This window comes from Euleptes europaea, chromosome 6 (assembly GCF_029931775.1).
Source record: "Euleptes europaea isolate rEulEur1 chromosome 6, rEulEur1.hap1, whole genome shotgun sequence".
NCBI classification, from domain to species: Eukaryota; Metazoa; Chordata; class Lepidosauria; order Squamata; family Sphaerodactylidae; genus Euleptes; species Euleptes europaea.
The window spans coordinates 102,466,564-102,610,742 of record NC_079317.1 but is presented as its reverse complement, the minus strand read 5'-3'; the positions used below and the strand labels follow the sequence as shown (position 1 = coordinate 102,610,742).

Genomic DNA, 144,179 nt, shown 5'->3' with positions numbered 1-144,179 from the left:
TGTGTTCCTTGTTGGCGGTACAACCCACCCCACGTGCCCAGGCACGAGCCGGCTGCAGGTGGCGGCAGGGGGAGGTGGCCGGCCTGCTGCAAGGTGTCCCCTTTGGGTTTGCTGCAGCGCCCGATGCCACCGCTGGCCGGCCGGCGCCGGCCCTTGTCAAAGGGCCTTTGTGGGCTGGAATGCGCCGGGGCTGGCCGGAGCCCGAGCGTCCAGCGAGGCCGAGGGGCAGGGCTGGGGGGCGCAGGGGCGGGGAGCGGGGCCACGCGGCGGGCCGGCAGGGGCGAGCGGGGCCGGCAGATGGCCGCGGCGGGGCGCGCCCCGGGGGCCTCCCCCGGCCACGCCGACCTGTGCCGCCGGACCGTCCTGCTCCTGCGGAAGATGCGCGCCGATGTGGGCAGCCTGCTGGAGTCCTACGTGAGTCGCCTCGCAGCGCCAAGGGGGGCTTAGCTGGGGCAGCGGGCCAAGCCACGGGCGGGCGGGGGCGCTGCCAGGGCACCTGGGCGAGCGCTGGCAAGCGGCGGGGGCCACTTCGCCTCCCCCTGCAAGGTGGATGGGCAGGGCGGGCTTCGGGCGGGGGGAAAGGGCTGCTTTCCCCGGCAGGCGGAGAGCCCCGCGTCTGCCTCTGGGGGCGCCGCCTCTCCGGCGCTGCTCTCGGGGGCGCCCCGCCGGCCCCGCCGGTCCGGGATGCTCTCCTGGCGTTTGGACCTTGGGCCAGCGCCTCCGCTCGAGGCTCGGCTCGCGGTTCCTGTCGGGGCTTGTCGTTGCGATCACTTATTTCCTTTTTTGCTTTTGCCGGAACGTGGTAAACAATTGCAACCTTTAAAGGGGTCTTCGAAGGGTAGGTATCAAATCTAAAAGTATCTCCATAGCTTAAGGGTAGGTATCAAATCTAAAAATATCTCCGTAGCTTAAAAGAAATATATTAAAATGATAAACAGTTGCCATAAAAGCGTTATACTCACAATGGGGGAATGGGAGGCTTGGATGAAATAGTGTGAATGTGAATTAGGACGGGGGGAAATGGCAGAGTACCTTTTAATCTGATCTAGATGGCATAAAGAAGTGGAATCAATTATATTAATAGCATATTGTGATTGAAACTTAATTGAGATATAAGAATAATTAAGATCGGACCCTATCACGATGGGATAGAATACTTTATGAAGAGGCGGACGGAGGTGACGGGGAAGTCAATAAATTTTCCTTTATTTTTTATTTTTATTTAGCACTTAAATAACTATAACAACGTTACTTATGATTTAGTTTTTTATATTACTTTTATTGTTGTTTGTTAACATGGAAAATTTATATTATAAAAACCAATAAAATTTTCAAAACAAAAAAACGTTATACTAACATTTACCTACAAGTTAATTGTGACCGATATTGACATTACCATTAGTGATCTCTCTCCAATAGCCACTGAGCAACTTTTAACAGCTCGGCAAAGACAAGAGGTGTTCCCCTTCCCACGACAGAAATTGCATTTCCTCTTCTTCTGAAACAAACTCCCTTCGGTTCACCAGTGGATGAATCAACTTCTGTCTAATGCCCTTATAATAATTACACTTAAGAGTAACACGGCTAGAGTCACAGTGGGTAGCCGTGTTAGTCTGTTTGCAATGGTCAAAAAGGGCAAGAGTCCAGTAGCACCTTAAAGACTAACAAAAATATTTTCTGGTAGGGTATGAGCTTTTGTTAGCCACAGCTCACCTGTTAGTCTTAACGCTCCCTATTTAAAACTGTTAAGGCTCTAACCTGAACTGGGTTTAGCTAAACCCGATCCTTAAGAGAGGGTATCTGGTTGTGATCTGAGGGCTACAACCAGCTCCTTTCCCTCCCCGCCCCCCTTTGACAGTAAAGGGGATGAATCACTGGAACAGGGCAGCGTAGAATCCCAAGAGACAAAACATCTTTTGTACCCCTTTTGCTGAAAGACATAACACCCTCCTGTAACCCAACCCAATCCACCCCCACGTGCCCAAATCAAATAAATCGACAAAGTGCAGCCACAGAGCCCCTTAAATAGAGAGCAGGGACTTCCCTGCAAAAAAGCTGCTTGGTGACCACACTGCTACCACCTATTGTGGGGAAGGGGAGAGATGGGGGGAGAACACTCAATTTGGCCCCAGGAGAAAAGTAATTTCCAGCTCCCAGTGCAGTGATGATCAGTCAGCCAATATGTGTAAGCAAAACTCATTCACTGGAATACTTTGGGAGCAGTCTATCGGATAATTAGGGAGCCTCTCTACAGGGCTGGTGGGCTGGGCACAGAGGTTGGCGTTATTTATATAGTTGATCTGGCCTGGGGAGGAGAATTGTGTGTGGGGGGGGATAATGAGTGCAGTCACTCGGTATAAAGGTAGTGCTGTCTTGTGAGCACAACTTGTATAACCTCCCCTAATAAGAGGACTTCTAATACTAATATTGGGACTGATTTCTGCCCCATCCTACGTATTAGAAAAGAGTTGTTCTACAGTATTCCCAAGTTATGTGTGGGGGAATAAAACATGGACTAGCCCCAGTGGGGATTTAAAGCCAAGTCTCTGGTCCTGACTACTGCACCACACTGTCTGGTGGTTGATCTCTGCCTATACACCACGTTCCCTTACAGTGTCTCTTCTGTTTTCCAGTGTCAGCGTATTAACAGCATATTGCTGTCCTGATTGCTGAATCTCAAAAACACAACAGCTTTAGTGCATTTTTTCTGCTTGTGTGACTTCAGTTGGGCCAAATTCCATTTAGAGTGGTCCTTTTGTTTAAAATACTATAAGGTTTTCAATCAAATTTTATTGCTGTAGCCATAAACTACAGTTTTTAAGACATTTTTACTTTTTTAAAGCAGGTAGATTTTCAGGTATTGATTTGATTGCAAGGTTTCTGGGGCAGATCCAAACCTGAGTAAAGGCAAGAAACAGAATGGAGGTAGCTGCCCCCAGCATGGGTGTAATAGATTCTAGGAAAGGAAATTGGATTTGAGAATAGTGGCAATCGGCTGTGGAAAAAGGACTGATACATTTGGAGGGGGATCCATGCTTAATTATCTGAATGTTATTTCTAAGCTATGGCCCATGCCTTCCCAGAAATTTCCAGAGGCTGCTGTTTCAGGGGGCCCCACATCTCGCTGAGCCTGTAGGTACATTTGCATTTGAGAACAAGTAGTGGGTGCAACTATAAAATGGTCGCCAAGGAGGGTGCATAGCCAGCCACAAAATGGCTACTGTTGGGGCTGGGGCCAGTCACCAAAATATTGGGAGCTTCCAAACTGTGCGTTCTCCTGTGATGGATGCAACTCTGAGTAGGTGCCTTATGTAGGCAAAAAAGTAGTACTTCCTGGGTTCTAAATAAATAAGTAAATTCTTCTGAAGTACCTTTTGCTTCATTGAGGTAATGGGAAGTCAAAACTGGCTCTTTGGGGAAGAGGTGCATTGGAAAAGAAGCAAGTGGGTATCTGGAAATATGATACTTGGTGTCATGGGCATAATGATGGCCATGAGCACAGGTGTCTTTAAAAGGGGGCTAGACAGATTTGTGAAGGAGAGGTCCATCAATGGCTACTAGACATGGTGAGTAAAGGGAACTTCCACATTTAGAGGCATTAACCTCTGAAACCGAGTGCTAAGAGGCAACTTCAGAGGAAGGCCTTTGTGTCCCATTTGTTGGCCCTCCAGGGCAGCTGGTTGGCCATTGGGTGAAACAGTGTGCTGGACTAGATGAACCACTGGTCTGATCCAGCAGGGCTCTTATGGTGCCCACGGTTCTCATGTTGAGCTTCACTTGTCTGTTCACTCCCAGCTATCATGGCCTAGTCAGGTATGGTCCTTCTTTCTTCCTTCAGATTGTCGTTATTCCCATATCCAATTTCCTTGTCTTGGGCTCTCAACACCAAGACAAAGGAGGCAGAGTTTAGCTCTCTTCTTGTGCCCTTACTTTGTAATATTTTTGGTTTAAAAAACCCCTCCAATTGCTGCTTTGCATGGTAATGGTGGACACATGAACAAAATACACATGGATACTTCATTGTGTCTGGTTTTGATATCGCTTTAAGTTAACTATGGAGAAACACCAGATCTTTATTAGGGGAATGCATTTTAGGGGGTAGCTTTAAGTCTGTTCTAACTCTTTCCTAAGTACACTGGCTATATCAATCCGTTCAGAATCCTCCAAGACTTCCATTGCCTTCTTTGTGCAAGACATTGAGGTCAACCACTTTATTGTTACTTGGCTTTAGTTGCTGGGTTAACTTTTTCTGGAGGAATCCGTGCAGCTGGTGCCTCTTATTAATGTCTCAGGCCCATGATGCTGGCAGGGAGGAATAACCTGCCCATTTGACATTGTATATGCTCAGCCTCTAATTTAAACAGGATTCTCAGCTATGACACCTACAGCGGTAATACCCTAGAGATCTGTAGCACAGATGGGCATTATACTAGCACGTGAGTGGTGCACACGTAGACATGCTGGGCACATGCAACATCACATAGTTAAGATCTTCTTGCCAATTAGTTAAACATTGCAATTAGACCCTATTTCCTTGTGATAGGGATAAGGTTTTTGTTAACAAAAGGAACTGCTGTCAGTGTAGTGCATATAAAAGGAGGGAAATGTGTAAAACGATTCTTCTAAAATTCATTCCTTTTTGCTCTGTCCTTTTAGGTAGAGAAGCAGGGTTTGGACAAAAACTTCAGCCTTGACTTGATGGACGGGGTGCCAACAGCCAGCACTGAGCAATGGAGTGAAGCGTCAGATGCTGAGCGGCTGAGAGATAACCTGAAGGCCTATTGGGCATTTCAGATCTTGTTGAATGAGATCCTAGAAGAGCAGAGGTCCTGCTTGACCCCAAATGATTTAGATTTCCACAAGTCTATCCAGTCAGTCTTGCTCCAAGTCTCTGCTTTGGCTTACCAACTGGAAGAACTGATGGTGATATTGGAGCACAGTGTGCCGGCCAAAGAACTGGAAGGTAGCCGGGATGCTCGTGAAAGAGGCTTGTTTGAGAAGAAACTGAGGGGCATGAAGGTGCTGCAGGAGCTGGCTCAGTGGTCTGTCAGGTCTGTTCGGGATCTACACCAACTTTCCAGTCCTGTTCAGACAGGGGCCATCCCACATGCAAGTTGTTACTTGGCTCTGAAAAAGTGAGGCTGTTCTTCTCTGGTAGATTCTTTCTCAAAGGCCTTTCCTGTCCTCAGTTGTGGGGTACTAGAATGGCATGGTATGAACAGAGTGAGCCCTCTGTAACGGTTGAAGTGAGTAGTGCCTTCCAGATGTTACTATTTATTTCCTTCTGCATCATCCTGAGACTTGTGCCCTTGACCGTTTTAACTTTGGATAGATGTCCACCATCATGCTTTTTTGTGTGAAATTATCACATGGTGGTTAATTGGTTATTGATTATTAATTGGTTGACACTACTTTTTCACTTTCACCTAAGTGCTGAGGATGGGTTGCAGTAGATTCTTGTAGCTATCTTGTCACAGTTTTAAATGGAGTGGTGGTGGGTCAAACAGCCAAACAGTCATCTATTTTCACTCTCTAAGCTCACCACGGCTCATTGCATCACACAGGTTGTGACATTTTCATCAGTATACTGTGATAGTTTTTTAAGCTACAGGTAATTAGTAGCATGTAGCTTACGTTAAGATAAATGTTCAGTAGAAGAAATGCTTTACCCAAATTAATCCATCTGTATCCACCTAATTTTATTTGCTTGGGTTGATTTAACAGAAATGAAATTATAGACTGGGTCCAAAGCCAGGATGCTTTGGTACTGACACTCCGCGGTATCACATATGCCCATTGTGTTTGAGCCATGATAAAATTTTATGGTCTTCAAACTGGATAAGGACAAGTGGTCTAGGATGCCTGATGGACCTCTGCCTGTTGGGGAGAGCATGAATAGAGTGAGCTGGGGGGAATTTTCCATTAACATAAGAAGTTTTTTTTGGGGGGGGGGTTCTGCCAGTTCCCCATTCTGGATTCAGCCCCATACACTCCATGCCACTGCATTCTCCAGGGTCCCCCAGCCCTCAGGAGCAACTTTTGGGGAGGCACAGGGGCTGCAGCAATAAGGAGAATCTTTGTATGAATGTGGCAAGGAGGCCACCTTCTTTGGGATCTCAATTTTCCCATTACTACTTTTATGCTACATAACATGACATTCTTAACTCAGAAGAACTGATACACATTCTTACAAGCTTTTATAAAAACTGTTAATGTGCCAAGCCAATTAGTGAACATAATTTTATATTGAAAGTTTGTTGTGAAAAATTCAGTTTAGCAGTAACATGTTCTATAGCGTATGTCTCTTAGAACTGAGTTCTAAATTTCCCTAGACAGGCTGTAGAGAGCCATGTTGGTCCACAAGCATGTAAAACCCTTTCACTGGGTTTCTATTGATTCTTCATCTACTGCATCATCTGAAATTAATTTCCAGGTTTGTTAATATAAGGAATCAAATGCTTTCATGATTTTCTTCTACTCTCTGCCTTAGAAGGGATTCGTGTCGAGATGACTGACTTTCTATTCTCAATGGGAGTGTGGCCATTTTTTTGCTTCTGTTCCTGACACTTGCTTTGCACCCAACATTATGTCATCTAATTAAGGAAACACACCTAAGCAAATCTCCTTGGAAGTAAGTCCTATCTTATCTAATGGGACTTATTTCCAGGAAAGTGTCCTTAGGACAGCAGCTTAGCTGCAGATGACAGGCCCCAAAACATCCTTTCCTCTTCTCTTTTTCCCTTACCTTCCAGCTTGACAAAGGCCTTTTATTCAAGGCTGTTTCCCTTGAGGTCACCCCCCCACCCCGACTGCTTCAGGGCTTTGCTTTGATTACGCATGCCTTTTCTGTCAGAGGTCGCCTCGCTCTCCCAGCACATTTTCATGTGTATTGCCTGTGTTTTCTGGATGCTGTTTCAGCCAGCATCCACAAAACGAAACAGTCGCCCTGAAGGAACTGACCTCAGTAGTAAACTACTGACCCACGCAACAAACAGGCCACACGCTAGATCTGATCTTCGTGTCTGGGATAGGTCTGGGTCTGATGCCAAAAGAGGAGGTTTTATGGTCAGACCACAGAGTCCTGAAAGCCCGGATTAACTTCCTGCCTCCTCCCTGTTTGGGCAACGAGCTGATTTATGCTCACTAGTGGAGACTCATGGATCCCATGGGATTCCAGAGGGATCCTATTCCCCCTGGTAGGGTTGCCAGGTCCTTTTTTGCCACTGGCGGGAGGTTTTTTAGGCAAAGCCAGAGGAGGGCGGGGTTTGGGGAGGGGAGGGATTTCAATGCCATAGAGTCCAATTGCCAAAGCAGTCATTTTCTCCAGGGGAACTGATCTCTATCGGCTGGAGATCAGTAGTAATAGCAGGAGATCTCCAGCTAGTATCTGGAGGTTTAAAAGATAACAGCAAGCACTGATGGCACACTACTAGTAGCTTGCTGTTATCTTTTAAACTTCCTACTTAAGCACGAGGTTTATGTTTAACTTTCAGTATCTGGAGGTTGGCAACCCTACCCCCTGGCAATTCTCTCGATGTGTTAGTGGAAGATTGGCATAGCCGACCCTCTGCTGCTATCGATGACATTGCACCCAGATGCCCTCTTCGCCCCTGCCAAACCTGGACCCCTTAGTATACTGAGGGCCTCCTGGTGATGAAATGGGAGCTTAGACAGCTAGAGCGAGTTTGGCATCGAACTCGCAATGATGCGGCAAGAACATCTGATAGGACTGTGTGACCATGGTCTTGGTATTTTCTTTCCTGACGTTTTGCCAGCAGCTGTGGCAGGCATCTTCAGAGGAGTAACACTGAAGGACAGTGTCTCTCAGTGTCAAGTGTGTAGGAAGAGTAATATATAGTCAGAAGGGGGTTGGGTTTGAGCTGAGTCATTGTCCTGCAAAGTATTAAAGGTAATGTGCTAATCATTGTCCTGTAAGTATCAAGATAATGTGCTAATGAGGGTGTGGTATGTTAATGTGGAACCATTGTATCCTGAAGTGATCTGTTAACATGTGGAATCCAAGACTAATCCGCATGGTTATTGTGGACTGTAGTCTTTGTTAGTCTGGAGGTTTTTAGGACAGGGTCGGGGACAGAGAGTGGCACTGTAACAGCACCACTTACTTGCATTAGCTTCTTTGGGAGGGGAGAGTGCTGGAGACTTAACGCAGTGTTATAATATTTACTTAATTTGTGTGTGTGTGTTAAGTGCCGTCAAGTTGCTTCCGACTCATAGCGACCCTATGAATGAAAGTCCTCCAAAATGTCCTATCTTTGACAGCCTTGCTCAGATCTTGCAAATTGAAGGCTGTGGATTCCTTTATTGAGTCAGTCCATCTCTTGTTGGGTCTTCCTCTTTTCCTGCTGCCCTCATCTTTTCCTAGCATGACTGTCTTTTCCAGTGACTCTTGTTGTCTCATAGCGTGACCAAAATACGATAGCCGCAGTTTAGTCATTTTAGCTTCTAGGGTCAGGTCAGGCTTGATTTGATCTATAACCCACTGATTTATTTTTTTGGCAGTCCACAGAATCTGTAACACTCTCCTCCAACACCACATTTCAAAGGAATCTATTTTCTTCCTATCAGCTTTTTTCACTGTCCAGCTTTCACACCCATACATAGTAGCAGGGAATACGATGGCATGAATTAATCTAGTCTTGGTGGCCAGTGACACATCCTTACACTTCAAAATATTTTCTAGCTCCTTCATGGCTGCCCTTCCCAGTCCCAATCTCCTTCTGATTTCTTGGCTGCAGTCTCCCTTTTGATTGATGGTGGAGCCAAGGAATAGAAAGTCTTGAACAATTTCAATTTCCTCATTGTCAGCCTTAAAGTTGTGTAATTCTCCTGTAATTTGTAAATTGCTTAATTTACAAATATACAAGTACAGCATAGGGTGGAATCAAATAGTCACTTCTACAGAGGACAATAAATCTACTTCTCCGAGGGGGCGGGGAGAGAGAAATTCTGCATGCCAGGGTATTTCAGGCAACTTACAGCAGCATCTGAATCCTGCTTTCTGTGTCTGTACCGCACTCAAGAACTTGTATTTCTTTGGAGGCACCTGGCCTCTTCCCTTAACCCAATGGGTGCTCTATAACAAAGCCATCAATTGGACCATCTTCTATCTTCCAATGAGAAAACATCCACAGTAGTTAGAAACATTAACATTCTAACATTCTTTTGCCCTGTGATGGGTCAACATGGAAGCTGTGCTCCTCTTGGTTGTTGAAACAAGGGTGCTTGTTGGGGGGGGGGGGTGCATCCACCCAGTATCATGCTCCAATTATCTCATTTTCCAGGTTGACCACTGCTTTGCACCAATATTTTTTGAACCTGCTCTTTTTTCTGATCTTTTCTGGATGAGCACAGTACATAGGCATTGTTCAGCAGTATGGAAACAGTGGTGCACATTTTCCTAAACTATAAAGTGTCCCACCCATCTTGGTACCATTTGCCTCAGTGGCGCTCACAGAAAATCTTTTATTTTAAGGGAGGCACAATAGAACTACCTTATTATGACAATTTAGCACAACTAATCAATTTCAATCCAAAACTTGTATTTTAAAATTTGTACTGTGATACTGAACATGCACGAAGGATACAGTGCAAGGAGTACCCAAGCAAAGTAGTCACTTAAGTAGGGTTGCCAACGGTGGCTGAGTAAATTCTTGGAGATTTGGGGTGGTGCCTAGGGAGGATAGAGTTTGGGGAGGACAGGAAGCTCAGTGAGGATATAATATCACTTTAGGACTTTTGTTTCTCCTAAACTCTACCCCCCCCCCACTGCCACCACTTAATAGGGCAGTGGGGGGGTTGGCATTACCTCCCCCCGGAGTTGCAGTGTTGCTTCCACCCTGAACTGGAATTCACACTGGGGTAACAATCTAGCATTCACCAAAAACTCCATGGTAAAACCATAGAGTTTTGGGTGCATGCATTGCCCTGTTGTGTTCATGCCATAAGTGATGTTGCAATGCTGGAGGACACTGCATAGGTAGATCCCCTTGGCCTGGCAAACCTATCTCAGAAGCACACAATGGAGAATTTAATGGGGTAGAAAATTATCTGACAACTGGAGGGGTGGGTTTTCTGCTGATGACCTTGGACAAAAGGTAGAAGAGAGAGTTTGCTCTGTGCCCAAGTGAGGTAGGAAGGGGGCATATAACGTGCATCCCACCTTGCTGATTTGAAGAGCTTGTTTCTTTGTGGAGGGGACATCCGTATGTTGCTGACATGGAACTGTGGTATAGTAGTTAGAGTGTTGGGCTCGGATCTGGGAGATTCCTCACTCAAGTTTGAATCCGCGTTCTACCATGAAAGGTTGCTGGGTGACTTTGCGCTAGTCACATACTCTCAGCCTGACCTGCTTCACTAGATTATTGTGAGGATAGAATGGAAGAAAGGAGAACGATGTAAGTGACTTTGGGTTCCCACTGGGGAGGAAGGTCGGGGACACATGAAGTAAATAAATAAATACATTCTGTGCCAAATGACTCTGATTCTTTCTCCAGAGTCTAAATATTCACGTCACTGAAAAGCAAACATATATTCTCAATGTGAATATTTTTCTGAATTTTGGATATTTTTGGCAAGAACTACTTTATTGTTGGAAGTAAAATGACAAGAGAGTGATAAAAGGTACATGGAAAGGAGAATGTGTCTGGGGCTGCTTTATATGCTTACCTGGGAGTATAGATCATTGATTTCAGTGAGACCTGTGGGAGAGGTAGGGGACTCACAAACTCACCATCTGAACATTGGAGCCTGTACTCTGCCGAGCGGGTGTTCTCCTCGATCTCCATGATCTTTCTCTACATCAACTACCTGAGATCTAATTATGCCAGGGATTTAGTCAACAACCTTCTGCAAAGCAGATGTTTTCTTGCTGACCCCCACACTGTAGTCATGAAGGTGAAATTCCCAGGTTCTTAACTGTATGTTCCAGATCCGTACAAAATTCTGCATAAACAGAAGATGACAAATTGGATGGGGAGTGGAGTGTGTGTGTGTGGGGGATTATTCTGCAGCTGAAGTGTATGTGGGGGGAGTAGCTAAAGGCCAAGGGTTGCCAGGCAGTGCTGGTCTGAAATCATGTTACTATGATTTGGAGTGCAGTCCTAAGCAGAGTTACATCTTTTAAAGCCCATTGACTTCAATGACTTTAGAAGGTGGTGACTATGCTGAGGATTGAACTGATAGTGTATTCATATCATTTCTGAATTAGCACAATTTTCTGTCATGATGGCTAAAATTGGGTGAAGGGGAGTGTGTATTGTGTGGTTCAAGTCTATACAGGGCTCAGAAATCAACGTCTGGACCTGGTTCTCCCCCCCCCCCACAGAAGCTGTAAAGATCCAAGCCAGTGTAATTTATCAGAGACCACATGGTTATCAAATCAAAAATTCAAATCCAGGGATTTCAACATGTTCTGCAAAAGTTGTAATTTGTTCACTCAGTTTGGTAATTGAATTGCATAATGAAAACAAAGATTTCCACTTGGCTATTTGCTAATGCACTTTATGAAACCAATATAAAAGTTATCTTGACTGTGCTGTTTATAACCTGAAGTTTCGATTTCTCTTATTTTTTTAAATGTGAAATGTTTCTTCCAAGTTCTGACATTTTTAGAAATATGTGAAATCTAATAATTGTGGGGGTTTCTTTATTTTCCTATTGGAAGAATTGATGAGATAAACTTAAGCCTAACATACTTTGAGATCCCTAACTTTAAAGCGTCATAACTACATCATGATTGCTGTTTTTCTCACTGCATGAAGAATTCTTGTGAATGGAAAAAGAATATAACATTATTAAACAGATTGCACCGGAGTGTTATACTGATTTTTATTAAATAAAGATGCTTTATTTTTAACTAAAAATATGCTTGCTCTATCTGTTACAGTGTATTTGCAGTACTTATTGAAACTGTCCACATTTGAAAATTGTTTTACTGTTTCAGGACAAATCTTCTCGCGGGGATAAGAAAAGAGAAGTGCAGGTCTTACTGCCACCAGCAGAGAGCAGTGAGACAACTATTCACAAGGAAGCCCTTCTTGTGTGAAATTTTTAAATATGCTTGCCCTTATTTCCTGAACATTTTGCTCCAGGCCAGGTTTAGCTCAAATAATTTCACCATTCAAGAACTTATCTCTATTCATCATTTGGTCAGAATTTCTGAATGAATTATGTTACATTCACAATGAATGAAGTACCATACTCTGCTCTTCTCTCCATGGTGTATTATCTTTTCCCAACAGTGTAATATTGCATTTTTGCTTTTTTTACATCTCTTTTTTAAGGCATGGGAAAAGTCAGCTCATGCTATTGGCTGTTGATCATCTAACAGCCAAAGAGCAACAAGCTAACTTCTGTTTAATTCCAAATATTTGATGGCCTCAAAAGGTAAAACCTCTCAGAAAACCCCTCAGAAAACTCGTTAACATTATAATTTCACTTTTTCCAAGGCTAGGGTTGTCAGTTCCAGGTTGGGAAATATTTGGAGATTTTGGGGGCGGAGCCTGAGGAGGGTGGGGTTTGGGGAGGGGAGAGACTTCAATGCCGTAGAGACCAATTGCCAAAGTGGCCTTTTTCTCCAGGGGAACTGATCTCTATCGGTTGGAGATCAGTAGTAATAGCAGGAGATCTCCAGCTAGCACCTTGAGGTTGGCAACCTATCCAAGGCTGATTCTTGGTACTGAATGCCAGTAAGGGGGTTAAATCTAAGTGAGTTCTCTTCCTCTTCCTCCATTGCTCGGTAATTCTGAAATGTCATTTGAAGGGGATGAAGCAACACTCAGTTGTCCAGCATGTTTCCAGGTTTTTCCTAGACAATGGAGCCTAGTAAGGCCTGTTGCTTTCAATTGAACTTAACTTCTAAGTAAATACACTTAAGGATAAGGGTTTAGTCCCAAGTGATGCAACTGGGAGGTCCTCAAGATCACATAGCATACCTAAAGCAGATAAGGGTGAGTATCCAGACCTGGAATGTAAGGAGGCTGATGTTGGACCCAGTATGTGCCATCTCGAGGGGCACAGTCCCCTGAATGTGGGGGTGTATGATATGTGGTGGTCCAATCCATATTTTGGGGTGCAGAGCTTTTGAATTGTCCTCAAAAACATTCAGGAACTAAGAAATGTGAATAAGGAACTGGGAATAGGGAACGAACTGGGAATAAGGAACCAACTTCAGCCTCCTTGGAATGTGTACATGGTACGTGGCATGGAAAAAGGGAGAAGAAAGAAATGGGGGAAAGTCCTACCCTGACATTGTTTTCCCCGTTTTAACACACTGTACCGAAAAACATTGGGCTCAGTAATTTCAGCCTTCCTAGGTCAGGCACAGATTGATCTGGCAATTTTCCCTCATATGCTTTGTCAGCTGGGGCTTCTCTTCCTAGCAAAGCATTTCCCCGCAGGACAGCATGTGACCTAGATAGTCACACACGTATATATTTTCTCGGTGTGTTCGTGGAACAAGTTGCCTGCGTAGCAGTGTGTACATGCAGATTGCATGCATTTCCCTTCACAACAAGCAGAGCAGAAACTGACATACATCATCCTGTATATCCTACCTCCACTCCCTTTTAGCAACAGGAGAGCATGCAACCACTGACCGTTCAAATATGTGTTGCTGCAAAGCACCATACATCTGTGAAGGAAGGAGCATTTACTAGTGAACTTAAGTCAATTTGTGAAAACTGATAAAAGCTCATAACCAAGTAGCTTTTTCCCATGGTAGGTTTTGTTCTGACTCTGATTCATCCTTTTCACCAATCTTTGTACTTAGCTCTCATGTTGGTGCTCGGCCACTTGAACAGAAACGACAAGAACCAGCAAGCTCTGTTGGCTCTGGGACCAGAGCTAGCTCAGCTGTGATTTTGTAGGATGTCTAAGAGTCACTCTCAGATGCCCTTGTTACCTTCAAAGGATACGGCGCTTCATTAGTCCCATTTTCAAATGACAGAACCATAGATGTTACACCCATGACTGATTATTCCCTAATTACAGATCAGTCACTTAATTCTTCAACAGATCTATAGGCAACCTACATGTTCACGTGGTTATCAAAACCAAGAGGGCCATCTTGAATGCTGAAACTCCTGTCAAAGCAGCTACTGTTTCAGGTACTCCGCAAACATCCTCCCCATTTAGCCTTCCTTCCAGTTGATGGCTTGGATCCAGAGCATAATTTCTGGGAATGTAAGGATTTCCACCCCCAGTGTGTGACTTCCCTGTAATCTCCCGAGGCATCCTGAAATGCCCCTCAAATCCTGTCCCTGGTAGTCAAACAGGACTGCAGGGTGGCATTTGGAGCTGCCCCAGCAAGGGGGGAGATAGGAAAACCATGCTGCAAGGGCAGAAATCCTCAGATATCCTGCTCTGGATCCAAGCCTTTGGAATTCAAAAGGTGGACGGTGTTCAGAATATTCAATACTAATGTATCTTCTGGACTGGTAATATCAATGCTGTGATCCAACATTTACTTTAAGTGGGCAGTTCCATGTACCGGTTGTTAGCCTATCCCCCACCCCCTTTTGTGTGCCTGGTCAGTTGAACCAAGATTACTAGCTTTCAACATAAGCAAACATTTTATATGAGCCCTGACCCCGGGAAGCAGCCTGTTGGGATGGCTGCTTTTGTTAATCAGTATCTTAATGCCGGAGATGGAAGTTTCTGAAATTTAGCTGCCCCTGCACAACGGCTCTTCAAGGCTTAAGGAGATGTGACAGTTTCAGTCTGTCTGTCTGTCCGTCTGTCTGCAACGGTGGGTAAATGCCTGGCGGGCATTTTCTCTGGTGGGCTAGATGCTTAAGACAGCACTAGTTCCCCTTTTTCTGCAAGAATCGGCTGTCCTTTGCTTCAGGCAAATTAAAGCAAAACATAACGGATTCTTTGTGTTATCTACTCTATGTTTTAATTTGCAACAGTGCTGAAATACAAAGGGTTCACAGCATGATTCCACGCTATCTATTTTCCAAATTGGTGGTGACATTCACCTTCCTTACAGAGCCACAGCAGTAGTTAATAATGATCATGTTTGTCTCCTGAGAAATCCCTGGTCCCCATCTCATGTTAGCCTTGAACTAACTAGGTGGCCTTAAGCAAGTCTATTCATCAGTTCCATCGCTATATATGTGTAGGAATTATGGAGGTAAAAGAAAAAAGATTCTGTCGTTTAATCAACTTCACGCATGATGTAGCTTTGGGTTTTCATTTCCTATTCAGCGTAAGGCTGTAGCTGACAGAGGTTTGCTGGTAATGGGCACATATGGGCACCATCAGTACACAAGGCACTAGACAGAAGAGCATAACCAGAACATGGCTCCCTGCCCCAGACCTCTTACAACTGAAATTTAGCCATTGGGGGAAATGAAAAAGGAAGGGGAGTGAATTGTCTGTGATTAAGCAATTATTCACTATAAACTTCGAATGCAAGCCAGTTTGTTTTTAACTCAATTCTGAAAAGTCTTCGTCCCTGTGGCTTTGGCTCCTGGAGAAGAATTGAGCAGCTGCTTCATATGTGAGCAAAAGTAACTGCAGTAAAAACTGAGTCAGCTCTATGCTGACTTGCCAGAAGGGTCACATGCTTGCACATTTGTCTGTTCAGGGGTCATGCAATCACATCATTTTATTGATAAAGCGAGTTACAGGGCAATCCTAAATAGAGTTACACCAAAGCCAAGCTCACAGAATTAAATAGAATTAGAAGCGTGTAACTCTTCTTAGGATTGCACGCTTAGTAGCTCAAATTCTTTTACTTTGTAAATTGAAAAGCAACACTTCTAAAAAGTCTGTCATCTGTCCCATTTGTATCCTAAATCCCATCCGCCAAGGAGCCCAGGGCAGCATTCATGGCTTTTCCTTCCTCTGTTTTATCTTCACAACAAGCCTATGAGGTAGGACAGGTTGAGACTGACTGGCCAAAAGTCACCAAATGAGCTTACGGCTGAGTGGCAATTAAACCTGGGTTTCCCTATCCTAGTCTGATGGTCTATACCACACAGAAAGCATATACTAGCTAGAATCTGTACGGGTGAGATTTAAGCTCTTTTGTTTGTTTTCCTGTTGGAAAATATACTCCAGTTCTATAAGGGGCAGAAAGTTGGTCTTGGACCAAGGACTGCTGGCATCAAACCACATCAAGATCATGAAATCAGTGGGAAGCCTTGGGTAGCCCCCCCCCCCAATTTATTTAGTAGGAATGTTACAAATCTCTGTATGCTCACCAGAGTACCAAGGAAGAAGAGGAGAAAGAGGGAGTAAAGGCCCAGTTCAGGGAGTAGATAAAAGAAATCAGAAGTAGTTCCTGCTAGAAAACTATCAAGCTTGAAACCCTTCCCCCACCCTAACTATAAACAGCTACTCTGCAGTAGCCCAACCAGACATCGATACCCGTCCCTCACCCAACTCGCAAAAATATAGTATAGTGATGACAAGTGGTCACACCAGGGGTAAAAGTATAAATCAACAGTTTATTGCATCAGATAAAAAAGAAGCACCACTTGCCTGCCAAGGAACATTGTTTCTACCCATTCTCTCCTGTATTAAAAGTTTTTGAACAAAGTAGAAAGTGAAAATAACTGCCATCGCCCTGCCATTGGAGAGCCTGTCTGCATCCAAATCACACACCGCTTCCTCCCCGCTCCCAAGTTTTAGACCTTTGTGGTTGTAAAAGCAGGACGGTTCCCAAATTACTTATTGCCATGATCTGAAGCTCTCCTCACTACAAAAGAAAGTTTAACTCCCCCTCCCTCGCATGCACGTCTGTAGCTACTACTGCCTTATTTCCTCACTAATTGCTAATTTCACATGCATTTGCCTAACAATATGCAAACTGTCATCTCTTAAGATGGTTATTATTCTGCCCAAAATATTTATATAAACATTGGTTTCCATACCAGGAAAGTTACAGTTTATACTAGCTTCTCTCCTCACCCCAGCCTACTTCCTGGGCTCATATTCCACCACCACCACCACCCTGAAAATATTCATCTTTGCTCCAGGGATCCGGGGACAAAAAAAAAGCCTCAGGCAGCACTGAGTTGTGGAGAAGACGCGGTGGCTCCATAGCTGCCTGGATCTTCTACTATATGTGGGTTTTGCATTTCCTGGTATCCTCTGTTCTTGTAACGCCAGGCCCTATAAACAGCTATAGCAATGGCTATTGCCAAGACAGCAATCACCGCCACTGAGATTCCAGCAATGGTGCCCCCACTTGGTCCTGAACTCAACTGTCCCTGGAAAAGAAGGGCCATCGCCTTTTCATCTGTGTCATTGGCCAATCTCCAGCTCCCACTCTGGTGTGTTTTCACCCAGGCCTGGTTGTCATCAGAGCTCACCAGGATGGTTTCAGGAAGGCTAGCGTTGGGGGATGGCACACGTAAGAAGGGTGGCAGCTTGATAGGAGCTAACTGCTGGCCAAAAAGTGTCCCAGCCTGCAAGCAATAGAGGATTTGGCAGCCATCACTCAAGTAGGCCTTGTGTTGGCTGTATCCAGCTGGGCATTTCATGGGGTATTTGGTAGGGGAGCCCTGGTAGAAAAAGTCCTGTAAGATCCCAGGGCTCTGTCCTTTCAGTAACCCAGCCAAAGGGTTGCCAGTCTGGCAGCTAAAGAAGCCACCAAAGGGCACTGCAAAACGAGATCCCATCTCATAGTCACTGCTGATGCACACCTTTAGATTATCAAACAGCACCTGTGGAAAGAAGTAGGATGGACAAGCATAGGTCCTGGAAACTGGGTTCTCTTGCCCAGGACTATACAGCCCTCCAAAGAGGACACCTGAGCCCTGAGGCACTGTTCCTGTAGCAGCACACCAGTAGGAATTGAACTGCACTGTGCTGGCATAGTAGCGGGTACCACACACAGTACTGCAGCAGCTAAAGAACAGCCAGCAGGAATTACATTCCTTGTGACACTCGGTTTCAGGTTTGCTAGTTGTACGTTCCTCTCCGTGCAGTAATACTGCGGAAAAGTTAGCCGGACAAGAGTAGCTACCTGTCAGTGGGTTCTGGATACGGTAAGTCAGGCAAAGCTGTTCTGTATTCCTGCCAGATACACCGTGGCACTCCTGGAAGACTCCACCAAAAGTGAAGTTGGTGTTGGGTTTCTGGCACGACCCGTCATCTACATTAGCTTGGAAGTTGAAATTACCAGAATCAGGCTTGACACAGCCTGGGTGGGTGTTGACAGCATAATAGAGGCGGATAGCATTTTTTACTGTGGTGGCCACTTGCCTGACGGTAGGTCCTGGCAATTCTGGCAAGGCCTCAGGGGTGATGAAAAATGGCAGAGGCAACCCAGCTTTGCCTATGGCCACTAAATGGTTGGGGATGCCCTCCTGCCACTTCTGGAGGGTGATGCCAGGATAGAAGGGCATACTGCCCCAGCCTTCAATCTTGGAATCCACGGTGTTCTCTAGATAGCTCTTAGTCAGCTCATCTTGGATTTGCACAGAGGCACCAATTCCCTCATTGATCTTGCTGAAAAATGTGGCAGATGCTGAAGCAGTGACTCCTCCTTTCTCTGTCTCTTTATCCATCACAAAACTGCGCTTCACTTGGTCCTCTTGTATTAAGCTGGCTCCAGCTTCCAAATCTGTGAGGACATGTGTGCCATAGTTGAGAACAAGCATCTCTGCTAGGTACTCAGCGATTCGGCTCTGGTTGTTCTCCAGCTGGTTGCCAATGCCCACAAGTTGGTGGCGGAAGTCCTTCTGGAAGGTGAAGGATGGACGAGCTTTCACAGAGTAGATGTGGTACCGTGCCTGCACTCGTGTGGTGATGGTTTCGTCATAGACATTGTGCATCTTGGTCTTCTGGGAACTCTCTGAGAACTTGCCGTTAAGCACAGAAAGGAAGGAAGCCTCGACATTGATGGATTGGGCAAAGGCATCTGTATACGCCATCCAGTCCTCAATAAGCTCTGAGTGCACTTCCACCGTGCTCTTCTTGTGGGGCACCACAAAGACATCATTAGGAATGAGGTATTCACCATCTTCGGTGGTCCGGCACAGGGAGTAATTGAGGCTCATCACTTGTCCCATCTCCACATTGCGCAAGTTGTCCCAGCCACCCCCGGGCACCACTTCCAGCACTTTCAAGCCACCAGCAGTCTTACAGGCCTGGAAACCAAGATCTTGCGCTCCTCTACCCTCTGCCCAAAGGAAAATCAAAAGGAGCCAAAGAGCCATTCTGGAGGGAGGAAGGGAGGGAAAGACCATTTACTTGCCCAGTCCTGGGAAAAATGCTCTTCTTTGGTCTCCAGTTCTTTTGCTTCCTTTCCACAGCTGCTTTATCTTTCTAAAAGGCACACTCAGCTTGTTTCACGCTGAGATTGTTTTCTCTAAAGGAAGTTACTGGTTTTTTTTTAAAGGAGAGCAGACAAAGGGGAGGCGAGAATGAGTTCCAGCTGTCCAATCCCTTTGTGGAAGGCAAAATCTGGCTAGGTGTGCCCAGCCCCAGAGCATTTAATGAGTCACAGAGTCATCTGATTTCATTCTGCCGTCTCCATGCAAAAGAGAAACGAAACCTGTCGGGACTTCCCATTGATGTTGTTTGCATTAGAACTGGCTCAAATCCACTTTGGAATTTCCATCTCACAGCAGAAACAGAAATAAAACAGTCCTCGTTCAGGGCATCCATTGATTTTTGACCAAAGGAAAGTCTTGCTTTCTAGGCTAGACTTGGCACCTTGTTCACCAAGGAATTCTCATTTTGTAAATCCTTCAGGCACATTTGCTCTATCATTTGCAAAATAAATTACATGCTTGAGCTTAACTCTGTATACCTAAGCAGTCGCGGGACTAGGACATGAGCAAGGACAGAATGGTAAGCTAGCTAACCGAAAGGGTGGCGGGTTGAGATTTCTGCTGGAGTTAGATGAAGGGGATGGCCTCTTAGATTTCACCCACATGAAAAGGCCACTGAAGGCTTCTTTGGAAAGAGGCAGATGCTGCTCACCAATTGGCAGTTACCAGATAGATGCTGAATTTTTCTGAGGCCCCTGCTTGTCAGAAACGCAAGCCATTGCAAGCTGATATATGGCAATGTCTAAACTTTGGCAGATCTGAACATGTGGCTGTGCCTAAAAGCAAACCCTTAACCTTTGGAGAATCACTGAGCATTCCCCTTCAGATGTAGCTGCTCACTTGTTTTAACAATCAGTTGGCTGATCTTCCTGAGCAGCAGTGACAAGGTCAGCAGTGTAGGCGGGGGGAGTCCATGCCTCCCAGATAACTGATGTTGAAATTGCAAACAAGGGGAAAATGGGTGGTGGTGGCTGCAAGGTGTCTATGACAACTGTTTTCAGATAGTGTTCCAGAGACCCTTGCAGCTCTTCAATAAGAACATCTGTAAAAGTGGACAAGCCTCCTTGAAAGAGCCCGTACAGATAACCAGAACTAGCATAGAGTGAACTCTCTCATTCTCATCAGTCCCCTCCTTTGCTATCTGGTGATGGGAAGCATTTTACCACACATCAGGAGCAAATGTGTGGAAATTGGTAATCCTAAACTTGCCCAACTTTACCAAATATTTCCCTGCAAGTCACCACTACAGGAAGGTGGGTGTGTCTTATGATACAGTCAGTTCCCCAAAGTCTAACTGGCCTGGTCAGCGTTCTGCACAGCTGACTGCATTTCTGAGCAGCCCAGCCTGTGGGGATGATAATGATGTGCAAAAGCTCAGCCTTCCAGGGCCCTACTGCTGTACTGCTACTTCCTGCCTGAGCTCAGCAGCCCCCCTGGGACTGTCAGCACCACTGTGGCATGGTTCCCCTTGCTCCTGGCTGCCGGAAGCCCTCCATGGCAACCACCCACATGGACTTTCCCCAAACCATTTCTTCCCTTCCAATGACCTAGTCGTATGACCTGGAAAAAAAAAACAATTAACCAAAAGTACATTATTGTTTTTTATTTATTTAAAATGTTTACAATTTTAATCAAATAAAAACTGTGACATGGTTTTCATTGATTTTAAATGTTTTCATGTGTTGTACCTATGGTGTCAATGCTTGTGGACTATCCAGGCAAAGTAGACCAGTAACACAGGTGACATTCTCTGCTCTCCTTACAAGTATACCCACAATCAGTGTAACGTCTTAGCTCCTGCAATCATTCCAACTCTCATTTGACTGCATTGTCTTTTTCCCCTTTCTGCTGCATCTCATTTTGTTCTTGAGCTTTTTATTAGTTAGAATTACCTTACTATGCCATAGTCCTTTGAGTATTATTAGTAATGGCACTGCATGATAATATGTTTCATAATGTATAACCCTCAATCACGCAGCAACGCTGTCCCCAACTGGGTTTGCATTGGGTCCATTATGGTAGGCTGAATATAAGCATGCATTTCTTGGGCCACTAAAGGGAATGCTTGAGCTCCATAAACAGTACAAAGGGCAGGATTTGAGTTGGAGTCTGGGGATGAAGACGACATCTTTCACTGAACTTGACCTTCTCAATATGTCACACCCACTATCCTGGCACCCATCTCATGTTCTAGCACACTATCAAGCAGAGGAGGGGTTATGTGGTTGTACTACATTTTTGTGTGCTGCCCACAAGCCCTCAGAACAATCAAGTTGTTGTCCAGCATTCAACTTATATTTGGAACAAATGGGCTGTTTTGATGAAAATATCTTCCATGGCATTAAAGTGTCTAATTTTAGAACTGACCATAAGTTTTGACTACAGAGCCAGCCTAGAAACGTTCATAACTTGCCGACAAGGAATAATAACAAACTTATCTCTGCCTTGTATAGCCCACTGAAGCTCTTTCTATGTAAGTCTTACTATTATACGATGTTTCCTAACAGAATAATGCCTGGGAAGAAGAAGATGTCATCAATAAATGACAGTGTCCACTTCTTGCATTTCCACATGCCTTTGTATCATATTCACTGGAGAGGCATTAGATGCTGCAGGATTGCCTCTCCCAGAATGCCCCCATGTGGCAGCTTTGCTCCATGGATCAGGATCTGCCTTGCTGACAGGTTATGACAACTACTGCCTGTTTTTGAGCATTCTTCATGGTTGCCCACACATGGTGAAACAATCCTTTGGAGCAACTTTGGAAGGTTCCTGATGTAGTGAGCTCCAGGGAACAATTCAAGGCTGATTTGTTACATAGGGCTTTTAGCAGAGGACTAACATTTTTGAGAGGGCTGACAAATGGATTAAGGACATAAGAAGAGCCCTGCTGGATCAGACTAGTGGTCCATCTAGTCCAGCATCCTGTTTCACACAGCGGCCAACCAACTGCTGTGGAGGGCCAACAAATGGGGCGCAGAGGGCAAGTCCTTCTCCTGATGTTGCCTCCTAGCACTGGTATTCAGAAGTTTACTGCTTCTGGATGTGGGGGGTTCTCTTTAGTCATTATGGCTAGTTAACATTGACGGACCTCTCCTCCATGAATCTGCCCAATTCCCTTTTGAGCAGGGGTGGGGAACCTTTTTCCTGCCAAGGGCCATTTGTGCATTTATAACATTATTCGGGGCCATAACCAGGTGTAGATCTCCCGGGGGGGGGAGAGACTATGGTTTCCAGGTCTCCAGCCACCACCTGGAGGTTGGCAACCCCAGGGGAGACCACACAGAGAAGGCCAGGAGGGCGCCCCGCTCCCTCGTCCTCACCCCAGGCGGGAGGGCAGCCAGTGGTAGGCCTGAGTAAACTTGCCAGGAGGCAGCCGATCCACAGGGAAGGAAGGTAGGAAGGAAAGAAAACAGAGAAAGAGGGAAAGGGAGGGAGGGGAAAAGAGAGAAAGGGAGAAAGAAATGGAGGGAGGGGGAGAAAGAAAGAAAAGGAAGGAGGGAGACAGACAAAGAGACAGAAAAAGAGGGAGAGAGGGAGAGAAAGGAGAGTGACAGAAAAAGAAGAAAAGAAAGAAAAGCCTTCCCCCCCCCCCTGTGCACGCTGGCCCCATGCGACCAGGCCCCAACCTCCATGCCTCCCCCCCACACCCCCAGCCCCGGAGCTCCCGAGGGCCACAGAAAATGTCCTCGGGGGCCGCATATGGCCCCCGGGCCTGAGGTTCCCCATCCCTGGTTTACTGTAACCCTCCATGACTCTCGCCCCAATTACTACAGACATCGACACCCAGAGGTATCCCGCCCAGCAACGAGCTATTCATTTGCTGTCCTAATCCATTTTCCAGAAAGGAAAAGAGAGGATGGCAAACTGCTCAATCAGTGGCTCTTCCATAGTCAGGGGAAGTCTCCCTTGGGGTCTCAGTTTCACACCCTGCAGCGGAACGCCCGGCGGAAAGGCGCCTCTGGGCCCGGCCGGAGGGTCCCGAGCCACGCGCCGCAGCCCGCACTGCGCGAGTCCGGCGAGGGCGCAGCGGCGGGCTGCGGTGCTCCGGCCGGTGCGTTGTACTCTCTGGCCGCCCCCTCCCCGTCTGGCCCTGGGGGCACGAGACATCCCACGAACGTGTGAAGCTGCCTCCGACTGAGCCAGACCCCCCCACCCCCACCCCGGGGCCAGCCAAGGCCGTCTGGTCTACTCAGAGCGGCAGCGGCTCCCCGGGGTCTCCGGCGGGGCTCTTTCGCGCCACCTGCTTGCCCGGTCCCTTGAACTGGAGAGGCCGGGCACTGAACCGGGGAGCTCCTGCATGCCAAGCAGAGCCACGGCCCCTCTCCAGGGTCTCAGGCAGAGGTCTTTGGCATCACCTACTTGCCTGGTCCCTTTAACTGGAGATGCTGGGGACTGAACCTGGGACCCTTCTGCATGCCGAGCAGATGCTCTACCACGGAGCCACGGCCCCTCTCCATGGCTCTCCAGGGTCTCAGGCAGAGGTATTTCGCACCACCTACTTGCCTGGTCCCTTGAACTGGAGATGCCGGGGATTGAACCGGGGAGCTCCTGCATGCCAAGCAGAGGCTCTACCACTGAGCCATGGCCCCTCTCCATGGCTCTCCAGGGTCTCAGGCAGAGGTATTTCGCGCCACCTGCTTCCCCGGTCCCTTGAAATAGAGATGCCGGGGACTGAATCGGGGAGCCCCTGCATGCCAAGAAGAGGCTCTACCACTGAGCCACAGCCCCTCTCCCGGGTCTCAGGCAGAGGTCTTTCCCATCACCTACTTGCCTGGTCCCTTGAACTGGAGATGCCGGGGATTGAACCGGGGAGCTCCTGCATGCCAAGCAGAGGCTCTACCACTGAGCCACGGCCCCTCTCCAGGGTCTCAGGCAGAAGTCTTTCGCATCACCTACTTGCCTGGTCCCTTGAACTGGAGATGCGGGGGATTGAACCGGGGACCCTCCTGCATACCAAGCAGAGGCTCTGCCACTGAGCCATGACCCCTCCGCGCAGCTCTCCAGGGTCTCAGCAGAGGTCTTTCGCATCACCTACTTGCCTGGTGCCTTGAACTGGAGATGCGGGGGATTGAACCTGGGACCCTCCTGCATGCCAAGCAGATGCTCTACCACTGAGCCACGGCCCCTCCCCACAGCTCTCCAGGGTCTCCAGCAGGGGTCTTTCCCATCACCTACTTGGCTAGCCCCTTGAACTGGGAGATGCCAGGGATTGAACCGGGGAGCTCCTGCATGCCAAGCAGAGGCTCTGTCACTGAGCCACGGCCCCTCTCCAGGATCTCAGGCAGAAGTCTTTCACATCACCTGCTTGCCTGGTCCCTTGAAGTGGAGATGCCGGGGATTGAACCCGGGAGGTCCTGCATGCCAAGCAGAGGCTCTACCACTGAGCCACAGCCCCTCTCCAGGGTCTCAGGCAGAGGTCTTTCCCATCACCTACTTGCCTGGTCCCTTGAACTGGAGATGCGGGGGATCGAACCTGGGACCCTCCTACATGCCAAGCAGATGCTCTGCCACTGAGCCACGACCCCTCTTCATGGCTCTCCAGGGTCTCAGGCAGGGGTCTTTCCCATCACCTACTTGCCTGGTCCCTTGAACTGGAGAGGCCGGGGACTGAACCGGGGACCTTCCGCATGCCAAGCAGAGGCTCTGCCACTGAGCCATAACCCTTCTTCATGGCTCTCCAGGGTCTTTGGTGGGGGTCTTTCCCATCACCTAACTGGCTAGCCCCTTTAACTGGAGATGCCGGGGATTGAACCTGGGACCTCCTGCATGCCAAGCAGACGCTCTACCACTGAGCCACGGCCCCTCTCCATGGCTCTCCAGGGTCTCAGGCAGGGGTCTTTCCCATCACCTGCTTGCCCGGTCCCTTGAACTGGAGATGCCGGGGATTGAACCTGGGACCTCCTGCATGCCAAGCAGATGCTCTACCACTGAGCCACGGCCCCTCCCCGCAGCTCTCCAGGGTCTCCGGCGGGGGTCTTTCCCATCACCTACTCGGCTAGCCCCTTGAACTGGGAGATGCCAGGGATTGAACCGGGGACCTTGTGCATGCCAAGCAGAGGCTCTGCCACCGAGCCCCGGCCCCCAACAAAAAAACTTTTGGTAGCCACCCGGCTGCCCAACCAGGGTCCAGCGCGTCAGTTCCGTCCGCCCCAGTTTCGTTTCCCGAGGAGGGCGTGGAGGGACAGCGGAGCCTTGGGCCGCCTTTGCGCTTCCTCGGCCGGTGTGCGCGCAGGAAAAGACGGGGGTCTGCGTTTCCTTTGAAGGTGGTCTTTGAAAGGTGAGAGAAGGGGCGGCGATTTCCGCGGACCCCCCCACCCCCTGCCTCTGCAGCCCGCGGAGCCCCTCACGTTTTGTGTGTGCCTGGCACTCAGCGGACCTCCAGGAGCGCGGGTAGGGGGGGGGATCCATGCAAAATCCCCCCACTTCCTTAAGAAAGCAGGAGAAGAGGGTGCACGGGAGGCTTTGCCTTGGATTTGCCACTCTTTAGGCGCGCTTCCCCACCCCTCCACCCCATCCAGATTCTCCAAACTCGACAACAAGCCCCCCTGCAGAGTTTTGAGAATTCAGATGGGGGAAATGTGCATCTAGAGCAGTGGTTCCCAACCTTTTTTTGACCAGGACTTTTTTGTTCGGGGCAGGGACCCCAAGGTGCGAAATAAAAATTCCGGGAATTTGAAAATAAACTTTAATCATCACTGTTAGTTAAACATGAAACTTAGAATTATATTTGAATATATATATTTTATAATAGAGAACTTTTAATTGAAAATATTAATTTATTATGGGTTTATAACTTTGTTTCGCGGACCTTAATTTAGTTCTCGCGGACCCCTGGGGGTCCAGGGACCCTTGGTTGGGAACCAGTGATCTAGAGAGTGGCAAATCCAAGGCAAAACTGCTCGTGCGTAAATGGCCCCAGGAGTGCCCTTAAGTTTGTTTAAGGTGGCTGGATTCTGGCTAGTATTGCAGGGGGTGCCTTTCCTGTCTGTCATCAGGGCACTACAGTGATGGTTTTGCACTGAGAAAAAGAGAGAGGAGTAGCAGCTGTTACATGGCTGAAGCTGGTTCTTGGATTCTTATGACACTCAAGCGAACAGTCCGAATGAGCAACTAATATATTTTTTTTCATTTAGTCCATATTTATTACAGAAGACTCCAGGCAGACTCACAGGCTTCTGTGGAACTACCTTTTCTGGGCTTCTTCCGTTATACATTCAAGGGTAAGTAATTTCCCTTGTAGGCACTTCAAGAAGGAAGGGGGTTAGAGAGAGATCTATGCACCCCAACATAAACCTTGGGCCACTCCCTGTGACGGAACCAGTCACAGGGCATCTCTTCAAGATGCCTCAGCTCAGTTTTTGCACAATGTATTTTAATACCCTGTATCTTCAGACCGAAGAAGGGATGATTGTATTCTAAAGTTAGTTTTGTGCATGATACTTTAGAGCGCTGTGCACAAACTCAAGGATTTCCCTGGTGACTGTGCCGGCGTGCTGGGACCCATACATCCTTTCTGCATGGTGGTAGGAAGTCCTACCTCACCATTATCTACATGTGTTCTTTCACTTTCTCAAAGAACTCCCAAAGGTTGAACATGTAGATAATGGTGATCTGGTAGATATTGTATACTTTACTTCCAAAAGGCTTTTGGCAGGGTGTCTCACCAAAGACTTCTGAGTAAACATAGCAGTCAAAGGATAAGAGGATTGGTCCTCGTATGGATTAAAAATTGGTTAAATGACAGGAAGCAAACAGTAGGAACAAATGGACAGTTCTCTCAGTGGAGGGAAATAAGCAGTGGGGGCCCACAAGGAGGGGTACTGGGGCTGGTGCTATTTAATTTGTTCATAAATTACCTTGAATTTGATGTGAGCTGAATAGTGGCCAAGTCTACAGATATAAAATTATTCAGGGTAGTGAAATCCAAGGAGGATCTCTGCACATTGGGTATGTGGGCAACAGCGTGACAAATAAAGTTCAGTGTAGGTAAGTGTAAAGTGATGCATGTTGGAACAAAACATCCCAACTTTAAGTACATCCTAGTGGGGTGTGAAGCAACCCAAATAACCCAGATGATCTTGAACTTGTCAGGGCTTGGGACCTAAGCAGGGTTGGACATGGTCCATAGTTGGATAGGAGACCACCAAGGAAGACTGGTGTTCCTACATTGAGGAAGGCAATGGCAAACTACTGAGGGGGGATATGATAGAAGTTTAAATGGGGCAAAGACAGTGGAAAGAGGGAATTTTTCCCCATCTGCCTAAATAGTAGAACTCAAGGGCACCCAACGACGTTGGAATATAGACTGAGGATGGACAAGAGGAATTACTCATTTACTCAATGAGTGATTAAAATTTGCTGCTGGAAGATGTAATTATGGCCAAAGGCTTTAAAGGGGATTAGATACATTCATGGAGGACAGGTTGCTCAGTGGCTGCTAGCCATGGCTATTAAAGGGAACTTCCATGTTTTGAGGCAGTGCTGATTACAAGTACTAGGGCAGCATCATGGGACAGTCTTGGCCTCGATGCCCTGTTGTTGGCCCTCCAGAAGAACTGGTGTGTGAGACAGGATGCCGGACTGGATGGAACGCTAGTCTGATCCAGCAGGGCTCTTCTTAAGTTCCTAACTTCTCAGTGTTATTTTGCAAATTGTGTGGTTCCAGTTTGTTCTTTCTCTATTACTGATTAAATTTAATCCCTTTATATGTACATTTCTATTAATTTACATATACATGCACTTTGGTATTACATTCAGTATATTTTAGATTCTTAAATGGCTTCCTTTATGACAAGAAATAGCATCAGGTGTTTGACTTGCTGGGAGTTTTTCACCTTTGAATTGACATATGTCAATGAAACTGACTCATTAAAAAAAAAAGAAAACCCTAAGGCTATGATCCTGTTGTTACGTCATGGAGCACAAAAGAAGGGATTGGGTCCCCCTAAATCCCAACTCCCCTCCTCACTACAACTCTTGTCCTGTCTGGCTTTTGTCTATGGGGGGGATCCACAACCCCTAGCACAGCCTTTTCAGTGGACAGAAATTCATTGGATCCTCCCAGGATCTCAGGGCTCTTAACGGTGGCATGAAAAGACATTCTATTCACTTGGTATGATGCTGAGGGTCGGCACAACTCCTTCTGTCAAAGCAGCAGAAGCCATTGATTGGTACTGCTGCTCTTGACACAGGGAAAGAGCCTTTGTGTGGTACAAGAGGCTTTGGGGGGCAATGTCAGGGGTAAAGAGGGTGACTTTTCATTAAAAATCTTTTTCATTTGCTGTGTATCACAGCAGCCGTCATTTCACTTATTGCTAAACAGTGTGCTATTAATTCTTAAATAATGTTTCTTAAAGGTGGTGGGCTAAAACTGAGAGTTAACCAATCTTGTGGGAGTTCAACCGTCTCTGCTTGCTCCTTTCAATTAAAAGGTCAGTGGGGAAAATGGACATAACCTGTAGCTTCAACCAGCTGTGCCTTATGTTATAGCTGCTTCATCCATTACCTGCTAATTTTTACGTGCCACGGTCAAACCTGCTGTTGGGTAGAGTTCTTGAAAGCTCAGGGCAAACAGCTCCAGATATTCCTGTATAAGTCTGGATTTTGGTGTGGTCATGGTACAAAAATCACCATGGCTTCCCTGATAGATGATCCAAGCCAGCCTACTTTGGCAGGGCATGTTCCTGTTGGATTTCCCAGACCTCTCAGCAGCACTAGATACCATTGGCCAGGGTATTTTTTCGGATGGCATGGTCTTGAATGCTTCAGTCATTTTGGGAAGGCATGTCCCTAAAGTTGTTGCTGGGGGATTTTTCTGCAGCCCTTTCACTGTTTATGGGTTGCCTCCAAGTTCCACCCTATCCCGCGTGCTGTTGAGTAACTACATGATGAGGGATTATCCAGAGATTTGAGGCACAGTATTGTCTAAATAGTGATGATACACAGATATGTTTTTTCTTTCCATTTAATTCCAGAGAGGAAGTAGAACTACTTAGCCAGTATTTGAGGCAGTGAAGGACTAGATGAGGGTGAACAAAGTGAAACTTTACCCAGATTAGACAGATGTACTGTAGGATAGAAGAACAGCTGATACAGAAATAGGTGTTCAGCCTGTTCTGGGTAGAATTGCACTCCCCCTAAAGAAGCAGGTATTCCTGTAACTGGAAGCCTGTCCTTAGAAAGAGACAAGTGGCAGAAGATGTCAGGGATGCCTTTTTCCAGGCTATGCTGATTGGCCAACTGCGGCCCCTTCTTCAGAAAACAGGTATTGAAGCAACTACACTCGCTTGCAGTTTGTTTCTGAGCCCAATTCAAGGTGCTGGTTTTGATTTTGAAACCTAAACTGCTTGGGTTAAAGCATCTGAAACATCTGCCTCCTCCCCATCAGCCTGCCTGAGCTTCCTGCAGAAACTGGCATAGTTTAAAGTAAGACTGTGAGGAGCTCGTTTTCAGCTGCCCCCCCTGGACTATGGAACGCCCTCCCCCAAGAGATGAGACTTGTGCCATCGGTCATTCTTCCAGAAGAAGCTGAAAACATTTTTTTCCAAGAAGGAAAATTTTCCCTTCTAATTGATTGTTCATGTTTGATTTTATTATTGGGTTTTAGATGATTATAGAAATGCATTTTGGTGTAACCTTTTAAAAAATTTTATTTATGTTATTTATAGTCCACCTTTTTCACATGGACTCCAGGTGGATTACACATAACATAGTAAGTCAGTGCACAGCAACTGATGGATAAATATGGAAGGTTAAAATTGACACATGGTGTTGGCAGGAAAGTCATGATATCACTTATTCCATTCCATGTTCTCTCACAACATGTAAGACACATTACCAGAAGGAGTCCTCGAAGCACCACATCTCAAAGCACCAGCACATGCTTTGAAAAAATGTTCTGTTTAAACCTAGTTTGTGTTTGAATAGGTTAGTCTGCTTCACTTAGCAAAAATAGGAACCTACAGTGAAACCTATTCTCAATTCCTGCTTGTATCTTTTCCATGGCAGTGTCATTATACCAGTGACGCTTGCTTTCTCTTTGTATTTTATTTATATCATGCCTTTCTCCCCAGTGGGGATCTAATGCTGCTTACAGCATTCTCTCCCCCATTTTCTCCTTACAACAACCCTCTGAGGTAGTGTGACTGGCCCAAGATCACCCAGCAGGCTTCCGTGTCAGAGTAGGGACTTGAACCCAGGTCTCCCAGAATGTAGGCAGTCACTATAACCACTACACCACACTGATTGACATAATAGGAACAAGTGATATAGAGGACTGGCTCTGCTGCTGCTTTAGTGTAAGTTGCTGCGGAGGAGGCATCCATAAATACAGTTGAGATGGAACCCAGGATCATATGTGTGTTCAAGTGCCTACTCAGGATTGTTAAGATTGGGCTTTTAAAAATGCAGAACCTTGGGAATGAGGATCTGGCTGAATATATATGTAAAATAATGTGTAGCAAATACATATGAACTTGTTTATTGTATTTTCTTAGTGCAATGATGGGAGGGAACCCTAAATTCGGTGAGGCCAGTTCCAGTGCCCTAAAGGAAGAAGACTGTGAATGGGATCCCATGACAGGAACTGGAAAACACCTTACAAGAAAGATTCTGCGTAGCAGTGAGAAAGCAATGGTTCAAAAACGACAATTCACTGTAAATATAGAGGGTACTGATAGGGAACAAGTAGTGAGAGGTGAGATTCATAGCAATGTGCTGAGTGCCCTCAGGTCCATTGAACACATCTCCAATACGATAGACAGCATGAAGAAAAAGGCTTAATACTTAATAGGGAAGACAAGGATTGATGGATGCATTAACCTGGGGATGCCTTTGAAGTACTTGCCTGAGGATTCAAATTTTGAAATGAAGTTTTACAAGGTTAAAAAAAATGAGAACACTGATGAATATCGCCAGTATGATGGGAAGGAGGATTGTATCTTGTTCTACATTTGCCCAATTGGATATAGATTGGGAACCCGTGGAGCACTAAACAGCCGGATAATTAGATGCAAGGAAATAGAAAGACACTGTTATATGTGTGTTTTTGCTCCAGAAGGGGAAACTATAAAGAATGCCTTGCACAATGATGGCCGCTTTTTGCCTCAGCTGGAACATGAAGAGTGGGAACTGACTAAAGGTAAAAAATGCTTTTACAGTGTTTTGCCCATTGACAGATCCCTATGTGACATGAGATTTGAGGTGGGATTGAAGACCTGGGGAGACACCAAAGGTACATGTAAGGAACAAAACCTCCTGGCCTCTCATGAGGGGAAGACCAAGAGTCTAGCCAGTACTTGTGATGGTCCAAGTGAAGAACAAGATCCCTCTGCCTTTCTTGAGGCAAAGACTGAAAGTCGGGCCAAAACCTGTTCAAATGAAGAAGCCCCCATGGGCTCTCATGAAGAGTACCTGAAAACTTTAAAAATGTTAACGAGAGCTCTTCTAGAGCAGTATCCTTCCTTTATGGAACAAAGCAAAGTAATCAGCAGCAGCTTTGGGAAAACCAGGGCTGGAAAAAAGCGACAGAAGGATTTCTTGATAGCCCGCCAAGAGGAGTTTGGTAAAGTGACAAAGAACTCCAGTCTGATTAAGATGCAGAGGAAACTTAATGATCTCAGTGAATCAGTGGGGTATATTTTCTGGGGCACTACTGCAAAGGAAGGTTGTGCTACTTGCTTTGTCTTATGTAACAGGTACATACTAACTTGCTGCCATGTGGTAGATATGATAGTTGGAAAAGAAACTGATAAGGAGCAGTGCGCAATCAAAATTAGCCAGTCAGCATCTGTAATTTTCTCTTACGAAGACAAACACCCTGAGGATATGGACTCATTCTCACTTGAACCGTGGCTTGGAATATCAGATAAACAATTAGACTTCGCTGTTCTGAAACTCAAGGAAAAGGAAAATGGAACCAGGATTCCACCAGGTTTGGTACAATTACATTCCCCTCCTCAATTTAATGGTCTTGTTTACATTATTGGCCATCCAAATGGAGAAGCAAAGTCTGTGGACGGCTGTTCTGTAGTCAGTGTAATGGAACGGGAAAAGGACCTTTCTTGGCGTCTCCAGCAGAGGGACGAGTGCAATAATTCCAACTGTGGTTATGAGGATAGGGGCATAAATTGTGTCCATATGTACACTCCAAACAGTTTTTCAAGTATAATCAATAATTCTGACATAGTCACTTATGACACTTGTTTCTTTGGTGGTTCCTCAGGTTCACCAGTGTTTGATCAAAATGGTAAATTAGTTGCATTACATGCTTGGGGTTATTGTTATGGACATGAAGAAAAGAAGCAAAGCGTGATTGAATTTGGTTTTTCAATGCGCTCTATCCTCTTAGAAATTGAGAAAAAAGATAAACGTTGGTACGAGTCTGAAATTGTCTCCTATTTGCGGAATTATCCTGATGGAGCAGAGGCTACCTTGCCTTCTGGTTCTACTGATGTGGAGATGGAAGACTTGACTGAAAGCATTGGGAACCATGTGGTTTAAACAAATACTGCAATTTAGTAATAAATAAATAAATAATGCAATATACTACAGTATCAGACTAGTAATGGGGGCCTACCAATCTTTCAATACCTTCAAATTAAGAGTTTAATAATTGCCAGACTAAGGAAGCATGAACTCAGTAGAGATTTAAATCCCTTTGAGCATAATTGTTCACTCTCTAATCTATATAAAATAATATGTACTCTTGTATGGAATAAGGTTTTTATTTGTCGACTTTCTCCAACATTTAAGGAAGAATCAAACCGGCTTACAATCACCTTCCCCTCCCTACAACAGACACCCTGTGAGGTAGGTGGGGCTGAGAGAGCTCAAACAGTGCATTTCTAAGGCAAGTTACTCCAGTCTAAGCCCATTCATTTCAATGGGCTTAGACTGGAGTAACTCTCCTTAGGAATGCACTGTAAGAGACCTGTGACTGGGCCAAAGTCACCCAGCTGACTTCATGTGTAGGAGTGGGGAAACCAATCTGGTTGACCAGATTAAAGTCCACCGCTCATTTGGAGGAGTGGAGAATCAAACATTCTCCAGATTAGAGTCCACCGTTAATAACCACCACTCTTAGCCACCACACCATGCTGGCATAAGGTGATCGGGTAGGAGCTGAGTTCTCAGGTTATCATGAATTGGTTTGACCTTTTCTGCAAGCTTCACTTTACATGAGAACACAATTAAATGCTACACCACTGCCGCCTTTCTCCAGTTAGAATTGCAAAAATCTATGTGCTACAATATAATGATTGTCACCATTGAGGGAAAGTAAATGCCAATTACATTCATCTGTGGTAGAGTTGTACTAGGGCACAAAATTGTTGGCGTTTGGTGAAAATTATGATTTCAGGGGGCATTCAATACATGGTTGAGCTATCGCCTGAATTATGTTTGTTAAATTATGTAGAATCTTGCTCTAAGAAATATTGGACTCCTATTGTTTACATTATTAGTGCCGCAGGAATAGAATGTGCAAAGATTGGGAAGAAAAACTCCCACACGTAGAGACTTCAAGGAGAAAATTAAATCTTATTTATATGTCAAATGGTCAGAACTGCTGAAAAATAGAGATGTATCTTGGATAGAAACAAAACAGAATATTAAGTGGATGGCACTATTATAAAGATTATTAATATATATATATATATATATATATATATATATATATATATATATATATATATATATATATAAGATCAGTATAAAAATGCTAAATGAGCATAGCTAGACTAGGGATTAACCTGACACAAGCAACCCTGAGAAGCAAGGAAGCCAGATATGGCACAAGTGAAGCAATATCAGTAGCCACTGAAGCAAACTTCCCAAAACTTTTGGGAACGAGATTGACGGTGCAATCCGAAAGAGAGTTACTCCAGTCTACCAAAAACGGCAAGAGTCCAGTAGCACCTTAAAGACTAACAAAAATATTTTCTGGTAGGGTGTGAGCTTTCGTGTAATTCAGCAGTTTCTCTTTCCAATCTCCCTTTGAAATTCCTTTGTAAGAGAACTGCTACTCTTACAAACTGCTGAATTACAGTTGATATTCAAACTAAAGTCAATGCATTTACCTGGGCTGAATAAAGACCTTGCATTCATGGCCCATTACCAATGCTGATTTCTCCACACCCATCTCTCCCCTGGACATCACAGACTCTTCTGCATATCACACCTAATCCCATCAAGCCTGCTATTCACATTTACATACTGTTCCTCTACTTAAAGACCGATGGATTCACATTCTAGCTGTATCTGAAGAAGTGAGCTGTGGCTCACGAAAGCTCATACCCTACCAGAAAATATTTTTGTTAGTCTTTAAGGTGCTACTGGACTCTTGCCCTTTTTGACTACTGCAAACAGACTAACACGGCTACCCACTGTGAATTAACTCCAGTCTACGTACATTTATTTCATTGGGTTTAGACTGGAGTAACTCTTGAGCATTGCACTGTGAGTGTTAAAAGTGAAAGGAAAATGGTGTTCATATCTCTGTTCCCACCACTAGTCAAGAAAAGTTAAGAAGGCAGAAGGCTGAGTAGGTTCATTCAAGTTGGATAGGGTACTTGGTTGAAGACCCTTTGGGGTCACCCTGAATCCTGAACTTCTGAGAGTTAACTATGATTTTATATGTTTAAATAATTTAGGTAACTTTGCTTTAAATTAGGATGGGCAGGAGGGTGACTAGGGAGGCAAAAGCAAAAATGAACCCTGTTCAGTCTTACTAGACGTATTTAATTCAATGGCATTTCAATTTAACCATTTACTTTTATTCCTTTGATAACATATAACCATTTGCTTTGTTGGAAATGTATTCAATTCATGTCTTTACCATGTCCATAATTCTTCTTTGTCCTGTCTTATAGTCTGTTACTTTCTTTTATCATTATGTCAAATAAACTGCTTGGATTCATTTCACTTAAGCAGCAGAGTCTGTGTCTTCCTTACTAGTCCCTTGTTTTCCTGCTGAGGTGGTATAAGGACCTCATTTGTAGGCATTTCCACACTGTATTATGTCTCCCTTCAGTTTCTAATGCTACTAATGTAGAAATCCAGGATAAATAAACTGGCTCCTACCTCTCACTGGCAATTTCTGTTTTAAACCACCCCTCACAAATAAGGACTCCCCCTAGTGTCGTTCTAAAGGAGGAGACTTAACAGGTAGGAGTAAGGACACCTGAGCTAACCTGTGTCTGGTTACCTACACCTTAAAAGCTTTTTCCCACTCAAAGGAGAGATGCTCAACCTGAGCATATTCTATGACAAGAAATAAAAAAGGTCCAGTTCATGTGTAACTTTTCTAAATATTACTCAAGTTTACTGCAGCAAAAAGGGCTTTAGATCATGGGTTGGGGATAGAAAAGGCAAGGGAAAAGAGAGCCCATTTCAGTCTTTTGGTTTTCCTTTTATAGGGACAAAGGCAACACATTCCATAGCACAGCAATAATATCTTGACTTCATTCCAGCCCGAGATGCAGTCCTGGTAGGAGGGCAGACATCCTGAGCAGACCTTGACACTCGCACAGCTCTCTCGCCCCTTTTGCTGAATAGTGAAATACATTGTGTGTCACACGCAGAAAAGAACTGTCAAGGTTCACAACATACAACTCTACTAGAAGCCTGTCTGTCACATTCACTCACTGGGAGTGGGGCAAGGCAGAGCAGAGAGAGCCAGCTCTTATCAGCAGAAGATAAGAAGAAAGCTGGCATCCCCAGTATTGCAGTGGAGGTGGGTGGTTGTGACCTATGGGGCCTCCAAGCTACGAGGGAGGCATCAAATCCTTACCTCAAGAGGGGGAAAGGGAGAAGTTCAGCCCTGCAGTACCACCAAAATATTGAGGCCGTGATGAGGTATATTCCCCAATCTTGGGCTGCTGGGGCAGAAAGACCATCACTGTTGATATCAAAAGCCACCTAGAGGTCCAGGAGCACGAACAGTTCATTCCTTTTCCCTAGTGAATTAAACAAAGTCAATCAGATCAAAAACCAGGCTGAAATTGTTTAGATAATCTGTCTCATCCAAGAATATATGGAATTGCTTGGTTACTGCTCAAACACCCTTGCCCAAGGAAGGAATAGTTGAGGCCCAGGGAGAGATTCTTCAGGATGGGTCTTGTTGACAACCCCTAATCTAAGGGAATCCTCTTGGGGAGGGCAGCAAGAACAAAATTACAAAACCCTGGGTGTGAGTTCTCACACCTCAGTAATAGTAGCTGCCACCAGCCCCTTACTCTAACCCCAACAGCCAGAAGCCAAGGGGCAAGCTTCCAATCTTCCAGGGATTAAAGTCAGAAAGTCAGCCCTGCAAGGTAGTCCACTTGCAGCATGAGTTTCACAAAAAGAGTTTTCCTGGTAGGTGTAGCACTTAGGTCTAGGTACTGGAATTAGATTTCAGTCCCAGAATAGTATATCTGATCTCAGAAACCTTACTGGAAAATCCATTCCACATTTTGTTTGCAGCTCTTTTTGTGCTGTAATGAATTTCAATGGAGCCCATGCAACTCAATGGGCAGTCCAGGCTCCCATTATCTTCAGTGGGCTGTGCGGCTGCTCCAATTGTTTCTAACGGGCTAACCTGTCATTTGTTTTAGTACATCCCCTGGGGCAGGATGTACTAAAACAAATGACAAGAATGCCCATTAGGGACAACGGGAGATGCCTGAAGGCCCATTGTGTATAGCGGGAGCCAGGAATGCCAATTGACTTGCATGGTCTCCATTGAAATATATTACCTTTGTCTTCTTGATGTTCAGTTGTAGTCCTGCTTTGGCACTTTCTCTTTTAACTTTCAGCAGTAATCATTTCAGGTCTGTGCTATTTTTCGCCAGTACTTTTGTGTACTGTACTGCATTTCAGAGGAGCCTATGGAAGCTAAATAGTCATTCCTGGCTTCCTTTATATGCAAAGGACCTTCAGGCCTCTCCCATTGTTTCCAGTAGGCATCCCTGTCATATGTTTTCATACAGCCCTATTATGGCAGATTGACAGAAAGGGATGGAGTAGGGAGGGTTCTGCAAAGTAAGCTACTTTTACATTGTGAAAGGAAAGAAACAGGCCACAGCAAGGAAGGATGGCAAATGCAGAGTTTTTAGTTGAAAGGTAAGAAATGTTATTGTCAGCCAGCCTCCGAAAGGAAGAGTAGGAAAAAACAGGCAGGGTTGTTTTATGTTTTTAATGTCCTAGCCAGCTGGAGCTCTCCTGTTTGACTGCTTCTTGGCCACAGTTTTAGGAATCAGTGGGGAGGTCTGTGTTGAGAGGCATCTGCTTTGGGGTCTGTAAAATTGAGTCTCTTGGTCCAAATCACTTGAAACCTGGGGGGGGGGGTCCTTTAGATTAAGGGAGCAGTATGTTCTGTGCAAATTTGGCACCATTATCTTTATAAATAGCTGCTCCAGACATCATATACTTTTCCCTTTGAAAATAATGATCCCTAATTTTGAGACAACATAGATTTGAATCCCAAAACTGTAATGCCCTACCTGGAAATAATCATGGTACCCCCGCCACACACACATTGGATCCAAAGTTATAATAAATTTTGTCTTGATGCACACCCCTAAATGCAACCCCCTCCAGGGCAGGCTGACCCCTGCAGTCCTGGAGCAACTTCTAAACAGGTACCCTACAGCCTCCTAGTGTTTCAATAACGTTTCTGCTTTTCAGCAGCAAAACCATACCAGTTAAACAATTTATACCTAATGCAGAGCAATCTTATTACTTTTAAACAATCATTTATGCATGGGTACTTGACTCACATTCACCCCCTGTCTGATTCGGTTGTTCCATGGAGTTCTGCACAAGTCTTCGGTCCATTCGAAATGTCCTCGCTGCCAGCCCTCGCAATGTCCGGGTCTTCGCATTCCTCTGTTAACCAAACTTTTCCCTCTCCCCTGAGCCCAGCCTGGCTGATATCGCTGTGCAGAAGGCAAAGCAGGGGAAACAGAAGAGGGCTTTCTCTCACAGCCAAACACAAAGCAGTATGTCCAGAGGCAGGGATTCAAATATTTCCTGCTTCCTGCTTTTGCAGAGCTCTTTCTGAGCAAAAGAAAGGCTTTTTAAAATGTTTGGATTTCTCTCCCCCCCCCTTTCCTTTCAGATTGCTCCTTTTTTTTTCTTCTTAAAATGATTTTTTTATGTGGCAATTGGGTTTGGGGGGGAATCTTCTCTCACAGTGAACACTGCAAAGTAAGCCAATTACAACACAACATTTAAAGGGGTGGGACTTGATTTGAGTTTGGAGACTGCTGGTGCAGAGATTCCCAACTGGAAAGTGTGGGTCCAGCCAGCAACAAACCTTAGGTAAAACTCCCATGCATAAATGACCTTAGCATCTAGTGAATGACAGGCCACAGCTCTCAGATGAGAATAGGCTGAGAGATCTGTGCAATTCTATGTTTCAAGCAGCAATTCTTGAGCTGAACAAAGTAGCAGCATAGTGGCTATATTCCTACATACAAACACACAACGTTTCTCTGATGTAATAATAGTTAAGATGGCTGATAATTTTAAAGAGCACGTTTTGCCTGTGGGGGTGGGGGTACGAAGAAACATTTTAGAAGCCCCTGCTTTTCTGCTTTGCCTCTGGAAGTGACAATCAACCCGCTCCAGTTGGGCTATTGCTCTTAGGGATTATTAAGAGTGGGACTGAAAGTAAAATATGTTGTGGCTGTAGTTGGGATACTGTGTGCCTTTCTGGTTGTCTCATTACTAGAAGGCTGTACTAGAACAGATACAGAAGAAGGTAACCCAGATAATCAAAGGATTGGAGTACTTTTCCTACAAGGAAAGGCTAAAGAAGGTTCCCCCCCCCAAAAAAAAGATTTTTTTAATAGCGTGATCATGATGGATATGCATGAAAGTACAGCGGCGTGCAGAAAGCGAAAAGGGACACTTGGAGCCACCCAACAAAATGGCTCAGAGGATTTGCTCCCCTCTTGTTCCTGCTTCTCTGTGCCCACGTCTGAAACATATTTTGTCATCTAAGACTGCTTAAGTTCCCACCGCCCGTAATAGACCCTAGGTGAAGTGGTAAATGACAGGCCACATTCATGTCCACACACATGTATAAGATATTTCCCAACAATTCCAGATCAAGCATTAAGTGACAGCCAGGACTAAGTGTCCAAAGGGTATTCAAAATAGACAAGATCCAGGTGCCCAGCTGACCATAGACCAGTTAATGTTTTATGCAGATCGCTGCAATTTGAGTGTTTCTATCCTGGTTTCTTGTGACTGTTAGATTTCTGAAAATATTTGCATTCCTTTTTTTCAAAGTTAACCTTCTAACCCAGTCTTTAATGTTGGCCAATAAAATCCTGAACCTTTAACTGCAATGGGACTGTCGCACTGGCAACAGTCGCTAGAGGGCACTAAAAGGCCCTCTAAAAGTCAAAGAATCTTGCTGTGAAGGAAAAGGCTGCTTGAGTCTTCCAGAAAGGGACAAGGTAAATGCAAGCAAGATATGAAAGAGTGAGGGCGTCCTGTACATTAACAAAAACCAAGAGATCATCTTAACATCAGTGCATGTCATTGTGTGGTAGAAATGTGAAGTCTGCATTACAGGTGTGCCCAACTGCAGCAGCAGCAGTTTGTGCTGTCAGCATCTGCGTGACATCAGGAGCAGCGATCCTGGCAGCAGCAGCAGCAGAAGACGACATGCAGTGCTCCTGCTTCCCATTTTATTGACCCTGAGGCAATGGATGGGGCAGACATGGGCTTAGGAAGCAAGAAGGTCAGAGAAGAGAGCTTATTGCTGGTGGTTTGGTGCAGAAAAACCTGAGACAGAGTGAGTTCAAAGGAAGGCATGCTTGGCCATCACAGCTGCATTCTGGCCTTCTGTATGTTAGCAGCTGCCCACTCAACTTCCTTCCAGGCACTTGGCTGCAATGTGTGGGATGCAAACCTCGCAGGGGAGGGGGGAGTGCGCTCATTTACTCTACTGACTTAAATTCTCCACTGTGTTTTCAATTTCATGGGCAAAGCTTTGTTCGTGTGGGATTTTTCTGTATGTTTCCATACAGCTGTTTGAGACAAAGGAGGGGTAATTTCCCCTTGGAAAATATACAAATGTAAAGAAAACCAAAGCTAGGTCCTGAAAGCATATCAACATTTTGAGACAGGAAGGGGAATACATCTGTTGTACTTTGCTCAAGAGGTAATGACAACCACAAATGTTCGCTGGGGGAGATTTATTCAGTTGCGTGCAGATCTTCAAGCCAGATTTGCCAGCTGAGTTGAATCACTGTTGTGGCAATCTCATCAAGTGGATACATTAGATACTGAGAAGACATGGAAAGTCTATAGATTTTGCACATGGCCAGCAAACTCCTAGGCCTAGTAATGCAGACTGCAGAGCCTACTGTGAAGTATGGGTTTTAAACGAAAACTGCATTTCAGGCCTGCTACTGCAAAGGGAATATGATACTACCGGTATATGAATGAAAGCAGATTTCATGAAAATAAAACTTTTGCATAGTTGAAGTGCCTGGTTGTCTTATAGTCCAATGACAGACAACAAGTTAAGTTATAAGTTAAAAGCAACAGTTCTTTATTTAGCTAAACACAGACCTGGGGTGAAATAACCACAGATAAGATGCAGGGTTACTCACCAACGAACCAAAGAAAGTCAGTATCATTTATGCATTCAGATGGGGCAGCTGACAAGCAGATTGATACACAAAAGCACCAATACACGTTAGGTGTCTAATCCACGATAATTAGCATAGCCTATAGATATTGTCCGAAGGCGTCACTGAGTGAGTGCTTGATCTTGTGAGCTTAGTAACCAGAAACCACATTCCTAAGGAAAGAGGTCATTTAGAGTTTTTTCTCTACTGGTGTGAGGCAGTACCAGGCACAGAGAGCATGATTTGTTGGTTCATGGCTTCCGGATGCCAACATCCCCAAACATATCTATGTGTGTGCATATGAGTACATGATCACTACATGCCTTTATATAACCAGGCATTACATAGTGACCTGCTCACTTACAAAACTTGTTACCTAGGAGTTGTTTAAATGCGAAAAACTGGCCTCCTTTTATTGATACAGCAAGGGCCTTGCTGGCAACTCAGGTGTTCTCTGCACATAAGCCCTTGGTAGATCCCACAATGTGAGGGAAATGCAACAGCTCTAGAAGCAAAAATAATATGGTAGATACGACATGTGTAAATTGATAGTAAAAAGGTAAAGGTAGTCCTCTGAGCAAACACTGGGACAATATGGACCTATGGGGTCATATCACAACATTTACTAGGCAGACTATGTTTACGGGGTGGCTTGCCATTGTCATCCCCAGTGGTCTACACTTAACCCCCAGCAAGCTGGGTACTCATTTTACCAACCTCAGAAAGATGGAGGGTTGAGTCAACCATGAGCCGGCTATCTGAAACCTTGGCAGGGGCAAAGGTCCCTGAACCTCCACCTCTCATTGCGCACTGCTGCTCCAAGTGATGGCAGGAGTTAAAAAAAATTAAATGACTGCCAAGCCATGATTGTGATGTCACTTCCAGGAAAAGTCCAGAAGTGACATCAGTACTTTCTAGAAATCACAGGAAGATCTATGGTTATACCATCGAACAGAGGTTCCCAACATAGTGGCCTTGGTACCATAGTGCCCACTGACACCTTTCCTGGAGCCCACCAAGTGTTTTTAGAAAGTGGATGGGGCCAGGTGAGGAGGTGGAGGTGGACCAGTGGTGGTGAGGAATGGCAGGAAAGTAGAACGAGACTGTGCACACACCATCACTTTTTCTGCGTATTTGGAAATACAGGAACCTTTCAAATTCAGGTGACCCTTTCTTGAAGAAGGTAGAAACATGGGGCGCTTGGGGTGGGCAGGTGGCAGTTAGGGTGCTATATTTCAAAAGCAATTACTGATTTTAAAAAACACTTCCCAAAGCTCTTTATGCGTAGCATGGCAAGAAAAAAGACTGTTGCTCCTCTGAGGATCCATTGCCATTCATTCTTTTGTCCAGGACAGTGAGAAATGGAGAAGCCATGACAGCCAGGAGAAGCTGTTTGCTCCCTCGCCTACCCAGGACATGCATTGGTAGCTTGTGACTGCCCACTGTGGGGGTTCTCACCTGATGGCATCTTGCTGTGGACCCCCCAAAACCTAGAACCCTGCATTGAGAAATACCCATCAGGGAACAGAGGCCACTTAAAACTTCCCTAAGTATGTTTCATAGAGGAAAAGTGTGAGCAAAAAAAGGGGCAGCCATCTCATACGTGTAAAAGATGGAGTTGTTTACCAGTATTGTAGTTAGGGAGCAGCCTTCATTTCAGTACCTTCAGAGACCTGCGGGGCACAGTTTTGTCCATCATGAAGACCACTGTTGCTCAGACCTGTAAACTGTCAGCTGAAGTGAGTAAGCAGCTCTTGTGAGAAAACAACGGGGCTCCGAGTTCTGCGTCTTGAGAACCTTTGTAATACGATGTGCTTCTGCAGACCAGATGTCCAACTGCCAGCAATGGGGCAGCTGCAATTGACCCTGTCAGTGCAAACGTTCTTCCAAAGCTCACCCACTGTCCAGTACATATCACTGGCATTTAGGAAACGTTGACAACAGACTTTCTTCATGTGGGAGTTTTCTGTCCACTGTCCTCTGTCTGTTTCCTGACTTCCCGTCCATATGTGCTTTGCAGTGACTCCACATTGACCCTCCAGGGTTTGATCATCACTACTGCTGATGTGACTCACTGACACGTTTTTGTTCTTTTCGTCATGCATGTTGTTTAGCACTATGATGGCTCTATTCAATTTGAAATAGATAAGTGGTAACACATTGTTTATAGCGCAATAATAACATACAAACACTATCATGAAGGGAGCTTTGACTCTCAAAAGCCTATACCCTGAAACACTAGTTGGTCTCTAAGGTGTTACTGTACTCAAATCTAACTGTTCTACTATCACTCCAATTATTTTGCAGCTTCCCCTCCTCATTCCTTGCTAAGCAATCAGAGCAAAGCTGCCTGCATGGTTCCCTTTATGTCTCTGCAATGAAAAAGGCTGACTAATTACTTTTTTAAAAAAATGAAAACTGGGAATTCTGAGGAATTAAAATTTGGAATTAAAACAGATAAGTGGTGATACACAGTTATGGTGCTATATTTCAAAAGCAATCACTGATTTTAAAAAACACTTCCCAAAGCTCTTTATGCATGGCATGGCAAGAAAAAACGCGGGGACAGTGGCATCTTCAAGGGACCGATGGTAGGAAAATGGCACCGGTGAGGGTAGATGGACAAATACGCAGCACCGTTTTTTCCACATGAAGTGCTAACATGCTTGGATTGTGTTCTTTCCAAAAATGTATTGGTAAAGCAGGTCTGGAGAAGTTATATGTTCTGAGGAAAAACTGGAGCACAACTTTTTTGTGGTTGCTGCACAGCCCACCCGCCCTACCCCCCCAGCTGCAAAAAAAAACAACCCCAACAACAGCACTCAAGTTTGGAAGCCAAAGAGGAGAAAAACTTCCTTGTGAGAACATTTTAAGTTGTATAGATATAGTGTCTTATGTAAGGGGATCATGGGTTATATGGAGATCTTAGACATCAAGCCACGCTCCTTTTATTTCAGAGTAGTTCTGTGAGAATGTTGCCTCGAGCAGCATTCAGAGGTGGCACAGAAAGAATCTAAATAAATAAATGCTGAATTAATGCTGAACTAATTCCGGTACTAACCTATTGCTCTGATTTCGAAAAAAAACTTACGTTGCAAGTGTTTGACACGTGCACATATTAGACTTATAGTGCCTCTCAAGCAAAAACCTGATATATCTAATCTACTAGCTGGAGTATAAAATATAGTATAGTATAGTAAAATGGCGTATAGTGCCTTATCTTTTTGAATAGTTTACTACATCAGATATGCCAAATTTACACTAGTGGGGAAGGCGATTTTACTTTTAAAGCAGCTAGGTGTTTGTTGTTGTGTTTTAAATGCACACCCTTTCTCGCAGACTAAATCCGAAGTCAACGTCATCCTTTTGCATTTTGGTGCCCTAGATGTAGCATTAAGGCAGTCCATTAGCTGCCCACTCTACCCCCTGCTTTTCAGTAATCCTGAACAGCCACCTCAAGAGACTGCCTATTAGTTTACTAGCTTGGAGGCAAGGCTGCCAAGAGCCATCACAGTCTCCTGAGGAAAAAGCTCCTCCGGCACCTCCCATTTAAAAGACAGGCATGAAGAAGGGAACTCACCAATCCACATGCAAGGGAGGGAGGGGACTAGCCTCCCTAGAAATCTATAATTGCTCACTTTAACCTTTTACTTAGCTGGAAAACCTAGCAAGTGGTCTCTTAATGCCGGAGAGCACATGCTATGATTTCAAGTCAAGCAAATGATTCAAACGAACAGTTTGGGTCCTAGAGGGACTGCTGGTTGTTGCTGAAGCCACAAGAATCCAGGCATTGTGCCAGTGAGCGCTAACAGGGTTGCCAACTGCCTGGAGGAGAAAGTGTTCTGTCCCTTTGTGTGTGTGTTAAGTGCCGTCAAGTCGCTTCCGACTCATGGCGACCCTATGAATGAAAGTCCTCCAAAATGTCCTATCTTTGACAGCCTTGCTCAGATCTTGCGAATTGAAGGCTGTGGCTTCCTTTATTGAGTCAATCCACCTCTTGTTGGGTCTTCCTCTTTTCCTGCCCCTTTACCAGAGGTCTAATGGGCTGTTATTTATCAAGTACCTTTTTGCCAGGGAAAGGTTTAGCTGCCCATTTCCACGCATTAAACTTTTTTTTAAAGGAACCGGTCATTGTTCTTGAGACCAGTTGGCAGCCCTAGGACTTCCTGACTTTTCACACACACAGCATATTGAAAATTTGGTACCTTCCAGTCCTCCCTTGACCTCCCTGTTTAGAGGCACCCAAAGGGTGAGCGCCAGCATCACTTTCAGGTGCCCGGTGAGTGAGCAGAGCTGATGAGGCACAAGGCCCCATTCTTATACACCTTCTCAGGACTTCCAAACCCTTAGCAGTGTCTGCACAACAGCACCTGGTATGCATCCTTGTAATCTGCAGCTCCTGTAAAAGCTTTCCTCCTCCTACAAAATATTCCCTAAACAGCCACACTTGGCTTTAGCCAGTCAATAACAGTTTTCATAACTTGTCCAGCCATGATTAAGTCTGCAGATTGCCGTTTGCCTTACAAAAGAGGCAGCAGCCAAGATGGTGGTAAGCAGATTTGTGGATTTTGAAAGAACGCCTTCCCCAGGCATATGCTGAGACTCTAAACACATGTGTGCCAATTGAGTTGCATTATATAGTGACCAAGATTGGAGAAAAGCCGAGAAAACCCCAGGAGGTACACAAAAGTACCATGAAGCTGTTTGGAATCAGGAAAAAAAAACCCATTTCCCAACATCATCAAACCCAGGGCAAATAATTCATGTGGAAATGACCCCAGGCTCTGGCAGCACATGGGTATAGGGTGAGAGATATTGACAGGGAACCCAGAAGAAATTAGTTACTGTCAGGGACAATGGCCAGGTTATCATCTTACATAGCCCAGCAGACTTTCCAGATGTCAAAAACGGACTCAGCTCTCAAGCTACAATGTCTTGTTGACATAAAGATGGGAAAAGAGTGCAGTCACGTACTGTTTGAATCTCCAGTAAAAATTGTGAGGCCCCCATTGGACAGCATTCTGTGTAGATAGAGAGTGTCACCACTCTGTCCTTTGGTATCTCTATGGTGAAAACCTTATTTATTTAGTGAAATAGTTATATCCTACCTTTTCTCGCAATTCAACTTTCAGTGAAAGTTAGAAGGGAATAACAATTCAGTTTCACATCAAAATGCCAATAAGGACTTCAGTGATGTGACTGTTAGTATTTTTCTGTCTCTATGCATGCATTCTACCAATGGAACCTGCGGGATAGTACCAGAGATAACAATAGCAATATTGTTATCTGCTCTGTAGAACAATGTCCACAGTACTTTGTGAATGTTTTAAGGATTTATTTCCTATGAATTTTGGTAATTTTTCCTTTTTTCAAATGGCTAAGCACAGTCAAGCAGGGAACAATCCACATAGACTTTTTTTGTGTGTGGGAACATAATTTACAAGGATACTTCTATTACCCTCACCTCCAGACCCCCCCTACCACTTTGCTTAATTATTTTTCAGACTGTTTATATTGAGTCCTTTGAATGTGCTCCTTCCTCTGCACTGTTGCACCTCCCCCTTTCAAAAACAGTGTTCCTGAGTCTAACCCCCATGCTCCTCAGCCCAAATAATTTGTAGTTTGGAGGTTGGCTGTCATCAGTATGCTGTTGATACCCAGTTCTATGTATTTTTATAAATCTGCTGGTGATACGGTAGAGGTCATGAATTGCTGCCTGGCTATTGTGGTTAAATGGCTTAGAGTGAACAAATCAAAATTAAACTCTGGAAAGGCAGAAGGAATGCTGGTAGGGAAGGCAGAGATCTTGAAGGACACTATGCCCCCCACTTTTGATGGAGTCCAGCTAACCACTGCTGACTCAGTTAAGAGCCTTGAGGTTATACTGGATCCAGCATTACAGCTGGAGAAGCAAGCTAATGCAATAGCAAAAAACGCTTTCTTCCATCTCAGTCTAGCCCAGAAGATGACCCTGTATCTTGATATGGATGATCTGGTCACCTGGATCCATGTCATGTTAACATGGTGACTACTGTAGGGCACTCTACATAGGTCTCCCCTCAAAGTTGATTTGGAGACCCCAGCTGGTGCAAAATGCCACAGCTTGGCTACTATTGGGAGCTGGATGGAGCATGCATATTATTTCCATTGTGTGGTCACTCCATTGGTTGCCCAGAAAGTACTGGGCTCAATGTTAGGTACTGGCTATCACACGCAAAACCCTTCATGGCCTTGGTCCCTCTTATCTGTGAGACCACCTCTCCCCCTATGCTCTACCACAACAGCTCTGGTCATCTGAGCAGGGCCTTCTGCAGGTGCCACCATACAAATGGGCAAAACAACTTGGCCCTACATGGGATTCTCTGTTGTGACCTGATAAGGTCAAAATATGCAAAACCAAATTATTCAAGAGGGCTTTTTACACAGGAAATAGGCTGTACTGTAACAAGATGGTTCAGAAAGATGGTTGGGGTAACAGGTTAGGAACTGTAGACTATTCCGCTATGTATGGTTCATACTATCTGTTGCTGTATGTAGGTTCCTACTATGTTATTTTTGCATTGTGTTAATGCAAATTTGCTTTGCTTCAACTCTGTTTCAGATTTCTGGTTCATTCCAGGTTTCTGCAAGTCAAATCCTATTGTGTTGTTGATTGGATGTTCCACCCTGTTGATTGTACTGACTTATTCTGTGTAATCTGCCTTGAGTCCCAGTGAGAAAGATGGACTATAGTGTAAATAAAAAACAAAACAAAACACTACCACCTTTCCATTACATGGGGACAAGAGACCATCCTTTGCTGTGTGAGTACTAGGTTGAGCATAACCTTAAATTTTGGCAGCTGTGACTTCGCTCAGCATTTGGGAGTAGCCTTGATCTGTCATACCTCCCTTTCAGTTAGGGTATTGACCTTGTCTTGTTCAGGAGCTGCAAATATGATACATTTTCAGAGGTGTGGAAGTGTTTTTGTCCTCGTTTTCTCATTGCATATTATTGGTTTGTTTCATATTAATATTGCAGGGCTCGTGCTAGTGCCTATACAGTAAAATGAAAATGTCTCCTATTACTGGGGGGGGGGGGGAATCTACATAGTCCCCAAAACAGTGATCATAGTCTTTAAGGTGCTACTGGACTCTTGCCCTTTTTGACTACTGCAAACAGACTAACACGGCTACCCACTGTGCATAGTCTTTAAAACAGTGATCAGGTGAGCCATAGTCCCCAAAACAGTAGTAGACTGTTGTTGACAAAACCCTTTGTTACTCACACACGCTTCATCTAGAAGTGCTGCTTCATATATATCATAAATCTACATAATGCACACATTTGAAAAAAAAAAAAACCCTGCATGTAAAAATGTAATGTGTTGTGCTATGTTGCTACAGCCCTTTCTGCAGTCATGACTAGGGCTCCTCTGCCTGAAATGAAGCTCGCAAAGAATAGCCATTAGCAGTAATGGCACTAAGTAAGTAACAGCTATTAACAGTAAATCATGGTGTTAAATGGCTGTCTCCTTACACTAGAAGCGGCCTGAAACAGGCAGCTCTGGCCTTCGTTTGTAGGCTTTCAGTCTCTCAGGAGCTGGCTGTAATTGAATTAATCAATAGCTCACCTGGCATCACCACTCACAGTGTAAACACATCCAAGAGCTTGTTCCTAGGACATATTTCATTGCAGTGATTTTTTACTGCTGGCCTGTTGAATTCAAGGCCACACTTCCTGGCGCTGGTCTATGCAGTCTGTGTTTGAAGGCTCACAGCTGTTAAAACCCACTCTTCCCTGGAGGTGAATTACAGCAGTGACTCCACCTCTGTTTTACTGACTTATTCTGAGAATAATGAGCTGGTGTTATTATCTTTACAGAGATTTTTAAAGGGAGTCTTTCAGGGTAAAGTTGCCTTTTATTGTGACTATAAGCATTTCCTACACTTTAAAACAGCAAGGTATTTAAGAATATTAGCTCATGTTTCCAGAAACACATTTGCCATTTGTTCATTTAATTTGTACGTAAGCCCTGACATAAATCAGCCGACCAGCTGAGTGATGACAGGCAGCAGAACCAATTGTCCGCCATTACTGGGCAATTGGGAACCCCAGCACAGAGGCCGAGGCCTTCCCTTATGTTGTCTCCTGGCACTGGTATTCAGAGGTTTACTGCTTCTGAATATGGAGGTTCCCTTTGGTCACCATGGCTAGCAGCTGCTGATCCTGAATCAGTCTAATCCTCTTTTAAATTCCACATTGTAATCACTCGCTATGTAAACAAGTATTTCCTTTTGTCCCTCCTGAATCTACTGCCCATCAGCTTTGTTGGATGCCCTAATGTTCTAGTATTTGGGGAGAGGGATAAAAGTTCTATTTGTCAATTCTCTCCACCCCATGCATCTTTTCATGATGTCCCTACTTAGTCATCTCTTTTTAAAATTGAAAAGTCCCAGACTCTTCAGCCTTTCCTCATCATCCTAATCATCATTCTCCTAATCATCTTGGTTGTCCTCTTCTGTACTTTTACCAGCTCTGCAATGTCCTTTTTGAGATATGGTAACCAGAACTGCACACAGTATTCCAAATGAGGCCGCACCATAGATCTATGTGTGTGTTAAGTGCCGTCAAGTCGCTTCCGACTCACAGCAAGCCTATGAACCAATGTCCTCCAAAACGTCCTATCTTTAACAGCCTTGCTCAGGTCTTGCAAATTGAGGGCTGTGGCTTCCTTTATAGAGTCAGTTCATCTCTGTTGAGTCTTGTTGGGTCTTCCTCTTTTCCTGCTTTCTTCAACTTTTCCTACCATGATTGTCTTTTCCAGTGACTCTTGTCTTCTCATAGTACAGGGGTGGGGAACATTGGGCCCAGGGGCCATTTAAGGCCTGCAAAATCATTTGGTCTGGCTCTTCATGGGTCCTGGAAGATCTCTAGCTCAGAAGGATCTAAGACTGGTGATCCACACTCTCCCGCAGACAGGAATAGCCTCTATTCAAGGTGGATGTGAGTTTGTTTTGCCGAGTTTGTTTTCCCCCCTTGCAGAAGAGTTGCTAGCTATGGAGCTGCTAGGACTGCCCAAGAAACTGTGTTAACCCTTTCCCACCCGGGCCATGGAGAAATGTATTTCCTCTGTACTACAAGAGGGCTGGGGGCAGAAGTGGCGACAATGGAGGGGTTAAAGGGGGCAGGGCCAGAATGCGCAGGGTCGGGGTGAGCTTTTAGCCAGTGTGTCCTCATTTCATCCCTGCAGGCTGAGATAGCAGGAGCCGGCTGTAGAATCCGGCCCCGGCCATGCGGAGCAGGAGCAATTCCGGCGTCCGGCTGGACAGCTACGCCCGGCTGGTGCAACAGACCATCCTATGCCACCAGGTGGGCAAGTGCGCTACTGGCTGGATGCCTGCCTGGCTAATTTTTAAGTTGATGATTTTGTATGGCCCATGAATTATGTTATAAATATCCAAACGGCCCTTGGTGGAAAAAAGGTTCCCCACCCCTGTCATAGTGTGACCAAAGTACGATAGCCTCAGTTTAGTTATTTTAGCTTCTAGAGTCAGTTCAGGCTTGATTTGGTCTATAACCCACTGATCTGTTTTTTTGGCAGTTCATGGTATAAGTAACACTCTCCTCCAACACCACATTTCAAAGGAGTCTACTTTTTTCCTACCTATAGATCTATACAGGGGCATTATAATAGCCGTTTTATTCTCAATCCCTTTCCTAAAAATCCCTATTACAGTTTGCCTTTTTCTTGATTCTGTGAATGTAGGCAGATCATGAGAGGCAGGGAAGGAAGGGATGAGTCAGTGCTCAGCTCTCATGGCTCTTTCTTATATGCCTGGGGTAATGCCGATCAGCACTTTGGGGTCAGGAAGGAATTTTCCTCCAGGCAAGATTGGTCAGAGATCCTGGAGGATTTTTGCCCTCCTCTGTACGTCATCGGGGGTCATCGGGGGTCATCGGGGGAGTATTTGTGAATTTCCTGCATGAGGGGGGGAATTTGGACTTGAGGTCACTTCCAGCTCTATGTTTCACTACTGCAGCACACTGGGTTGACACTTTCACTGAGCTATCTATTACATCCCCAAGATCTTTTGCTCTTTCTGTCTCAGCAAGTTCAGACCACATTAAAGTTGGTTTTTTTGTTCCAATGTGCATCACATGACACTTAACATTGAACTTAATTTGCCACATTGCTGCCCACTCACCTAATTTGTGGAGGTCCTCCTGGACCTCTTCACAGTCTCCTGATTTTCATCATCCTGAAGCCGCCTTACCGCCATTTTATAAACATCTGAATCCCAGCCCGAGCACAGCTTTAGCATCATACATAGCCAATATTTCAAATTCCAATCACAGATGGGCCTTTTCAAGGGCAAGATTTGATGCCTTTCCCTCTGCGGTTCTCTCTGGTAGATTTAGTCGAACCCCCATGTCTAGGAGAGTTTGCCCCTGTTCGGATGACATGGTAGAGTAAATCTGTCACGTTTTATTTCATTGTCCTCTGTATGAAGCGGAAAGAAAATGGCTAATTGAACCCCTATTAAGGCGTCTTAATCCCCCCGGAACCTTCTTGCATCAAGCAGAAATTATATCTCTGAGATATCTCTTGGAAGATAAGCATATATGGATATCACGTTTGGTGGCCAAATTTCTGTATATCGCGATTGCCAAACAAAAGTCATTTATAAACGGTTTAGGTTTTATGTAGATAGAATACCATTTAGTTTTAATTCCATTTCAGTGCTTAGCATCATATTTAGCACACATTTAGACCACAGATCTGAGCCTGTCTTGTCGGCCCTGTGTGTGGAACTGGTAGCACTTCTGAGAATGCTACCTTTGAGGTCCTGGCCTTTAACTTTCTGCCTAGTAACCTATTTTTTTCCTCCAGGACCCCACAATTACATTACCCAATGTCATTGGTGCCAATGTGCACCATAGCTCCCCAGCACTCTCTGTCAATTTGTCTAGACAGTGCATGATGTCCACAATCTTCGCACCAGGCAGGCAAGTCACCGAGAAGGTCCTTTCTCACACTGCTACCCATGTAGCTTCAAATGGCTGGGCCGCCAAAGCAGCACCTCCCCAGATGACTGTAGTGGTCAGGTAGGTTCATATGGTTGAGAAAGTGGTCCTCAGGGTATACAGGCCCCAAGACATACAGGGCTTTAAAGGTCAATACTAGCACCCTGAATTGGTCCTGGAAGAAACTGAGAGCCAGCGTAGGTTCAACGTATGAATGGTCAGGGAGTCCATTGAAGACGTGTTAATTGTTATTGTTTTGGTGCTCCTACTTCTTGTCCTAGGAGAGAATGCTATGTGCAGTCCCCTCAACATGTACCTAGACTGTTTTGTGTGAATAGGGCAACGTTAAGTGCATATTTTCTATTTGATACCTACAATCCAAAACTCAGATTTTTAAGGGTCTTTTTTACATGCCAAAGCTGAAAAATACACGTGACTGACATATTGAGAAGACCATGCATAATACACTCTTCCGATACACAAGCACCAAAATCTACAAATCCTAAAATTGTAACTGAAAAGGGCCTGCATATATACCTACCGGTAATTCTTCTGGCTCAATCTATTGCAAAGGTATGATGTACAGATAAAATGCCGTAAGAAGGGTAAATCGCTTTGTACGCGGAAATATTTCTAGATCATAGTGTTAGGCTTACACTTGCTTTTTTAACTCAGTCTCTAACAATACTCGTACTTTACATTGAGGCTTGAAAAGTACAGTATTTGGTTAACTATGTTTGCATGATAGGCTGGAAAAGTATACATTTGTCACATCTGAAAATATGTATTTTCTAGCAGATACAAAATAAAAGTGCATTTTATATTTAAAATCTGTACATTATTTAATAGGGCTTGGATTCCTTCAAGGAAATAGCCCAGCCTGTTCTGCCCAGCTGTGAAGGAGGTCCTCATGTGAAGCAAGTTCACCTATCTGCTGGAGAGAGGCCGAGGTGAAGGACAGGTGTAGGCCAGCAGAACACATGAGGGGCCTGAAAAGCACGGGGGATTCCATAGACACATTTCACAGGACGGACATAAGAACATGAGAAAAGCCAGGCTGGATCAGACCAAGGCCCATCAAGTCCAGCAGTCTGTTCACACCGTGGCCAACCAGGTACCTCTAGGAGGCCCACAAACAAGACGACTGCAGGAGCAGCATCCTGCCTGTGTTCCACAGCACCTAATATAATAGGCCTGCTCCTCTGATCCTGGAGAGAATACGTATGCATCATGATGATATGGTAAACAGGGGTTCTTGGGGGGGGAGAGAGACCCGAGATCGTTATTTCAAGAAAACAGTTTATTTGCAGCTGCTGACTCAGAGGCCCTAATGGGCAGAAATCTCTGAGCCCCGATCATACTGAGGAAGGGATATTTATCCAAATTCAAGATATGACAACCCATCAACATTCAGGGTAGCGCTGATAACACTCCAGACATCGAGGCGGCAGCGGAGTAATAGTTTCACCCAGTTCTTGTTATGGTTTACTGTAACCCTCCACGACTCTTGCCCCAATTCCTTAGCACACAGGCATACACACACAGAGATATCCTGCCCAGCAACAAGCTATTCCCTTGCTGTCCTAATACATTTCAATACATTTACAGGGAGGAAAAGAGATTATTGCAAATTGCTAAATCAGTGGATCTTCCATAGTCAGGGGAAGTCTACCTGCTGTCACAATGACCAGTATCCATTTTTTACTAGTAGCCATGGATAGCCCTCTCCTCCATGCACATGTCCACTCCCCTCTTAAAGCCTTCCAAGTTGGCAGCCAGCGCCACATTTTGGGGCAGGGAGTTCCACAATCTAACTCTTGTGTTGTGTGAAGAAATACTTCCTTTTGCCAGCTTTGAATCTCTCACCCTCCAGCTTCAACAGACGACCCTGCGTTCTGGCATTACGAGAGAGGGAGAAAAGCCTCTCCCCGTCCACTCTCTCCAAACCATGCATAATTTTATAAACCTCTATCACGTCTCCAGGGCGGTTGCCTAGGGGCGCAGGCCTCAGAGGGGCGCGGAACTGGCCTGAGAGGCACCGTTTTGAAAACATAAGTTCCCTGGGGAAGGCCACTGACTATTTATAGTTTTATTTTAATATCAAACGGCTGGGCCGCCAAAGCAGCACCTCCCCAGATGACTGTAGTGGTCAGGTAGGTTCATATGGTTGAGAAAGTGGTCCTCAGGGTATACAGGCCTGTGAGAGTTCCTGACCTCCCTGTGCAAATTCCATAAAATCATTGGTTCTCGTAGGTTATCCGGGCTGTGTAACCGTGGTCTTGGAATTTTCTTTCCTGACGTTTCGCCAGCAACTGTGGCAGGCATCTTCAGAGGAGTAACCCTGAAGGACAGTGTCTCTCAGTGTCAAGGGTGTAGGAAGAGTAATATATAGTTATTCCAAGACACTGAAAGACTGGACAATTCTACCAACTATTTTGTCAGATTGCACAGAGAAGCCATTGAAATTCATAAACATCAGCACAACTTTAACAGAAAAGAGGAGAGTTTAAGAATGAATAAGGCTTGGCTTCCTGCCCTGAAAAACCTCCAGACAAAGACAACATTCAACAATAGCCATACAGATTAGCTTTGGATTACACACATTAACAGACCACTTCAGGATACAATGGTTCCAGATTAACATACCATACCCTCATTAGCACATTATCTTGATACTTACAGGACAATACTTTTGCAGGACAATACTCAGCTCAAACCCAACCCCTTTCTGACTATATATTACTCTTCCTACACCCTTGACACTGAGAGACACTGTCCTTCAGTGTTACTCCTCTGAAGATGCCGGCCACAGCTGCTGGCGAAACGTCAGGAAAGAAAATACCAAGACCACGGTCACACAGCCCGGATAACCCACAAGAACCAATGAACTCTGACCGTGAAAGCCTTCGACAATATCCATAAAATCACTTGCTCAGACTGTCATGCAGAAACAAGGATCTTTATTGAAAGCTTCAGGTGGTACAAGTCTTACACTGGAGAAGTTGCAAGTGAATTCAGATTCTCAAAGACAGAATTATAACCCCTACAGGGAAGCAGATGTCAAACGCGTGTTACGGGAACCTACGAGATAATAGTGCACGGGACTAAACATCCAAAGGACCCAGAGCTTGTTAGTACTATCCACCACCAAGGCCACAGTGGTGCAAGGGAGTCAGTAAGAGCGAGGGAGGGGGGTGGGAAGAGGGAGAGACATCCCAACTGGGGCCCGTCACACCCTGAGCCTGAACCAAGGAAGGTCAAGAGGCCTGAACTGCTTTTACGAGTCCAGGGGGGGGGGGGGAGCATACAAGACAAGGCATGCAGACCCTCACACCCCAAGACATACAGGGCTTTGGAATGCTATTGATACGGCAAACGGGGGTTCGTGGGGGGAGAGAGAGACCTGCAGATCGTTATTCAAGAAAACAGTTTATTCTGGCAGCTGCGACCCAGAGCACTCTATCGAGTAAAAATCTCTGAGCCCCGATCATACTGAGGAAGGGATATTTATCCAAATTCAAGATGTGACAACCCATCAACATTCAGGGTAGGCCGATAGCACCCCAGACATAGAGGCGGCGCAGCACAGTTCAGTTCTATCCATTTTCTCCTATCAATGTTTATAGTTCACTCGGACTCTCCATGACTCTTAACCCGCTTCCTTAGCACACAGACATACAGGGATATTCTGCCCAGCAACAAGCTATTCCCTGGCTGCCCTAATCCATTTTACAGAAAGGAAAAGAGATTATTACAAATTGCTAAATCAGTGGATCTTCCATAGTCAGGGGAAGTCTACCTGCCGTCACACTATGGAATGTAATTAATGGCAGCGCCTTATAAAAAGTTTTGTGCTTTTATTTTATTTTTTCCTACAAGACGTCGGTTTTTGAGAGCCGGTTAGCAACGGGGTGGGGTGGGGTGGGACAAGCAGCTGGCAAAACTGACTGGCCCCGGCGTGCCTCCCCTCAGCCGCCTTCCTTGCAAGCGCAGCCGACGCCGGCCTCCCCTCTTCCCTCGCCCATTGATCCACCACCGCCCCCCCCCCAGTTTCGGGCAAGGTGGTCCAGCCCCGCCTGCGGCCGCGGCGAGTCCGGTGCGGTCAGCAGGTGGCGCCTCCGACGCTGGCCAGAGGGAGGGAGGGACGGTGGTTGGGGGGGGGGGTCGCGGGCATGAGGTAATGGTGGTGGGGGGAGGAGGAGAAGGAGGAGGAGGGGGGCGAGGGCCGGTGCTGCGGCTGCTAGCCCAAAGCGCCGCTAAGGCGGAGAAGTTGGGTCGGGGGTGGCGGTGCGCAGGGCAGGGGCGCAGTGGGCGTTTGCGCCTCCCCTTTGGAAAGGGGGCACCGCGTTGGGCGGAGGGCTGCGCCCAGGAGACCCTCCTCGCGGAAACAGAAGGCAGGCAGCAAAAGCAACGGGGAGGTGGAGCTGGAGGGACTGCTGCATCTGGGGCGCGGGGAGGAGGAGGAGGAGGAGGAGGAGGAAGGGGGGAAACTGGAGCATGAAATTCCCAGCAGGGTTGGCTCGCAAGGATCCCCCCCGTGCAGCCGCAGGGAGGACGACACGAGTAGGAGAGGAGTAGGAGGAGATGCAACTGGTGCCACCGAGTCCACCCTCCTTTTTTGCCGTGGCGGGGCCGTGAAATCCCCCCTCCGAGCAAATGACGGAACCTGCTTTTCCAGCCCGCTGACTGGGTGGGGACGCTTGTGATTTTTTAAATGCACGGCTCTCGCAGGCAATGAGGAAAGAGCATTGAAGGAGGTGGGGTGCAAGCTTTAAAGGGCTCCGCTTTGCGCGTGAGACGGCAGCCGGGCGGCTGAGGACCCCCCCCTCCTCTCTCTCCACCCCCCGGCTTCCCAAACCCAGCGATTCGCTGCAAGAGAATTAAAAGGAGGAGAAGATCTGGGACGGATCCAAGGAAGGAGACCCCGGGCAGCCCCAGTGGTCGTGACGTTGGAGAGATCTGGGAGGAGGAGGAGGAGGAGGAGGAGGAGGAGGAGGAGGAGGAGGAGGAGGAGGAGGAGGAGGAGGAGGAGTGGGGGGGGTCTCGATGAAACCCACCGGACGCTGACGGAGCGAAAGGGGGCTGCAGCCGGGCTTTGGGGCGTTTGCTTCCTCGGGGGGAAACTGTTGCTGCCGCTGCTGCAACTATGTTGCTGGCTTCCGCCGTCGTGGTGTGGGAATGGCTGAACGAGCACGGCCGCTGGCGACCCTACAGCCCGGCGGTGAGCCACCACATCGAGGCGGTGGTGCGGGCCGGGCCCCGAGCCGGGGGCAGCGTGGTCCTGGGCCAGGTGGACAGCCGCCTGGCGCCCTATATCGTCGACCTGCAGTCCATGCACCAGTTCCGCCAGGACACTGGTGAGTGACCCCCGCCGCCGGTCCCCCCTCTCGCTCGCTTCCCCCGTCCTGAGCTCATCCCCAAGGCCCGGCAGGCGTGTGCAAAATAAAGAAGCCCTGTGCGAGGGATCAGCCTCTCGATTGCACCGTTTTCCGAAAAGATCCTCAGTTTGGGCAGATCCAAAATGGGGCAGCACTAGAGTAGAAACAGGCTTCTCCTCCCCAGAGAGGGACTCCCCAGACGTGTCCCTATCACGTGCCCCTGGCCCATAATGTCACTGCAAAAGAAGGGTCAAGAGGGATCTCCTATAGATGTGTTGGTTTGCCACCTGGATGTCTTCCCAGTCTCCCCCCCCCCCTTAGGCAAAACTGTGCCTTTGCTTTACAGCGCCAGCACTAGCATATGCACCTTTTGGAAATCAGTTCCTGCACACGCCGCTGATCCTCCGAAACCCAAATGCAAGTGTACACTGCTGTCAAAGGGCTTGTTTAAATGTGTGTGGATTCTAAGCATTGGCGCCTGCAAAGAGTGATGCATGTGACAGTGAAATAGCAAAGCCTGTCTGACAAAAACTTGACACAAGGAAAAAAACCTTTTTTGATCTTCCAGAAGGATGTCTGAGCCTGGAGGAAACCCTTGTCTGCAGTCCTGAGCACACTGACTTGGAGGGTAATCTCCATGAATGTAGTGAGGTTGCTTTAAAGCACTGGTTCCCAACCGGGGGTCCGTGGACCCCCAGGGGTCCGCGAGAACTAAATTAAGGTCCGCGAAACAAAGTTATAAACCCATAATAAATTAATATTTTCAATTAAAAGTTCTCTATTATAAAAATATATATTCAAATATTATTCTAAGTTTAATGTTGAACTAACAGTGATGGTTAAAGTTTATTTTCAAATTGTTGGAATTTTTATTTTGGACCTTGGGGTCCCTGCACCGAACAAAAAAGTCCTAGTGGTCCCTGGTCAAAAAAAGGTTGGGAACCACTGCTTTAAAGTAAACATGCATAGGAATGAGAAGATAAATAAATTATGGATAAAGTGTGTGTGTCTGTAATAGCAGGCGATTTTGGAACGAATAATAAGTAATACTGGAACTTTTTAGGTGTTCATATGAGCAAAAAGATGCATCAGAATCTCACATTAGTGACTCCCCAGGGAAATGTGAAATGCTTCACATCCATGACAGACCTTGCAGTGCATTTTAACAAATTGGAGTAACTCACCACCTTGTGCCTCTAAGGTAGTAATAACTAATAAAGAAGGTTAGGATCTCAACCTCATCTCTGAGCATGGGTTGGAAAGGAGGGGGAAATCTGCTGCTTACTCATCCGGACTGAATAGGAGGGGGGAGCGATTGAAATTAGATAATGAATCTGAGTGAAATGCTTTTGAGTGTACACCCTGAGAGTTCTAGTTTTATTCAGCCTTAAATAATGAGGGGAGGATGCGAATTGCAGGTTTCTTCCAAAATAAATTTTAATGAACAGTAAAACACCTGTGGGTTTGTTAGAAAATGTCAGAGATGTGAGTGGTGCTCCTGTGTTCCTGCTGCTGGGTCACCCCCCCCCACACACACACACCTTAATTAAGAAATTTATTGAGGCGTGAATGCCTCGAGAGAAATCATTTCTGAATATCTTCAGTGAAGCAATTTCAGTCTTGTGAAGGATCAAGTGTAGGTGGGGAGACAGAGACAGAGAGCCGTCCTTTCTGACAAGAGGAAAATACCCTGGGAAAGCCAGCAGCCTTCTTGGCTGGGAATCCCTGTTTGCTGTTGCCAGTGAGCTCAGGTCAAGAAGGGGTAAAGCGGTTGGATCAGAAGAGGAGCTGGGAGGAGATAGCAGGTGAAATCAGGCTTCCAAAGTGGAGAGAGAGGAATGGGAAGCCTGACTCTCATAATGGTGCAGGAAATGCACACTGGATGATCGAAACAGAATTGTGAACATTGTACGGATGTGAAAGAGAAAAGCAGAAAAGGGGACAGAAGGAGAATCAGCATCAAAGGGGAGAAAGTGAACAGGGTATTTCGGGTGGGGGGGAATATAAAGCAGGGAGGTAGGAGGAAGATAAGCCTAATGGTGAAATGGCTGGGATAAGCAGCACTGCACATCCCTTTGTCTGGAGTTGGGGAGCAGGTTTTCAGAAAGAAGGATACTGCAGAGGAGAAGGCCAGGCTGCTAGCTTTGGGACTCATTCAGAAGCTGTGAATATTATAACTATTCTACCACCATCCCAATATTATTTAAAGAGAACACTGATATAACAAGTCAACAATCCATCATACAGTCATATGATCAGAAAAGACTAGAAGTGATGCTAACCCTAAATCTGTGGTCTGAACTGATTTGTTCTCTGTCTTCCAAGAAGAGCATCGGTACGTTTTACCTCAAGTGTTTTTATAGCAAAATTTGAAAGGTTTTTTTAAAAAACCAAAACAAATAACATATAATGTTACTTAAGCTTTACCTTAACAAGAATCAAAACCAACAAAGAATCCTGCAACATTTTAAAGACTAGAAAATATATTGCAGCCTAAGCTTTCAAGTCAGGATCCTCTTGTTCAGGTTACTTATTTATTATCATCATTAATATTGTTTGTATCCTGCTTCCTAACAAAAAACATTCCAGAAGACAGTATACAAACCTAAAATGGATGATATAAAAACTATATAACAACCAAGTAAAATCAGATGAAACACAAAATCAATTAAAATGACAACATAAAACTAAAATAAATCAATAGATAAAACAATCATTTTAAGCAAATACATATTGAAAGCGAAAATAGGAAAGTTTTAACTGTCTTTCTGAAGACAAATAGGAAACTGGCCTTGTGGGCCTCCCAAGGGACAGAATTCCAGAGTGGGTTTCATCATGGAATGCATATGAGATGGCAGAGGTTTGACATGATGTAGGGCTTCTCCATAATGTCAATGAAAGCCAGTGTAGTGGTTAAGAGTGCAATCCTGGGGGGTGGGGGGCATTTGAGCTGCCTCCTCTGAGGCTTCCCAGCCACTGAAAAGAAATTTACAACCTTTTAAAAATAAATAAAAAGAAAATGCCCTCATTGACTGCAGTGAGGCTGCACCGCCAAAAAAGGTGGCGTAGCAACGCTGCAGCGCGAGGGGGGGGTTTTCCTGGGGCGAAAGGGGTTAGGAAGCTGCTTAAAGGCAGCCCCGCCCCAGGAACGCCTCCTAGAACGCCAGCACGGGGACATGTGCCACTGGAACTCTGCCAGGAAGCAGCACTGGTGCCCGAGCCCCACACCTCTGTGTTGTGTCTCGGCGCTGGCGTGGATGCCACCCATGATGGTGCCCCTTATCCCGGGTTAAGTGGGCACTTACCCCGGCGCAGGGTCACACCAGCTCCTATGGGCATTCTTCCCCCCCCCCTTTAGGAATGGGATGCCTGAGTGTCGGACTAGTGTCTGGGAGACCAGAGGCCAAATCCCCACTCATGCCATGGACACTTGCTGGGTAACGTTGGGCTAGTTACACTCTCTCAGCCCAACCTACCTCACAGGGTTGTTGTGAATGTAAAATGGAGGAGAGGAGAATAATTTAAGCCACTTTGGGACCCCATTGAGGGGAACAGTGGGGTACCAATGAATTACATACATTTTAAAAATGAGCAGGAGGAAGTGTATTGCAAAAGATAATTCTTCAAATATCCAGGACCAAGACCACTCTGAATTGTGCTTGGAAACTTGCTGGTAATCAGTATAATTTATTTGAGAAGAAGCGCTAGATGTTCTGTTTGGCTGGTGCCAGTCAGCAACTTTGCTGCTACACTCTGGAGTAGTTCAGATTTTTGCTCTGTCCTCAAAGGCAGTCCTGTGTATAGTATGTTGCAATAGTCTGATCCTGATTATCTCGTCAGATTATGAAGGCCAGATTTCTGTTGCTCAAGAGAAGTTACACCAGGCAAAGTTAAAAATGTCCCTGCTCACCTGAGAATTCATAAAACAGAACTGGGTCTAGGAACAGCCCAAATTAATTATCTGAACCTTCAAGGGAAATTGGCTGATGGGTTCTAGGCCATGGAAGCTGATGCAGTAATAAATGCCGTAGTCTTTAAGGTGCCAGATGTCTCCTATTTTCTGTAAAAGGCTAGCATAGCAACCCCACTGAAATTCAGGAGGAGTTTGACCCATAGGCCTCTCACCATCTCTTAGATCAACTATTCCACCCACCATAGACATATAGATTAAATCTTAGTTATTTGGCCCTGATCCAGCCATTGCTAACTCCAGAAAGAATTCAGAGAAACCTGTTCCTCAACAGCATTCAAGGAAAGAAGGAGATATAATTGGGGATTATCAGTATACGTACGACTTAACTCCCAAGGCTATCTCAACCTCTCCTAAAAGCTGTGTGTAGACAGTGTGGGGAAGGTGGAACCTTGTGACACTCCGCAGGTCTGTTCGCATGCAGTGGAGCAGCAGTTCCCCAGTATCCCTTCCTGTTATATGCCTGTCAAACAAGAACATAATCACTTCAGAGTGGTGCCTCCATCTTCCAGCCCTCTCAGGAAGTCCAGAAGGTTACCACAGTCAGGTATCAAAGGCTGCTGAGAAGTCCAGAAGAATCAACAGGGAACACACTCCCGTTGCTTCTCCTCTGATGAAGGTCATAAACCAGTGCTTCTGAGGAAATTTCCGTTCAAATAATTGCACAAAAAACTAGACTGAAATGGGTTTGGATGCATTATATCCATTATTCCCACCTTCAATAATGTATGTCAAGTGTGTTGGGGCCCTAAGATCCCAAGTGTAATGTATCTTCACCTATCAGAATCAGCCCCTGAGGCAGGATGATGGAGGAAATATTCAGCTCTACGAAGCTGAAGTTGCTTCACTAACTGCTGAGAAATAAACCTTGGTGCGCTCACTTCTGCTGTGTATGAAATAGGGCACTTGCCATGCTTGGTGTGTGGTTAAATCTGAACTGCAGTGCAGAAGACCTATGAAACAGAATGTGCATTTTTGCTGTGGAGCTGCACCATAGCTTCATGGATTAATTTGCTGCTTGTCTATCCTGGGGTTTCACAGATATAAGACCTTTGTTAGCCCAATTAGAAATTCTGGTTGTCCTGTAGCAGTGGTATAGAGTAATGAGCTGAGAGCATGAGCTATGAGGTGGATGTTAAAATCCCCATTCTGTATTACCTGGGTCGTTCTAGGCATAGCATGATGTGCCACCTTCAGCTTCCCATAATATGTGGTAATAATAGTGGCTTTGTGGTGTGGATTGATGAAGTAATGAATATCAAATGGTTTGACCAGTTAAAGCAGAACAACTCTATAAATGCAACGTTACTGTTCTATTATGAGCCAGAGCAGCCCAGCACCCAACCTGCCACTCTGGAAGCCTTCTCCTGTCCCTTGAACCAATCTTTTGGCGGTAGCACCAGGTGGCTGTGTTCCAGCTGCCCTTTTTCATTATGGTGTCACATACATACAGTGTTCTAAGGTAACTTAACAGTTGATACAGGAGGAAGGTGCTTGGGGCAGCAGGAAAGGACAGAGAGATGGAAAGGCTTGGGCTGGGTTAGGATGCTTGATATGACCTGCATGCTGCCCATTACAGAATGCAGACTTACCCACGGGCTTAACTTCTTACCAGCCTTCTTAGATAAGCAGCCACCAGTACAGTGGTTGCTGCTGCTGCTGAGACTGGCAGAGGAGGCAACAACACTCGGCCATTTTGCCTGGACCCATTAACTCCCACCGAGGGTCCCTTCCCTCTGTCTTCCAGTTGCCAGTGGAAGCCACAAAGCAAGCACACCTTTGTTTGCCAGCTCCCAGCCCATGCAGAGGATCCAATTCCTCCAGCTTTTTATTGGTTTTGCTGTTTTACTTTTTAAAAAATGAAACCCATGTTGAGAATAAATTATGTGGAATTCCAATTCTGCACTGTTTTTCCAGCAGTGGTTAGTCAGATCTCTTCCCCCCTCTCTGTTCACAAGGTGAGTGTGATGGTGCTTGCAGTCTCACCTTGTTTGTCTGGTGAGTTCAATCTTCCCTCCATGAATTAGTCTTACCTTTTTAAAAATAATCAGCACTTGTGGCCATCACATCGCCTTGTGGCAACGAGTTCTGTACATTAGTGATGCAGTGTATGAAAAAAGCATTTTCTTCTGTTTGTACTGTGCCTGGTGCCAGCCTGTTTAGTTGGATCATCCCATGTCCTGGGCTGCAATCCTGAACATACTTAATTGAGAGTAAGTCCCATGCAATTCAGTGGAGCTTACTTCTGAGTGTAGGAGCTTAGTGTAATATTAGTGTTATGAGAGAGAATCTCTTCTGTAATCACTTTCTGTAGCCTTCATGGTCTTGTAAAACTCTTCCTCTTGCCCTGTGTCCTGAAGGGGAGATTTGGTAGAGATGCCAGTGACAGCAATATTGTTGGGTGGATCATCCTCAGCCCAGAATTTAATTATGGATGTCTATACATTTATGTAGATGTAAACACCCTACCTGTACTCTGGCATTCCTACTATTCCATTCCTCAACATGGTAGATGTGGGTCTCATTTTATTATGTCATTACAGCTGCAGGGCCGCTTTTTCCTGATTGGACATAGGGAAGTTTATATTCTGAACAGGGCTTTTGCCCCCTCCAAGAGAGCCATTAGCATGCATACCAGCTCCTTGTCTGTGTGGTGGTGACCCTCCCCCTCTCCCCCAAACCTGGTCTTTTACTGTGAATAAAAACACTGTCCTTCTATTAGCCTCTTCAGAGGTTGCCACAGTGATAAAAGCAATGTGTCTGCCTGTCCTTCTGCCCCCCCCTTGCTGGATTTGTCAAACTAATTTCGAAGTCTTACCTCGTCCCAACTTGGCTGTAGAGCCAGTGGGTCAGGAAAAAGTGGGCTGGCCAGGCTGCCTGTCTGTCTCTATCCTTTTGTCAGCTCTGAGACAGGCTGAGATTAATGTTTGCTTTACTCTTGGAGAAGGAACGGCTGGAAAAGAATACCAACAAGAAAAGTTTCTTTCAAGTCTAGGGGGTCCTGGGAGTTAGAGGAGGTATTCATTAAGTAGCAGTATTGAAAGGTTCCTGCTTAGTGAGTTTAGAATTTTATCTAGAGACTAATTTCTTGGTCATCTTTTATTGTGCTTTTAACAGTCCGTGTGCTTTGCAGTCTTTAGCTTTTTCTTCTCCTCAAAATAATGGTGAGGTCAGCAATATTAGGAGTACGGAACTGAGACTGAGGTCACGTATGAGCAATAGATGTCAGCAATATTAGGAGTACGGAACTGAGACTGAGGTCACGTATGAGCAATAGATGTCAGCAATATTAGGAGTACGGAACTGAGACTGAGGTCACATATGAGCAATAGATGTCAGCAATATTAGGAGTACGGAACTGAGACTGAGGTCACATATGAGCAATAGATGTTCTATTGGGTACTACATTGTCCTTGCAGATGGCGTGTGAAGATGTGCCATAGAGCTGGGAGTGGCCTCTAGTAAGCTATGTGGGGGTGTGGTGAACCAGCGCAGACCAGAGTTCCCGCGCACTCACCCTTCAGGAACGGGATATGACTGAAACTGTATCCTGAGTGATGTGGTAAAGTTTGATATCGCATCACATTTATATCTTGTCCTTTCATCTGACATAGTAGGCTCTGGCCTATGAAAGTTCTATATTTGATAGTATTTTAGGTGCCACAAGATTTTGTCATTTTGACCGTGAAGTAGGTTAGGCTAAGAGATGTTGGCTGGTCCAGGATGGTGAGTGGAGCTTCATGATTGAGAGTTGGAACCCAGCTTTCTGTGATTCACAACCAAGTACGGTACTCAATCCACCATGTAACACTGGCTCTCTGTTGTTGTGTTAGGCCATAGTTGTTAGTATTTGAACCCTGGTCTAATGATTTGTGTACTGGGATACACCCTTAAAATGCGGTATCATAGTCCCATGGAAGAAGAAGGTAACTCCCAAATAAGTGTCATGGCTTCATAAGCCTTAGTGTTGCAGATACAAAATGTGAAACTGCTTGTACTTCACATTGGGCACATACCCTTTATTATGGCTTGCTGTGGCAAAATAAACTAGGAGATATAATAAGTCCTGCAGTACACCATGTGTCTGGTGACTTGCTTTCTAGATCTGAAATGGAAGACATAACATGCCTTCCTCCTGCACAGTACCTGCAAGATACACTGAATATACTTGACTATGAAAAAAACATTTTTGAGGAGCTGTCTGAGAGGCATGATATTGGGCTAAAACATTAAAGAACATGGTGGTCTTTGCAGTGTCTCTGTGTGTGCCTACTTCTTGCCCTAATGGAGTTTCAGTATTTTATTAACTGTACGTTGCCACAATCAATTATGGCTTCCTAAAGTGTACACAGTGTTGACATGGTGGAAGAAAAAGGTTTTATCTTTCATGTATCAGGGGAACCCTTGAAGAATTTAACCAGGGTACAGGTGTGAACCTGCTTGGCTGTAATGTGGAAAGCATTAATTATTTCCTCGATGATGGATACCAGGCCATCCTAGTAGAACTCATTTGAATTAACACTTCATGTAGGGGCACATAGACGTTCAAGGGGAAGCCATCCTTCTTCTTCCCTCTGTGCTTTAACTGCCTGTCAGTGAGGACAGATAAAAGAGAAAGCGCATTAAAGATTGATTAAAAATGAAATAAATAGGCATGTGAAGATGGGCTAAGTCTCACTGAATGTAAGAGAGGAAGCCCAGATCTTTAAAGTTAGGATAGTCACACAACTTTGGCAGAGAAGAATCTTCTGGCTCCTTTGGAGACCAAAGCCGTCGAGATTGTGCTGTGAAGCCCCTCAAAGAGGGACGGGCAGCACTCCCCTCACACCCCCAAGCTTCCTTTTGAATGCATGATTGTTCTGCATGCCTCTCCTCCCTTCCCTCCCCAGTTGCTATGAATGTTGTTGTTTTGGGTCATTAAGGCGTTCTGATGGTGGAGGGTCCTGACCCTGGCAGGGCCTTGAATAGCTATTGTCCCTTTTCTTCCCTTCTTGAATGGAAGGCTGATGGGCTGTCTGGAGTGACCCAGGGAGCGAGGGATGGCAGGAGGATTTTCCCACATAGCTGATGGACGGAGCTGGATGGGGCCAGATGCTGAAATTCCATCATCCTGCTCCCCCTTAGCGTTGGTTCCTTCCCCTTCTCATGATGGATTATAATAAATTATAGACTCACTGCAAGTGGGACTGTGGCTTGGATTTGAACAGGCTTTTCCATCACAATGCCTGATTATTTCTTGAAGCCCACTGCCCACATGATTTCCTCGGAAAATCCCCTTTCTGTCTGAAATACCTTGTGCTGGTGTGTGTGGTCTTGTCTAATGCAGGGTTTCAGCTTTGCTCAAGCCTAATGAGTCAAAGAATTTTAGAGAGGACAGAACCACGGGGAGATTTCCAGGTGCTAACTGTAGAAAGTCTTTATTAATTTATGCCTACATTTTGCTGTTCCCACCAATACATTCTTCAAACAGTTTATGGAACGGAATCCAATGGAAGCAGAGTCGGTTTTTTGTACAGTAGGTGCCACAGTGCATTTACAGCTAAATCATAAAGCATTTCATGTAATTCAGGCCTAAGCAACAATCACTGGAATAAATGATCCAGGTTTATCCTTTGCTTTCTATTGCTGATTCCCACTCTTGAGCCATCTGCACCAGGTACCTGTACCTCATGCTAGTTGGCAGGACTCTGCTGCTGTAAATCTCAGAAGGAACCTCGGGAATTGTTCTGACAGATCAGCCCCCCACACACACACACAAAAAGGGGCTTGACACTGCAAATTCCCTTTTTTGTATGTTGTAGAAGGGACTGGGGCACTTGGGTTGATTTTAGAGCTGGATTGACGGATTTCATCTTGCACTGAAATTTTAACTTTTAATAAGCGGCTTTACTTTTTATATTTGTCCAGCTTTCTATGTTGAGCTGTTGCTGCCCACTTACTCTCCTCTCCGGCAGACCTGGCCTTGCATTGAGATAACTGGGGTTGTTATCACAACAAAGGGACATGGAGAAATTAGATACTGTTGAAAATTCAATAAGGGGGGGTTATTTTTGTGTCACCGGCTTCATTTGGTTATTATGGGAATGAGTCTGATAATATTTTAGGCTTATGTGCTTTCCGTCTCCTTGTGCACCACACTTGGAGACCCAAAGCCTCTAAATTCCCAACAAGCCCTAACAAACTATGGGTTATTTTCATGCATACAAAGCAGTAATTCAAACCAATCTGGTTTTGGGGCAAGAAAACAAGCCCCATAGTTTGTGAGTAATGTGGGAGTCTTCTGTCTGTAAGTTGCATGTAAGGGGCGAAGAGGGAAGGGGGGGAAAACTGAAGGCTCTCAAGGCTTGTTCTGGTAACAACATAGTCTGATTTGTTGTTTTATCTGAATGCACTCTGTGCCGCAGAATTTACAGTCATGGGTCATTTAAGCTGAAAATCCCAGCCTCTGTGGTCCCCCATCCCTTCTGTTTGGGTTCAGAATCTCAGGGAAGTCATCCTCTGTCTCCTGATAATAAGTCAAGAGGCAACTTTGCTTGTCCGAAGTGTGGATTTCAGTATTTTAATGAGCTGGAATCATGGCCTGCAATCCAACATCCTGTATACACTATCTTGAGATAAGCACGTACATCTGTGCAGAGAAAGGTTGTTTCCAAATGGAGGTTTTTCTCCTCCTCGGCTTCCAGACTGGAACACTTAATTGTGTTTTAGGACGTTGGGCTGTAACTGTCCTGCTTCCAGGTTTCCCTTGTTCTCAGTAGTCTCATTCCAAACCTGCTCCAAACTTTTTGGAAAGTACATAGGCCAAACATGTTAGCACGCCATCTGGAAGGAAGTGTACACATTTTCGCGCTCTGCAAAGGTCCACATTGGTGCCATTTCCCCTCCATCAGCACTTCCCAGGTTCCATTTTGTCCCCCTGCTGTAGCATTCGAGGGGGCTTTTGAGGTTTTTTTTTAAAAAATCAGTAATTGCTATGGCACTATGGCACTGTAACAATTTTAATAGAACTGTTATAGGGCATACATGAAAAAAATTAAAAAGGGGGAGTTGCCACAGTAGCTGTGATGACCATACTCCTGAGAGCTATTTTGGAGTTTCGACAGAACATGTAGGTGACTGGGGAAGGCACTGGCAAACCACCCCACAAACAAAGTCTGCCTAGTAAACGTTGGGATGTGATGTCACCCCCATGGGTCAGGAATGACCCGATGCTTGCACAGGGGACCTTTACCTTTTTGCAGAACATGTATGGGAGGGAAAAGTCTGGAAAAAAGATGGAATCAAGTATGCAGAAAACTCCACTGTGTGGAAGCTCTGTTGCCAATGTGCATGCCTCTATATCCATAGCAGCAATGACAGCAACACAAAATATCCTGACTGTTTGGCCATCTGGAAGCATGCAGAGTTTGTGGACACATACAAGGTTGCATAACAACCAGGACTACTAAAGTGGGGTTTATGGTTTTTCAGATTGCATTCTATGGCTTTTATTTATTTAAGAAATGTTACTCAAGGATCAAGGTAAAAACACAGAACAACAATCAAATAATACCAGATTAAAATAGTTTCACATATCAGTTAACAACTAAATAGCAAATTTCAGTAGTGATGTTAAGAGCAGTGGACTCTAATTTGGAGAACCGGGTTCTATTCCGCACTCCTCTACATGAAGCCTGCTGGGTGATCTTGGGCCAGTAATTCTCTCAGCCCATGCAGAGGCAGGCAATGGCAAACCACCTCTGACTGTCTCTTGCCTTGGGGTCGCCATAAATCAGCTGTAACTTGATGGCACACACATACACACACGTCCCTAGCTTTTCCACACATAGATTTCAGGGCAATTTTTAAACTAATACTGATAAGTTTTTAAGCTTTAGGATACATCCTCATAAAAGTTTCTCATTCATAGGAAGGGTGCTTTCCCTCTTATTTTCATAGCACTGAGTCACATCTAGATTTCACTGCCAGTGCTGGTGTTATTGGACAGAATATCTCCTTTGCTCTGACCTAACAAGGGGTACTGTAGAAGTCATTACATGCAATTCTGAATCTTTTTCAGAATCTTTGTGCAGACGCACATTCACTGCACTGGTCTAAACCTTACATGCATTCCAGTGTGTACACAGAGCTCCAGTAGAAGCAGGCTTCTCCATTCACTTGAATTTTGTGTGTATGTGTGAATTTGGACCTTTCCCCTTTACTAAAAATGTTTGGGGATGGCTTTTAGACAGCCTTTTAGGAGAGCTCCACAAACATTTTTTAATTCTACAGCAGTAAGGAATCATTATATAATAACTAATAGGTTTGTTGGTTTGTTACAGCTTTACTCTTGCTAGCCAATGGGTACTAATAAGCCTAGAAAATTAATATGTTTACCTTCAAGGACACTTTGGCTGTAATCCTAAAGACACTCTCCTGGAAGTAAGCCCCCTTGAATAGCAGTGCTTCTTATAATTGCTCCCTTTTACTTTCTTTTTTCAATTTGCTATGAAAACCAATACTTTTAACAACCAAGGAGAAGAAATGCCCACATTTTAAAATTTTCGCTTGGGGACACCCATCTACTTTACACTAAGCGTTTTGTTTTTATTAACTGTAGTTTAATGTGAAGTCTGAACAACTGCTAAATGACCGTATTTTTCGCTCTATGAGACGCACTTTTTTCCTCCTCAAAAGTGAGGGGAAATGTCTGTGCATCTTATGGAGCGAATGTGTGTGAATCCGGCCAACAGCTGAGCCTCGGGACCCGGAAGTGCGGGGGGAGGTTAAACTGCTCTGCGCTGCCTGGGCTTCATGTAGAGGAGTGTGGAACAGAACCCGGTTCTCCAAATTAGAGTCCACTGCTCTTAACATCACTACTGAAATTTGCTATTTAGTTGTTAACTGATATGTGAAACTATTTTAATCTGGTATTATTTGATTGTTGTTCTGTGTTTTTACCTTGTTCCTTGAGTAACATTTCTTAAATAAATAAAAGCCATAGAATGCAATCTGAAAAACCATAAACCCCACTTTAGTAGTCCTGGTTGTTATGCAACCTTGTATGTGTCCACAAACTCTGCATGCTTCCAGATGGCAGCGTGGAGAACTTTTAAGACTCCCCGCCCGGCTTCCAGGGACTCTGCTTTAAAGCCTTCTCTAAAAACTTGTTTTCCTCCTCTAAAAACTAGGTGCGTCTTATGGGCAGGTGCGCCTTATGGAGCGAAAAATACAGTAGTATTTTCAGCAGTGATTTTGTTCCAACAACGGTCCCTTTTTCTGGGCAGGCTACTGGTAAGCAGTGTATAAATCAGTTGTAACAGTGTAAAAATAAGTATTTACCTAGTGCCCTTTTTTAAACTAGTTTTTTTCTGGGGGAAATGCCAGCTTTCCATGCATTAACTTGCACAGAGTGAAGAAAAAAAACAACACTGGTGACAATCTTTTCAGTAAATAATCCTTCTCTGTTTTTAGTACTTTTTTTTCCTCAAAAAAGGAAATCCCTTATTGAAATATTTATTTCCAAGGAATTGTATTTATAAACAGAGATAAAGGTCTTAACCTTAAGTCTCAACACTGAGATTCTTATACTTTACACTCTTCGCATCATTCGTGTTCTGGTTTTATACGGCTAATAACCACTCTCTTCAGTCTTCTGTATCCTCAATATGTGAGGTCAAGTGAAGTGGTGGCCTTAGGTGGTGAGTTTTGTGGGGTGTTAGACCCTGTTGCTACACTGACCAGGAAGCTCCACTGGGCATGTGCAGACTGCCACATGGTCTTAACAAACGCCTGAAGAATGAGGAGGAAGGAAATGTTATCTCCTTCAGCTCCTGGATGGGATGATAAGAGGCAATGGTGGACTAGCCAGGGACAATGGCACCCTTGTTGATCTGCTGTCAATATGCACGACAGTCATTCATTACCACATAGCACATTTCCCATAAATTAGATGTAAAAAGTACCTAGTCCAGCATTTTTGTCATATTATATTTAAATTTTCCACCTCACTGTCCTGGAAGAAATCATTTGTGTATTTCTCATACAAATGTTGTTCATTCTCTATAACTGTGGATTCACATTTTAATTATAAGTATAAATGATTCAGTTTTTAGAACAATCGGAAGGGATATTCCAGTATTTCCTGCCTGAATCAGTCAATTACTGGTGAAGTTTTTCTGCCTGTTGTCCTGTTCCCTAAATTGGTGATACTGACTACAGGCTGAGGACCCTCCAGCGAAGCAGTTTCTGTGTATGGAGCCTCCTTCCCTCCCTCCCTCTTCTGTTTGGTGGGCTTGCCTTGCCTTTGTGCAAGGATCTCATAGCCTTTGAAATCCACTAAACTGAGGCGAAAGGAGCTTTGATGTAACAAAGGAATGAAACACAATTATTGCTTTTGATGGATGGCTAGAGTGACCTTTTACTCCATGGTTCAATATACCAAGCTTTTCCTATGACATTTTTAGGACTGAAACCTAGTTCAGTTAAAAATAGGCACTGAAAGAACTGTAGTACCTTCCTTATGCTTTTACTTTTAACAATTACTTGAGACCCTCTGATAACATGATGGATGTTGTAATCGAGGCATGGTCTACTCAAGATGATGATGCGGTAGAATTTCAAGAAGGTAGAATGGTCTGTACCATTTCAGAATATAAGTGGGGGTATTTTATATGTCCCTGGGTTGTGAAAACTCCCTGTAAATTAACAGCTAGCACATTGGTCAAATGTGAGCTCCAGGCTGAGAGCGCAGCTGGAGTCAAGGTCGAGTAGCTCAGAGGTTTGTTATGACGGCCTGCGCCCCGGCGCGATAACTGTAATCTATCATGGGAACCAGGCTCAGCCTGGTATCCAATGGTGCCTTTCAACCTGCCCGCTTCCCCCCACTTGAGTCCTGTTAAGTAGGTTTCTGCGATACACCTTATGCTTCCCAAATAAACTGCTTCTTAGACGACTCTGTCTGGACTTCTGTTGATTGGGATTTGACAGGTGGATTCAGACCTTACAATAGGACTCAAGTCTTTTTCTCCTTCTTTTTTTTTTTAGTTTCTTTTTTTTTATTTTAAGGAATGTGGTTCTTGCCTCATTCCTAAAGTGCATGGGAACAGCACCTGGGTTCACTGGCTCCTCGTCGGGAGAGGACCACCGGGGGGGTCAATTGAAGGCCTCCACCGTGCGAGAAATCCTCTGACAGCTCCTGCAAGAGGAGACTGAGGATCGAATCCGGAGTGCCCAGACAGAGGTCGACCGGCACCGGCGTGAGGAAAGGAGGAAGGCCACCAGGTCCTACCTTTTAAACCAATTCCGTCACTTGAATAACGGTACCTTTGGGGGTGCGCAGGAGGAGCAGACCCTGCTAACCCAAGAAGGGACTTCCTTACTAACGCAGTGGGTCGTGCACACCGCGGCTTATTGGACAGTCCTTTTCTACGGGCCGCTATGGCTGAAGGCTCCGGAGGCAACTACTTTCAGTTCGAGGCGAGTAACGCTGCCGCCAAAATTGTGTTACGCATCATGGAACTACCACCGTCGGCCTCGGAAGCCCAAATCCAAGAACTGTTGTTGTCAGATTTTGGGGCCACTGTGACAGACGTGGCACGGCAAATAATGCCGCTTCTTACCAACCTGGAAGAGGTGAAACTGTTTCTAACTCCCCTGTTGGAGCAACTTCTCTGAGACACCGCCGCGGCTCAGGCGGCGGAATTGGGAGCGGCTGTGGCCAAAGCCGAGGCCCAGACGGCGGAGTTGGTCGCGACCCGGGCATCCTCGGAGCACGATCCAAGGATACTGGACTGCTGGGCTTGGGACCAGGATCAAGAGAGGAGGACTTCACGCTTTCGCTCTCTTCCGATCGGTCTTTTATGGCTCACCCAAGACACCAAGCTCGTCGTCAACGAGCTACCGTACACTATGCCCTGACCCAAGATATCTGTGAATACCCGGGGGAGGGGGATTCGGACAGAGAGGATGCTGAAGACTGGAATGCTCCTTTCAATGTGTCTCAGGGGTGGTACGGTGGAGAAGCAACCGAGGATTGGAATGCCCAGTTTGGCGTTTCCAAGGGCCGGCGTGGAGGCAGAATGGCAGATGAAGTTTCTCATTTGCACTTCCAGAACCGAGAACTACAGCAGCAGATGGCCCAAATGCAAGAGCGAATGGATGCTCTATGCCGCGAATGGGGACGGAGGCAACAGTCCCGGTGAGATTGCCGCCGCAGCCCAGCGTTCCTCCTCAAGTCCCGCCACAAGCGCCGCCACAAGCACTGCCGCAAGCCCTGCCGGGGGGATTCCCTCCGCATTGGCAGTACCCGCTGCCCTGTCCGCATGCATCCTTAAAGGACTTACGAGTGACTTTTAACGGCTCTGCAGAAGCCCTACCCTATTTTTTGCATCAGGTAGACAGCTTCATGAGAGAGCAAAGGCAGTGGTTCCCCACTAAGGACAGCCGGGTGCGATACGTGTCCTCCCTATTACAGGCAGAGGCGGCGGATTGGATGATCCAACAGTTTGATTCACGGGCCAGATCCATACGAACCCTGAATAACTTCATATGGGCCCTGAGAAGGTGGTTCGAGGATCCCTTCCGAAGTGACAAGGCTAAGGAGGCCATCCTTCAATTGCACCAAGGCACCAAGTCTGTCCGAGAATACACCGGGGAATTTCAGCGTCTGGCCAGCAGAGTTACTGACTGGAGTGAAGCTACTCGAGTGCAATACTTTTGTGAAGGATTGCACCCTGAAGTTCTATACTGGGCTTACATGCAACGAGATCCGCCTAACCTCGAGGAATGGGTCCTGCTTGAGGAGGAGGTGGAAACCCTCGGTCTTTCCAGGCGCAGAGCAAAGAAAACAGGTCCACGGCAAGACCGTGCCACCCCACCTCCACAGAGACCAACCGCTCCTGTTTCAGACCGGGTCAAACGTTTCCAAAAGGGAGCATGTCTCATTTGCGGTAAGATGAGCCATTTCGCTGCAACTTGCCCTGCACGTTCCGCTCGTCCCAACCCAGACCTGCAAGCAGAAGGACATCCCCGGAGTGGTGGGGAGAGCCGTCGCAAAAGCACTACGCCAAGCGGGCGCAAACCGCCCTCCACAAGAACGATGAGGTTGCTCGTAAAGGGTCGCCAGTGCTCCTTCCTACCCTGTCGGGGGCTCGGATTACAAATGAAGGCCCATCTGGGCCACGGATTACAATCACCTCTAGTCCTGCCGACACAGATACATCGGAAGAAGAAGACGGGACCTGGGGATCCTTAGCAGCCCTGAACCTCGTTCCCACCCAGGAGCAGACAAAAAACAAGCAGGGTCTGCAGTGAACGGAGCGCCACTGCGGACCAAAGTGACTGCACCCCCCACAGCTCCACTAATGGTGAGAGAAGTGGTAGACACTATGTTTCTTGATGTAATATTGCAACATTATAAGGGGGGGTCCGCAAGTAGCGGTTAAGGCTCTAGTAGATTCTGGATGTGCTCGTACCCTAATCAGTGAGGACGCTTTTAAAAACCTAAACATAAAAGCAAGTGTCTTACCGCAGCCCCTCCGATTTGCCCAGATGGACAGGAGTGATTTCAAAGGGGGCCCGGTTGACAGGTGAACGGGCATAGTCGCCATGGGAGTGGGGGACCATTGGGAACAGATCCGCTTCACTATAGTGCCCGGCATCCGCTTTCCAGTAGTCCTGGGAGTAAATTGGCTTCGGGGGCATAGCCCCATAATAGACTGAGCAGTCCAAACACTTGAATTCGTCCAACCACAATGTGAACAGCACCAAAAAGAGGTAGCTGTCCTAGGTTCTGTCTTGACGGCAGGAGATGCTGATCCGCAATTGCCTCTCAAATATCGAGATTTTGCAGATGTTTTTGATGTCAAAGAGTGTGATGTACTAACCCCCCACCGCGCAACAGACTGTGCTATTGAAGTGGAGGGGGGGACGTTTAACTAAGAGTAAGATTTATCCTATGAATCCCAAAGAAAAGGCAGTATTGAAAGACTTCATTGACAAGAATCTGGCACGGGGCTTTATCCGCCCCTCCACAGCCACCCACTGCGCTCCTGCCTTCTTCGTGCGTAAAAAGACAGGTGACTTAAGACTGTGTATAGACTTTCGCAAACTTAGCGCAGTCACCCAGACTAATGCCTACCCCATTCCCCTCATTCCAGATCTCTTTAGCCAGCTAAAAGAAGGACGCATTTTCACCAAATTGAACTTGGTTGAAGCGTATTATCGCATACGGATTCGAGAGGGGGATGAACCATTGACTGGTTTTTCCAGTTGCTTTGGGATGTTTGAGTACCTTGTAATGCCCTTTGGATTAAAAGGGGCCCCGGGGGTCTTCATGCAAATGATTAATGAGATCCTCCATGATTTGTTGTTTAGAGGGGTGGTAGTTTACTTAGACGACATCCTCATCTACTCCAAGAGTTTGGATGAGCACATCACCATGGTCAAAGAAGTTCTGCAACGGCTCAGAGAGAACCACCTCTATGCTAAGGTTTCCAAGTGTGAATTCCATAAAAGGGAGCTAACCTTTCTAGGCTATAGAATTTCACACCAAGGAATAATCATGGACCTGGACAAGGTACAAGCAGTAGTTGACTGGGAGCCGCCAACTACTCGCAAGCAAGTACAGAGATTTCTCGGGGTCGCTAATTTCTACCGCAATTTCCTCAGCGACTTTGCACAAGTTGCGCTTCCGATTACTAACTTACTCAAAACCAAGGGTAAAGGAGTTGCCGCTACCCAGCCCTCCGCTAAAGTAGAATGGACCACGGACTGTCAGGTAGCCTTTGAGACTTTGAAACGTTTGTTCACAACTGAACCGATACTTAAGCATCTGGATTGTGACCGCTTGTTCATTGTTCAGGTGGATGCTTCTGAAGTTGCCATGGGAGGGGCCCTCATGCAAGAGAAGGAAGGTGGCCAGTTATACCCATGTGCCTATTTCTCAAAGAAATTTTCCCAATCTCAGCTCAACTGGCCCATTTGGGAAAAAGAGGCAGCAGCAGTGAAACACGCCTTAACAATCTGGAGAGAGAGATAAAAAGTCTACAACATAGGAGGCTATCCCTTTGCCCCCCTGTAAGATTATCATTGCAAGTGGATGGGGACATAGCCTGTTTAGCTTCTGCTTCCTTGCCTAGTTGGGGACAGAAGTACATATGACCTTGACAAACATCAGCGTACATTAGCTGAAGTAATAAAGGGGCAAGGATATTTTTAGAAAAGGAGTACAAGGAAGAGAAAGGTGTGCGTAACTCTGCCATTTCCCCTTTTCTCAGCCCTGCGGGGGGGGGGGTGTTGTAATTCTCCCCTTGGACATACAGGAAAAACTGGGTTGTTGGAAAGGAGGGAAACTTGTACTTCCCTTAGCAACTGCTCTAACCTCCTGAGGGAGGCCGCTCCACATACATGAGAACTATGGATTTAGTGCTTCAGAATGTAGCTAATCAGATTATCTTTAAGCCCATTAACTCGACTGGCATAGATAAAAAAGTCCCAGGATCTCATTAGCCATTTCTGTGGATAAAATGAGGGCGCTGTGTCACAAACCTCAAGCCATCTTCTCTGTGCAGCAGAATGGTTGCTGAAGTAACCCATTCAGCTTTCGCTTCCTGAAAGAGATTTCTGTATTGCTGATTTACTGCTGATTTTAATGGTGGTTATTTTATTTTTTAAAAACCCCAGCATCTTTCAGAGAGCAGGAAGGAATGATGGGTTTGAATTTTTAAACTAAAGTAAATAGATATATGCAGCGAAATTCCATAGGACACAACACTGGTAAGGTGTGGAGCCCCCACCCCAAATTGGGTATTCACAGAGCGGGTCACTTCTACTTCCACGGATGATGGTAACCCCTGTGTAAATATTTGTCACTAGATGTGATTTCCTTATCACCTGTGGTATGCCAGTGAATTTTTTTTTTTGTCTGTGAATAATTGACAGGGATCTTGGTCATGTAAACACATTGGTAGGACAGAGTAAATGATGGAAGAAGTAGGGTGTTGTCCACAACAACTTACACTGTAATAATTTGTGTTAGTCTTTAAAGTGCCTGAACACCTGAGTATTTTTGTTGAAGTTATAATTAACATATACGGTAATAATGGTTGTCATTTTAGCCAGGAGGGGTAAGATATATTTGGTAGGAGGGTTGTTTGCAGAACCACCAATAAGAATTTCCTTGCTTACCATCAGCACTTTTTGCTTTTTCAGCAATAATTTCAATAGTTCCTAGAATCCTGAATCATGACTGGAGACTAAAGAGAGTGTAATATAAATGTAGGGGTTGGATCCAACCAGTTTTTTCAGTCAATTTCACTTAATTCTACTCCTTCCTATAGATCTTGTTCCACATGGCTTTTATCCATGCAGTACCCATGATCCCCAACATAACATTTTGGTAGCAGAAAAGCTGGACTCAGAATAAATTTATGCAAAAAAGCATATATTTCCTGATTCTCCATAGTTGATTTTGTTCTAGGGTCTACAGATTCATAGAATTTGGCAGGCATATGGCGATCATGATAGGACAGAAAGAGCAGGTTATTGGGGGGGGGGTAGCAGTCATAAAGGAGGGATACAGCATTGAAGGACCACAGGTTAATTTTGCTGCAAAAACATGTGGGCAGCCGGGGTCAGCTGCAGTACTCAGCAGCATTCTTTTGCAGTGAACATACGTTGAAATAAATGCATGCAGCCACCTTGCATGTTAACAGAATTCTGCCCCCAAACACAACGTGAGCGTATGTGTCAAGCTCAGGTGTCAACCTCTCGATCTATGCAAAGGACTCATTCAGACAAGGGTGGTCTGAAGTAAAACACTTTATTCAAAGACAAGCAGGCTAAGACTAAGACTTGACCGCTCACAGTCGTAGCAAAGCGGGCAATACTTTCCCAGGAAAGCTTACTAGACTATAAGCACTTCTTCTGGGGTCCTGGGCCGGCGTTGCCCAGCAACGACGGAGATAAGGATTCCCACGATTGAAGACTCAACACGGGCCAGGTGCTTGGCCGGGCTAAACCAAAAGCACAAACACCAGAGAGGCCCTGGGAAGCGAGACCTGGCCAAAGCCCTGACAGTATGTTGTGTTCACTAATCAGCAACTTATGAAACAGCCCTCAGATCACTGGAAATCCTTTTTGCCCTCTTTTTTTACTTTTAAAGATTGCACCAAGCATAGTTCACAGCTGGGTGTGTGTAAAGTGCCGTCAAGTCGCAGCCAACTCATGGCGACCCTGTAGGGTTTTCAAGGCGTTTAGAGGTGTTTTGCCATTGCCTGCCTCTGCTTGGGCTGAGAAAGTTCTGAGAGAACTGTGACTGGCCCAAGATCACCCAGCAGGCTTCGTGTGGAGGAATGGGGAATTGAGCCCGGTTCTCCAGATTAGAGTCCCCCCGCTCTTAGCCACTACACCACACCGGCTCTCAGTTCACAGTTACTCTTGCATTAAATGAAATTCTGACATTTGCAACAGGAAAATCCAAAAGGGGGGAGGTATTAAGTAGTGATGTAGCGATTATAATAATACATTGTCCATACATAATTGAGGGAGTCTCAGAATGATGTGAATTTCAAAATCTGATAGTATTCTAATAATCATAGTGCAACCACAATGCATATTTCTGCTCCGTGATAGAGGCTGAAGAGAGACCTGAAGAGAGGAGGTAGTTCTGTTTGGATTTTAATTTCAGAGCAAAGAGTATAATGAAACGAAACAAATTCCATTGTTGCATTTGGACATTATGACAAAATGTGGTTTATACATGGAGGTTTGATTAAACCCCTATTAGTTGGAATTTCTGAATTCGGGTGGGGGAAGTTAACCTCTCCCAACTATGCCCCCTCGGGGTACTTGGTGAAATATCAGCATGGCCTGTTGGGCGGGGAAGGGGTGTCACTGTAATCTTTTGGGATTCTATCACCTTGGCTCAGTGGCCTATCCAGGATTAATCTGGTTTTGCAAGTGTGTACCTAGTGTTGAGAGCCAGCGTGGTGTAGTGGTTAAGAGTGGTGGATTCTAATGTGAAGAACCAGGTTCACTTCCCCCACTCTTCCACAAGAAGCCTGCTGGGTGACCTTGGGCCAGTTGTATATGTTAATTTGCTGTTAAATTGTTTTAGATCCGCTGTTATATTGTTTTAGATTGTAATGGCCTATGGCCTTACACAATAAATTGATTTTGACTTTTTAACCTTGGGCCCGTGCACAGTTTTCTTAGAACTCTCTCAGCCCACGTGGAGGCAGGCAGTAGCAAACCACCTCCTAGCATCTCTTGCCTTGAAAACCATACGGGATCACCGCAATTCAGCTGTGACTTGACAGCACTTTTCACCACCACCTAGTGTTGGGACTTTGTGACTGGACTGGGGTGGTGTTGAGGACTCCTACCTAGGCTGGTTGTTTTTGGGGACTTCAGCATCTATGCCAAGGCTAACTTATCAGGAGAGTCTCAAGTTTTCATGGTCCCTATGACAACTCAGGTAATCACAAGTCCCACGCACTGTGCAGGTCACACCCTTAATTTGGTGTTCTGCTCTGGGCAGGAAGAAGGTGATCTGAAGGTAGAGGGGATTGAAGACAGTCCCCACTAGTTGCTGGGGTTTAGACTTACAGGGATACCAAGACTATGAAGGGGTAGGGCAGTGATGGCGAACCTTTTAGAGACCGAGTGCCCAAACTGCAACCCAAAACCCACTTATTTATCGCCAAGTGCCAATAAGGCAATTTAACCTGAATACTGAGGTTTTAGTTTAGAAAAAACAACTCATACATTCACATATTTTGCGTTAAAAGAAAAACACAACAACAGAGCTTTCAATGATACAAACAACTTTTTATTGAAAGGTAAAAGTTTGCATTTGGCATGCATCTCTCCAGGACTCGTCCTCTGCTCAGCCACCGGACATTATTGTACATAAGTAAACAATTAGACTGTGCCTGAACCTCCTCAAGAAGTGCTTGAAACTGTCGACAATTCAGAGCACGAGCCATGATGTAATTCACCATTTTTATGACATCTTTGAGGACACAGAGAGGGTGTCATAGGTTCGCCAACACGGGGGTCGATTAAGATGATCCACCCCTGCAGCCTGATGGATCTCACTGATTTTCAGATGGCATTGAGAGATTTTCCTGCTGATAGGGTTAGTGCTCCTTAGTTGACCTCTAGAATGAGGAAATTACCCAGGCAATTGACATGATCATTCCTAGACAGTCCAGAGTCCAGACAGCCCCTTGGTTTATTGAGGGGCTGTGGATGATGAAAAGACAAGGGAGATGGCTAGAGTCTTTTAAAGGCAATGCTCATTTTAAACCCTACTCCATGGTGGTGATGGCGGCAAAGAAAAAAACAATTCTCCGCCACCATTGCATTTGCACAGTGTAGGGCTGCAGAATTCTTCTGGGTGGCTAGGGGCCTATTGGGTTCCAGCCCACAGGGGGAGTGGACTGCAGTCATTTTACTAAGCACTTTGTGAATAAATTCTTTTGCATCAGTTATGACTTGAACTCTACATTAGCTGTGACGCGTGGACAGGATTCTTGGATGATTGAGACCTACCACCAGTTTGTATGACCCTTGCCCCTCCTGGCTGCTTAAATCTGCTAGGTGGGTGGTGGGGAGGTTGTTGGCCAACTGGATCCAGGAGACACTAAATGCCTCCCTGAGAGAGGGGACAGTTGTCCCTACTTTGAAGCATGCATTGGAGCATCCACTCCTAAAGAAACTGTTCTGGACGCAAGAGAGTCGAATAACTACTGTCCAGTCTCGAATGTACCATTCTTGAGCAAGGTGATAGAATGAGTGGTGGCTGGACAACTTCTGGGATTCCTGAATGAAGTAGATTGTTTGGATCCATTCTAATGTGGTTTCAGGCCAGGTTATGGGACTGAAATGGCTTGGTCGCCCTGCACTGAGAGATGCACAGAGGAGTATGACCTGTTAATTCTCCTGGGCCTCTCAGTGGCTTTTGATACCATCAGACATGGTATCCTTTCGGACTGCCTTTTGGTGTTGGGACTGGGGGCACTGTTCTGCTGTGGCTTTGGTCCTACCTCAGAGGTAAGTTTCAGACTGTGGTGCTAAGCCCACAGGGGGAGTGGACTGCAGTCATTTTACTAAGCACTTTGTGAATAAATTCTTTTGCATCAGTTATGACTTGAACTCTACATTAGCTGTGACTCGTGGACAGGATTCTTGGATGATTGAGACCTACCACCAGCTTGTATGACCCTTGCCCCTCCTGGCTGCTTAAATCTGCTAGGTGGGTGGTGGGGAGGTTGTTGGCCAACTGGATCCAGGAGACACTAAATGCCTCCCTGAGAGAGGGGACAGTTGTCCCTACTTTGAAGCATGCATTGGAGCATCCACTCCTAAAGAAACTGTTCTGGACGCAAGAGAGTCGAATAACTACTGTCCAGTCTCGAATGTACCATTCTTGAGCAAGGTGATAGAATGAGTGGTGGCTGGACAACTTCTGGGATTCCTGAATGAAGTAGATTGTTTGGATCCATTCTAATGTCGTTTCAGGCCAGGTTATGGGACTGAAATGGCTTGGTCGCCCTGCACTGAGAGATGCACAGAGGAGTATGACCTGTTAATTCTCCTGGGCCTCTCAGTGGCTTTTGATACCATCAGACATGGTATCCTTTCGGACTGCCTTTTGGTGTTGGGACTGGGGGCACTGTTCTGCTGTGGCTTTGGTCCTACCTCAGAGGTAAGTTTCAGACTGTGGTGCTAAGGAACTGCTGCTCCACCCCTTGACCTCTAGCCTATGGAGTCCTGCGAGTTCCATCTTGTCCCCCATGCTTTTTAATTTTAACATCTATGTAAAGCCTTTGGAGAGGCCATCTGGAGATCTGGGCTGAGTTGCCACCAAAATGTGGATGACATTCATCTCTATCTAATACTTCCAGCAGATCCCAAGGAGGCTGTGGAAACCGTGAACCACTGCCTAGAGGCAGTTTTGAGATGTATGGGGGTTAACAAACTGAAACTTAATCCCAACAAAACAGAGGTGTTACTGATCAGGGGGAGGTTTGACCCAGGAATTGGGATCTCTCTTGTTCTGGATGGGGTTGCACTCCCCCTAACGGCACAGGTTTATAGCTTGGGGTGCTTCTGGATGTGGGCCTCCTGTTGCATAAACAATTGGCAGTGGTGGGCCAGATTCAGCTGGTGATCCAGCTGCAGCCCTTCTTGGGCAGAAAAGATCTTGCCATTGTGGTACCTTCCCTGGTAACATCTGGATTAGATTACTGCAATGTGCTGTACTTTGAGCTGCCCTTGGAAACTGTCTAGAAGCTACAGTTGGTACAAAATGCTGCAGCCAGAATATTCACTGGAGCGGGTCATAGGGGCCCTATCCAGTTTTGTTCCATCTTGTCCCAGCTTGCTTCTGAAATCAGTTCAAGGTGTTGGTATTGACCTTTATCGGCCTATATGGCTTGCTCTGGTCTACCATCTACTCTGGTCCCCTTAGGAGGCCCTGCTTTGGGTGCTCTGCCACCTGAGGCTAGACGGGTGACAACCCAAGAGAGGGCCTTCTCGGTCGTGTTGCTGAAACTTTGGAACTTCCTTCCCAGGAAGTTTCATCTGTCTCCCTCTGTTGTTGTCTGTCTCCCCGTCATTATCCTCTGTCAGCAGGTGAAGTTTTGTTTTGTTTGGCATTCCCCCACTAACTAATATTGGCGCTCCTTCCGAGTTTCGTTATGTGTGTTTATATGTATTATTGACTTGTTGAAATATTTTACCGACACTTTTTTAAAAATATATTTTATTTATTTTATTTCTACCCCAGCCAAGGCTGGGCTCAGAGCGGCTCACATCAAAACATCATTCAGATACCATCCATATCATATTAACATGCTAAAATAGTTCTACAGTTATAACCATGATTCAGAAAACTACGTCCAAAACTGGTGCCAAAATTCAATTCCTTCGCACAGAGGTCAGCAGCCAGCCAGAGGGAACAATCAGGACCCCCAAATCGCATCAACCCAGATAAATAGGAGAAAGGGAAGGGGGGAAGGGAGGCTGTTTTAAATGCTGTTTTAAGGACATCAGAGCATAAGAGCCCTACCGGATCAAACAAGTGATCCATCTAGTCCAGTATCTTGTCTCACACAGTGATCAACCAGTTGCTCTGGAGATCCAACAACAGTGTATAGGGCTGAGGCCTTCTCTTGATGTTGCCTTCTGGCCCTGGGATTCAGAGGTTTAATGCCTCTGAACATTGAAGTTCCCTTTAGTCACCATGCTAGTAGCCACTGATAGACCTGTCCTCCATGAATCTGTCTAATCCCCTTTTAGAGCCATCTATGCCTATAGCCATCACTATATCATCTGGCAGTGAATTCCACATTTTAATCACTTGTTATGTCAGGAAATATTTCCCTTTGTCTGTCCTGAATCTACTGTCCTTCCACTTCATTGGATGCCCTCAAGTTCTAATATTTTAGGAGAGGGAGAAAAAATTCCCTCTGTCCACTCTCTCTACCCCATGTTTTATTGATGTGCACCACCTTGAAAACCCTATTTGGGTGGAAAAACAGCACAAGAATGTTTTAAATAACTAAATAGTAATAAATAACTAAGGTTTAAGAACTTAGAAAAAGCCATGCTGGATCAGACCAAGGCACATCAAAAGTCTGTTCACACAGTGGCCAACCAGGTGCCTCTAGGAAGCCCACAAACAAAGCAGCAGCAATATCCTGTCTGTGTTCCAAAGCACCTAATATAATAGACAAGCTTCTCTGATCCTGGAGAGAATAGGTATGCATCATGACTAGTACTCACTTTGACTAGTAGCCATGGATAGCCCTCTCCTCTATGAACATGCCTATTCCCCTCTTAAAGCCTTTCAAACTTTTGTTACCCAAATTTGGGATTTCAAACTCAAGGTTATAACTTGTTTGTTAACCACGTTTGTTTGTTTCAGTGTTTGAATTCACCAACAACATTTTTGTAGGGTATCTCCCCTTTTTGCTGTTCCCTGATCACAGACTTACCTCAGACTACGGAGTTTGCAGCTGATGTATGATTTTAACATGGGACTTCCTGGCTAGCTTATCAGTTCTCGTTATTAGTTTAGACCTTCTAAAGGGGAGTTTTCTGTGCATAATTCTCAATATGCTCATACGATCTAGAGCAGTGGTTCCCAAAGTCGGCAGTAGCACTCCCTAGAGTTCAGTGGGATTATCTAGGGGGGCACTAAGAGGCAAGGGAGCAGCAGGGGGTACTAAAGGTGGGCCCCTTCAACAGTGTTGTTGGATAGGGAAGGGGGCGCTAGGGTTGAGTTTGTGGAACTAAGGGGGCAGTGCCCCGAAAAGTTTGGGAACCACTGATCTAGACCTATAATTTCCCTCCCTCTCTTTCAGTATCATTTGTTATCCTCTTTCCATTGCTTTCTTCCCAGGCACCATTCGCCCTGTACGACGCAGCTATTATGACCCTTCTTCGGCGGCAGGAAAGGGTGTGGTATGGGAGTGGGAGAATGACAATGGTACCTGGACACCTTACGACATGGAGGTGGGTATCACAATCCAGCATGCCTATGAAAAACAGCATCCGTGGATTGATCTCACTTCCATTGGTTTCTGCTACATTATTGACTTCAGCACTATGGGGCAGATCAACCGTCAGACCCAACGCAAGCGCCGTGTCCGACGCCGCCTTGACATGGTCTACCCACTGGTTACTGGAACCTTGCCTAAATCTCAGTCATGGCCAACAAGTCCTGGTGCAGTCAACACCCCCCCGGCACCGGCCTGCACGTGTCCACAGTGCCTCCTTGTCATGAGTATCAAGGCAGCAGTGGCAGTTGGGAGCAACGGGGGGACCGGACTTACAGCCAGCCAACAGCAGCCGCAGCAGCAGCCACAACCGCCACCACGTAAAGCTGTATCCCTTTCTGGTAGCACCAAACTCCCTGTTCCAGCATCAGTGCACAAGCCCCAAGATGGAACAGCAACTGTGCGCAGCTCATTGAAGACCCTGGCATCGCAAGTGAGTCGTAGACAGGCAGCCAGCACACCAGCCCTCACCACAGCTGGCTCCCTTGCCAGCCCACCCAGTACCAATGGCAAGGTGACCCGTGCCAGCCTTAATACACTGAACCGTACCAACCTGCAGCGACTAGCCATTGCACAGTCCCGTGTGCTGATTGCCTCTGGGTAAGTACTGCCTGTTGGAATTGTCTGGAAAATCTGAGTTGAATCTAGTAACTGTGGATCTTGGTACCCCCTCCCCTTCTTTTCTTTTTTTTGAATGGGGAGAACACAGAGATGGTAATTGTGTTTTACCTTGGCATATTTTTGGGTTCATTATACAGAAGAAGCTCTTCTGAGTGTTGCCCTTCATGACCTGTTCCCTCTATTTAGTTTGGTCTTCAGAGATGGCCACCCATCACTAGTCTTTCATGCTGGACTATTGTTGACAGATGGTGAGTCAAGCCATCTTTTCATGTTAAAAATGATGGCAGGTCAAGTTTCAGGTCTATACAGATTTAGGGAAGGATTTTACACCAGATGGCCATGCAGTCTACACCTTTTTCGTGATTTGTGGGCATAATTATCTTGAAACATTTTCTTAAAGATTGAGTGGGGATTGAAAGGCACTTCCAGTTTTAGCTGTGATCTGGGCTGGGAGTATCTGGCATTGGAGATGCTGTGAATCAAACATCTCCACAGTACCAAGACACCAGTTTCCATGAACAGGAGGACAGGTTGGCTGCCTTGTGATAAATGTTTGTCACTGATAAATATATAATGACCTAAACTGCTAGCATGATAGAAAATTCCTAAGGAAGAGTTAAGGCTGCCTGGGGCCGACACTCCCACATCAGCCCCTCTCTGCTCCCTGCTTCAGCAAATACCACAGACTACTTTAACCATAAAATGGGGGATGCCTGCAAACTCCTTTTGAATTTTAATGAGGAAGTGAAACATTCTTTTTTTCTGTCCTTCAGATCTGGAGAGCGTTCCTATCAAAAGCTCTTATAGAAAGCTTTTCATGCTGCTGCATGATCTGGATGACACCCCATCTTCAGTCCCCCCACCCCGATCAAAACACTTTTTCTTGGCCGTTTAATTAGCGTGTTTCACCCCTTTTGTCTGACTTTATCATCAGCCTTCTGTTGCCGGTTGCTCCCCCTCCCTGCCCGTGACCCTTCCAAGAGACTTTCCCATGGAAGAAAGCAAGGGAGGAAAGGGCCAAGTCTATGTTTCCAGGAACAAAGGGCTATGTGAATAACTTGGAGACACAACCAAGGTTTCTAAAGAAACCTTGGAGAAAGGAGCAGCGAGAAGGGTGCTTGTGAAGGGGGGGGCACTGCGGGGAAATGCCTCTGTCTTTAGATTAGACAATTGTCTCCTGTTAGGTCTTGGTCTGTCACTACGGCAACTATTGTCCAGCTAGAAAGGTTCTTCACTCTGTAATTCAGCTCCCCTGTCTGATATATTTCATCTATCCCTGCCCCAGATGCTTCCAGAATGATTGCACTTCCCTTTTTGTCTCAGGAGTGAAATCAGGCTAGTTCATTGTTATATAAATTTGTGGCAGCAAACAGCACTCAGTGGTTTTGAAGCCACAATCAGGATATGACCAGGTGGCTTCATGACAAGCAGGATTGCTCAAGCTGGGATAGCTCCTTCTGGGCTTGCAGGGCTGACAGCGACTGGCACAGGTTGTGCTGTCCACGTGGCTGGCTCCCTACACTTACGTTGACGCAAAGTGAGGAAAAGAGTCCTGCTTTTCTAGGTCAATTCCAGAAATGCAGCAGTGAACCAGAAGCCGTCGTGTTGACAAGCTCTTGGAGGATTGCAAGTTTTTTTTTCTCTTTCCACAATCCTGTTTCTTACTGCTTGTGATATAAATGAAAATTTCCCCTTCAAACACAGCATGATGAGGTGCCTTGTTCCTTCTTCATTAAAAAGTGAAATCAGGTGTGTGTTGAGCTTCCCCAAGTGTCATGTTACACATAATTATCTGCCAGTTTTCCTATTATACATTTTCCTAAAACACAAAATTTGTGAGCAGGGAAATGTGTTCCTGACCAAGTGCTATCTCTCCCCACCCTAGTTCTTCTAACCCAGTTATTTAGTTATGAATAGGAGCTGGAAAGCACATATTGGGTAGATATATGACTCACACAGCTTCTTCCCAATGTAGTATGCACATTTTCCTCCTCGTAAGTTTACTTGTTTTTAGGCCATATGTATTGTATGAACTGGCCCTTGAATAGGCCTGAAGATGAAATTCTGGTGACTTGGTACAAAGTCTGTCAGGGATGTTTTAGGTAAACAACAGACCATTTGGGGACAAAAAGCTGGTTTCCTGTCTGGCTCCATCAGTCCCAGCAGTAGGTGGCGACCATTGCAGACTGATCTGAGCTTGGGCCCATACAGATGACGTACCTGTTATAGCATGGTTAGTACCCATTTTGTTAACTTCCTATACATGCACATTAGTAATTAAGAATTTACCAGACAGTAGTGAAAGCTGCCACCCAGATATCCAGCTTTTCTTGCTGGGTGGGGCTGGCACTTTTCCAGGAGGGATTACAAGCCCAAAGAAATGAAAGGACAATGAGTTAGTTTCTCATAATCAGTTAACATCCATGTCTGTAACCTCACCCAGCCTAAGTGTGTATGTCAGCATCCGAAACATAAGCTGAATAAGAGCTTTTTTAAATTAAGAAAGCTTTACTTCTTCCCAATCAGCAGCTTCCTTAAACATGCAACACATGCATTAAATTACTACTTTAACTAGCTTACAATGCTCAATAATAATATCAAGATGGGGAGGGAGAGTCAGGATCACCTAAGTATGATTAAGGCGACAATTACCTTGAACCAGGGCAAATCTTGAGTTGGGCAAGTAGTTTGAAGCATTGCTAAGTTGGAAAGGGAGGGCACCACCATCACTTTTAAAAAAATCTGAAACTTTCCAATTCTAAAAACAAGATCTTACTCTTCAAATGATAGTTGTCATGCCACAGTTTTTTTTTTTAAACCCTATATTTTGACATTTTTAGACTGGGCAAATCATTGCTCTAGGGTGGGATAGTGCATGCACTTGTCCTACCCAGGCTGCACCCTGCATGCAGATAAACCCCTTTGGTTATTTAACATTAAAATACATGAGACTTCTAGTGAGTGGTTGATACAGTAAATGTTTAGAAGAAAATGCATGTTATACAAAGTTTTAAAATTAAAGTGATAATTAACCTTTTTATGGTGCAATCATGTGCATGTTTATTCAGTAGACCCAGATAAGTGCTTTTAAGATTGTATCCTCAGAGATCCATCTTGCAAGGACTGAGTTCTTTGTAGATAGATCAGGATGGGTAGCTGTGTTTGTCTGTAGCAGAAGAAAAAAGCAAGAGTCCAGTAGCACATTAAAGACTAACAAAAATTTCTGGCACTTTTGTGAGTCACAGGTCACTTCTTCAGTGACTCACAAAAGCTCATATCCTGCCAGAAATTTTGGTTAGTCTTTAATGTGCTACTGGACTCTTGCTGAGTTCTTTGTGTTAGATCAATGTATTATGTCATAGTTTTTGAACCATGTGTTAGTTTCTGTTGTGTATTTTAGTATTATATAATTCTCAAGTAGCCTTTCATCCCTTCTGAAGACAGATGGTGGAGTTGTGTATTCCATTTTCCAGTTTGCCTAAGGTGACACATAGATGTGCTTCTGTACTCTTGGGTTGGCAGTTTAGCTCTAAACAGGAAATGCAGGAAGTTTTCCTGGAAAAAGCAAGCATCTCTTCTCTGCAGGGACCAGCATCCTGAATATGGTCACGCACTGCCCTCTCCTATCTGTCAGATGGAGACACAAGGAAAGCAATGGCAAGCTGAAGGCGGTGCCCCACTCACATCTTCCCAGTCCCTCTACAGATACTTTGCTGATATAGTGCCTGCCATGATCACTGACTCATGCTCTCTCTGAACCAGTCCTCTTGTCTCTCTCACACACACCTTAATTAACATGTTTGCAAGCTTACTTGCCCCTCCCTGACTGGGTCTCCTTGTTCAGCCAGGGAGTGTTCGTGCCTCAGGCTGCTAGCAGCCTAAAGCAGTAAGATAACCTGCTAGGCTGGTTCCATGGGAACATGCTGGGTTTGTTTGTTTTTTTTGGTCACTGTCAGGATCCTCACAGGCATCATTTGGGATTGGAATGGAACTGAGAGGAATCTGCCACCCGGTGTAGCATCCATGGAAGACAGGCTCATGTAATACACTCCAACTTCCTTGACTGTGCACAGTGCATCCAGCCCTTTTGTTTAGAGGCATCTGAGGTGTTCACTGAAGTCTGTGCCTAATCTCCTTCTGGGTTTGCTTAGTTTGCTTGGCTGTGGGGCAGTCTCCCCAAAGCCGTTTTTAAACCCCGTGTTCCTTTCTCACAGGGTTCCTACAGTTCCTGTCAAAAATCTCAATGGCTCAAGCCCAGTCAATCCAGCACTGGCAGGTAAGGAAGAGGGGGGGAACTGTTACGGTACCATGATAAGGATAGCTCAGGCCACCATTTTGATTCTAATTCATGTTAATAACTGATGAATAATCAAAACACGGATTTGTAAAGTTAGACAGGGGTGGTTGAGGGAGTACACAGCAGGCACCCAGGTCATTCAGACTCATCTGCATTGACTTCTGGCCTGCTTGTTGCTTTGGGGAAGAATGAGAGTGGGAGGCTGCCTTGTCGATCTCCCCACAGGGTGAGATTGCCCACACAAATGAAATAAAGGCCCAGATCATAGTGGGCCACAATCAGGAACCCTGCAGATAAATACTTCCAGAGGAAATAAATTGATTGGCCGTAAATGCATTATCCTGGGGGTGGGTAGGAGGCTTCCCTTACTAGCACACAGTTCTGGCCTGGGGTCCATGGTGGGGAGCAAGGCTTTCAGTTACAGCTGGGCAGTTTTCAGGGAAGCAGTTTGGCTGGGGGAAAACCAGTTCTTCAAGCATCCCTGATGTGTTCCTCCCAGGGATCACCGGGATTCTCATGAGTGCTGCTGGGCTGCCCGTCTGCCTCACTCGACCCCCAAAGCTGGTCCTCCACCCACCTCCAGTCAGCAAAAGTGAAATAAAATCTATCCCTGGGTTCTCCAACACTTGCCGCAAGACCACCAAAAAGCAGACCAAGAAAGGTAAGAAAAAAGGACCCTTCCTTCCCATCCTCTGCCATTCATAGCCTATTCTATAGGACTCTTTATTTCACCCTGCCATGGCAAGACCTTGATGGTGTCTACAATTCATCAGCCTATCCAGCATCACCCTGCCCAGTCCAGACCATGATGTGGCATGTGCAGGCGTATTGTAGGGTGTGCTTCAATTCAGATATCGGACCAAGCCCTAGACTGTGCTAAGCCAAGTTTGATCTGTAAAGTCCCAGACTTTACAGGCACGCCATGTTTTAGCTTGCAATGCAAAGCCCTGCCTTTGCGCTATCTCATCCTTTGGCTTGCTTGTCTCTTTGTCCCTGGATGCTATCCTCAACTGCTCAGCCTTTCCTGACTTCTGCAAAGCAATACCACATGTCCTGCTGTGTGGGCTGGCTGCTCCTCGAAGGTGGGGTTAGCTGTGGATTTGCTCTTAGGGCTTCATACTGCAGGCTCCTGCCTTTCGGGCAAAGTTTCCAAACCATCCCCTGTGCCCAATTTCTCTCACAGTTTCTTATAACTGTGATCTAGACATTGATCTGAGGCATCATTTTGCACCTCTTTATTACTCACTTCCCACTCCCATGTTTCTTTCCTGTGCTGTTCTGTGGCTGCACCCTCTGATGGATGATGGCAGATATCCAGCCAGTGTCATCTTCCAGAAGTTTGTCCTGAATGATTCCCATCTGTTGCATTGCCCAGCACATGATCTCCGCACATACCCCACGCCCTTATAATTTCCCATTCCAGCTGTGGTGTGCATTCTGTACTTTGGAACTGTAATCTCTGTCTGGTGCGGTTTCCATCCCCCCCTCCTTTCTGTTGAGTTCCTCAGATCTGCTTGATTCATTGTTCTGCATGACTGGGGGAGGGGGACACACGCTAGAAACCTAGCCAATTCATTGGTTTCTGTTGTGCATCTTGCAAAGGAGGCGGAAGCACAGCCAGGAAACAAGGGAGACCTGTAACCTGTTATCCAACATCCCTCCCATCCCGCTATAATGCCAACAAGGGCAGATATGTCCCAAGTGAGCACTGCAATCTGCTAAGAACCCGTGAGCTAAGGCTTCAGTGCCCCCAGGCAGGTGCAGAGTGCCTTTCCTTTACTGAGTTAACTAGAGAGTTCCTCATAAAGGGATTAGGGCAAAGGTTTTCCTATCAGAGGGGGGATATGCTCGGGCACCTTCTTTCCTTATAAATGTTTAAAAGCATAAGCTTTCCTACTAAGGCAGCTAGCTGAAGATTCCAGTGCTATATACACCCTCCCCAGAATAAGATCAATTGACCACAGTGGGATTTACCTCCAGAATCAGGCTGCAGTAATCCCATCTGCAGCCAGATGTTTGGTATTTTGTAACTGCAGTTCTGTAAATGCAAATTGGGAATGATTTACCTTCCCCCAGTTGACGTTTTGTGACGCTCTGTAGAGTCATTTTCTACACATGATGCCCTCTCCTTAGAGCATCCTCTTCCTGACATACTTGAAATATTCTCAGACCCCACCACAAACTGGGCTGTAGCTATTGCTTCCTGACACACCCCAGTTTGCAAAAGTCATTCATGCCCTCCACGACCTGCTTAGAGTAGCAGTAAAGCCATTTTTGTGTGAAGAGATGGGCTGTTCCCCAAAAAGATAATTTTACTGTGTATCTGTACCTCATTCCCAGATTTTTTGAAAAGCTGTTTTAAGAGCTGGAAGGTTTCACAGATAAGAAAAAGCCCACCAGTGTATACAAAATTTCCCTTACGGCCAACAGGCCGTGGGCAACAATATAGATGTTATTCATATGGCTGTAAGGACAGTAACAATTTCCCCACCACCGCCCAAAACATTTTCTTAAAAGTTTCCAGGGCAAGCTCAAACCATAGTTTGGTAATTCAGAAGTACCATGGTTTGCCATTATGTCTGAACCAAGCCATAGAATGGTGTGATTTTCTTCGAGACCTGACTGGCTTTTGTGCATGGACATCTTGATTTTTTGAGGAGCTTGACAGCTGTTTATCAACTGCCTCCTTTTAGAATTACAACTTCAGACCCTGTTGAGCAACTATGCTTTACCCCCTTGTCAACAAAGACCCCCATTTCTTGGTCTGACCAAAGCGTGGCTTTTTTGCCCTTGGATGCTTCTGGTGCCTCACACATGACTAGAAGCAGCAGAGCACAATGCCTCTGCCATCACGGACAAGACACTGCAGTAGGTCTGGAGATGTGACAGAAATTTCTTAGCCGACCTACTGATGGCAGCCAGAAATTGTGTGGAGACTTTCCAGGAATGCTGTTGCACCAGCAGGAGATATAGCTGGTACATGCAAGAGTCTGGGTGCGTGGTCTCCCTCACGGGCTTCACACCTGAGTTGGAAGGGAGGAGTGGAGCCCCAAGATGGGTTGGAGGGGGCAGATTGAAATTGAACCAAGTTTTATGCAGGAGATTTGTCTCTTCATTCTTGCTGAGGTTATTGTTGGTATTCTTTTAATCTGCAGGTGTGAATGTCTTGAAAACCCTACTGTATAGGGAAATGAGAGCTAGGCTGTGGGCAGGTCAGAATGCTGATGAGGGCATGCTCAGGAAACCAGCAGTGAGAACTCCTTTCATTTTGCTTTGTCTGCTTAGCACTCCAGCGGTTCAGTGGCCTCCTGAGGCAGAGCAAACCAATTTAGATGTCAAGCCGACCCCTAGCTAATGCAACAGTCGCCTGTATATCCACTTCAGCCCACGGTTTCTGCGTTTTTTTGTTTGCTGGCCGATTGCGAGCTGGTTTGTTGTTTTGGAGGTCATACCAAACTATGGTTAAGTGTAATTAATTGTGATCTGATGTGATGTCTGAAGACATGTGAAGAGCTAATCGCCCCAAGTGACTCTGGCAAAGGAGGCAAGTCAGACGCAGCAGAAGGCAACTTAATTCCTGTTGTTCAGTCCTGCGGTGCCTTTAATAAAGCTCCTAAGAGGCTCCATCCTCACGCATTCCTCCTTCCCAAGTGGAGTCCCATTTCCCACCCAGCTCCCTGAGAACCTGCAGGAAGTCTCTGTGTTTCTGAAATGCCCCTTCTGTCCTCCTCCTTATCCAGGCAAAACCCCTGAGGAAGTGTTGAAAAAATATTTACAGAAGGTGCGCCACCCTCCAGATGAGGTGAGTCTGCTTCTTTGCATCTAGCATGTCTGTCTTCAAGCAAGTGTGGAACAACTGTTCAAGACTCTTGTACCTGGATGGAAGAATGTAACTTTTCTTGATGCAGTTTAAAAATAATAACAACAATAATAAGCACAGACTGTAAAACTGTTCTGGCCTTAATTCTGTTAGTGCTGAACATTTATTTAGCAGAGATAGTCTGCTGAGCATTGTTCAGGACACAGAAGCAATGCAGTCTTTCTCCCTGATACTTATTACGTCTGTTGCAGAAATGAGAAGGGACTGGGGGTGGGGGTAGGGAGTATAGGATTGACTGATGGTTAGAGAATGAAGATGGGAGCAGGGGGGATTCATACAGTCTGGGAAGTCTGAGAGAGGCTTTGCTTAAGTGGATCTTGTGGAGGGACTGCTAGTCACTCAGAGCCTGGCCTAGGCTGGGATATAGAGCAGGATACAAACTAGATAGACAGACAGAAGGACAGACAGATACAACTTTGTGTATAAAGGGACCGGGTGGGGGGCCTATCCCAAGCATATGGAGCAGAATGGTGGAAAGAAGAAAGTAGCAGCAGCATAGATACACTCTAGATATTCTAAATAAATAATGGAGAAGGAGAGTGCAGAAGAAAATATTTCTCCCATTCATGTGGTTTAACCTTAAGTTGCCCTTATCTCATGCCTGAGTTTCTCTATGCGCATGTATTTACTCATCTACTTAACACAGTTTTCCATTCCCCTTTAGGACTGTACCATCTGTATGGAACGCCTCTCTACTCCTTCAGGATACAAAGGTCCTCAGCCAGCGATCAAGCCAGACTTGGTGGGCAAACTGTCCAAGTGTGGCCACATGTACCACCTCCACTGCCTCGTGGCCATGTACAACAATGGGAACAAGGTGTGTTACTGGAGAGAGGAAGGGGTGATCCACCTGCAGCCTCTCAAGTTGGTACATGGATTCTACTCAGCAATTAACATATATTTTGACCTTTCCTATGAAATAACAGACCAAAACAATTTCTGAGGTAGCCATTGCTGATGGGAAAAGCCACTGTTAGATTATTTTGCAATTTTAGCATGGTAAAATGGTCTTCAAATTGTTAAAGGAAGTCTCACAGAATGTGCTGTGATCTCACCATGTGTGGAGTTACATTGCTATGTTTTCTCTTGTTAGAACAAGAGCCCTGCTGCATCTTGCCACTGGTCCATCTAATCCATCGGTTCCCAACCTTTTTTTGACCAGGGACCACTAGGACTTTTTTGTTCCGTGCAGGGACCCCAAGGTTCAAAATAAAAATTCCCAGAATTTGAAAATAAACTGTAATCATAACTGTTAGTTAAACATTAAACTTAGAATAACATTTGAATATATATTTTTATAATAGAACACTTTTAATTGAAAATATTAATTTATTATGGGTTTATAACTTTGTTTCGCGGACCTTAATTTAGTTCTCGCGGACCCCTGGGGGTCCACGGACCCCCGGTTGGGAACCAGTGATCTAATCCAACATTCAGTCTCATACAGTGGCCAGCCAGTTGCCCTGGAGGGCCAGCAAGGCTGAGGCCTTCCCCTGATGTTGCCTCCTACCACAGATGTTCAGAGGTTTACTGACTCTGGATATGGAGGTTCCCGTTAGTCATTACGTCTAGTAGCATTGAGAGACTTTCCCCCCCTTATCCCCCTTTAAAGCCACCTCTGCTAGTGTGTATCACTGTGTACACTGGTGGTGAATTTCACAACTGTGAAGCAGTACTTCCTTTTGTCCATCCCGTTCAAAGTACATTAAAGGGTTGTATAAATCAGGCTTTCTTAGAGTACAACCTTCCTAACCTCTTACTAAATTGTAGCTGCTTTTTATTTAGTTATCGGGCGAAAACACATGGTCACTTAGCCCAGTTCCAGCCCCGTTCCAGCCCAGTTCCCTCCCAGTTTCACCCAGGATCAAATCTTCGCAAACGGACGATACCTTATTTACTCTTCTTTCAGCACTGTATCGAAGCGAAATGAACCCGCCTTTTCCCATTCATCTTCTGGGAGAAACAGAAACAGAAATGGGGAAACACAGATGATTGGCAACTCTCACAGCCAATCGCGAAGCAGTGTTTGAAGCTGCAGGGATTCAACTGTTTCTTGCCTGCTGCTACTTCGGAGCTTTTTCTGAGAAAAAGAAACTCTTTTTAAAAACGAGGCTTGGATCCCCCCCCCTTCTTTCAGGTAGCTCCATTTTTTGTTTTTTAGTTCTTAAAATGCTTTTAAAATTACAAGTGGCTGGGGGGAAGCCTCCATTAGTCAATTCAAAAGGACCAATCACCAGGAGCTGGGGGGGCGAAGGGCTTACTCAGCAGGAACCCGCATTTTCTGTTCACATGGATCCATTTGCACACAGTTTAGTCCCTGCTCATTCCAGGTAATGCGGGTTCATTTGATCCTGGGTGGAACGGGGATGAAACTGGGCTGGAACTGGGCTAAGTGACCATGCGTTTTCGCCCATCAAAAATGTTTGTATTCTGCCTCCTTCCTCCACCCCAGACCAGATCAGAGGGATTTCAGAGTGCCTTACAAAAACAGATTCAGCACAGCATAATTAAAAAAAAGCACAACAAAATGTCAGCAAACAATGTCATAAGCCAAAATAACCATCAGGCAATTTTAGGGCACTGGAGGTAAAACAACATGCCTGGTCTAATCTTAAGGCCAATTCACACATTATGAAGTCCACGTGTCTTCCACATGAACTTTCAACAGATGTGTTCTGAGAGTTTCTCACTGGGAGTTTAATTCCCAGGTGTGTGTAGGTCTGGTTTGGATCAAGACTGTTGTGCTTGGGGAGAAGGAGCTTAAATTTCCCTCCTACACCATTTTCCCAGCCTGAAACAGGTTTTGAGAGCAGCTATTTGACTCTGGGAGAAGCTTATGTGTGTACTGATGGCTATATGTAAGTTTACCCAGGGGGCCAAACACTAGCTCAGATCAGATCTGCATGCACCTGGGAATGGAGTTCCCAGCAAGGAAGCCCAGGTATAAGTCTGATCATAAGTCCTTGTGGCAGCCTTGTGTCCACCACGTGGACTTCATAACATGTGAATTGGCCCTTACCAGCCAAAGGACCTGTAGTGGGACCTCAATGTTCTGCATAAGTCTTCATCCTTTCCTGTTGTCTAGCATGATCATGTAAATCAAAGATACAGTTTGTGAATATGCATAATTTTATGAATGTCATGATCTGATCTTGCTTGGCTCAGAGTTTATTTATTTTTAATGTAGGAAGTATACACATGGGCCGACTTGAAGCCCATTGTTAGAGAGACTTCATCTTTACTCTTGCATCTTGAACAGCTGCAATAGCTGTAGTTTCCCAACATGTCATGTTTTTGATATGTGTGCAAGGAATCAGTGTAACCAAAAAGCTCTGACTTGAATGCAGATTTTCCCTTAAGCAAAGCCATGGCACTGAACAACTCTTCCCTTCTCGCTTTGAGAGAGAAGGGCATCTTCAGCTCGGGTTATTTCCTTCTCTTAAACTGGGAGGCAGGAACAAAAATACAGGCCTTCCTGTCTCCTGGAGGTAATGACCCCTCCCCTCTCTCAGAACTCCAGTTTTGTTTCCTGCCTTTGAAGGGAGAGCAGGTCCTTGGTTGCTCTGCTACTTAGAATTTAGGAAACTAGTTTTTTAGGCATAGGTTCTTTGTGGTCTGTTTGTCTGTTTTCCTTGTTGATTGTTGTTAGTCTGGTGTTTTTTCTGTGTTGCCCTTGTTTTTCCCCCGGCTGCTTCCTTAGCTGCTTATTGCCTCAGGCTCAAGCCAGGCCCTAGTTTCCACCAAAACTATATGCCAGAGACCCGGGGAGACGATTACATCTCATCAGAAGATTTGGTTCCCGGCTTGCTTGTAGCAGCTATCAGCCAGGATGAGCCCTCCTGCAGCCACAGTAGTGGCTTAGAAAAACGCGACGGAGAGCTTCAGCCTGGTGGCAAGTGCAAGAAGGCGCTAGATAAAACTAGTAAGGGCAACAAGAAGAAGAAAAACAGGGGTTCGGATGGGGCCAAGATTCCCGGTGGTGTGGCTCCTAGCCTGGCGCAGAAGACCAGTGGCACGGCTCCTAGCCTAATTACATCAACGCCCCAGGCCATTTCCTCCACAATGGCAGAGCGGCCCGCGCATCTCCCCACCCATCCAGAACCGGCCTCGGAGCAAGTCCCTCTTTCCTCGACTCCTGCAGGGGAAGCAGGTTGGAAAGTCGGAGGGTCGACTGTCAGTAATGTACTGCCCCGCGAGGTCGCCTGGGGAGAGGGAGGTTTGTCGGCGCTGCGCACAGAGCTGGTGGATTTAGTTCACAGCGTTTTTGTGGAAGGGCTGCAGGCTCTGCACGTTCCCTTCCTAGCCCCCTCCATTCAAGGTGGACTCATCTTTGCAGGCTCCTATGCGGGAAGCTAGGGAAGGGGAGTTTTCTCGCCATAGCGGTGGTAAACCTTGCTGGCCAACTAAGGCGGCTCAAGAAGCCCCCCCCCCATTGCCTGGATGTTTCTATATCCCCCGATTTCATCTGAAGAGGATATCAGGGAGGAGGGGGAATTTTCCTCTGATGAAGACCTTCCCCCCGCGGAAGAAAAGCAAGTTAGGCTTTTTGCCCAAGAAGGTTTTCAGTACCTTTTATCCAAGGCTCTGACAGCTTTTGATTTATCAGAGGACCCTGACTCTCAATCATCTGGTAAGCTTAAGGGTTCCGTGGAATTTTTCCATAGGCATAACACCCCCTTAGGGCTATCCCTATGCCCAACTATTTCGCCACCCTTATTAGGGCAGAGTGGGAGAAACCCCTAGCAGCCAAGCAGTTTCCAGCCATTACAAAAAGGTTTTACTCTCTTTCCAAGTCTTCCTCTCAACTCCTTCAGGTCCCCCTGGTGGAGGCTCCTATAATTGCACTTCATTCCTATGATTTAGTTGCCAGGGACGGTATGGGCTCCATAAAGGATCCTTTGGATAGGAAGGCGGAGCTTGCCATTATAAAGGCCCATGAGGCGTCCTCCTTGGCAGTCAGTTTCTTGGCTACCTCCGCCCTTATCTCTAGGGCTGCCATAGTTTGGACCCGCAAGCTTATACAGCTCATTCCAGAGGACAACAAAAAGGCATTAGAAAGTGCTTCCCGGGTTCTTAAGGAAGTGACCTTCCTTGTGGATTCCATGCTAGATACCTTGCAGTTTTCTGCTCGTGCCATACCCACCCAGTTGGTGGCCAGACGGGCTCTCTGGCTTTGCCCATGGCAGGTGGATCCGTGTTCCAGAGCTGAGCTGATGGGGTTTCCCTACCAGGGGGGCAAGCTTTTCGGTGACCAGTTGGATTCTGTCCTTGTGGAAACGAAGGATAAAAAGAAGGCCCTCCCCAAGAGTGTTTGCAGGGAGCACAAGGGAGACTCTGGCTCCTTTCATTTGCTCTCGAGACCCTGTTATGACCAAAGAAGAAACCAGTGGTCCCAATCTAGAGGATCCTTTCGTAGAGGAGGTTTCCCTCGGAACTCCCATTTCCCTCAGTCTGGAGCCGACAGGCAAGCTCCTGCTTCCTGTCCATCTAAGCCTTCTTGCCCCCTGTGGGAGGACAACTGAACCATTTTGCCGTAAGATGGATGGACGTCCAATCAGATCTGTGGGTTCTGCAAATCGTCAACCATGGATATCAAATGAGTTATCTCGTCCCCCCCCCCCGATCGTTTTGTTGCCTTGCAGTGTCCCCTGAGCAAAGAAAAGCTTATCCACACCGCCACAGGTGTGCAGCATCTCTTGGACATTCATGCCATCGAGCCAGTCGAGCCATCAGATTATTGCTCCAGCGTTTACTCAGTGTTCTTCACAGTCCCCAAGAGGAATGGGGACTGGAGAGCCATCCTGGACTTGACATTTATCAACAGATACGTCATCAAGAAACGGTTCAGGATGGAAACTCTGAGGTCCATCACAGAGGCTCTCCGACCAGGCACCTTCCTCATGTCGGCGGATCTCACCAAGGCCTATTTGCACATCCCGGTGCATCCCGGTCATCGAAGATTTCTGTGTTTCTGCTTTCGGAACCAACATTACCAGTTTCGAGCCCTCCCCTTTGGTCTCGCTTCCGACCCCAGGGTCTTCACTAAGATCCTGGTGCCCCTGGTGGTGCTAGACAAGAAGTTCAGGTACATCCATACCTGGACTACATTCTCATCTGTGAACCCTCCAGAGATCTGAGCCTGAAGCACACCTCCCTAGTTTTACAGATCCTGGAGAATCACAGCTTCTTGGTCAACAGGGACAGCCATCTGTGTTCTGTTCAAAGCTTGTTATACCTAGGGGTCATAATAGACACCATCCAAAACTCTCTCTTTCTACCTCCAGACAAGGCGAACAGCATCTCAGCCTTGGCCAAAAAGACTGTGACATCTCCATCGATCAAACTCATGGCCCTGGCCAAGCTCCAGGGTTTCATGATCACCTGCATACTAGCTGTCCCTTGGGCAACGTTCCATGCGAGGCCCCTCCAGTGGTTCCTTCACCAATACCAACAGGACATCATAAAAAAGAGGGACAGATCTCTCATCCTTTCCAAGGCGGCCCGGCTGGGGCTACTCTGGTGGTGCAGCACGATCAACTTGTCCAAGGGTCTGGTCTACCTTCATGACCGACCAGTTGTTCACAGACGCAAGTCTGTCGGGTTGGGGTGCCACCTTTCAGAACCAACAGGCGCAGGGCCCTTGGTCTCCAAGGGAGAAAGCGCACAACATTAATTGGCTAGAGATAAGGGCAATTCTACAAGCCCTTCTTCACTTTGGCCCGCAGCTAGAAGACCGGCATCTACTTATAAGGATGGACAATATGGCTGCCAAGGCCCATGTGAACAAACAGGGCGGTTCCCATTCCTCAGGCCTCCACAATCAGGCAGCGCTAGTCCTCATCTGGGTGGAGAAACACCTGGACTCCATTGCGGTGGAGCACATTCAGGGCTTCCTAAACATACAGGTGGACTGGCTCAGCCGCCAGGTGTTGGAATTAAATTAAATCAAATCCGGAAGTATTCCTCTTGATGACACGGAAGTTCGGCACCCCTTTGGTAGATCTGTTTGCATTCCCTCGAAATCGCCAACTTTCAAGATTTTTCTCCCACTACTCAATCTGGCGCAGAAGCAACAGACGCGCTGATGTCCCCCTGGCCCTTGGGCCTGCTGTATGCTTTCCTTCCTCCAGGATGGTTGAAAGATGGGTCTCAAGTGTTCCACCTTGAGAAGGCAATTAGCTGCCATTGCCACTCTAGTTCCACGGGTAGCAGGTTACCCACTCGTCAAGCACCTGCATATCAAGGCCTTCTTGCAAAGAGTCGTCTTCATTCCCGGCAGTGTTTCATCACTTCCCTACTTGAAAATTGCATATTGTCCTGTCCGCCCTCACCAGGGCTCTGTTCAAACCCCGCCGTTCTGTCGATCTAAAATGGCTTAGGATGAAGGTCCTGTTCCTGACGGCCATAACATCGGCTGGTGTCAGAACTGGGTGCTCTATCCATCAGACCGGAGTTGTGTGAGTTCTATAAGGGCAAGGTGGTACTCCCTCCAGATCCTACTTTCATCCCGAAGGTGAACACTCACTTCCATTGGGAGCAGGAGATTGTGCTACCTACCATCTACCCTGATTCAGACCATCCAAAAAAAAGAAAGAAGTGGCACTCTTTGGATCTGCAGAGAGCCCTGAGAATTCACATCAAGCGTACCCAGACCATCAGAACCTCAGTCTCTCTTTTTGTTACTTTAATGGCCCCCAATAAGGGGAGGCCCATGTCTAGAGCTGCTATTAGCTGCAACATCAAGCGCTGTATAGTGCAAGCCTACAAGACTAGTGGGATGCCTGTTCCTTTAGGTCACGGCACATTCTGTGAGAAGTGCGGTCACCTCAGTGGCTTTCTCAAAGAGTTCCTCGGTAGAGGAAATTTGTAGGGCAGCAATGTGATCGTCTGTCTCCACCTTTGTCTGCCATGACAAACTGGACTTCTTTTCTTTGTCAGATGCTGCCTTTGGTAGGAACGTGCTGCAGTGTGTTAAAGATAAGTAGTCTGACCCACCCAGTTTCTAGGGTAAGCTCTTGTGTGTCCCGAGCTGAAGATGCCCTTCTCTCTCAGAGCAAGAACAAGCCTTGAATTACTTACCGTGAAGGCTCCTTCTGCTCTGAGGGATGGGCATCTTCTCCCCCCCTGTAAGCACTTGTTCCCGATGCACTCCCAAGCAACACTCACAGACAGGAAGTCCGAAATAGAGTTGACTTTAATGGAGACCATACAGGCATACAGAGCTTGCAAAAATAAAAAGGCAGGAATGGAGCAAAAGGGACATACAACGGAATATATGGGGAATAGGTCATATCATGATAGCACAGGTTGGCATGGTAACCCCTTAGTCCAACAGGCCAGGCTCCCACGAGCTCCCGCGAGCCTAAAAGGAATGCGATCGTTAGGAAAACAGTCCTTGACACCCCCCCCACTTACCTGCAGCTATTAGAAAGAATAATTATAATAAATAAAGCTCATAAAGGACAAACTCTGACAAGTTTACAAGTGGGGGGGGATTTGCATCTTTTCAGCTAGCTGTCTTGGCCTAAATAGGCTGACTTAGAGGCCGTTTGTCTCAGTTGTTTACTAGTTGCCCTCGTATTCATGTTCAGTTGCAGGATATTCTCAGGTTCCTTAGGCAGATTCACTCAGTTACCCTTACAGTATGTTTTTAAGGTTGTTCTTTGTTACGTCTTCCTGTATATTTCTTCCTATCAAAGCTTGAAAAGTACTGGAGTTATGAGAGAGGGGAGGGGTCATTTCCTCCAGGAGACAGGAAGGCCTGTATTTTTGTTCCTGCCTCCCAGATTAAGAGAAGGAAATAACCCGAGCTGAAGATGCCCTTCGTCTCTCAAAGCGAGAAGGGAAGAGTTGTTCAGTGCCATGGCTTTGCTTAAGGGAAAATCTGCATTCAGATTTTGGACTTGGACTCTTACCCTGCCTTGAGTGGCTATATTTCTCCATGTAAGAATGGATGAGATTGTAAAATGCTTCTGACATTTCTGGAAGTTAGTCCTCATTGTCTGCTGTCAGCCTGCTTTATTCTGTGCAATTTGGAAGCACACTGCCTACTCTTACTGTTTGTCCATCTTGCTTTCAGGACGGGAGCTTGCAGTGTCCAACCTGCAAAACCATCTATGGGGTAAAGACGGGCACCCAGCCTCCTGGGAAGATGGAGTATCACCTCATCCCCCACTCATTGCCTGGACACCTTGACTGTAAAACCATCCGAATTATCTACAACATCCCACCAGGGATCCAGGTAAGACCAAAGCTTCATGGGGAGAGGTCAAAGCAGAGGACTTCAGTTGCAGCTGGTGAAAAGAGTGTGACAAGCTGTTGACACCATAATTCTTGTCTTCCCACCTGTGGACAGCATGGTGTTCAGAGATTAGGTTGTTTCTCACACTGTTTAAACCTTCCCTAAAGGATATTTTTAAAGTTAGTTTAATTAGTCTGTCTTTCTGTCTCTTTCAAGGGACTAGAGCATCCAAATCCTGGGAAGAACTTCACTGCCCGTGGTTTTCCTCGGCATTGTTACATTCCAGACAGTGAGAAGGGCAGAAAGGTGAGTGCAAGCCATTCATTGTAGGAGTTGAGCAAGCTTACCAAAAAGTCTATTTTAAGATGGACAAGGATGGCCTCAGCTATTGTATGAGTTCTAACCTGAAGTAATTTGCACTTTACTCTGCTGCTGGCTTCTTGAGCAATCCACTATAAACTATATCATAGCTCCACTTCTCTATATGAAAGTGATTTATTAATGCAAAGTACCGGTGCTTGCCTTTGTGTGTCCTTCCCACTTTGGGCCATCCCAGGTCATGTGTATCCTTCTTGGCTTGCTGTTCAACATTGAGGCTGGGATCCAGAATGCAAGAGGGAAAGGAGATAAAATAAATGGATGTTCTGAATTAAAATAAATTCTGCCGGCCAACTCCAGTGTAGACCACACTGTCTTAAAGGACAACATATCAAGTGGGGTGAAGGGAGGGAGCTTGGTGGCTGAGTTTGTGTACTGAAGATGGTGTACTGAAGAAGTGTACCTTCACTGTTGGTTGTATGTTTTGGCACAAAGTGGAATTGTGTGAAGCACTGACCCCCTTCAACTCGTGAAAAGAGCCAAAATTGCATGATAACTATGATATTTTGTGCAGCAAACCTTAAAATGGACTGTGAACATCTATGTTTGGACCAGCATGGGTCAGCATGAAGATGGTGGTCTTTGGGTGGCTTGCATGTGCAAAGTCAACTGAGTCAGCATTTCTGACATCTCCACATCTTCTGTCTTGAAACATCCTGAGTTTCCCTTTCAATAATGTAGAACTTGATAATTGATTGCCTGCAATCTGTTCCTTCCCCCTGTTCTAGATAGGGGAAGGAGCTGGTGAGAGCATATCTGCTAGGGAGACATGATGCTGGAGTAGTCAGTAGCAGCTCTTGCTATATGCATTGATGAGTTTACATTGGATCTCTTTTTAGTATCTACATCAGTTCAAGAGCTTCCTAAGCTGTGTTATATTCCCCAGTTGCACAGTGCTTTCTCCATAGATGTTTTCATTTTGTAGCTGTGGCAGATAATTTTTCAAAATTTCAGATATTTCTGAATCAAAATATAAAATCATCTTTCCTGAAATACTGGCTTTTGGTGCTCCAGAATTTCTTATTTTAAGTGGCATTAACATGATTTTGGAGGAGAGGGAAATGAGAGGTTTAGACATGTTGGTAGGAGGGCATAGTTTAGCAAAGAGGAATAATCCTCTCAGACTGCTTTCCTGATTCAGTACAACAGAAGAGCACATTGAGTCACAAGCCTGGCCTCTACCTGCTGGCACCCCGTGAACTGTGAATCAGTTGATTGCACAGCATGTGTATTGTGAAGAGCCTACAGTCCATCCCAGCTCCCCCATCTTATGGGGTGCATGTGAGAAGCAGTGCTGCAGTTAACCAGTGACAGTATAATATCAGTGTTTAGAAGCAATAGCAGAGGTGTGATTTTCCATATTCAGGGAGAAAAGCTTGTTTTCATTTGGGGCTCAAGCTTGTCTGTATACTTCAGGGTAGTGGGAGTGGGAATCCTCTCCTCCCACTTTTAGAATGGTTACACATGGAAGGAAGACAACTGGGGAAGGCACTGGCAAACCACCTCGTAAACAGAGTCTGCCTAGTAAGCGTCGGGATGTGACGTCACCCCATGGGTCAGGAATGACCTGGTGCTTGCACAGGGGACTACCTTTGCCTACACATGGAGGAGACTTCCATTAAACATGACAGAGAAGATCTGGTTTGCCTACAGCAGTTCTTCACCTTGCAACGTGGGCCAGTGCTCCCCACAGTCTTCAAGAGAAAGTAGCACCTTACTTAATGAAGCAGCCCATTTCACATATTTCAGACCAACAAGAGCTTTCCTCTTGTGGAAGAGGGGGGAATCTCCAGTCTGTTTAAAATACTTGAGGGAAAAGGCCATTGAGCTCATTTTTATTCTTCAGGAATGAATGCATTCTGCTTATTCTGTGAGGTTAAAGGTTGCCTTCTGCACCTTTGGGAGTACGAGATTGGGGAATCTGTACCCACACCTTGGGTGGATTCCTACATACCAGCATGCAGCTATTTGCAAATGCATTTTGTGTACTAAGTGAAATAGCCCATGGGGGAGAGCACAGTGGATTGGGCACAAAACTCTAACACATGAACGGTTTCCCTCATACCCTTTCTTCTCTCAGGTGCTAAAGCTGTTGCTCGTAGCCTGGGATCGGCGCCTCATCTTTGCTATCGGCACTTCCAGCACCACAGGCGAGTCGGATACGGTAATCTGGAATGAGATTCACCACAAGACAGAGTTTGGCTCCAACCTGACTGGCCACGGCTACCCTGACCCCAACTACCTAGACAACGTGCTGAGTGAGCTCGTGGCTCAGGGCATCACAGAGGAGAGCGTGCTTCAAGAAAAGGACTGAGAATGTGGGGGGAAAGGGGAAGGGCCTTGCTCTGGGGGTGGAGCTACAACCACCGCAGTATTTCACGGATTGCGCTCCCTCCCTTCCATTGTGCCTGCTCTGTCCTCTCCTCCTCCTGCCACAGCCACTATCTGCCTCTTGAAAAGTTCAGTTTTGCTGGCCCCGTTGTCTGCTTAGGGATTTGTTCAGGTGAGAAACCACTGGCTTGCCCTTCGGTGGCCCACAGCACATGGCTAGTGGTAGCAAACAAAACGTGGAGTTTTTTCCAGCTCATCTTGGGCATGGGGTGAAGTCATCCCAGTGAAGCCAGAGGTTACATTAACCTTGACCCGCAAAGCTGCTTTCTGTCTGTCACTCTGAGACGTGGTGGCATAATTGTGTGGGGAGATTAGGAGCCCACTGTAAATTCTGTGAAAAACAGAAGTATGTCTTGGGACAGGCAGCCCCATAGAGCCATCTCTGTGGTACCGCTCAGGAGCCAAGAAGAAGCCCTCCGTTCCAAAGGCACTGAGAATTAAAACCAGCCCTGGTCAATTATGCCCAGTTAGGTGCCTGGCTTCATGTTGTCATGTCACCGCTGCTTTCATGTTGTCGGCTCAGTGTGAGTCAGAAATGTGCCGGTCTGATCCACCTTCCCTCTGGTGACCCGGTGCATTACGAGGCTGCCTCCCCAGTTTCCTTCCAAGAAGCAGGCCTGCTGGGGTCTGACCTGGTTCCTTAGGGAAGGGGGCTGAGATTTTGTTCTGTCTGATACATGCCAAGCTGGGTCACACATATGCAAGTCTCCATCATTCGGTTCAAACTGGCCTAGAGTCGAGTAAAGTTCTTAATTAATCTCAGCTGGGATCTTGCCTAAATTCAAGCATAGTCAGTAAACCTCTTGCTTCCTCGGTCTTGGTTCATCAGAATTTGGCCCACTCCTACTTCCAAACAAAGTTAGTTTACTCCAAGCCAAAATGCTCTTGTAGGAGAGGTTGCCATACCCAGCTGGGTTCCATAATACAATACTTACTCAGTTAGTTCTCTTTGTCTCATTGCATTACCAAATGCTAGATCAGTCCAGAGCTGTGTGCTCAGATTTTTCTCTCTGTTTGTGAACTGCATCCCTGGGGACTGTTTTTATGTTTCTGTAGTGGGATAGGATGAGTGGAGTAAGGGGTGAAGGTGGGATACTTTGTTTTTACTCCACATATTCCAAGGTGGGTTCTTTGAACTATTTGTATGGGGGAGTCCCCTGGATACTGATTTGAATTTATTTACCTCATGTTTGGGGGATTTGTCATATATATGTATATAAATATATATTTGTAATGTATGAGAAGGATTTTGAGGCTAGAATGTGTAACAAAATGGTACTGAAGTTAGACCTGGAGGCTAAGTGCCACCGTTTTCTACAGTGAAAAAAATTTGGAAATGGCTGCATTAAGGCTACATTGAATCCTCCCCATCCCCCAGTTTGTTTCAGTTTTTGTTTTTTTGGGACCTTAACAACCAACGTGATCTTTCATTGGGGTAGGCTTGAGAAGATTAAGAGATGGGTAGGATTAGAGGAAAAGCATGTGAGAATAGAAAAGAAGCATGTTTGTGGAGCTGATTGACTGCATGCTTGTGTCAAGGTGGTGTTAGGGTGTGTGTGTGAATGAAGTGGATCCCAGAGACATCATAAGGGTTGTTAATACTACAGTGGGTTTTTTTTAAGGTTCTAAATAATTTTGGTGTTCTTGAATATTTACAGCCAGGAGATTTTCCTCTTCCTGGGGCTGCCAGGCACTGCCTGCCAACCAGGGCGGGGGGAGCACTGCAGGGTTGGTTTTTTTAAAAAAATACAGCCTAGTGCACTTACCAGAAGTTCTTACTGAAAGTGATAAAGGGTAGCTCTAGGAATCACTGGAAACTCCATGGTAAAACCATAATGTTTCCGGTGATTTCCTAGAGCTAACCTTTATCACTTCTAGTACGAATTTCCAGTAAGTACATGAGGCTGCATTTTTTTTACCTAGGGGCAGGGGTTCTGCCACTAGGGACTTAGCAGCCCTACCCTTTCCTCATCATCTCTTCCTAAGCGGTGTTCTAATTCAGGATCAGAAATCGCTCTCTAGACCTTTACAGAAGAGCTGAAGCAATGTAACAAACATAATGATGGAAGCAAATGGCCAGTGAATATCACTAGACCTGAAATGTCTTTATTTCCAGTGGGGATTAGTTCCTTAATATATCTTAGCAAGCAGAGCCACCTTTATAACGTGGTGACCTGAGGCAATCCCCTCAAGCAGCAGACTTGTGGTGGACCTCAACTTCCTGCCCCAACCAGCAGCTCCCCTCCTACCCACTGCTACCTCTGCAGGAAAGCTAAAAGAGAGAATCCTCCTTATCTTCTGTCTCTCCCTGGCCTCTTTAAAAGCAGTGTTGTCCAAACTACAGGAGTCCTTCTTGCAAGAGTTCAGACACTTCTCTGGCTGCCTGTTGCCCACGGAACCAAACTGGTGACCATATTATCATGAGAGGAAGTAATCTTGTTAAACTTCAGGAAGCTTAGTAGGTCATGCAGAACTTGCCACTCTATTTTTAAAGAGAACAGAGGCAGCAAAGAGGTAAGGAGGGTTATCTCATCCAGCTCTGGGGCAACAGTTAGGTGTGGGGGTGTTAAGTGTTTGCTGCCTAAATCAGCAATATAATTTGGGACACTGCTGTTAATTTCCCTGTCCAGATTTCCAGTCACAAGTAGCTTCCCTCAGTAGATTAAATATGATTACCGGTAAGAGGTCATCTTAATGGAAATGAACTTTCTTTAGGAAACTTTCTGCAGTGCTTAAATATTTCAGTCTAACCCTTTTTCTCAAATAATCCTCAAATTTGACTTAGCCTCCAGGATAGGGGAGCAGTTTTGGAGCGTTACTTTCCAGTCATTGTCAGCTCCCAGAAGAAGGGAGTCAATTTGCCTTTTACTTGACTTAGTTTGGGCTGATTTATTTCCTTTAACTCTCCATCAGTAATTTTGAAGTCATCTAGAATGACCAGCCTGATGTGATGCCTTCATTGGGGGTGATGGGAATGGTCTCTTCCTCTTTGTCCTCATCATGGCCCAAAGCAGGTTGTAAGGGTACTGATGGTGGTATGGGGGGCATGAGGGAGGGAGCCATGCTGTATATTGTTCGTTTGTTGTTTGTGAACGGTGCGTTTTGCCCGTCTCTAGTTTGTTGCATTAAGTAAGTATGGCACCCTTGAGGTGTAACAATAAAAGGAAAACTCCACTGCCAGTTTGCAGAACGCTTTGTGTCTGTGTATTCTGTGTCTGCGCGTCTGTCTTTTGTTCATTGTTTCAGTTTCCTGAGCAGGTTAATCTGTACAATTTATTTAGCCAAGAGACTATCAGCCTTCAAATAGCCACAAGGAGGCATTGTTTCAATTTCAAAAAAAGTAAGATTGACCTTGAGATAAATAGTAGGCTGACAGAAAACCCACACTCCTCAGTCGCACACCTTGGGTTTAAGAAGATGCTTAGACACAGCAACAGATTTTAACTCTGACATTTCAAGCTCATTCAAATTTTTTGCATTTGTGTCAGAGAGGCAGGAGGGAATTTGAAGAAACAAAGCAGGATCATCTTGCTAAACCTCTGATCTAGGGTTGCCAACTCTGGGTTGGGAAATTCCTGGATATTTAGGGGTGGAGCCTGGTGAGGGGAGGGACCTCATCTGGGTATAATGCCATAGACTTCACCCTCCAAAGCCATTTTCTTCAGGGGAACGACACTCTGTTGTCTGAAGATCAGTTGTAATTCCAAGAGATCTCCAGACCCCACCTGGAGTTTGGCAACCCTGCTCTGATCTAAGTTGGCATCTGTTTTGAATCTCAGCCATCTGAGGTTTCCACCTTTTTTCCTGACAGAGGCTTTGTGCCATTAACAGTTGCATGGAATTTTAACATGCATCTTCCTCCCTGTTGGATATGCAATGCTACAGAAATTAGAGCTTTCCTGGATGGGCTGCCTGTTAGAGCAGGAATTAGTAACCCCAAGTTTATCTTTGGAACTGGCAGAGAACAAATTGTTTCTGCAATCTGTTATTCATAAGAGCCTACAATTGGGGTCATGTCTGTTGCATGTGTCCATTGCTTCCTGGGCAAGTACAAAATACGCCTCCTGACTCACAGTTTTCAGTCCCTGCCTCTGTGGGTGTCCAGGCAAAGACTGAAACTACGAGGCAACGTATGGTAAAAGTTCAGAAACTTGGGTGATACTGTTCTGAGCTTCAAAGGGTTAGAAAGTGTAATTTCTCTGCCATGGGCCGTTACATGTTCCTCTTGTAGTTTTTATTCCCTGACCCTTCAGGAGTTCTAGCTTCTCATCCTCCCATTCTGTCACTACCACCACCTTTCTTGCCAAAGAATTCCACATTTTGTGACAACCTAACTTATGGCAATAGAGGCTAATTAGGCAAAACTACATAAATGTATAACAGGTATTCTGAATTTCCTTGGTGCAGAACCCAGCAATATTTTGGTGCAGACTATACACAAAGCACTGACAATGGTTTTAGTTGTAAAAAATCATTTCCACTGACTTTCAGAATGTGTGTGGTTTTCCATTCTTTTTTGCAATGAGCTCTGAGTCTCTACTTCTTTTCTTATATCCTTCTGGAAATGAGTTGTTTTTAAAAAAATAATCTTCCATCAGCATGGAGCAATAAGCAATAAAGCAAGAAATGTATAACTGGGCCCTTAAAGAGAAGCAACTTTGTCAAAACTGGTAAGACTGTTAATCTTCTTCTTAAAACTCAGTTATGCAAAAATACTGCTTATTCCATCAAACGTTGTATTTATAAAAGAGCACAATGTGTAATATTTGCATCTTGAGTATATGTTAATGCATTGTCATACATGCAATTGCCTTTGCTGGATCAAATAAAACTGAAAATTCAGTTATTTGTAAATAATCTACTGTAATTTATAAACAAATCGGTGGTTGACTCATTGACTTGCTATGGAAGATTCCTTGTTCCTGTCATCCTTTCCCATAAGGATCTGCGTTCCCATTGTGGAGCATAGGCTGGTGACTGAACACGAAGAAGCTATTTTCAGTAGAACAAATGTGTGTTGCTGTGCTAGGGGATGTGGGTAGTCAGCCTTGTGCATTCAAAGCTGCCCTTGTGCAATGGTTTCCAGGGTGGGGGACAACTTGTTCAAAGACAACAGCACTTGCAGCTCATTTCTGAATCTCAGTACTTTGTAAGACTAAATAAGATCTGAACCTTGGAGTTACTTTGAATTCTCTTTTAGATGTGTAAACCCCCCCCCCCGTTTCGACATTTAAGCCCAAAGGCTCTGTGCACATGCGACTATGAGCAGGCTTTCTCTTCTATCTGAATAGCTTGAAGTGGTTTTTCAAAGGTTAGCTAAGCCCTCTCTATTCTTTTTTATTATTATTATTTCTTTTTATACAAGTTTCAAATATATATTTCTTATTCAACATACACTGTTTGTATATCGTACCTTTCTCATTCCCTTCCCACCCCTTCCACCCCCCTCCCTAACCTCACTCCTTCTCCTTGTAATTTTTAGTCTCTTAACCCCAGCCAAAAGTCTGGATCTTCCACCGAATGTCTTTTCTTCCTTCCATTGATATCCACTCTAAGTAGGTCTTCCATCTACTCCTGATTTCCCTGTTCTTATCTTCCCATTAAGTCTTCTGACGCATCATCTCGACGATATCCGACTGTGTAAATTCAAACAGATAGTTGTGCCAGATTTCTATAGTCCATTTACTTTTATCCTTCCAACCCAGAGCTATTACTACTTTGCTTGCTAATAACATAGCCTTGAATGTGGCTTGATCCCTTTTGTTTACCGCCAAGTTCCCTGTTGTATTCATTAACATGAGCTTAAAATCTATGGTTAAGGGTACTTTACATATTCTCCTTATAATTTTTAGTATTTGTGTACAAAAGTCCCTAACCTCTGGGCAAGCCCTCTCTATTCTAAGCAGACTTGATCTTTGCATTATTTTGATGGAAGAAAAATCTACACAGATTGTTTATTAATTGTTTATTAACAATGCTCCATCTTCATATTGCCCAACTTGTATAGGGTCCAGGAAAGATGTGGTCTTGTCAAGCTGCTTGATCTAGCTATGCCACAAGTGCATCTCACTGGGGACAGATAGCCGGATAGCAGTAGTTTTGTTTTCTTTTAAAGTGAAGGTGATCCCCCATAAGGTTACAATTGCTGGGGGTTGGGAAAGGGTATCTAAAGCTAAAGGGGTTTAACCAGAAGTAGAATGCAAGAAGCAGAGGCTGGGATACAAAGCCCCACTCAAGGGCCTTATCCGTCTTTGGGATTTCAGCGAGAGTAAGGATCACTAACTGGTGGCCTTTGAACCCAATCTGGCCCCTGAGTGGGGCTTTGTATCCCAGCCTCCACATTACCATCCACAAAGACAAAAGAAGGGTGTGGGTTAGCAGCATCTGTGGCAATGGCAGATCACTTTGAGGGTGTAGCATAGGCCTTCCTAAAACCACCCACCACTTTCATGTGAAAGTGGTTCCCAAGGCAAACTAGTTGCTCACCATGGTCTTTGGGGATATCTCAACCACAGACTTGAGGACTAGAGTGATACCCCTCTCCCCTTTAAAGTGGGGAGAGCCTTTTGTGCAGACTGTCTCACCTGCAGTCCTGTGACAGTTCAAGAGCTAACCTGCTAAAGCCATGTAGATCTGCTCTCCAAGAAAGCGACTACGTGGCAGCCGAAGTTATGGGCAGCTGTGAGTGGTGCTCTATGCTGTACGCCCTGCCCTGCACGTTTCTGCTTTTGCTGCTAAAGAAGTAATGTCGACATAATAATCCTACACAATTTCAGTCCCCTTTTACAGGAGATCATTTCTGCCACATTGCAATTACTCTGGGATCAGTCAAACTAGGTGCCAGCATGAAAAGATGAAAGTGCAGAAACATCCTAATATCAGTGCTTTTGAACCAGTATAAAGGTATCTAAGGCCCCCACCATTCTCTCTAGTTGGAATCCTGCACACGGTCTGGAGCTTCTCCTTGAAAATCCAAATTCCTAACAAAGTATTATCTTTATGGAACTTCCAGCATTAGTATGTGGAAAGAACCCCATTTCCCTGTTTGAACTGGAAATCTCAGTGATCTCCACAACCTATGGTCTGCAGTGCAGACAAGCAGGGGGACTAGCAAGGCAAGTTTGCATAGTCCTATTCTAAACCCCTTGCTAAAGTCTCAAAATTTGCTCACAGGGAATACAAAAGAGAGTGCATAAAGGAGCTGCTGCCCCTGCTCTTGTGTCTACTCACTGAGGATCATTCAGGAAGAGGAGCAGAAGACAAAACAGGAGGAAGCTCATGGCTGTGCCTAGTTGTGCGGGCTTGGCGTGGAGAACAGGAGAAGCCTATGCCAAAGCTTGTTAGCATCTAGCATAATTAATAGTATCACCCCTATTAAACTGTTTGTCTTTCCTGTTCCCTCGGTTGTGTGTCCTCCATTTCAGGTATGAGACCATACATAGGGTTATTTGTTATCAGTCTCTTCTCCTCTTCCCTTATCTGGCTGTACTCCTTTTTCTTGTACCGCTTGCAGCCGTAGACAGCCAGGCCAATCAGAATGGCCAAGCAAGTTGTGGCACCAACAGTGATCCCAGCTGTTTCTCCCTCTGATAGGCTTCCCCCAGCCATCTTCATATTGTGGTACATATCAGTGGGGCTGCCTGTCTTCCACAATTTGCTCTGGGAGTCCTTGACCCAGGTCTGGTCACCATTGCCATTCACAACCAGGACAGTGTCAGTGGCTGTAAGACTTACGGTCGGTTTGCAAGTGAAAGGTGGGAGCCTGGCCTGGGGTAATGGTCCTTCTGTGAAGAGTCCTGCTTTGACACAGTATTCCACTTGGCATCCATCACTGATCACAGCCAGGTGCTGACTAAATCCAGCTGGGCATCTCTTGGGGTATGGGTCATTATCAGTTCCATTGTGGGACCCCACCAGAGGATTTCCTGTCTGGCAGCTGAAGAACCCTCCAAAGGACACCGAATACCTCTGTCCTCTCTCATCTCTGCTGACACAGATTTTGAGCTGGTCAAAGAGCTTCAATTGGAAGAAACTGGAAGGACAGGACTGTGCATTAGTCAAGGGGTTGGTGGTCTTGGCACTAAAGAGCCCCCCAAAGAGGTATCCTGTGTTTTCAGGCACCTGGCCTTTTGCTGCACACCAGTATGCGCTAAATTGCACTTTGGAGGCTGTGAAAACATCCTTGCAAACCAACTTGCAGAATATCTTCCAGACAAGGCAGTCTTTGTGGCAGTCTAAGTGGCTGAACCCTTCTGCCTGTTGCTGGGAGCTCAGTCTTATCGGTGCATAAGCCACAGGGCAGGAGAATGCTCCAGTGAGTGGGTTCCTCTGTTCCAGAGCACGGCAGAGCACGGCAGCATCGGGACCCTCTAGCTGAGCACACTCCTGATAGGCACCTCCAAAGGTGAAATTACTTGCTGTCCCTTCACAGGTCCCATCATCAGTGTTGGCATGGAAGTTGAAGTTTGGTGAGGCTGCATTGGTGCAGCCCGGGTACGTATTGAAGGTGTAATAGCGAGAGATGGCAGACTTCACAGTCCAGGACAATCTCTTGACTACAGGGCTGGGCAATTCTGGCAGGTGGTTTGGAGTTATGAAAAACTGCAGAGGCAAACCTGAGCTGTCAATTGCTACCAGCCGGTTGGTGATGCTCTCTTGCCAGGTTTTCAGGGTTATCCCGGGATAAAAGGGCAATCCCCCAATGCTCTCCACCCTGGAGCTGGTGCGGTTGGTTTGGTACTGCTTGGTGAAAAAATCATCTGTGCTGACTGCAATACTGCTATTGAAGTCAACAACATCACGAAAAGAGACCCCAGCTGCAGCTGTGATAGAACTTCGCATGGACGAGCTGTCTTTCAGAAAGGTGGATTTGATTTGATCCTCCTGGACGAGGCTGGCTCCAGCATCCACACTAGTGATAACATGCGTGCCATAGTTCAACACTAAGATTTCTGCTAAGTAGTCAGCCATTCTAGTCTGGTTGTTCTCCATATGGCTAGCAATGTTAATAACCTGCCGCCGGAAGCCTTCGTCTAACATTGCTGCAGGGTCAAATTTTACAGTGTAAACCAAATTGCTAACCTGAACCCTGGTAGTTACAGCCTGGTCTCTCACTTGGTGAGTTTTCATCCTGCGGAAGTCACTGGAGAACTTGCCGTTGATAAAGGAAGATGATAGCTCTGCATTGATGGAAGCAGAGGTGGCACTCTGGTAATCCATCCAAGACTCGATGATCTCTGAGTTAAACTCCAGATAACTTTGTTTGCGAGCGATGGTGAAAACCTCATTGGGAATTACATAAGCCCCATCTTCTGTAGTTCTGCACAATGAATAGTTCAGGTTAATCACTCTCCCCATGTCCAGGTTTCTCAAGTTATCCCAGCCACCTCCAGGAAGAACCTCCAGAGCAGGGAGTTTTAGGGTTTGCTTGCATTCCTGGAAACCAACAGCAAAATGACCTCTCATGTTCAGTTCCTGTGCCCAGATTGCCCACACCATGACAGTGAAGAAGAGAATGATCCCCATGAAATTACTCATGGCTGGAACAGTGCTGAGGACACACAAGCATCTGAGTGGTGTGAATATGCTTCAATCTGCTGGTAACCCATCAGATACTTCCTCCTTTTTATGCCAACTCTGGAAATTGAAACAGACAATGAATGTATTGCTTTCACTTCCCCCTTCCGCTGAACGGTGAGACTTTAGGGCTGACGTTTATACTGTCAATTTACTTTTGCCACAGTTTATGGCCATGAATTGTCACAAATTTATGGGATATATGCAATAATCTATTGCCTGGGACTGCCAATTGCCTGTTGACCCTTCACAACAAACAGGGGCATCCACAAGTGCTGGATCCCTTGCCATGAACCAGCAAACTGTGATTTGTTGGGGTGGGAGAGGAGAGACATTAGCTCAGTTTTTAACTCTGTAGATTACATTCATTGGTTGCAGCACAAACCCTCCACAGCCTCAGCTCATTTGTGGGGAAGCTTCATTCTAATTTGGCTGATGAGGCACTGAGGCCCAAGAGGCAGTCTGTGTTCTGCTGGAAAAGGAGCAGAGGACAGGGCTATGGACCCTGAATCTGAAGCCCAGAGGATATGGGCTCTTGGATATGCAGTGGCAGCAAAATTTACAACTGTCTAAAATAACAGAAAATAGTCATGTGCTAGAAGTGAATAGGAAAAAACCCTAATAAGATTTGGTCACCAACCAAACAGGTACAAAAGTGGCTGCGAGCTGCAGCCCTGTAGCTTATTTCCCAGGACATGACCTGGTCATGATCCTGGAGCACAAGTGACTACTGCACGGGTGCAAAGAGACTCACCACAGGGTTTGAGTCAAACACACAGAAACATCAAGAAGATCCAATGAGAGGCTCAATTTGCATGTTAACAGGGAGGATCGTAGTTAGTTTAACTAGTGGGCGCTTTTGCACCAACAGTCTGGACACACTTGTTCATGGCAGATACGCTTCTCTAGACCTCACCAGGAAACAGCTTCACCTGTTGAATCTTTCCCTAATGAACCACTACTCAACTCACAGCTGTTCAAGGTGTGGGGCTGGTGGTCCTTGGGGCTTCTTTACACATGGGGCACAACCCAACAGAATTCCAGTGGTCCTGTGAGCTGAATTTTGTACTGGTCTGTGGCTATGATGTAGATATAAACATGTAATGTGTGCATGCAATAGGCACACGTTTTGCAACAATACAAAGAGGGAAATCCATGGAGCTGGAATGGACATGGCTCTCTGCTGCGCATCTGCACGGTGGAAAGCATGCTTTTGGTACCAAGCAATGTTAGGAATCAGCCTTCAGAGCATCCTTGAACTCTGCTCCAATCAAAATCATAAATGGTTCAACTCTAAGAACACTTTCTTGGGAATAGGTCCCACTGAATAGACCTATGTAGGATTCTGAGCAGACCAGTTTAAGATTGCTGCATCCTAAGCAGAGTTACATCCTTCTAAGTTCGTGGAAGTCTGTGGGTTTAGAAGAGTGTAACTCTGCTTAGGGTTTCACTGTAAATCTCTCTTTGCTTTGCTATTCAGCTCTTAGTATAGTGGTAGGCAACTCCAGCACATGTGCCAAACATCAGCATACCAGACCATTTTGCTCCTCTTGCAAGGATTGTTACCTGGCTAAGCAAGCCGCTGGCATGTGGGCAGTGGTGCCAGGGCCATCAGAGTATCAGAAGGGAAATACCCCACACCCCAGTCATCTAATACCACTTTACCAGACTGGGGGGAGCCTCCATGAAGTATGCCACAGGCAACAGATAGGTTAGCAAAGTCTTGACAACCAAAGGCAGTAAAAATGTGGCAAATTGTGACCCGGCTTTGTGTGTGTTAAAATAATTTTTAAAATGCGACATACATTATTGTTCATGTTAAGCCTTCAGTTTTACTTCCCAATTTCACACGACCTCCGTCAACCCTCTGAGGCTCTGTACAAAGGTGGAAGTGAATGTACCATCAGCAGAAATTAAATGGCATGTGCTCTGGTCCTGTGAGTCAGCCCATCTCATGCTAGAAATGTGCATATATCAGAAAAATGAGGGTGGGAGACAAAAGATCTGAATAGAAAGTGAGGCTCATTAAGTGGGTGGACTTTATGTCATAATTTTATCCTGAATTCATGCAACAATCTTTGTTTGATACAGTAATTACACACTTGGATAGTAAAAGGTTTGTGCTAACTTCATCATCATTGAGCCATAAATAAAGATTGTCCCCCCACGCTGTGTCACTTCTTCTTTTCTGGATTTTGACTTCTTCTTTTCAGAAGAGATTCAACCAAGAAATAGACTAAAGGGGAATTTTGTGTATGAGTAATCCCCACAGGTGATGATCAAAGGCTTCATAACTACAGATGACATGCATCAGTCAAATAGCAAAAGCCCAGTATAGTTGAGGAGCTGAGAACTGGTTGATGAATGGACCCTTGCCCTTGAGAGTCATACAGAACCAAGCTGTACATTCATGTAACATAATTGGAGGATTGCCAACCTCCAGGTAGGGCCTGGAGATCTCTTAGAATTACAACTGATCTCCAGACTACAGAGATCAGTTCCCCTGGAAAAATAGCTTATTGGGAGGGTGGACTCTATGGCATTGTGCCCTCTCCTCCCCAGGCCCCACCCTCCCCATGCTTGACCCCCAAAATTTTCCCCAATACGGAGCTGGGAACCCTAAAAATTGGAACTGTCAGACATAATGATGGTCAAGCCATGTTGTAATGTATGTGTTGTAAGCAGCCACTAGAGCAAATTTCCGCTTTGCAGTTTTTAATTTCTTCTTCCTGTGTTACAGCAGAGCAGAAGCTTGAGAACTTTGGGTTGACACCCAAAAGTGAGTTGTGATTGTCTCATAGGTGAGTCATGAGATCACAATGGAAGAGGAGGAACAAGACGAACTGGGGAGGGAGGCTTGATGGCAAACCAAAGTTTGCTTCTGCATACCGTGTGCAATGCCTGTGAAATACAGACTGAGGAGGAGGAATGGGATACATTCATAAATGTGCGTGTGTAAAGTGTTGCCAAGTTGCAGCTGACTTATGGCAACCCCCTTCTGGGGTTTTCATATAAAATGTGAAAAAATAAGATCTAAATTTGTTAATTATTAACTAATGTAAAATTAATGTGATATATGCCAGGGACCAGTAAATTAAGGTCCTTCTAGGAAAGTACAGAATACTATTGTTATGCATTATATGTGATCAAGCTGTTCAAGACCAAGATGTTCCATGTGCCCATGATATAATAAGCTATCAGCACCTAGTTACCAGTTACAATAAATGTTGTATCTAATAACAGTGGCCCTAATCTAGGGGAAGTTGCACTGAAGATTATATTTTGCATGGATATGTGTGTGGGTAATGATATACTGAGTGTTCAGGGCTGAAGTACATATTGCTGTACTTCTGTAATCCTTTTTCCCAACAGATTTTCTTAACTGAATGCAGAATACGGAGCTGCAGTTTTAAGGATGGGATTCATTCAGCAAGAGAGGAAGTAGCACTGCCCGTTCCTGAAGGGGGGAGGTTAGATCTGCGGCGGTCAGGATTGGTACAGCCATGCTGCTGCTGCCTCAGAGGCTTCCCGGATGCCGAAAGGAACAAAAAAGGATTTCCCCCCATAAAATGAAAAACAGAAGATTGCCCACATATAGAAGAGTGGAAGGATAAGTTAACATGCAGTAATGGCAAAGTTGACAAGCTATGTAAATAGACAACCCAGTGAAGAGTTCCAAAAAAACTGGAAATTATATAGAGCATATGTTTCTTAACACTGAAATGAAAATTTTTAGTTACAAGGTTATACTAAACATGAAGATCCCCGTGGCGCAGAGTGGTAAAGCTGCAGTACTGCAGTCCAAGCTCTGTTCACGACCTGAGTTCAGTCCTGACAGAAGTTGGTTTCAGGTAGCCGGCTCAAGGTTGACTCAGCCCTCCATCCTTCTCAGGTCGGTCAAATGAGGACCCAGCTTGCTGGGGGTAAAGGGAAGATGACTGGGGAAGGCACTGGCAAAACACCCCATAAACAAAGTCTGCCTAGTAAACGGCGGGATGTGATGTCATCCCATGGGTCAGGAATGAAAACATTCAGTTTTCCCACCCCCACAAAAAATGTACAAATCCAGTAATATTTAAAATTCACACACTGCATAACAAACAAGCAGATATGAGTCCTAAAAGTAAACTAACTAGTAATCTCATATGTCCCCGTCCTCCTCTGGGGCAAAAGTATGGCTCAGTTTGGCCTTCCTAGTGATACCCACCAGTCTGCAAAACCTAGCCACCTGTTTTGTTATCTCTGGTGAAGCATCACTGAGAAATTTTTTTTTACTCTATCTACTTCATTAAAACCTGTGCTTTTCTCTAGAAGAGGGCTTAATATCTTTCCATGCACCTCCGTATAAAAAATACATCTAAAAAGAACGTGCTCCACTGTTTCCAATTCCTCAGAGGCACAAGGGCATAACCTTTGTGAGTAGAGGATTATTAAAAAAAAAAATCCCTCCCAAAGGGCCGAGGGCAGGGCAGAACAGCATGCTAAGGTAAAAGCTCTCCTGTTATAGATTGCTTCTACCCTCGAAAGGTATTCTGCAGGGCAGGTTTCTGGCGGCTATATAACCCATTTCCCGCAGATTCTGAGGGAGGAGGCCTAGGTCCTAGGACAGTGATGGCGAACCTTTTAGAGACCGAGTGCCCAAACTGCAACCGAAAACCCACTTATTTATCGCCGAGTGCCAATGCGGCAATTTAACCTGAATACCACCCCCAGAGGGGGCCCAGAGGGAGAGGCTAGGGTTGCCAAGTTCCTCTTCGCCATGAGTGGGAGGTTTTTGGGGTGGCGCCTGAGGAGGGCGGGATTTGGGGAAGGACTTCAGTGCCATAGAGTCCAATTGCCAAAGTGGCAATTTTTTCCAGGGGAACTGATCTCTATTGGTTGGAGATCACCTGGGGCGGGGCAGAGCCAGAAAGGCCAGCGGCTTGGAGGAACCGCGTGTGCCGACAGAGAGGGCTACGCGTGCCGGAAGTGGCACACGTGCCATAGGTTCGCCAACACGGTCCTAGGACTTTTAGTTTGCTTCTTACTGCAGTAAGCCAGCTGGACACAAACTTGTCCTCCAGAATCAGTGGGAGCAACCCCCATGGGGACCCATCTGTTTGGAATAAGCTCTGCTTTCTCTCTTTTTTCAACTCCACAAAACAATTCTCATCAGAACAAACAAGACAGTAGCTTCCTGAGTCTAAAAGCCACACGTTCTTTTCATTTGAATTTTTAGCACCAATCATATAAGAAAATGTCTGATGGGGTTTGCCTTCACGCTTCCTTGTGGCAAATTTTTCTTTAAAGGCGGCATTTCTTTGGGATTCTTGCATCCTTCCATTCCCTTGCTTGTCAGAGTCAGTCTTAACCTTACAAAACCTTGTGACATGGCCTTTTCCATGGCATTTAAAACATACAATGTCTTTATTTCCATGCTTCAGCTTCATTACAGACATTTCTGCAGATATTTCTCTAAAATGCCTCTTGTATATTCATCTTTTTAAAAGTTCAGAGTATATGAAGCATCAGTTTCTTCTCTTGTCTCCAAAACAGCAATCTGAACAGCATACGAACTAGGTAAACTATTCAGAATGGTAGCATTTATTTCTTTATCTGATATTGGTTCATCTCCTGCTTGCTGTTGTTGCACCAATTTCATTAAGGCATTTAGATGTGCACATAGATCTGCCCCTTCTTGCAGTTTAAAGTTAAACAGTTTCCTCCTTAAAAATGGTGTATGCTTCAAGGATTTCTTACAATGTGTTTCTTCCAATTTTACCCATAAATCTTTTGCAGAATTACGTGAATTTACAAGGGATGATTCCGTTTCACTTAGGGAAGTGACCAGAATGACGTATGCTTTACAATCAGCGTCCAGAAAAGCCTCTTTCTCTGCATCTGAGATGGGCACATCATCTTTAATTGTATGCTCCACCTTCTGAATTTTCAAAGTGCGTTGCACTGTTTTCCTCCACATCAGATAATTGGTTTCAGCTAGTTTTGGGATATGGGGAAAACTCACTGCCATTTGTGCTTTGGCCATACATAGTTTTGGCACGCTGTTTGCATTCTCTGTGATCAGCTGCTTTCTTCTCCTCAGCATGTATCACTGCAAAAAGATCCCTTTTGTCTGTCCTCTGGGTGAGCTCAAGTCTCCCACATGAGGCTCTGGAAAAAAAGGTCATCCTTCCTTGATAACCCCCCCCCCCCCGCCAAAAAAGGTTCCCTTTTAAAAAATGCCTCTCTTTCTCTCTAAGCTAACATATACTCAGCTGCAGTATCTTGGCCCATAACCTTTGTTGGATAGTATATGTTGTGTTAGTAGAGTAAATAATTACAAACAGGAGTTTGGAGGAGCTTAATGTTTAAGCTAAGTGTTAGCTTAAACATTAAGATTTATTTCTTAGCTAATAAACTAGATATAACTCCTACATTATGGAAAAAACTAAAACTAGGTTGAAGACAAAGGCAGGTAACTCCTCGATGCCCTATTGGCTCCATGCAAATCTAAGAGTTTACTAACAAAGAATCAGCTAACTCTCTCATGACTGTGGATGCTGAGATTTGCATATCCCAACACGAGATGAAGTTCTAGACTTGTTTGGGAAATTAAAAACCAATAAGTCCCCAGGTTCTGATGGCATACACCTGAGAGTTCTTAGGAAACTCAAACGTGAGATTGATGATCTGCTAACTCATGTATGTAACTTATCTCTAAATTCAGCTGCTATACCAGAAGACTGGAGACCAGGAAATGTTACACCAATTTTTAAAAAGGGGTCAAGAAGGGAACCAGGAAATTACAGGACACTTAACCTAATACTTGTCACCGGCAAATTAGTAGAAACTGTATTCAAAGATAGAATTCTTAGGCACATAGAGTAACAAAGCTTGCTGAGGGGAAATCAGCATTGCTTCTGCAAAGGGAAGTCCTGCCTTTTGGAGTAATTTGAGAAAGTGAACAAGCATGTCGATAACAGTGACCCGACAGACATTATATACCTGGACTTTCAAAAGGCTTTTGAAAAGGTACTTCACCAAAGACTCCTAAATATGCTTAGTAGTCCTGACATAAGTGGATGGGTCCTCTTGCAGATGACATAATATTATTCAGGATAATGAAAGTCAAGACTGACTTTGCAGAGTTCCAGGAGGATCTCCACAAATTGAGTGAGTGGGCAACAATGTGATAAATGAAGTACAGGAGTTTGGAGGCATCCAGTAAATTTGATAGGCAGAACAATCAGGATAAATAACAAAGTTATGACTTGGATCTTTCTTTCAAGGATAGGGAGCTGATTTATCCCTGTTGTTCATTGGCTCTTTGCCCAATTAAATTTCTGGAGTCAGAGGAAAGAATTTCCTGGAGATGTATATTGAATCTGTATTACTTTTATTATCAATTTGGTAGCTCACCACTCTTTTAAATTGCAGACAGTTTTAACTCTTTGTACAATAATAAACATTTTTAACATAAAAAGATGGACTGAAAGAAGAACTCCTTCCAAAATCAGAGGACGTATTCGAAAGTTAAGTTTTTAAATAACTAGATTCCAGAGAGGAGTAACTATTTTAGCCTGCTGTGGACAAAACAACAAATAATTTTGTGTTACCTTAAAGCCTAACAGATTTATTATATGTGGCATAAACTTTCATGAGATAGAGTTTCCCACTGTCCCAAGAAGCAGGTTAGGTTACATGCATTGAAGAGCACCCATGACAACAAGATCCGGTCAAAACAATCTGGTCAGATCTTTTATTTCATGGAATACTGGGTCTTCTAACTTTTTTTTTTGTAATGATCTTCCCCTCATTTCTTTCTTTTGTTTGTATCTTTCTGTACAATCAAGCAAAAGCATCTTCGGTGCTTTTGAACATCTCTCCATCTATTATTATGTTAAAGAGTAGGAAATGCAGTTTCAAATACACTCTCATCAAGCTTTGTAATCAGTTGATGGCCAAGTAGGAAGGTGGATTTACAATCACATTCCAGCCTTCCTGAGGTTTTTTTTGTACCTCCCATAAAAAGATACTTGAAGTGTATTTTAGCATTCGTATTCGTATTAGCTGAAGTGGATTTCATCATTCAGTCAAAAGGTTGAAAATGAATTAATGTTCTTTAATTTTCATTGAGTGATGCAAATGGACTCCTTGGGAGTTGACCCAGGGTTCAGTTCTCTCACTAGCATTGTTTAACATTTTTTTAAAAAAACATTTATGCCACCTTTCCCCACAACCTAGGGTTCCCAGGGTAGCTAACAATAAAAACATCAATAAAAACATCAAAAATACTAGTAATTACGTATACCTATGCTCTCCAGTATCAGAAAGGGACAGCTGAATCTCCCTGCAAAACAAATTCCATCATTTCCGTGCTACAATTAAGAAGGCCCTTTCTCAGGTTGCCACCCATCTTAGTTTTAATCATTAAATGAGATCAATGGTAGCATTGGAATTGGGTGTATCAACAAAACCAGACAGTCAAACCATGTGAGCAGAAGTATTTGCATGTACCCAGACCAGAAGGTAGCAACCACTGAAATATCTGCAGTTGGTTCCTAGTTCCTTATTCGCATTTCCTCGTTCCTTATTCACAAATCCAATGACAAATATTGAAGAAAAATTAGAAGCTCTGAACCGCAAAATATGGTTTGGACCACCAGAAATCATACATCTCCACATTCAGGGTTCTCTGCCCTCCAAGGAAATGTATGCTGTTTCCTGGTCCAATGTCCATTCTTGTGCCAGCTGCTCCAAAGTGGGGTGCCCCTAGGATGCACATGCAGACACTGGGGCCAAGCTGCACTCCAAATCATTCTTTGGACCATCCCAAATCACACATCCCCACACTCTGGAGACTGTCTCCTGCAGGAAGACATACAGTGGTGCTTGGTCCAAACACTGCTTCTGACACCAACAGCTTCTATTTGGGTTGCCACCAAAAAGTCTGTATTACAAGGACAATTTGAATAAGGAACTAGAACAGCTGCATGCCTTCTGTGTTGATTTTTGTATCTTGTTCTGTCGCAGGCAACCATATGTGAACAGGATTTTGATATGAAAACATGTCCCATTAGGCTTCTTAAGGATAGAAATGTGTTAAAACGTGTTAAAAAGATGTTATGTCACTTCATGGACTGGAACACCTTTGACTGTATAAGCTCAAGGCTTACTTGCTATGCTGTAGAAGCAGATTCTGCTGCTATAGTCATTTACTACAGCTGTCACAGATAAAGGTCACAGCTGCAGGTATGCTCATCTGATTAAGCAAAACATACTGCTTGACAAGGAATGATAGACACTGTCATATCTACTAACTACTGCAGATGGCAGTCAAGTGCATAGTACTGCTTATAAGGCCTATTGATTAACTACTGGCTAAGTTACTGTTTATTTATAGAATGCTTTAGCTAAGGGATTCTAGAACCAAAGTTGACTGGACCTATTCCAGCACATCTACAAGATAATGGCTCTGAAAAAAATATAAATAGAGACCTTTCTCTGACTACAGGTTAGAGAGGTTCCTGATGGTCTAAACCTATTGACCTATGGACTTCCTCCATCTACCAAAGATGTAAAACCTTGGCAGCCTAATTCTTGCATGAATTAGGAACCGGATTCTTGCGTGAATTAGGAACAATCATTTATACTTGTCTCTATTTCTGGAGAACTCTCACAGAGAGAGGTATTATGCCACGCAGTCTCTCTGAAGACTGATTGTCTGGAATAACTGTCTGTACAATGCTTCATCCTGAATATGTGATGAAGGCCCTTATACTCTAAGGATTATAAGGGTATGGATCTTACCATATTTGAATATGGTGATATTGAGAGCTCATTTGTTCTAACAAGACTAATGTCTTCTCATAAGGTCTTATACTTAAATAATTTGAATTAGAATACTTATTCAATGCACTAACCATTATTTTACAAGATTTCTGTAAACTGTATTATTTCCTGAATGAAATATATACCTGGGAAACTCTTATATAGAGTCATAGAGATTGTTGATATTGCTAATATTGCTTGCATACATAAGATAGTATTTTGTTCCTGTTGAACTAACTAATATAGTTTTTATTTCTGTAACCATTTACATGCATATACTTTATGTGAAATAAATAGTATTTTTATTCATATATTCTTTTCATATTTTTACTGGAACATTTCAAGAGAAAGTCTATCTCGCAAGAGGTGGAAAGTGTTGATCCCTGCTTAGTGGGTAGCAGGCTGAATAAGATAAAATATCCCTTTTCAGGAAGGGGTCGATTCTAAGAGCTTGGTTACCTTAACGGCACAGACCGCGACAGTTCCAAACCTGAATTTAGCAGACTGCTCAAAGGCTATTGTGTGCAGCAAAGCCCATCTGGCCTGTGTGTGCTAAGAACAAAGTTACATGGAGCCTTTTTATCTATTCAAACTAATATGCTTACTTAATTATAGTAACTCCATTTCTAGATAGGATGGGGTAGATATAGATTCCTAATCTAGTCTAACTAACTAGGACAGAGGGAGATACAGGACCTACATCTTGCCCTCATGGTAGCAAGATGCATGCATGCAGAGGTGTGAAAGTAGGAAGGAAGGGTTTCCCTGAGAGTAGCAATCTACACATCAAGCTGTTAGTGTCAGAGAGGTACAGTAAGGATGCCCGGTGCCTTGACCATTCTGTCTCTCTAGTTTAGTCCCCCTCTGAAGTATGAGGTTAAGAGACAGCGCAAAGTCCTTCACTTCCAACACTGCACCCCAAAATAATAATAAGAGTTGGTTTTTATATACTGACTTTCTCTACCACTTAAGGAAGAATCAAACCCTTCCCCTTCCCACAACAGACACCCTGTGAGGTAGGTGAGACTGAGAGAGTGTGTCTAGCCCAAGGTCACCCAGCTGGCTTCGTGTGTAGGAGTGGGGAAACAAATCCAGTTCACCAGACTAGCCTCCGCCGCTCATCTGGAGGAGTGGGGAATCAAACTCGGTTCTCCAGATCAGGGTCCACCATTCCAAACCACTGCTCTTAACCACTGTACTGCTCCAAACCACCACTCTTAACCACTACACCACCACAAAACATATACCTCCAAATTCAGACAACTCTGCTCTCCAAGGGGACATATGCTGTTTCGTGGTCCAAAGTCCCGTTCTTGTGTCAACTGCTCCAAAGTGGAGTGCCCCCAGCACCAAAATGCATGAAATGTGCCTGGGCCAAATATGGCTTCTGGCTCCAAAAGTTTCTACTAGAACCACCAGTGTCCACACTTTCCCTTGCCCTAGATATCCTATGTCGAGCCTCTCAATCATAATTATATTTGTATGAAAGTTATTTATTGTTCTATGCAAAACCCTGTGCCACTTGGACACTTATTTATTTATTTACAGTTTTCTATGTAGCATCATCAATGCTTTCTCTCTGTAGCAAAGGATACTGTTCTAAGAATGCACTTACGATTTTGTCCTCAAAGGCGGGATCATTGTGACTGGTTTTCTAAGGCATTTTCACGAACCACTGAAGATGACAGAATGATGTAAACAGCTAATCCCACATATGTGAAGATGCACATTTACTAAACTGCTGACATAGCTTTGAAAATGCAATCCTAGTACAAACAAGCACCTTCTGTCATGTAAACCAAGGTCTTTTATGCATGGGTTGGATCTCCCTGCTTGGACCTGGGTTCATCGCATATTAAAGTAACTTGGGTTGGGGTAAACTGGCTTGAATGATCAGGGACAAAAGTGTGTGCTGATCGAACCATGAATACAGAAAAACAGTCTCCCAAGCTCAAATCAAGTCCCACCCCTTTAAATGCTGCTCTGTAATTGGCTTACCTCACAGTGCTCCCTGTGAGAGAAGATTTCCTTCCCCCCAAACCCAACTGCCACATAAAAAAGCATTTTAAGAACAAAAAACTGAGCTATCTGAAAGAAGGGGGGAAGAAATCCATACCTCATTTTTAAAAAACCTTTCTTTTGCTCAGAAAGAGCTCCGAGGTAGCAGGAAGCACTTGAATCCCTGCCTCTTTGCACGCTGCTTTGTGATTGGCTGTGAGAGCAGCCAATCTTCTGTTTTCCCCTGCATGCTGCTTTGAAGAGGAGGTTGGAAAAGGGTGGGGTGTGATGGTGCAGAGAAGCTCAACCCGAGATCGGAGTATGCACGCTCTGTGACTCCGGAATGAGCCAGGATGAACAGTTTAATTTGGGCCAGAAGAGGAATGGGAAAAGCCAGCTTCGTTTTGCGTTGAAACAGCATTGAGCTTCCAAGGAATGAGATATCGTACATACTGAAAAATTTGATCCTGGCTGAAACGGGGAATAAAGGAAGTTAAAGCGACCATTCATAAAACACCTAAGTTGTTTGAGGCCCAAAGCATCCCATGGACACTTGCACAAGTCACATGAGGGCTACTCCCCAATCATTACTCATTTCACACACCGAGATTGTGTTGTGCAGCATTGGCTGTCACTCATTAATAATACAGCTGCTAGATTGAAGTCCAGTAGCACTTTTGAGACCAACAAGCTTTTTGGGGTATGAGCTTTCAAGAGTCAAAACTCCCTTAATCAGATATGAGTTGGAATGGAAATCTCTGTGCCTGTATATCACAGTCACAAGGTGGGAGGGGTGCTGCAAAGAAGGAACTCATGATGTGTATTGTAATCAGCTTGATTAGAGCAGAAGGGAAATGCTTGGGGGGGATTAGCATCTGTAGTGAGATAAGAATTCTATGCCCCTATCAGTCCTGGGGCATCCTTTGTTCTGATGCTGGGAATGAAGTTAAATTCAGCAATCTCCCATTGTAATCTCCCTTTGTAGCTTCTTTGTTTGAGAACTGCTACTCTTAAATCAGCAATGGAATGACTTGGAAGATTAAAATGTTCTCCAACTGTTATTGTTCTTGTTTTTTTAGTGTTGTAATTTTTAACATGGGATTTATATCCATTTATTCTTTGGCATAGGGACTGACCTGTTAGTCTGATGTAGAAAGTGGAAGAGCCTTGCTGACTGACATTTGATATAACATTGCAAAATGAACAAGTGAATGAACCTGAGATGGTATGGTACTACCATTAGTAATAGTAATGACCATTACTATTACTAATTACAGTAACTATTTTGCCACTTATATGTGAAGGGAAAACAAACAATTCCTGCACAATTGATCAAAACCAATACAGGTAGGAGGCACTTAGCATTGCACTGAGAAACAAATTGGATGGATCAGAAAAAAAGCATTTGTTCAAAGTTTACTTTGTAGTACAGCTCCAGACACCTTTCCAGGAATTAACCAGAACCAAGTATTTATTTGTTTCTTTCTTTGTTTATTCATTCAATTTATAACCCATGCCCTCTCCTCAAAAGAGGACTTGGGGTGGTTCACAACATGCACAACATAGCATTAAAACTTAAAAATAAATAATAAAACTAATAAATACAACTATATACAATAAAACAGATTCTCATTAAAAACTCAACCAGTTATCAGCTCTCAAACAAACCTGGACCGCCTGCCAGCTCACCCATTCTCTTAGTTAATTGAATGCTGCACAAAACAAGGCAGCCTTGCATGCCCTGCAGAACCTTAATAGGGCCTGCAGGGCATTAACCTCTTTGGGGAGCTGATTCCAGAGGGCAGGGGCAACCACCGAGAAGGCCCTTGCCCTAGTAGATGACAAACAGGCTATCTGTGAACCAGGCACCTGCAATAGGCGCCGTGATGAAGACCAAAGGGGTGAAGGGGGTCATATTGGGAGAGGCCGTCCTGAAGGTATGGGAGTCCCAGACCATTTAGGGCCTTATAGGTTAAAACCAACACCCTGAATTGACTCTGGAAACTAACTGGGAGCCAGTGCAGCTGCTACAAGATTGGAGTTACATGAGCTGACCAGGAAGGGCCAAGTCAGCAGTCTAGCCACTGCATTTCGGACCAATTGCAGTTTCTAAAGCATCTTCAAGGGTGGCCCTATGTAGAGTGCATTATAGTACGGTAGTCTCATCTGGAGGTGACCATCAGTTATGGAACACAGTGGCAAGGTCTGAATGAGCCAATTGATGGGCTTGGTGTAGATGATAAAACACTCCCTTTGTCACCATGGACACTTGTTTGTCAAAGGCAAGTGGGAGGGTTAAGCCACACCCCAAGTCATCTTGATGGTGTCCACTGCTGCAAGGTGGAACCTGTCAAAGCAATAACAATGGCTACCCTTGAGTTCAGGACCCACCCAGTCACATGACCTCTGTTTTCGAGGGATTCAACTTCAATCAGTTCTTCCCCAGCTATTCTACCATGGCATCCAGGCATGAGGCCAAGTCTGAGATCCCAACCACTGGCTGCTTTTCAAACAGGAGGTTGAGCTGAGTGTCATCAGCATATTGGTGGTACCCAACTCCAAACCTCCTGGCGATCTCCTCCAGAGGGCACATATAGATGTTAAACAACGTCAGGGAAACATGTGGGACCACATAGCCAGAGAAGGCAACACCTCTCCTCCAGCGGCGACCCTCTGTGAGAATCCCTGGAGGAACGAGGAGAACCATCTCAAAGCAGAACCTCTCACCCCCAGGACACAAGGCAGTCGATCAGAACTAAATGGTCACCCATGTCAAAGGCAGCTGACAGGTCCAAAAGGATCAGCAGCGCTCAGCCACCTTTGTCAAGCTGTAATTGACGATTGTCAACCAATGCAACCAGGGCTTTGGTTTTATTTTTGCTAGATAAAAAAATCACAGAAGTAAAGTAGTGATCACAACATACCATTAACTTTTTAAAACAAAAAGTACTTAGAATCATAACTTTCAAGATACCAGAGGGTTTTCTCAGAAAACAATACATAATTGTAATGTTATGCAGAAGGAAGGATTAGTCCCAAGTTTAGATGAAAAACAACAGAACCTGTGAATCTGGGTAGGCCAAAGGTTATTTGGAGCGCAGCTTCATCCCGGTGTCTGCATGTACGTTTGTCCTGGGGGCACCCCACTTTGGAGCAGCTGGCACAAAAACCGGGCTTTGGATCAGGTAACAGCATACATCCCCTTGGAGGGCAGAGTCCCCTGAATGTGTGTGGGGGTGTGTGATGGTCCAAACCTTATTTTGGGGTACAGAGGGCATGTAGCCATTCCAGTTCCTTGTTCAAATCTTCTTAGCCAGACAGGTTTCATGGAGGCAACCCAAACAGAAGCTTGTGGTTTTAGGACTTCAAGTTGAAATGGCAGCCAATATATGATAAATATTCATGTGCCTCAAGCTCTTTTATTTTATAGAATGTAAAGAAGTAGAATGCCAAACCAGTATTTAGCATTTGAAGCTTGCAGTTTTAGCTTGACCGATACAGAAATGTGTACATACATATTGCACATAATAGGTATCATTTGATTATTAATTATTAATTAAGTGCTTCCAACTTTTTTAGTGCATAATTTAGAAGAGTGATAAATCAATAGTTAATATTAGAAACTAATAATTTAAGTTCAAAGTTGATTATGGGTGCATGCAAGTGTTATTACATTGAAGCTTGGACACAGAGATATTTTTCTTTCTTTTTTTTTAATTTCCCCCCTTTCTCCCCCCCGTCTTCTTTTTTCTGTACCCCAATATATAAAGATAATTTTTTTAAAAAAGCTTGTGGTTTTAGAACCAGTGATTGGAGAACTGACATAGGTCAGTTCTCCAGGAGGAAATGGCAGCTTCAGGGTGTGGACTCAATTGCATTATACCCCACTGAGGTCATTTCCCTCCCCAAACTCTGCCTTTCCCAGGCACCATCACCAGGAGCTTCCCAAGCTGGAGTCGGCAACCCTCAGGATCAGTGATGCTGGTGTGGGTACATGCAATTCCTTAATCCAGAAGTTGATTCAAGTGTCCCTGCAGCTACACAGCACCTCTGAACATGCTAGCAGCAATCATACTGCTACAGCAACATGAACGGGCTCCTCTATTATTACTTCTCAAAGCCTTGCCTTATTCTTTCATTATTGGATATATTAGCTAAAATGAAGGCAATACAGGGGACGGCGGGATAAGATTACTTCCCTTCTCCCCCCAGATTGTGGTCTGAACAGGTTACATACTTCCTCTTTACATTTGCGTTTCTTCCCCGCCAGTATTCCTACTCAGCCCCAGCTCTTTCATAATACAATGTTTCCCTCAGCTACAGGAAACAGGTGCTCCAGTCCTGAAAAGAAGCAGTCAATGGTTTAAAATGTGGTTTATGGAAAGGGGGCTGGTGCAGCATGTGGGCCCCTCCTGATGGATCATGGAAAAGGAGCCAGGCTAGAGGATGTGGCTAGAAACCTATTGTGGTGCTTTGCTGTGGACTTCCATGTATTTCCCCTGCACCATTCAGACGCTTGTACTGTTTGGATCACAGCCCCCTCTTCTTTCTCCCCAATATAGTGATTAAAACTCCCCTCAATAAAGCTACGTTTCTCTGATGAAAATGGTAACTTCTGTGGATTTGTTAAGATCTATATATTAACTGCTAAATTGGAAGAGTTAGTATGATGCAGGGGACACCATGGTGGGCTTTAGGGTTGCCAGGTCCCTCTTCTCCTCCGGCGGGAGGTTTTTGGGGCGGAGCTTGAGGAGGGTGGGGTTTGGGGAGAGGAGGGACTTCAATGCCATAGACTCCAATTGCCACAGCTGCCATTTTCTCCAGGTGAACTGATAGGTATTTAGATAGGTATTTAGATAGTTAGTTTCACGTCGCATACATGGCTACACTTGTGAATGTTACCCTTCGTGGGAATTGAACTATATCCAGCACCTTGTAATTTATTATCAAGATGTGCAATATAAGAGGAAAATGCTTGTAAGTATTTTTGTATATATTTTATTATAGAACTTATTTTTGTATTGTAATAACATAGTATTATGATCAACTTGAATTTTAAATTATTATAAATTGTACTAGGAAGGACTGATTAAGAATTCAAAATTTTCAAGAATTTGAAACGGCCGTATCCTCTATGAAGTTATTCCTCCTGAATTAATATTTATTACCTCTACTTACCTGCATGGGATGAATACAGAAGACTGCTGAGCATATCTTGAGAGAAACTGCACCTTTTATTGAACTTTTTCCATTCACCACCATCCTAGAGATGATTTTGTGTATGTGTGTTACAACTGTATGAATGGTTCTTTTTGTATATTTATGAAGTGCGTATTGTATTAGACACGGTAGCATATAAATATTTGTTTGCACTTATAAGTATTCTTCGCTCCTGTACTGAATTTCTTATCCTTTGATACTAGTACAGTGGTGTCTATTTTCTCCTCCACCACCTGGAGGTTGGCAACTCTAGTGGGCTTGGATATGAAGCCCTGGTTAAAATGCCTGCTTAACTACGGAGTGGCTGTGGTCAGATCACTATTCCTCAGCTTCAGTCTACCCATTTTATTTGGGAGGGGGGCAGAGTTGTTCCTGTTTAATGTTGATCCGGCCCATGAATTTTCAGCAAACAGGTTAGCACATCTGAACTAGTTCAACTGACTTGCAAAAACCTTTTAAACACTTTCCTACTATACTACCTCTTTGCAAAGTGAGGGAAAGCAGGACCAAGGACTCTGTCGTTGGATTAATTCCCACTGAAACCTAATCATAGTCCCAGCTGCTAATTCCTAGCCTTGTGCAGAGGACATTTGCTGGACAAACTCAATATGTATAAAAATTGTTTCAGTGGCCTCATGATTCATTCAAGCTGGGTCTAATGAGTGCTTAATCAAATTATTATTCTGAATCAGTGACCTGAATTTTTGTTTGATTTATTTACCGATTGATCATATTTATATCCTGCCCTCCCCTGCCAAAGCAGGGCAGTTTTAAGTTCTGTTCCTGTTTGGTTTCAAGAGAAACTGTCAAATAGTTGTTCAGATATCGTTCTGGTTGACCTACGTTTTCACTCAAGCACAAAGTTCAGTTGTTTCCCTGACCACAGCTGGCATCCAAAGATCCCAAGTATGAGTAGAAACTTCTTTCGTGGGTTAATTTGTTTGGTACTTTCTCCCTTGCTACATTTCCCCATGCTAAATTGAATGCCATTTCATATGGTCCCTCATACTTCTGGGGTGTTTTTGGGAGGGTCTCCTTGCTTGTATGTGATTGTTGGTAGCCTGGCAGGACAACCCTATGCTTTCTTTCTTTCTTTCTTTCTTTCTTTCTTTCTTTCTTTCTTTCTTTCTTTCTTTCTTTCTTTCTTTCTTTCTTTCTTTCTTTCTTTCTTTCTTTCTTTCTTTCTTTCTTTCTTTCTCATCAAGTCACAGCAACCCTGTAGGATTTTCAAGGCAAGAGACCTTCAGCCTCCTTGTCAGGACTCTGGTATTCCTTGATGGTCCCCCATCCAAATACTAGCCTGCTTAGCTTAGGGTTGCCAACCACCAGGTAGTAGCAGGAGATCTTCTGCTATTTCAACTGATCTCCAGCCGATAGGGATCAGTTCACCTGGAGAAAATGGCCGCTGTGGCAATTAGACTCTATGGCATTGAAGTCCCTCCCCAAACCCCGCCTTCCTCAGGCTCCGCCCCAAAAACCTCCCACCCGTACCAAAGAGGGACCTGGCAACCCTAGCTTAGCTTCTGAGATCTGATGAGATCAGGCTAGACTGAGCAATCCAGGTCAGGGCCGGTTTACTCCACAGTAAACACTGTGTACAATGACCCTAACTCATAGGTAAGGGGCACATGGAGTTACAGCAGCCAAAGGCCTTTTGAAAAGAGCAAGTCTTTTTTTAGCCACAAGAGTTTTCTGGAAAGGAGAAAGAATGTAGCAAGGAAATGAGATCCAACAATACACCTAAAGCAGGGGTAGGGAACCTTTTTCCTGCCAAGGGCCATTTGCACGTTTATAACATCATTCGGAGGCCATACCAGGTGTAGATCTCCCGGTGTGTGGGGGAGAGGCTAGGGTTGCCAGGTCTCCGGCCACCACCTGGAGGTTGGCAACCCCAGGGGACGCCACGCAGAGAAAGTGTGGAGGGCGCCCCCGCTCCCCCCCAGGTGGGAGGGCAGCCAGCGGTGGGCCCGAGCAAACGAGGCACCAGGGGGGCGCACAGTCCATCAGCAAGGGAGAAAGGAAGGAAAACAGAGAAAGAGGAAAAGGGAGAGAGGGAGAAAGAAATGGAAAGAGGGGGAGAAAGAAAAGGACGGAGGGAGAAAGAGACAGAAAGAGAGGGAGAGAGAAAAGCCTTCCCCCCCCACACACACACGCCGGCCCCACGCGACCTGGCCCCAGGCCCTCCCACCCCCAGAGTCCACAAAAAGGCCCCCCAAAGCCCGATAGGCTCCTGCGTGCATGCTCTGCCGCCAGGAGCCACGGGCCTCTTTCCCCCCCCTCCCTCTCGTTGCTCAACAGCCGACAGGCAGCAAGAGGGGCTGACAGTGTGCCCCGGCGTTTCTGCATGCTGCGGCTATAGGGGGCAGCCTTGGGGGAAGCGTCCCTCCCCCTCCTCTCGCCGACCAACAGCCGTCAGTTGGCAAGAGTAGGTCCAAAGGGCGCCGTAGCGCCCCTGCAAGCCGTAGCCCCAGGAACACCCTCAGGGAGGGCCGCCCTGTGCCGCACCTCCACGGCGGGCCCCCGGAGCTCCCGAGGGCCACAAAAATATCCTCGGGGCCGCATACGGCCCCCGGGCCTGAGGTTCCCCATCCCTGACCTAAAGGATGCAAAAAATGAATTTGTGATTGAACTACTACAATGAACAGAAGTATTTAAAAAGTGATATTTTGCCACAGAGACAGTTTAACATAGAATCATAGAGTTGGAAGGGACCACCAGGGTCATCAAGTCCAACCCCCTGCACAATGCAGGAAATTCGCAACTACCTCCCCCCCCCACACCTAGTGACCAGAAGATGGCCAAGATGCCCTCCTTCTCATCATCTGCTAAGGTCATAGAATCAGCATTGCTGACAGATGGCCATCTAACTTCTTCTTAAAAACCTCCAGGGAAGGAGAGCTTACCACCTCCCGAGGAACATGATTGCCTGTCTTTTTGAGGGGGGCGGGGGTGCTTTCTCCCTGCCTGTTGCTTTTACTGTTATCTCCCCATGGCTTAGATAATACATAAATTAACTGATTAGGACATGGGTCAACAACCTTTTATAACCTTTTGTAACTATGTCAAAATTCAGAGCAAGAAATCAACAAAGAGCCAGGATAAGGTAGCCTATTTGCATAACTTTAACTATGTAATTTAACATTACGAACAATTGGCATGTTGATTAGTAATCTATAAAGTCTCTTTAGCCAGAACAGTGATTGTCCTTTTTTAGGAAGTGAAACACATATGGTCTCACAGTAAGTAATAAATATACCCTGCACAATGCCATCCTAAATGCAATTTAGGATTTTGTTTAGGATTGTACTATTCAAGTATCTGGACAAGACATTAATTACTGGATCCAATAACATCACTTTAAATCCAAAATAGAGGAGGTGAGAATGGTATAATCCACTTTGGGTCCCTATTGGGGAGGAAAGTGAGGTATAAATGAAGTAAATAAACCAACAAACAAATAATGGTTAACATGGGGGGTATGGGGGACTGAACCTGCTCAGGAAGGAAATGTTTACCATCTCCCTCACTTTTCAAATTGAAATCACCCCCCACCACTGCTGCCAATTATCTTTCTTGGGGGGAAATATTCACAACATGAGTCAATGTCTTTTTTTCCTTGTTGAGGATAGCAGCTTTGGGTGCGTTTCTGTGACTCCCATTACGAAGAGTGCAGGGAACACATGTAGTGCAGCTTTAAAATTTAAGTTTGTAATAAGGACCCAGCATCCATCCACAAATATGTGAGGCAAATATGGATATATTTAAGTAAAGGGAAAGGTCCCCTGTGCAAGCACCAGATCATTCCTGACCCATGGGGTGACGTCACATCCCGACGTTTTCTAGGCAGACTTTGTTTATAGGGTGGTTTGCCAGTGCCTTCCCCAGTGGATATATTTAACCTATTTAAAATATATGATTGGGAAATTTCTTTATAGAATATAGTTTTTACATCAGATGAGAAGTACACATTATGGTTTAATCTATATTTGGTCCTGTTAACAATCTGTGTGTAGAAGTAATTGAAGAATTGGTGACTGGGTTGGATTTATACCAATTCTTCTGCTAATGGAAGGAGGAGTGCAATTTACACTGATTCCCCCCTTCCATGGCAGAATCCCAATTTATTACTTACTGGGGAAACCAACCCGGGGGAAACCAACCCGGTTCACCAACCCGGGGGAAACCAACCCGGTTCACCAGGTTAGCATCTGCCGCTCATGTGGAGGAGTGGGGAATCAAACCCGGTTCTCCAGATTAGAGTCCACCATTCCAAAACACCGCTCTTAACCACTACACCACACTGGCTCTCCAGCATGCACTTTAACAATCATTTGAAAGTGGATTTTGCCATTTCACACAGTAAAATCCAGCTGCAAAGTGCATTGAAAGTGGATTGAAAGTGCATTATTCAGCATGTGTGGTAACACCCTAAGTGTTTTGAAAATGGATGTATTGAATACTCCAGAAAAGGGGTTAGTCCAGAGAAATAACAAATAACACACACAATGGGGTGGAAACAAGCCAAGCAAATTCCTGGTGTAACTGCAGCTGACCACAAGATTCAGGGGGCAAGTCCCCATTTCCCTCTCATTGCCTTTGTGAATGCAAAGGCGTTTGTGATAGTCTTGCAATGGAGCCCTCCGCACAGAGATTTTCTCCATGGGTTCCCCTCATGCCCACCATATCCCCCCTCCTCCAGCAGACTTTTTGCCATTTCTAAAATCAGTAGTAAGACTATCACAATAGTGCTTTAACCAATATGTTAAAAAACAAAAACAAAATACGTTAAAAAAATTCCACTATCCGCAGGAAGTGGGGAATGGCAGGCACGAGGGGAAATGGTACCAAATGTTGGTCAGTCAGGTTGCCAACCTCCAGGTACTAGCTGGAGATCTCCTGCTATTACAACGGATCTCCAGCCAACAGAGATCCGTTCACCTGGAGAAAATGGCCACTTTGGCAATTGGACTCTATGGCATTGAGGTCCCTCCCCAAACCCCACCCTCCTCAGGCTCCACCCCAAAACCTCCCGCTGGTTGTGAAGAGGGACCTGACAACCCTATCGGTCGGGAAGTGCAGAAATCTCATCCATATTTCCCCCAAACCTGCTTTTGATATGTCAGGAAATCATACCAAAGTCATAGAATCATAGAGTTGGAAGGGACCACCAGGGTCATCTAGTCCAACCCCCTGCCCAATGCAGGAAATTAACAACTACATCCCCCCCACATCCCCAGTGACCCCAACCCTCCCCCCACCATGCAGGATCCCACAATCAAAGCGCTCCCGACAGATGGCCATCCAGCCTCTGCTTAAAGACCTCCAAAGACGAGGACTCCACCACCCTCCAAGGCAGCCCATTCCACCATCGAACAGCCCTCACCATTGGTTTAGGAAGAGCAGCAGCAGAGACAGGAGAAACCCAGAAGGGCGGGTGAATTCATAAGAATACCATGTGGGAGCCCAAATAAAAACTGTGACCATTTGGGTGGGGGGATCACAGAGCAAGAGCTCGAAGTGGAAGAAACCTCAGAATGACCACTCAGAGAACATTGGTGGGCCTTCTCCTTTTCTTTTGTGCTGCTTGTTCCATAGGTGGAGAAGAAAGATTTGAGCCAAATCCTCCCTGAGAATTGCAAGAACTGCTTTGCTGGGCAAGACCAAAAGACCTGCCTTGTCCAGAATTCTTGCTTTTCAACGGCAGTGAACCAGATGCCTCTCAAAGCTCACGAACAGATACAAAGGGGACGGCTCCCCCCTCCTGCTTCTCAGTCTCTGATAATTAGTGGTATACTCTCTGAACGTGAATCTTCCATTTGATCTAATAATAAAGTGTCCAGATGCCTGTGAATTTGCAACCATGCTTTCAGTTGTGTTACTCTTTGCAACGGCGCCATCTTCTGCCTTTGGTTATTATAACAAAAATCAAAGTTGCCTGTCTGTGTAAAGTGCCATCAAGTCACAGCTGACTTATGGTGACCCCAACAATGGGCTTTCAAGACAAGTGAGAAGCAGAGGTGGTTTGCCAGTGACTTCCTCTGCAGAGGAAGTAGTTGGGAGATCGCCTGCTATTACAACTGATCTCCAGCCGATAGAGATCAGTTCACCTGGAGAAAAGGGCCGCTTTGGCAATTGGACTCTGTGGCATTGAGGTCCCTCCCCTCCCCAAACCCCACCCTCCTCAGGCTCCCCCCAAAAAAAACCTCCCGCCTGTGGGTAAGCGGGACCTGGCAACCCTATTCACAGTGCAATCCTCTGCAGTTCCTCCAGGTTAAGCTCATTGCTTTGAGTGGAGTACTTCTGTATAGGATTGCACCGTCAGAGACTTTTGCAATTGGTGCTGTGATGCAGAGCTTTGTAACGCGAAAGGTCTCTGGGCACAACCAGCCCATTCAGGCAATGGCCGTTTACACTTGTGATTTCTCACTCTGGCTCAGGATGATGCCGAAGGGGAAGGAAATTCTTCAGCTACGTACAGACATACATTAAAGAAGGCTCGCAGCATTGTGAAAGCACTTTGAGTTGTGGCTATTGTGGTTTTTGAGTAGTAGGCTTTTAAAGGAATTGTTTTTCAATTTTTTTTTTAAATACAATATCAAAAGAAACAGGTCAAGTGGCAAAGCAGAAAAGATGAAATCAACAGAAGTGTCTGGAAATGGGGGGGTGGAGGAGAGGGATGCTGTACACATGTGGAAGAAAAGTTTATGCCACTCAAGGGCCCCCCCGGCTCCTTCCAGTGACGGTGTTCTTGCAGGCCATCCAGATTGCAGCATCAGTCTACTCATTTGCTACCTCAGTGGTAGAAGGAGATTAGTTCAGAAGTGATTTTCCATCACTTCCATGACCTGCTCTCTCACTACTTCTGCCAACTCTTCCTGCTGTTGGGAATAAGCATATTGGTACAACCTGCTACATGGGCCAGGTGATACCCCTTTAGATGTCAGGTGGGCACTCACAAAACAAAACACCACAGATCCATGAAGCCATAAATCCCTTTCTCTGAAGGAGTTACCTCACTGAAGATGCTACTATTTGTCCTTCTGATGCACCTGCATGACCAGCCTTAACAACTCATGACTGTAGCTTTGATAAACCTTTGGTTTTAATCTTAGCTCTTAACCACCACTCGTTTTTGCAAGTACAGAACAGAGCAGAACATGATGTCTTTTACAGCTTTGGTTCTCTTAAAGCTCCTAAAGTTGAATTACAGAGTGCAGGATGTAACTAACATAACTCCAGAATGAGTTCAAAGACAGTGAGAGATTAAAATTTGTCTGAACGGTTGAGTCATGTTAACATTTTATGATACATTGTACATCACTCTGAAGCTATGCCTGTTAACATGTCTGACATAGCATTTGCTTATGAAACCAAGGACAGCTTCCGACAACGTATTTTTTCTGTCCCACAATTATTACTCTGGGGCATGTAAGGATAGTTGTGCTGGCACAGACCTCATTCCACATCAGATATTTCCTTTAGTCTCTTTGACTACCCTATCCTTGTATTTCTCCATCCTCCATCTGATCTGTGTCTAGAAGCACAGGCATGGGGCTAGTTTTTACTGAGGTTGTAAACCTGTGATCGGGTTCTACCGCATGACTGAATGCTGTCCCATAGAAAAAGTTCCCTCCAGACAGAAAGTAGATGTCAGGAAGAAGTATTCTATGTTCTCCTTGACGGACTGGTTTTCTATGTCTAGACTCTCTAGAGGATTTGTGTGGGTTGTTTTTTGCTTTGCTTTTGGTAGACAGGAAGAGTCAAAGTTTACGTGTTTGTGCAGGACACAGCAAACTAGGAACTTTTACCGAAGGAGCTGGCTGTGAGTAGCAAATCTTTAGTACAAAAAGGATGGCAGAGACTTGATTTAGAAAGCAATATAGAGTTTATTGAGGGATTTCGGACAATAGTGGGGGAGGGGGAACCTATCCTAAGCAAAGACTAGCGGTACTAAACCAAAGCACAAACACATTCCTTATCCCAATTAAAACTAACAAACATTCAGCAGAGCTCCTCCAGTTTGGAGCAGGAGTTAATCTTTGAACTAAAGGTGTGGGAAATGGGGGATAGTGGTTTGGAAAATAGGGGGGGTAGATCAGGGGGAGAGCAAAGAATTCTGTGAAGAAATCAGATGGAAGGAGGGATCCAGTGTGCGTTGGGGGTCTGTTGCAGTTCAGCTGGTATCCAGGTTCAGATAGACTCTCCTTACTGGTTCTAAAGCCAGGTTAATAATACAGTTTTTGGCCCATAGCATACAATGGGTTCTTTTCAGGAAACAAAAGATTACAAGAAGATAAAGGAATACTTGAGAGTAATCAAGAGAAAACTATAGAAGTGACTAAGCAGCACCAGGAAGGGCAGTTTTTGATTGAATTATGATTCAGGATTAGGAAAACTGGAGGTATTCAGGTGAGTCATGTATTGGGCAGGAGCTTTGGGGATAATGGGAGGCTTTGAATCGGAGGTCCAAATGGTGTTAATGGTCAGTGATTGCGTATCATGTAAAAGACAATACCCGAAGAGGCAACTTTCTCTTCTCGGCTGGTGTGGCTTAATTGTTGTTGGCACACCCTGATTTCCGCCGGAGACGCTTCCTTGGAAGCATGGCTGTGGTTGTCGTCCCAGGATCCTCTGCTGTGTTCACTGCTGCACAGTTCCCTGTGAGACACAAAAGATGGCAGTTGCTCCCTGTGATCTGTGTGTGCCTCATGGGATTTGCCCACGGTGTTACGCCGGCAGGACAACCATTCAGGCCGGGAGGGAGGGTGCTCAGATTAAAGGGGGGCTGGCAACGGAAGTGAGTGAAGAAATACATGTTTCGTGTGCTTGTTACTTTTTTTTTTTATAAATATTTTTATTAGTTTCTAATATTGAGTAGGCATACAGGAAAGGGAAAAAAAGGGTAGGGGAAAACCTTAACAAGAAAATACATATTTTTACCCCCTTAACAAAGTTCGAATTGTCGTCATTATTAACATAATATATTTAATTGTCAACTTCACTTTTATAACGTTTGTAAATTTTTTTTATTGTTTTTTGGTTTTAATATATTCATAGAAGATGTGCCATTTGTCTTTATTTGCTTTTTGAGTGCCTATTTGTAATAGTTCTGTTAAGTGTGCCATTGTTATAAATTCATATGCTTTATCGATCCAGAGTTCAATTTTTGGTATTTTTTCTGTTTTCCACAAAGAGGCTAGGACTATTCTTGCCGCTGTTATCAGATATTTTAGTATGATTTGTTGATCTTTACTGCATTCATCTGGTGTTTTACTCAAGAGGAAGAGTTTAGGGTCATATGTGATAGGCTGACCAATTATAATTTCTATGTTTTTATGAATTTTCTTCCAAAATTTTTGGACTGACATACACGTCCACCAACAGTGATAGAAAGTACTTTTAGTTTTACGGCACTTCCAACATATCGTGTGCTTGTTACTTGATTAGTTGCTATTGTGCTTAATACACTGGTTTGATTCGTAAATCTAATCAGTTGTGTGTATGGTTGGTCTTGCAGTTGCTAGAATCCTTAGGGAAAGGTGATCTGTTTAGCTACCGTGTAACAAACGGCACACTGCTGCCGCTGCTGTTGGAGTCTTCCCTCTTTTCTGCCAAGGCTGGCCTGAACAGAGTGGAGATAGAAATAAGGCCAAGGTCAATGGTACAAAACAGATAAAAATGTTTTTTATTACTCAGAATAGAAATACCCGGAGCATTTCGCCCAAGGGGGCTTCTGTTGTTATTGCCGTTGCCCTTCATATGTTCATGTGAAGGATGACTACAGTAACTACAGAATCCCCCGAAAGAAGCCCCCTTGGGCGAAACGCATAGGGTATTTCTATTCTGAGTAATAAAAAAATCTTTTCCCCTGTTTTGCACCATTGTGTGTGTGTGTGTAGTGCCGTCAAGTCGCAGCCGACTTATGGCGACCCCTTTTTGGGGTTTTCTTGGCAAGAGACTAACAGAGGTGGTTTGCCAGTGCCTTCCTCTGCACAGCAAGCCTGGACTTCCTTGGTGGTCTCCCATCCAAATACTAACCAGGGCTGACCCTGCTTAGCTTCTGAGATCTGATGAGATCAGGCTAGCCTGGGCCATCCAGGTCAGGGCTTTGCACCATTGGCCTTGGCCTTATTTCTATCTCCTTTTACTGGTGTTGCCCTTTTATACTCTTGGCCCGAACACAGTGCCACGTTGAGGCCCTTTTAGTAAATGACAGATTGCCCTTTTCTATGCACTGTTTCTTTCAAACATTATAATTAATATATAATTGGTTATCATCGCTCTTAATCTTGTTTCTTTGTAAATCTTAATGCATTCAGATTCACTGACAGACTGGCTGACTTGCTAATCCTCCCTTTAAAGTATTGGGAAGTATATTAGTTAATTAGTAGGAATTAAGCCTGGGGGATTTTTTCATAATTAACACACGCCGCCTATTCTGAGCAATAATGTGTTTTAAATTACACTTCTAATAAGTAGGAAGTTTCTGGGTGGGGGGACTCCTCAGGTGTTCAGCACACAGATTCACTTGCCTGATGCCCGCAGGGATCATGCTGATGTACCTGATGAATCCTGCTTGGTCAAACAAGCAGATCCAGAGGGAACAGCATCAGCACAAACACGCAGTCCGAAGGGGAGACCGCCGCTTGCAAGTCGCATGCTCTCCAGGCCCAGGCCCACCACTCTATGGGGCATGATGGGCAGAGAATACACGGGGGAGGGCTTTACAAAGCAATGCAAAACATCAAAACCCTAAACATAGGTAACCCAGTAGGTTTCAAAGCGTATAATATGTCACAAAGGTTCCAGAAGGGTTGTTAAGCATCCCAGTGTATTTGTGCACACAGGCCAGATTGCTGGAGGTGGGTTTATCTCATGCTGAGCCACTGGGTAAAATGATGCCTACATGTCTTCTCTTAAAAGGACCAAGAGATTCCCCTTTCCCAGGTACTAAACCAGCCATCACTGGCTAGGGTTGCTAGCTCTCGGTTGGGAAATACCTGGAGATTTTGGGGTGGACTCTGAGGATGGGGGGGTTTGGAGAGGGGAGGACTTCAATGCCATAGAGTCCAATTACCAAAGCATCCATTTTCTCCAGGGGAATTGATGTCTATTGCTTGGAGATCAGTTGTAATAGCAGGAGATCTCCAGCCACCACCTGGAGGTTAGCAATCCTACATCTGGCCAAGCTTTTTGCAGTAGGTCCTCCTGGACTGAGTGCTCAAAGGGATCATAAAAGTGGGTATGTGGGATAATGGAACCCTGTCTGCCACTTTAACTGCGTTGCTTGCAGTGCAATCCTAAACAGAGCTACACCCTTCAGAACCCATTCATGGACTTAAATGGGTGTAACTCTATTTATGGAAGCACTGAGAGGCACTGGAAGGTGACATACTCACAAATTATTTAAGTGATGTAGAGCCCAACCAGAGCAGCCCTGCAAAAATGGTCAACCTTCCTCCTCAGCCTGAGCTTATCTGTCCTGACCAGGAAACACGCATGATGCCCCAGTTCACATTTTATGAGGCCCTTTGCCAAACAGAGGTAAGCATATTTAAGACCATTGACTTCAAAGAGCTTTATATTGGTCTATGTTCACAACCTTTTCTATTCCCACAGTAAACACATAACCTATGAAGGGCAGTTGTCGATCCCGAAGCACGCAGTGCTAAACACACAAGAACACACCAGAGAGCAGTGTCCTTTAATATCGATGGAAAGCATTATAAACCTGCCCTTTATACTTTACATGTTTACTGCTGGTAACACTGATGAAGCTGTAGCAAGTACAAACTGCTGTGCAAAGTATGAAGCAGCTCAGAGAGGTCTTTCCCAAAATGTGTAGGCAAGATCAGAATGGCATCGGAAGTGAAATAAAATGCCAAGATGGCCTGACTGGGACATGTATGCTTCCACACAGC

At 45.2% G+C, this 144,179-nt stretch overlaps 5 protein-coding genes across 5 annotated transcripts; 3 read left to right on the top strand and 2 right to left on the bottom strand.

The window, feature by feature from the left end:
- The first annotated feature begins 297 nt into the window (after positions 1–297).
- On the top strand, positions 298–5,139 carry CNTF (ciliary neurotrophic factor). The gene is made up of 2 exons (XM_056851780.1): positions 298–414; positions 4,657–5,139. Exons 1-2 carry the CDS (start codon positions 298–300, stop codon positions 5,137–5,139), a joined length of 600 nt encoding a protein of 199 aa, XP_056707758.1.
- An 11,891-nt stretch (positions 5,140–17,030) lies between these two features.
- On the bottom strand, positions 17,031–19,193 carry LOC130479026 (macrophage-expressed gene 1 protein-like). The gene has a single exon (XM_056851312.1). The coding sequence runs from the start codon at positions 19,191–19,193 to the stop codon at positions 17,031–17,033; it is 2,163 nt and encodes a 720-aa protein (XP_056707290.1).
- An 11,622-nt stretch (positions 19,194–30,815) lies between these two features.
- On the top strand, positions 30,816–32,813 carry LOC130479616 (serine protease FAM111A-like). Its single transcript, XM_056852011.1, is given in 1 exon segment — positions 30,816–32,813. A coding segment is annotated over 1 exon segment (1,998 nt).
- A 24,277-nt stretch (positions 32,814–57,090) lies between these two features.
- Positions 57,091–106,031, top strand: DTX4 (deltex E3 ubiquitin ligase 4). The gene is made up of 9 exons (XM_056851570.1): positions 57,091–57,306; positions 84,690–85,446; positions 89,682–89,743; positions 90,264–90,425; positions 93,505–93,566; positions 94,309–94,461; positions 102,724–102,885; positions 103,102–103,191; positions 105,344–106,031. Exons 1-9 carry the CDS (start codon positions 57,096–57,098, stop codon positions 105,575–105,577), a joined length of 1,893 nt encoding a protein of 630 aa, XP_056707548.1. The 5' UTR covers positions 57,091–57,095; the 3' UTR covers positions 105,578–106,031.
- Positions 106,032–113,028: 6,997 nt separating this feature from the next.
- Positions 113,029–115,191, bottom strand: MPEG1 (macrophage expressed 1). The gene has a single exon (XM_056852010.1). The coding sequence runs from the start codon at positions 115,189–115,191 to the stop codon at positions 113,029–113,031; it is 2,163 nt and encodes a 720-aa protein (XP_056707988.1).
- Between the last annotated feature and the right edge of the window lie 28,988 nt (positions 115,192–144,179).

Coding starts and splice junctions, on each gene's coding strand:
- CNTF (XM_056851780.1), top strand. CDS start 298: ATGGCCGCGGCGGGGCGCGCCCCGGGGGCCTCCCCCGGCCACGCCGAC. Junction 415..4,656: donor GCAGCCTGCTGGAGTCCTAC/GTGAGTCGCCTC, acceptor CTGTCCTTTTAG/GTAGAGAAGCAGGGTTTGGA.
- MPEG1 (XM_056852010.1), bottom strand. CDS start 115,191: ATGAGTAATTTCATGGGGATCATTCTCTTCTTCACTGTCATGGTGTGG.
- LOC130479026 (XM_056851312.1), bottom strand. CDS start 19,193: ATGGCTCTTTGGCTCCTTTTGATTTTCCTTTGGGCAGAGGGTAGAGGA.
- DTX4 (XM_056851570.1), top strand. CDS start 57,096: ATGTTGCTGGCTTCCGCCGTCGTGGTGTGGGAATGGCTGAACGAGCAC. Junction 85,447..89,681: donor CGTGTGCTGATTGCCTCTGG/GTAAGTACTGCC, acceptor CCTTTCTCACAG/GGTTCCTACAGTTCCTGTCA. Junction 93,567..94,308: donor TGCGCCACCCTCCAGATGAG/GTGAGTCTGCTT, acceptor ATTCCCCTTTAG/GACTGTACCATCTGTATGGA.